Genomic DNA, 144,179 nt, shown 5'->3' with positions numbered 1-144,179 from the left:
TCTTTAGTTTGCATCTATAATGTCTCCAAGTAAGATGCAACTCACACAGGCAAATTAGAGCTTAATATAGACTATTAATACAAAAAAATGTTATGACTCATTTCTAAATACACATGGGGCAATAGTCACTTTAGCTGTAAAGATGTGCAGTTTGCCTTTTCTCTCAGTTTGGCATGTCACATGGCTGGCACACCTCACTCGCACCATTATTTCCTCGCCCCCACCAGCAGCAGCACTGAGCTGGCACTGCTCTTGTGGGTATGACAAGTGTATATGCTGTAATGTTTATATGGTTTGCTTGTATCCTTCTATATTCTGTATTGTCATTGTAAATCTTTATTTCCTGTTATATTTGCACACTATTTATATATGCATATTGTAATGTGCCGTGGACCCATATAAATATAGGACAATAGTGGAGCATCCTGATCCAAATCAGTGAGGGCACGTCATAAATCTTGCATACACTTTTTTTTTACAAAACTTTTCACCTTTGCAGCAATAGTGTGTTTTGTAACGGCATAGTAAATTCCACCAATAGCTAAAATGGTGACGCAGAAACAATATTAATCATAAGTCTCCTGTTTGTATTATCTTTTGCAAAATTTCCCGTTTTGGCTATTTGCGAATCTGTGTATTATAGAAATGCAGCAGACTCAGACTCCCTCTTTATTTATATCTTGCTGGCTTGCGGCTATATCTTAAGGAACACAGCTGCTGTCATGGAAAATGTGAGCTGTTTAGAACACAAAAGAACAGACAAGAGGCAGCTAGAACAATACACACGTCTTCTTATCCTGCTTATTTTAATGTGCCATCAGACTGATATTAGAAGTATATACAGTATATACCTGGCACTGATCAATCACAAATATGTCATTTCCTATCAAGAGATCTTTACTGTTAATATTACAATGATGGAGAGAATCTAGCACCTGTCTGACATTCTTCCGACTTAGGGCAGTATTCAATTAGTTTCGCATCGGCGAAAAAGTTCCGCTTACCCGACTTTTCGCCTACATTGCTTGTTTTGGACGCGAAAACTTATCCTGCGCATCCCCGTTTTGTGCCGTATGCAATTACTAAACAGGCGAAAACGGCAAGTGGCGAATGCAGAACAGGCGGAAAGTACTGTCAGAATAGGGGAAATCAGTCTGTACCCCAAAAAAAGATGCACTATCATTGGGGATCAATGTAGAAGTGTTCTAATAGCCCTAATAAAACGATTTGAGGTAAGTTGTTTAAAATCCTTGTTATTAGCGTCCTTGTAATAGTGGTGAAGAATGGCATTAAGCAGTATTTTTTTGTGAAAATAAGTAGTCTTCAAATTTGGGGTACTTGAAAATGGGTGTCTCTAAAGTGAAGTTTTAGAAAAGTGAAATTCCTCCGTCATACAAGGACCTGCAATCCCCAAAACACTTGGGCCCTGATTCAGAGCCGCTCGCAAGCGACCCGATGTTTATGATCTGCGCATTCGCCGCGTCCGGATGAGCGCGAGCCCCGCTGAGCGACTGAAGTTCAGTCTCTACGGGGCTTGCAACAAGACGGGGCGGCTGTCAATGGTGAGTGACAGCTCGCCCCATTTGTGGGCGGGTAGGAGGGGTAGCTGGACAAACACAGGCGTTCCCTTAGGAACGCCTGCCATTTGAAGGGAGGTATTACTGACATCACTACTGATGTCAGTAGTGGACTTCCTGCTCTATTAGAGCAGAAAGTCCACTTGGCCTTGCAGCAGCCTAGACCCTACTGTAGGGTCTCGTCGCAAGGCCGATGGTCGCGATTATCGCGATAGTCTCCTGGCCGCTTGCACAAGCTGTGGATGGTCTCCCACAGATTTGCGAGCGGCCGGAGATCCAAAAAAAAACCCGCCCACAAACCCAGCAAGCGGCTTCGAGCCGGTCTGAATCAGGGCCTTGGGCCCTTCTTATAGCACCCCCCGAAGCTTATGTCGCTAGTTTTTGAAGTTGTCCCCCCACTTTAGTCATTTTCGCTCCAAATTTCAAAGGCGTTTTTTGGGGGGTTCTGGGAATTTTTTATTTATTTTTTGGGGGCTGAATTGTCCTTTGGGGGGTGTACCAAGGATTCTCAGAGGTTTCTGCACCCCAAAATATAGATTTTACACTTTTTTTCTCCTATTTCAGTGCATTGACTTTTCGCATAGGTGAAAACGGAATGGAATTGAGTACGAAGATAAATTTTCAGGCAAAATTTTTGCAAAAAAATGGGCGAAAACAGCTTTTCGCACTTAATTGAATATGGCCCTAAGTTTGCAAGAACCGGATTGTGACCACCCTTAATTGCCACTTTTGTGCAGTATATATTGTGGGTGAGGGGGTATAGATAGTATCTAAGGTAGTGTATACAGTACAAAGTGTATGCTAGTGACAGAAATGCAAAACAAAGCATCCTAGTGACCTCAGGGCCTGATTCAGACCCGCTCGCTAAGATGCATTCTCTGGCTGCTATCGATGGTATGCAGTGTGCGTATGTGCATACCTTAGCGAAAGTTCACAATGCATTCGGTCACTACACATAGACAGCCCAGCAGAGTGAGTGACAGGGGAAGCCGTTTGTAGGTGGTAACAGGGATTGGCCATTAAAAACGGGGGAGTGGAGGTGCAAACGCAGGTGTGCCTAAGCATCTCAACAGCGTTTTAGAGGTGTACATAATTCTAAGATGGCATCATAGTACACGTCACCTGGCTTGTTTTTACACTGAAGTGCTCGCAGTGCTTGCGGCAGGGTATGGTCAACCTCAAGCGCTGCGATAGCATCCGATGTACCGATGGTAGCATACACTTCCTGGACATGACGTGCACAAGTGGGCTTCTTAAAACAGGCTGGTGGGTGTCTGCATACACTATGTGATTGCTCTCTAAGAAATACTGGGCGTGTTAGTGCATTGCTGTGCGATAGCACTGCCTATGCAATTTACATACACATCGTGCGAGCGATCGCATCTAGCGAGCCGCTCTGAATCAGGCCCTCAGTACGATACAGAGTGCATCGCAGAAACCAGTATTAAGAGAACTTCCCAGTGACTGCCATACAATAAAGAGAGCACACTAATATGGTTCAGGATCCACATATGGTACAGGCTTGTGGAAGGAAACCAGAGCACCTGAAAGAAACAGGCAAACATGGCGAGAAAATACAAACTTCACATGTAGTGCACTGGTTGGAATTGAGCCCTTGAACACAGTGAAGTGAATGCTAACCACTGTGCTGCCGATGCTGTGCGCCTTTTAGGAACAAGCGAGGTGAATACTGAAATCATTTTAGCCTTTTCTTGTTGGTGCTTGACTCTCTCCCCCTTAAATAGTAATTATATAGAGGCCAATGAAAACATACTGTATGTATTTCTTTAATGTGTCAAGTGTATGAGTTTTACTTACACTGCTTTTTAGTGCAAATCACTTGCAGTCACCTTCCACAGGTTCCCACTGAAATTTCACCTAAGCATCACCTCCCAAACAAGAGCAAAAAGTTTAGCCCATTTATGTGTCATGATAGTTGCTGAGCAGCGTCATACACATCAGATCACTGCTAGTGATAGTTACAACAGAGAGAGAAGTCGTAACTAGAGAAAAAAAAAAAAAAAAAAAAAGACCTGGCCCCCAGCCAGCCCACCGTGTAAATTTTCATTATGGAGTGAGGAGCCTGGTAATGTGGTCACTTTACTCTAAGCACATCGTATGGAAGGGCTTCTTTCTGAGCCCCTGTTAATATTGCACCCAGATTGCATTCAGAAAGTGATTATTGATTGAAGTGCACTATGGGGGCCCATCTATGTGCTTTGTAGGATAAATGTACACCATTGTGCTCCATTATAATCTATACTACTATTATAAGAAGAACATTGTGTCTGTTTGTTCCAAGTTAGCGCAAAAACTACCCAACCCATGAAAACTGCATCCTAGTGTAGTGGAAACTCCGAGGAATTTCCTGCATTTTGTTTCATCTGTATTCGTCAAGTTAGAGCTGAGCAATAACAAAATGTATTGACCTAATCAATACAAGAGATGTGTGGCACCAAGCGCGCGGCCGGTAAGGGGTGGGGTGAGAGGTGCTTTGGGCCCGCGTTCACTTGAATAGGATAGGCTACATAGCAGTCTGTGCACAGGGCACACAGTGACATTGGTGTGAGCGGTGGGTGAATAGGATAGGCTACATAGCAGTTTGTGCACAGGGCACACAGTGACATTGGTATGATAGATGGGTGAATAGCATAGGCTACATAGCAGTCTGTGCACAGGGCACACAGTGACATAGGTGTGAGTAGTGGGGGAATAGGATAGGCTACATAGCAGTCTGTGCACAGGGCACAATGACATTGGTGTGATTGATGGGTGATGGCGCTGCTGCCACCAGTCTGTATAGCGCTGCTTGTCACATGAGCCACTCCCTCAACAGGGCCCTGATGCAAAGCAATACAACACACATAAAAAATGTTGGCAGAAGCGATTTCATTGTGAGCAAAGCCACGGGCAACAGCTAGTGTACTATAAAATTGATCACATTATATGTTATCGGGCATGCAAGGGAGCTGTATGGAAACAGAGCTACACAGACCCATCAAATTCCTTCCACACAGGCTTGGTACACGGAGCGGAGCAGTGTCTGCACACCAGTCAGTCAGCACTGAAACGTGAATCATGTCATTTAGTAGGAAATATGACCTTTATAAGCTGTTTAATATAACATACTGAGGCATTGCATAAGTGAATGGTGCTTGAATTGGGAGCGAAATGCTCTTCAAATTCTACAATAAAAACATACAGTTTTTATCAATAGTCTTACAGAGTTCTTCCGTTTTTGGATTTATATCATTGTATATTGCATACTTGCCTGCCCTCCTGAATCGGCCGAGAGCCTCTCAAAAATGGAGTGCCGCTCTCTGCCCCCGGAAAGGCAGACAAACCTCCCGTCCACGTCCCCCACGCTGTTACAATAAAACCCCCGCAGTGGGGGAAGGGGGGGGTGACGCGATTCGCACTGAATTGCGTCATCATGGCCCCGCCCCCTGCTTCACAATGCCGAAAATCTCAGCATTGTGTAGCTGGGGCGGTGCCAAAATGATGAAATGCTGTATCCACGCCCCCCGCTCCGCCCCCACTGCAGTGTAGTATCCCCTGCTGTTCCCTTCATTAGGCTCCGCCCCCTCACGCCGTAATCATGCGATTCGCGGGTCATATTGGGGCCAATACATTACCGTATTGCCTCCGCCCCCCACTTCGGCTACGATAGCTGCAGGGGAAGTTGCTCCGTCAGCTTGCGCTAGTGGTGGGGGTTCCTCTGTGTGTGGGGGCCCCGGGACGACCACCCCCGTCTTAATCCGGCCCTGGGCTTACTCAGCTGGCCGGCCGCCTATTGCCATCCACCATCACGACAATCGACCCCCGATGGTGATCCCAGCACTGTGACCTCCGTCTCAGTACTGGGATTGCAAATGCAGCGGGGGTGTTGTACACCCTGCGTGCAGCTTTGCAATTGCAATCCTTGCTGAAACAGGCCCTCGGTCACTTGTTAAAGAATAGCAGTACTACACATGTACAGGAAAAAACTGTTAGACATAGTATATTAAGTATTAAAAAGTGGTAGTAAACCAAAAAAGAAAAAATAACAGAGGGGGGTAACAAGGACGGTCAAGGTTTTAAGGATATCCATGGTTGAGCACATTTGGTTACATCAAATTGACTGATGTACTAATTAGGTCAACTGTGCCCAAGCATGGTTATCCTTAAAGCCTGGACCAACAGGGTGCCTCGAGGACGGAGTTTGGCAACCTCTGGAAGGGATCCTCCTCACATAACCGCTATATTTCACAATGTACGAGGGTTGTCCAAAAAGTAATGCCTAAATGCTCATAAATCTGAAATAATATGCAATATTTATTTGAAACTTTGTCAGTTTGTAGTTTAATATGTCTGCTATCTATACTGTATATGCATTTTTGTTTAGGTAGTCCAAGAAATACCATGAAATCCAAGATGAAACAAAGAGCAGTCATTGAATTTCTGGAAAAAGAAGGCTGCAGTGCTACAGAAATCCACAGAAGACTGAAAAAAAGTGTATGGTGAGCGCACTATTCACTATAGCAATGTCAGAAGGGGGATGAAGCATTTTCAATCGGGAGAATCGTCCATGTGCGACAAACCTCGTGGTGGCAGACCATCAACTGCAGTGACAGCAGAGAACCGACACAAAGTCGATGCCATGATTCAGAAAGACCATCGTGTGACCATCAGAGATATCTGTGATTAACTGGAATGTAGCCATGGCACTGTAAAAACACTAATCAATGACAGCCGTGGGGGGGGAGGGTTAGGTTTAGGGTTTCGGGGGGGACTTAGGGTAAGGCACCCCCCAGAGGTTAGGTTTAGGCTAGGGGGAGAGAGGGTTAGGGTTAGGCACCCCCGGGGGGAACTTAGGGTTAGACACCCCCCCGGGGGACTTCGGTTTAGATGGCGGGGAAAGGGGGGGCTAGGTTTAGGCACTTAGAGGGGGGATTAGTGTTAGGCACAGGGGGGAGGTTAGGGCTAGGCACCCCTAAGGGAGGGTTAGGATTAGGGGGTAGATTACATTAGTTGATACTTACCTTGTAGACGATCGAGATTTCCATCCACGTCGGGCTGGCGCGGCCACGATTTGAATCGCCGGACATGCAGTGACCTTTTGACCCAACTTTGAAGCCAACCCTGAGACATTTTTGGAAAATGTCATTACAGGAGATGAGATCTGGGTATGCCTTTATGACCCAGAAACAAAGGCCCAATCAAAGCAATAGCCACATTCTTCTGGGATTGCCGAGGTGTTATTCTCATCGATTACATGGAACCAAACCAATAAATCAACAGTGATCGATACATTATTACACTTAAGAAGCTGAAAGAAGCCATCTGCACAAAAAAAAAAAAAGGTCAACAATTCCACTGTCAAATGTCATCTTACACCACAACAATGCCAGACCTCACACTTCGATGGCAACATCTGCGCCCATTGCCAAAATTGCCACATCCACCATAGTGTCCTGATTTGGCCCCCTCTGATTTTCATCTGTTTGGCCCTCTCAAATACTGTCTCCAGGGTCAACATTTTGAAGACCTAGAGGTTGTTAAAAACGCCATACGTTCCTGGGTCAAACACCAACCACTGGAATTTTTCCAGAGTGGATTCACAGCTTGGGTTGAGAGGTGGAGAAAATGTTTAAGGGTAGATGGTGCATTTTTTGAGTAGAGTCATTCTGTTACTAAGACTTCAAAGTATTTTACTGCAAATTTACAAATCTGTATCTATAATAAAATTTGAGTTGTGAGCATTTAGGCATTACTTTTTGAACAACCCTCGTACCTCCAGTCTTCTGCAATGAATATATTTTTGCGGACTGAAAAAAAAAAAAAACATTTACAACTACAAGGTTTTCAGCTTTGGAGAAAATTAAATGTACAGTTTGTGATCTACAACTAAGCACTAGAGATAAAATAGATCCGGGTAATAACTTTATGTTATGAGTGTTAGAGCCCCATTTTTGCTGTCATTTTCTCATTTCACTAATGTTATTATGTATACATTTGGTTCCCAAATATGTGTAAATAGGTATATTTAGGGACCCCGGCAGAGACCGGCTCACAGCTGGACTGTACTCTGGTCTCTGACTCGCAGTGTTAGATCGGGGAACAGAGGGTGAATATAAAATCAGTTTCTTGGAAGGCACTCGTTATTTTCCTTATTCTAGTTACCATGGCTAAAACACAGATATTAGGGTTGCTGCTATATTTAAAAAAGCACTGATAACATGTTTTTGGATAGAATATTTCAGCCATAGCTTTAAGGAAATTTAAAGTGAAAAAAAATGTAGACACAAACATTTCCCAGCTAGTGTGCAGGTATTTCGTCACAATACCTTGTTGGTCTCAAGATATATTTCAGGATGGATCAAGTTGTCTAAAACGCAAGTTAGTCTATTATGAAAAGTGATCTTGTGACTTGAAGAACTAAAGTCACTGCACACTGTAGTCCCATAATGGTCATTTCGGGCACGGGTTAGGCATATTGCAATACTCTTCTATTCACTAACAGGAACTTTGTCGTGCATAGGACAAGTGCTTCCCATATTGAGAACCATAGCTCGGATATGTCGCACATATATCGGTCTATGATTTCTGAGAAATACAAGATTACGGGGGTGTTTGTAAATAACGGCTACACTGGATGTCATTCTCTTCTGTTGCCTTCTGTTCTGTCTCTCAGTGATCACCATCAGGCTCTCATGCTGAAGATTTGTTACTGGAATAATGAACTGCAGTGAGTGACACAGTGCTACAGACCTCTTGCTTGTGCCAAACTAACAGGGTTAGAGGGCGGCTGTTGCCATCACCGCACGTGCTGTGGAGCTAAATGAACTGTTGTAACTTACATGTGTCACACAACACTATCTTCCTTATGGTCAGGACTTTTGTCTAAACATCCCTAATGATTACTAAGCATTTTTGGTTGTACAAGAAAAAGATGAAGCTACAGAAAGTATTGGTTACATTGCTAAGTCTTCCTAAACAATACTCACGTTTAAAATGGTAGATGTATGAAGCAGTGAAAAGAAAGAAGTATGTCAGTAGAAAAGTTACCTATGGCAACCAATCAGCTCCTACTTATTTTATAGAATGTACTTGATAAATGCAACCTCAAAGCTGATTGGTTGCCATGGGCAACTTCACTAGCACACTGTGTTATGCCATGTGTAATTAAATACGTTTTAAACTATTTGGTGTTTTGTTGTCCATGGAAAAAAAACATCAAAGTAAAGACCAAACACAACAGAGGCAGATAAATGGGCAGTATCGCCCCGTACACACTGGACGATTAATTTGAACGATATCGATGTCTTTGAACGATATATCGTTCAAATCGTCCAGTGTGTATGCACTTACCGATGAATGATGCGTGCTCCCGCGGGTCGTTAACAATATCCCCAGTCTGTGCATGCAGTCCAATCTGGGGATATCGTTAGCGATGCCATGCTGCCGAATGCAGCATGGCCCTGCTCCCCCCGTCGTCGTTAGTTATTCCCGGCATCGGCAAGTGTGCATGCACTTGCCGATGCCGGCCTCCCCGCCGCATCAGACCTCGCTCTGTACACACATCGTCCAGGGGCTTAAGTTATTTTCTACCAAAAGATTTTAGTCCCACACTAAGGGACCTATTTATCAACACTAAAATAATGGTTTAAGGACATTTTCCTTAATTACCGTTTTTATTAGTATTCATGAGGACACTTAACCAGGAGAGATCAGTGATATCTCCTGTGCTAAGTTCGTCTGCATTAATTTCCGCACTCCCCATACATTAGTATGGGGATATAGAGATTATGGTATTCATCAAATTCCGAAAATTCTGAGGTGGTGTACAGCGGGTTACACTTACCTGCTGTCAGCGTGAGCAGGTCCTCCTCGGCTCCCTCCCGCGCTGCCTCCTCCGGCTCCGGTGGCTGCTCTGACACTCGGTTCTCCCGGAAGAAAACAGTAAAGTTTAGAAGAAAAAAAAAAAGTTTTCATTTTTTTCTAAAAAAAAAAAAAAAGTGTCAGAGCAGCCGCCGGAGGCGTCAGCAGCCAGGTAGGTGGGGGGCAGGGAGGGGGACACACATAATTGCCGCAGCTGTAGGCAGTGCTGTGCATGCGCCGCTTTGGTGAACGCAGCGGCGCATGCGCAGCACTGATTACAGCTGCGGTGAGTTAGAGTAGAGAGGGAGAAGTATCTATTTCCCGAAAAGCGGTCATTGCGAAAATGACAACTTTTCGGAATAAATAGTTATGGAGAGGAGGAATGATGAATTCCTCTGGTAATTAGGTAGAATTCGGTCCGAGTTCTAAACCTAAATACCTCCAGAGAATTTTTAATAATGATGAATAGGCCCCTGAAATAACGGTTACAAACTTTAAGGTTTAACATGGCACAACCCAGGGGAACACAAGAACAATGTGATCTCTTAAATATAGATTTCAGACTGTACATTCACTCAAAACAGTATATTAAAACCGCTGTAATTCTTCTTTTATTAGTAATTCTATCTATAATAATATAATAAGAACATTGTGTCTGTCTGGTTGTTCCAAGTTGGCGCAAAAACTACTGAACTGATTTTCATAAAACTGCCTCATTGTATAGTGGAAACTCCTAGAAATAACCTGCACTTTGCTTCATCTCAATCCGTCAAGTTAAAGCTGAGCAATAACAAAAAATAAAACTGATTGACCTCATCAATGTAAGAGAGGCACCATGCGCGCATCCGGTCAGGGGTGGGGGGGAGGGAGGCGCTTAGGGACAGTGTTCACTTGAATAGCAGTCTGTGCACAGGGCACACAGTGACATTGGCATGAGTGATGGGTGAAGGCGCTGCTGCCACCAGTCTGTATAGTGCTGCTGGTCACATAGGCTACATAGCAGTCTGTGCACAGGGCACACAGTGACATAGGTGTGAGAGGTGGGTGAATAGGATAAGGCTACATAGCAGTCAGTGCACAGGGCACACAGTGACATAGGTGTGAGAGGTGGGTGAATAGGATAGGCTACATAGCAGTCAGTGCACAGGGCAAACAGTGACATAGGTGTGAGTGGTGGGTGAATAGGATAGGTTACATAGCAGTCTGTGCACAGGGCACACAGTGACATTGGTGTGAGTGGTGGATGAATAGGATAGGCTACATAGCAGTCTGTGCACAGGGCACACAGTGACATAGGTGTGAGAGGTGGGTGAATAGGATAAGGCTACATAGTCAGTGCACAGGGCACACAGTGACATAGGTGTGAGAGGTGGGTGAATAGGATAGGCTACATAGCAGTCAGTGCACAGGGCACACAGTGACATAGGTGTGAGTGGTGGGTGAATAGGATAGGTTACATAGCAGTCTGTGCACAGGGCACACAGTGACATTGGTGTGAGTGGTGGGTGAATAGGATAGGCTACATAGCAGTCAGTGCACAGGGCACACAGTGACATTGGTGTGAGTGGTGGGTGAATAGGATAGGCTACATAGCAGTCTGTGCACAGGGCACACAGTGACATTGGTGTGAGTGGTGGGTGAATAGGATAGGCTACATAGCAGTCAGTGCACAGGGCACACAGTGACATTGGTGTGAGAGGTGGGTGAATAGGATAGGTTACATAGCAATCAATGCACAGGGCACACAGTGACATTGGTGTGAGAGGTGGGTGAATAGGATAGGCTACATAGCAGTCTGTGCACAGGGCACACAGTGACATTGGTGAGAGGTGGGTGAATAGGATAGGCTACATAGCAGTCAGTGCACAGGGCACACAGTGACATTGGTGTGAGAGGTGGGTGAATAGGATAGGTTATATAGCAGTCTGTGCACAGGGCACACAGTGACATTGGTGTGAGTGGTGGGTGAATAGGATAGGCTACATAGCAGTCAGTGCACAGGGCACACAGTGACATTGGTGTGAGAGGTGGGTGAATAGGATAGGTTACATAGCAATCAATGCACAGGGCACACAGTGACATTGGTGTGAGTAGTGGGTGAATAGGATAGGCTACATAGCAGTCTGTGCACAGGGCACACAGTGACATTGGTGTGAGTGGTGGGTGAATAGGATAGGTTACATAGCAGTCAGTGCACACGGTGACATTGGCATGAGTGATAGGTGAAGGCGCTGCTGCCACCAGTCTGTATAGTGCTGCTGGTCACATAGGCTACATAGCAGTCAGTGCACAGGGCACACAGTGACATTGGTATGAGTGGTGGGCAAAGGCACTGCTGCCACCAGTCTGTATAGCGCTGCTGGTCCTGTGGGCCACTCCCGCGATAGGGCCCCTATGTAAAGCAATACAGCTAGAACACCTCTAATAATGGCAGAAGTGATTTCATTGTGGGTGAAGCCACGGGCAACAGCTGGTCTAAAATATTTCTAAACATGTATCAGCGAGGTTGACGTTTAAAAACTTGCAGTATATTAGCAACACTACCAGCAGATCATAAGCATATTACTAGACTGAAGTCCATTAGATGTTTTATATGGTGACAGAATTCCTTGGCGGCTTATAATGCAAAAACTTAAAATCCACTATGTACTATACCACCTGAGTTTTTTCCTCATGTAGAATAGTAATTTATTCACTTTGTTTATTATTCTATTGTTTCATGATTAAAGCTGTAGCTCAACTGCAGTCACTCTGCTCTACATGGAGTTACATTTATATTGAATTCCAAATCCTCCCTCTCAGGGACAATACACCAGGGAGATTGTATGAGACCATAATGCTGCACAGTTATCGGTGATGTCATTTGGAGAGCTGGAGACTGAAGGCTCCCAGCCAATTAAATGGTAATTACAGATTACACAACCCTGCAAAACATTGTGTTAGGATGCAGGGGACAAACAATTAGATTTTCCTATCATGTCAATATTTGTATAGTAAATACATTACACACTGACATAACAGTTACCCTTATGCATTTCTTAAGGTGGGTACACACCTAGCAGATATATCTGTAGATGATGGTAGTTCATATTCATATACACTGAACGACCATCATCTTCCAGGCTGCTGTAGCATGTGTGTGGGCGATGTCTGCAGATACATCTGTCCATCGGCTGTGCAGCATAGCCGACACAATACGTCTGTGAACATCGTTCACAGACATATCGCTGGTACACACTGGCCGACCGGCACCAGATATATTGGCTGATCAATTGATCACCCAATATATCTGTCAGTGTGTACCCAGCCTTACAGTTATAGATTGGGCCTTTTATTTACTGTATAATATAAATTAATTGTAAGGATTCTATACTTTGTGTGGGAGAAGCTAAAATTAATAATAAGATAAGATGACACAGGCAAATTACATTCCAATTCCTTTGCAAACAGTTCGATATTTGACTTTCCCCTAAAGTATTTTCATTTGAAACTTTTGGCTGTAAATAGGTTGAACATTAATAAACCTGGATTACTGACAAATCTCACACAAAATGCAGTAAAAAAAAAAAATCGATCAAAAGACTGATGTACTAATTGAGTTGCCTGTGCCAAACCATGGTTATCCTTAATACCTGGACCGTTAGGGTGCCTTGAGGAAAGAGTTGTGGGGAACCTTTGCATTGAGTAGACAAAATGCAATCATCTACACACCATACTGCACTAGAGTGACTCAGGACATCTAGCCACGGAGTAGTTGCCTAGTAGTTTTGTAAATCCAATCCAAATGCAGAATAGTGCACAGATGTGTCCTCATACATCTAGCGTCCTTACGCGCTAACAGCCCTTCTAGTCATGCCGTGGCGTGACTCGGTAGCGCTGAGAGACTTTCCATGCGACTTTTTACCTTCAAATGTGTCTTGTTAGCACAATCAACTTCTGCTGATTAAAATGATATGCAGCATGCCTATATTCTGTGATGGAGTAAATGTTATTAAGGACTTCATCACCTGTAATTTGAAATATGTGGTGTATGCTCATCAATGCCAATGTGGATTCATTTATGTAGGGAAAACTACGATACATTTAAAAACCCGCTAGGCAGAGCACACATATAACATTAAAAAAGGGCCTTGAAACCCAGACTATCTATGCACTTTAAAAATTCACATCAGTCCAATCCCTGTTTTGTTTTTTTGTTTTTTAAACAATCATTTTTATTGGATAACATAATATATAAGGATACAGAAAGGAAAGGGGAAGGCTGACAGACAGGGGATTACAAAACAAAAATGGGGGCAATAGCCTGAAGTTACAATACCTAATGGCACATTAATCAAAAACATAAAAATAAACAAAAAATACACTGGACAAAGATCATGTGGACTCAGAAGAAGGAGAGTGTAGAACACTAAGAACTATAACATTACTGGGAATTCAGGAGCCCCCTTGTTCCTTCAGGTATTCACTCCACCGGAGCCAGATCATGTGGGGTGCAGAGGCCAAAGAGGAATATTTGCAGTCTGCGGTCTCAAAAATAAAATGCTTTTAAATATTATTTTCAAAGGCCGCTAGACATGGTATAGAGATGGGCAATAGCCGCTTTAGTGGCAACTAAGATATGGCCCATGAGATACCTATCCCCCTTTGGATTATTGACCCAGGTAGAAATTAAACAGGACAGTTAATGGATCTACTGGGACAGTCTCCCCTATCACTTTACTAGTCACACTAAACACTTCAGTCCAAAGCGGCTGAATACCAGGACAGGAACAAAATATGTGGAAGATATCCCCGACATCTCCACAGTTCCTCCAGCAGTACTTAGAGATGGTTGGCCAAATTTTGTGCTGTTTATCTGGGGTGAAATACACTCAACGAATCAGCTTAAAAAACATCTCTGAATAGTTGATGCGCCAGGAAGCTTTGAAACATGAGCAAAACACTACTACTATCTCCCACTCATCCTCTGGAAGCGACCTAGAAAGATCCCTTTCCCAATTAACATGACACGCCAATTTCCCTTTTTTTGCTAATAGATGAAAAACCATTTCCACCCTGATATGCCCCCCTATGATTAGGGGACTGTAAACGAGATGTAATAAATGCTAGGAAAATCCAGATACTGAGTGGAACAGGCAAACAACTTTGGAGCCAGTTGCTGAGTTGCAAATATTCATAAAAACCTTGCGATGGAACTGTATAGCTTGCTTGGAGGTGGGAGAATGGGCTAGTCCTTCAGAGAGGTGAGACCACCCGTAGACCATGAGTCTAAATTCAGATCAGGAATTTAATTTGCTATCTCTTTAATGACAGAGCTGGGGAAGGTTTAAGTGAATCAACTGAAAACCAATCCCTAGCTTGATCAATTAAACAGGCAACTTGATATTTTTCAAGGTCAGGGAATGCTACCCCCCACCCTCATCTTTAGGGATAGAGAGTGTACCTCTAGCAATCTTCGGATTGTTCCCCTTCCAAATAAAGTCCCCTATTATTTTCTAGAATTTATTACATAACGATTTGAGAAGTAGACGAGGAATCGTACGGAAAAGATATAAGATCTTTGGGAGCAGGACCATTTTGGCAGCAGCTACTCGACCCAACCCGGACAATTTGTAAAACATCCTATCTTTAGTTAGCTTTGTAAATGTTGTAAGTAAATGACCATAATTACACTCAATTATATCTTTATCCCCACAAGATGTATTCCCAAATATCTAAGAGACAGAGTCTGCCAGGTGCATTTATTAGAAGCTTGCAATCTACATAATGAGGCCTCTGAAATCTGAAAAGGAAGAGCTTCAGGGGTGTTCAGCTTATAGAAGGAAACCTTTGCGTTACTATCTAAAACTGAGAGCAGCATGGGGAGGGAACTTTCTGGGTTCAGTAAACAAAGTAAGATGTCATCTGCAAATAGACTGATCTTATGAGAGACCTTGCCAACTATAAGGCCCTGCATATCAGCGTTACTCCTAATTTTCTCAGCTAATGGTTCAATCGCTAGCGCAAAGATCAGAGGGAAAAGCGGGCAACCCTGGCAAGTACCATTAGTAATATTGAAACTGCATGACAGACTACTGTTCACACAAATCCTGGCACAGGGAAAGGAATATAGAGTCTAACATTTTACCCTTAAAACGGACTTTAGGTAACCCCAATGTAGCCTGTTGAATGCCTTTTCGGTATCTAAAAACTGGACCCAGTGTGTTCTATTATGTTAATAACTCGCCTTGTGTTATCCAGGGCATGCCTGTCCAAAACAAACCCCACCTGGTCCTGATTAATCAACTTGGGTAACAGAGGACAAAGTCGGTTCGCGACCAGTTTTGCGTATAGTTTAACATCCGAATTCAGCAAGGCAATAAATACGGTAATTTTGGACCAAAGTAGGTGCATTGCCTGGTTTTGGGAGAGCAACTATCTGTGTCTCCAACATTTCTTTGAGGAACCAGCCTTTCTCAGATGCTTCACTGAACACGGAAGCCAATACTGGTACGAGATCACTTTTAAAAGTTTTATAAAAATTAGATGGATACCCATCTGGCCCAAGTGCCTTATCCAGCGGTAAACAGTCTATATCTGTCTCTACCTCTTCCCGTGACCAGGGGAAACCCAGGGAAAGGCATGCCCCCAGGAGGGCAAATCCAAATTTCTCAAAAAGGCATCAAGGGCTTCCGCAGTAGGTTGGGGGGTGTCAAGATCACCCTTCAAATGATATAATTTTGCATAGTACTCCGCAAGCACATTTGCAATCTCCCCTGGGTCAAAAACTTTGGCACCTTTAGAGTTATATACGTGTTGTACTCGCTCCTTTGCCCGCCACCCTCAGCTTACGCGCCAACAAGCAGCCTGCTCGATTACCAAGGACATAAAAGTTCTGATTAAGACGCGCAATGTTCAGCTGAACCTCCTGCAATGAAAATGTATTCGCTTTTTCCCTTGCGCTGAGTAATGCCTTAAAAAGCTTCTTGTTAGCAGGATCTACCTTATGGGCAGCTTCAAATCTCAACATTTCTGTCTTAACCATGTAGCGGCTTTGTTTATATATTCGCTTAAGCCAATCCCTGTTATTTTAAAGCGTTCTGGAGGATTCAAAGTATTAATCCTTCATGGAAAAATAGGGATCTTGACATTAAACTTGCAAAGGCAGAAATTAAATGGGTGCATAAATTAAAAACCCTAACCCCACACAGTCTTAATGGGGAATTTGAGTTAAAATGGTTTTTATCAATAGTTGGTTCTTTCTATATATTTAATTTATTTGATTATTGGTATTTTAAATTCATCTATTTTCATATGTTGGATAAAACTGCACTTTATTTAAAATCATTGTTTTATTTGCTTACTAATTATAATATATATATATAGTTTTTTTTTTTCACATGCATCTCCTGTGAGGAAAATGGACTGGTTTAATATACTGGACAAAACTGCACTTTATTGGAAACCCCTGGTCTATGCTTATCCATATATATGTGTAATGAAAGCAGAACTTGTTTGTTTATTTATCCATCTCCCTGGTTTGTTTAATGGATGAACGATCATTTGGAACGCATATACTATTTCAGGTTCCAGTCAGGGATGTCTTCTGGCTCCTGTATTAATGGAACGCTTTTGGAACGCACAGCGGGCTTCCGGATTTCCGCTATGATTTCACTTCTGTCATGATGTAATTTCGCTGATGCCTGGCGGTGTAGGGCGGAAAAACCCGCGACACACCAGAGACTTATTGCTTAATTACTAGACATAACACGTTATGTTAATACCATGCTTCTGAGGAAGGACTTAGGCCCGAAAAGCTTTAAGCAGGTGATCATCTAACGGGGATCCGCTTCTGGAAAACCGCAGTTCCTGGGTGGGGATACAGAGTTCCAGACCTCTGGACATCCGCTTCCATAGCCATCTGGGAGGGTAACGGACTTGGAAAACAGAGCGGTTGTGAACCCCTGCCCACAGAGTGTGGAGATAGTATACTGTATATTGATCAACAAATAAAAGCCTAAGCATAATTTTGGGGAGAATTATTGTGGACATGCTGACCTTCTGAAAGTCTTTTTACTGAATATATGAGAAAGGATTAAGCCCTCAACAAGAGACTGTGAAATTGTCTCTCTCATCATGAATTGCTCTATGTAAGAACGTCCCTATTTTTATGTATCTGCGCCATTAGAGGAAATATATTGTGTTTATATTCTATGAGCGACTGCAGGTGTATCTGCATGCGAAACGCTACGTTAGTGTCAGCGGCTGTAAAACTAACGTAGTGTTTCCTATGCAGATACACCCGCAGCTGCACAGAACATAGGCATGCTGCATATCATTTTAATCAGCAGAAGCTGTATGTGCTAACTATTCGCTGTGCCAATAAGATGCATTTGAAGGTAGAAAGTCGTACGAAAAGATGCTCGGCGCTACCGGGTCACACAGAGCTCCCATGTTTGGTCATCTTGTTTCATAAATTAACAAAGTCACACTAGTGCAGTACCCAATTTTAACTGCACAAACCACTTGTGACTCCATTTATATTATTATGATATTTATACTCTATTTTGATCTAAAGCACAGGTTCTCAAACTCAGTCCTCAGAACCCCAAACAGTGCATGCATACCTCCCATCACGACCCATTCCAGGAGACACAAAATGCTCTGCTCCTGGACTTCCCTCTTTTAGTTTATTATTGCCATCACCTTGGTTGAATAACTTTTCTTATCAATTAACTAGTTCAACAAGGGTGATGGCATTCATATATTAAGATAATTTAAGAGTGAAGTCCAGGATCAGAGCATTTTGGCCCTCCTGGAATGGGGCCTGTTGGGAGGAATGGTGTATGGTTTCCAGGTCTCCTCACAGAATATGGTTTCCAGGTCTCCTCACAGAATATGGTTTCCAGGTCTCCTCACAGAATCACAAGTGAAATAATTAGCTCCACCTGTGGATCTTTTAAAATGTGTCAGTGAGTAATTAATACACTTGTGCACATGCTAGGTGACCTGGAAAAAATGAACTGTGTGGGGTCCTGAGGATGGAGTTTGAGAACCACTAATCCACAGGTTCTCAAACTCAGTCCTCAGGACCCCAAACAGTGCATGTTTTCCAGGTCTCCTCACAGAATCACAAGTGAAATAATTAACTCCACCTGTGGATCTTTTCAAATGTGTCAGTGAGTAATGAATACACCTGTGAAACTGCTGGCTGACCTGGAAAACATGAACTGTGTGAGGTCCTGAAGACAGAGTTTGAGAACCACTGCACTAATCTAAAGGACCAAATGACCAAAAAGGCAGCAACTAACAGTGGTTTCATGATTGCAGTCACCTGTGTTGAACTACTTAATTGATAAGGGAGTTTCAACACAGGTGACTGCAATCATACATTAAGAGGGAAGTTCAGGAGCAGAGCATTTTGCACCTGGTTGAAGGGGTCATGTTGGAAGGTATGATACAATATGCAATTCATAACTGCCTAATACACCTCTATACAGTATAAACAGTCAGTGTAACACTAAACACATAAAAAAATGAGATTTAACAGCTAAACATTTTGCACAGTATTAAGCTGTTATATAATGAAGGAATACATTAAGCAACATTAACTCAACCCTAATCCCAAACATCACCCTAACATCCTTATCACTAAACCAACCCTAATATCCTATCCAATACCAAAACCTCTAAACTAACCATAATATCCTAACCCACAGGTTCTCAAACTCGGTCCTCAGGACCCCAAACAGTACATATTTTCCAGGTCTTCTCACAGAATTACAAGTGAAATAATTAGCTCCACCTGTGGGTCTTTTAAACTGTGTCAGTGAGTAATGAATACACCTGTGCAACTGCTAGCTGACCTGTAAAACATGAACTGTGTGGGGTCCCGAAGACAGAGTTTGAGAACCACTGCTCTAACCCAAACCCCCCTAAACCAACCTTAAAACCCTATTTTTAACTACCCAATCCCTAACCCAAACTAACACTAATGGTGCATACACACGTAGCCATTTGCCAGCGATACAATATCGCTGGCAGATAGTTATGCACCCTCCCTGGTACGCTGGATGATCAATGTCCATCATCCAGCACACCACCAACTTACCGATGACTTTAGCGATCCACGATCGTCAATTGCGGGTCTCTATAGTAACTTGCTCGAAATCGAGCAAGTTGACCGGCATGCATGGCCGATGGACGATATCGCTATCGTCCATACGTGGCCGCGCATCGCTGGTCAATGTTAAGTTGGTAGGGACCATTTAAAAATATGAGATATGGTAAGAACTTACCCTTGTTATCTCTATTTCTACGAAGTCCATAGGGTTCCACAGGATACCTTGGGGTATAGGTGTGACGTCAGTCGCAGGGCACCAAAGAGTTAAGCTTTCAGCCTCCCAGGATGCACTAGGTCCCCCTCCTATACCCCGCCCCCGGGCCAAGGCACCTCAGTTAGTTACCAAGCCATAGGCCGGAGGAGGAGAAGGAAGAGAGAGAACAAAGATCTGGACACATACAAGAATCACATTCTCACCAGAGGGAGACGGAAAACCGGTGACCAGAGCAAAGCCCATCTGCAGCACAGGTGCGACAGGGCGGGAGTCCTGTGGAACCCTATGGACTTCGTAGAAATAGAGATAACAAGGGTAAGTTCTTACCATATCTCATATTTTCTACTTCAGGGTCCATAGGGTATCCACAGGATACCTTGGGGATGTCCCAAAGCAGTATCCTTTAAGGGTGGGGACGCTCCTGTGCAGAAAGGAGAATCCGCCGCCCGAAGGAAGCATCCTGAGAGGCGAAGGTGTCAAACCTGTAATACCTCACGAAGGTATGGACAGAAGACCACGTAGCAGCCTTGCAGATCTGAACTGCCGAGGCACCACGTCGAGCTGCCCACGAAGGACCCACAGACCTAGTGGAATGAGCCTTCAGAGAAGGAGGGACCGGTAGGCCTTCATGAAGATAAGCTTCAGAAATAGCCATACGGATCCAGGCTGCCAAAGTTTGCTTTGAAGCAGGCCAACCCTTTTTACGGAAGCCAAAGAGGACAAACAAAGCGTCCGACTTCCTAAACGAAGAAGTGCGGTCAACATAAGTCCTTAAGGCCCGCACAACATCCAAAGAGGCCTCACCCACGGAAAGACCCGGTGAGTTAAAGGCCGGAACAACTATTTCCTCGTTAATATGAAACTGGGAAACAACTTTGGGAAGAAACTCGGGCCGAGTGCGGAGCACTGCCCTGTTCCCATAAAAAACCAAGAAAGGGGGTCTACAAGAAAGAGCCCCTAACTCAGAAACACGTCTGGCCGAAGCAATGGCCAGAAGGAAAACAGTCTTAGCTGTTAGCCATTTAAGATCCACTGAGCCCAGTGGTTCAAACGGCGGTCCTTGGAGAGCCCTCAGGACCACAGCCAAATCCCAAGGCGCCACAGGTGGAACAAAGGGCGGCTGAATGCGGAGAACGCCCTGCATAAAGGTGCGCACATCCGGGATTGTAGCAATCCTACGGTGAAACCAGACAGATAGGGCCGAAACCTGTACCTTCAAAGAAGCAAGGCGAAGCCCATGATCTAGTCCCGCTTGCAGGAAGGCGAGAATCCGAGACAGACGAAACTCCCGCGGTGCATAACCTCTCGGTCGACACCACTGGAAGAACGTATGCCACACGCGATGGTATATCCTCGCGGAAGACGGTTTCCGAGCTCGCAACATGGTACGCACCACAGAGCTGGAAAACCCCCGGGACCTCAGCATGGCCGTCTCAACAGCCACGCCGTCAAAGACAGCCGAGTCAGGTCCGGGTGAAGGCAAGGACCCTGAGACAGAAGGTCCGGTCGTAGCGGCAACCGCAGAGGAATGTCCACGGACAGACCCTGAAGGTCTGAGAACCAGTGCCGTCTGGGCCACGCGGGAGCTATCAACAGGAGCGTCCCTCCTTCCTGTTTGAATTTCCGGATTACCCGTGGAAGAAGGGAGACCGGAGGGAACAGGTATGCGAACCGGAACGTCCACCGGACGGACAGAGCATCCACCAGAGACGCCCCTTCGTCTCTTGTGCGAGACCCGTACACCGGCAACTTGTTGTTGTGCCGGGACGCCATGAGGTCGATTTCTGGAAGACCCCACCTGTCCACCAGTAGTTGAAAAACGTCCGGGTGCAGGGACCATTCCCCCGGATGAACGTCCTGGCGACTTAGAAAGTCCGCCTCCCAATTGAGCACTCCCGGGATGAAGACCGCTGATATGGCCGGAAGATTGCGCTCCGCCCAAACCAGGATCCGAGAGACCTCTACGAGAGCCGCCCGACTGCGAGTTCCTCCTTGCCTGTTTATGTAGGCCACGGTGGTAGCGTTGTCCGACTGGACCTGCACCGGGCGACCCTGGAGAAACCGCTGTGCCTGCTGGAGAGCATTGAAGACCGCACAGAGTTCCAAGATATTTATTGGAAGCTCCGCTTCTGTCGGCGTCCACCTGCCCTGGAACAAGTGTGGACCCGAAACTGCTCCCCAGCCCCGAAGACTGGCGTCCGTTGTCAACAGGACCCAATTTGGAACCCAGAACGGACGTCCCTTGTTGAGGTGGGTCGTCTGTAACCACCACGTAAGGGACAGGCGAACCTCCTGGGTGAGCACAATCGTCTGGGACTTCAGAGACTGAGTCAGCCCGTTCCACTTGGACAGGATCAGGTGCTGCAGAGGTCTGGAGTGAAACTGGGCGTATTCCACCATGTCGAACACCGACACCATGGAGCCCAGTAACCTCATCGCCGAGTGTAAGGACACCCGGCGGCTGTGCAGACAACTGCGCACCCTTGACTGTAAAGCAGAGATCTTGTCCTCCGTCACGAAGATCCTTTGCTGTCCCGAGTCCAATAAGGCTCCAAGATGCAGAATCCTCCGAGACGGGATTAGAGTGGACTTCTGCCAGTTGATTAGCCAGCCGTGCCGTTGCAGCAGTGCAATGGTCAGGTCCAAGTGGCGTAACAGGAGCTCTGGAGATCCTGCCACCAATAACAGGTCGTCCAAATACGGCAACATGCGGACTCCCTGCAGCCGCAGAGAAGCCGCCATGACCGCCATCACCTTGGTGAAAACACGTGGTGCTGTTGCCAGGCCAAAAGGTAACGCCCGAAACTGGAAGTGGTCGCTGCTGATTGCGAACCTGAGGAACTGTTGATGGCGCCAAAGAATAGGGACATGCAGGTAAGCGTCCTGTATGTCCAATGACACCAAGTAGTCCCCAGGTTCCAGCGCCAGAATGATGGACCGTAGGGTCTCCATCCGAAACTTCTGGACCCGCAAAGACTTGTTGAGTGCTTTGAGGTTGAGAATCGGACGATATGACCCATTGGGTTTCTGTACCAAAAATAGATTTGAATAGAAACCCTGGCCCCTCTGGGAGAATGGAACCGCCACTATAACTCCAGCCTGGAGCATAGTGTGCAATACCTTCCGCAGCTCCGTAGCCTTGTTCCGGTCCGATGGGAGACCCGTGGTGAAGAAGCGAGCCGGGGGTCTGTGCCGGAAGGAGAGGGCGTATCCGTGAGAAACCACCTCCAGAACCCAAGTGTCTGTCGTAGTGGTCGACCAACACTGGGCGAACTGTAGCAGGCGGCCTCCCACCCTGGGATCCCCCCAAAGGGAGGCCCGGACCATCAGGCCGCAGGCTTGTCATCTGGCTTGGGGGCCGGACGTCTGGTACTCCATGCCTGCTTCCGGGGCTTGACCGATTTCTTAGGGCCAGCCTGTCGAGGAAACGACTGTGGTTTGGGCCTGCCCTGGGCCCTAGATGACCGAAAGGACGATGGTCCCGAACCAGAAGGAGCAGCGGCCGACGGGAGACAGGCAGATTTGGCTGCCGCCAGCGTGGCCACAATCTTATCCAGATCCGGACCGAAGAGAACTTCTCCGGTAAACGGTAACGCTTCCAGACCTTTCTTGGAATCTGCGTCCGCCTTCCAGGATCGCAGCCACAAGGTGCGACGAGCAGCTACCGCTGCTGAAGAAATTCTAGACACCAGAGTACTAATGTCTAGAGCCGCCTCGTTGATGTAGGTGGCCGAATCACGGAGATTGCCAATCAACTCCGCCTGATCGGCCGGACAGTCGGATTCAAAAGAAGCCTCTAATGAATCCGCCCAGCGCTCCATCGCTCTGGCAACCCAGCAAATGGCCATAGCCGGCCGTGCTGCCCCCCCTGCAAGGGAATAAGCGGACTTCAGGCAGATTTCTACCTTGCGGTCCGTAGCATCCTTAAGGGAGGACATGGATGGCATCGGCAATGTGGCACTACGGACAAGACGGGTCACGTGAGAATCCACCTGTGGAGGGGATTCCCACTTAGCAAAATAATTATCCGCGAACGGATAAGCCACCGCCAGGCGTCTCTGCGGCTGGTATCTTTTGCCAGGTTGTTTCCACGCCTCCTCTAAATGGTCCACCAACTGACCCGAAAGAGGAAAGACTGTGGCATCGCCCTTCACATCTTTGAAAAAGGCATACTTAGATTTAGCCGCTGGGGGAACTTCGTCCTCAATCACCAAGGCTGTGCGGACCGCCCGAATAAGTCCAGGAATATATACTTTGGACTTAGCATCAGCGTCCTTAGTATGGAGAGGTTCCTGATCGTAAGGATCTAGAATCTCCCCATCATCAGACGTCCCTTCGTCAGCCTCATAAGGAGCGGACAGAGACGCCACCGGCCTTTTATGAGACCGCATCACAGACTCCCCTTGCAACACATCCGACAAGTGCTGTACAGAACTCGTCAGGGAGTTAACCCACGCTGGCTCCTGAGAACCCGGGAGCGGGGAAATAGGGAGACTGTGGGGTACCACCAATTGTCGTGGGAACCCCTGCATGGGTGACGACACCACAGACTGCTGGGACAAACCCATCGGAGTAAACGCGGGCTGCGGAGCTAACTGGCCCACTAAAGCTGTTAACGCCTGAGCGAAACAAGCCCAGGGCGGCTCCTGTACCGGTGCTGTAACCGTAATAGGCCGCGCCATGGACAAACACTGCCGGCAAAGGCCCTCCGCGCTACCCTCCCCCTCCGCTAACGGTACTTTGCACGTGGTACACTGTAGCCGGAGGGGAAAATCACTTTCAGACATGATGGCACCACGTATGTGACCTCTCTCACCAATTAAGTATTAAATAGGCGAGAGACCACCCTGCAGCACCGCACCGCAAGGGCTTTAGCAGAAAGAACAGGGACAGTAATAAAGCTGACAGTTTAGATGAAGAAAAGATTACAGGCAGCAGCGCTAGCACAGTCACATACAATGCAGAGAAATAACAATTCCTGCACTAACAGCGCTGATCACTCAACTACACAGACACAGGGCCTGGTAGGACACAGCGCTGCATACACAGACCTGAGCCACAGCGGAGGAGAGGTATGCGGGGGGACCCAGACCACGATGCTTCCTTCCAGCGCTTCCAGCAGCGTTCACCATGCGTTCTGGAGAAGATGGCCGCCGAGGAGCAGAGAGGAGGCTGGCCTGGGGGAGGAGCGCTGCCACAGGACCAGTCGGCAGCATGCAGAGAGGGCTGTGTGCAGCGGGGGAGGCGCCGGCTGTGAGACAGGGAAGGCGCGCTCCCCTGGCATGCATTTAACCCCTGGGACGCCGCAGCGCTACCGCTCTGCTGCGGTCCGCTGTCCCCGGGGGTAGTGGAAGCGCAGGTTGGTCGCCTGGCTCCACGCTGCAGCCAGTCCCCAGGGAGCCCCCTGCCTGGGGACTTAGGACCATGTGATCAGCGGGGACCCACCGCGGGACCCCGCTGCTTACCTCTGTCCCCCTTGAATCCGGCCATGGTCCGGAGCATCTGGGGTCACCGCTAGCTGTGACCCCAGACGCCCACCAGCATCCCCGGATCAGTACCGGCGTTCTGGTACCGGCGGGGTGTAGGGAAGACAGCATGGACGTCAGGACTGACTGTCCATGCTGTACATCCAGTTGTGCAGCCACAGCTGCATGAAGAATAAGCTTCAGGGGCTCTTCTAGCCCCCACTCCAACAGGTGCACCCGACTCCGGCCGGGCACCAAACTAAACTGAGGTGCCTTGGCCCGGGGGCGGGGTATAGGAGGGGGACCTAGTGCATCCTGGGAGGCTGAAAGCTTAACTCTTTGGTGCCCTGCGACTGACGTCACACCTATACCCCAAGGTATCCTGTGGATACCCTATGGACCCTGAAGTAGAAAGAACGATTTGAAAGCGAACGGTAACGATATAGTTCAAATCGTCCTTTTAAATCGCTACGTGTACATGCACCATAATACCCTAACCCTAAAGGGCAGACTGGATGGGTCATGTGGTTCTTATCAGTCATCAAATTCTATGTTTCTATATAATGAAGAATAGATTAAGCTATGTAATATAAAGAAGGAGTAATATACTTGGTTTATGCAGGTCTATAAGCTCAAACAATGAAATACACGAACACCAACACAAACTCTATGACTGTCAATTCACATAGTTTATTTCAAAACCTCAAACCATTTAGAGTAACAAATAAATAGACATCATAACCCAAAATGGACAATCGTTTTAAACCCAAGCAGAGCCAACACCAGCGTGTCTGTATATTATACCACATGTCAGGTGCAACCGTGCCTGGGTTCAACTAAAACACAGAATAACGTTTACAATTCAAAGAACAAAGGGTTCAAACATATCACATTTATGTAGTACACAGATATAGGAAGAAGTTGTTCTATATAAAAGGTTTATTGGTTTCTTAGAAATATAGACAGCAAAATTACCCTTTTTTATGAAAATGCCACTCTGAATGCCATTTACTAGCCAGGAAACGGAGTTGCTTCATAGAAGCATTAAAGAATTAGAATAGAAGAAAATATAGACTCAAGAATATATTTTGGGTGCACTGTTAAAATAGTTTGTTTTAAAGAGGAGGGTAGAAACTCTTCACATCCGAGGCACTGGATGAGGGAGGGATATTGATACAAGGAGAGGTAGGATAATCATCTAAAACAAAGATCAAGCAATCAATATAAGGGCTGCTCTTCTCACATACTATATACGGCAAGATTTATCAAATCTACTAAAGCAGACAAGAGCAAATCAGATTTATAGCCATCATTCACTTCTCACATTCTATAAAATGATTGCTAAAATCTGCTTGGCTGCCATGGGGAACACCTAGACTTGTCCTCTTTAGCAAATGTGATAAATCTCCCTCATAGAGTTTCAAATTAGAAAATCTTGTGATACGGTTACAAGACTGCAGCCCACCAAAGACATTGTGATTGCTTTCTATGGTTTACATTGCTTTAGTGAGACAAACATTTTAATTGCAACGATCCACATCCTCACCGCAACTAAACCCTGTGTACATCCGCTTAGCTTCCAATATAAAGTGACAAGTGAAAGGACTGTTGCAGATCGCACAGTCGGACATTTGTTCTTAAAACATCATAACAGCTTTGCAGATGCGTTAGTTTAACTAGTTATGTCAGCTAGTTACATCTTGAAAACATACCTGGTCAGCAGTGGCTGAACATTCACTTGCATCCATATAAAAAAAGTTTTCATTAAAGAATAAGGGCACCCAGCTGTGGCTGAAATATCACAAGTTATGTTCCATGCAGAAAGTTTGATTCTCGGGAGACACTGACATGAACGTCAGGACCCCAGGGAACTAAAGCTTTGGGATGGGATATAACTTGTGATGTCCTTCAGCTCTGGGAGAAATAATCCTTTAATGGTTATATTCTCTTTGTTATGGATGTCTCTTGGATTGTTTGAGAGACCCAAAAGTACAATAGCAACACACACATTATACGAATACATAAATATAAGGTATAGAAAACTGCCTACCATTCACATCATACCAGACACTCGCACCCAGTAATCAGGTTTTTGCAATGACTATCTAGGAGCTTCTCTACAGGTATAAAAGTCACTTAAAGATATTAAAAAACACAATGTGACAAGTTACATTCTACTACAAAACATTTACTATGGGTAATGGCTATATCACTAAAGATTAGCTTTGTGGGGAGCCCATGCGTATTACCATGGGTTTTATGGTCAGCTTTGTAGCCAGTTTTGTCCTTGTTCACATCTTCCTATTTTTAATAAATGTATCAGATATTTGCTAACGCTTCTTAGTTTCATTGGGGATGGAAACAGGTACATTTTATGGTGTAGTTCCTAACCAATGTGTTCCAGAACCGTAACTTACAGAACATGGCATATAGTAAACTCTGAAATGTGTGTAAATTGCAAACATATTGTATCGGTCACATACTACATAGGAAATAGTGTAAGAAATCAAATTCTGGGATTCTCACGTGTTGAAGCGCACAGCGAGTGTTTGTACATGAAAAAAACATTGAAAATACCTGTAAAAAGTGTCTAAAACCCATATTCTGACTAGCAGTTATTTATATCTTGAAGGACAGAATCAGCTGATAGAAAAGTGAAGTAATGCACAGAAAATTATTTATTATATATTTAAAAATGTATAGTGTGTCAGCTGCACATTGCTTTAGTGCAGCCTAGCCTTTCTATAAACACTGAATGTACGGTAGTAAAATAAGTTATTTATTAATAAAACTTCAGAATCTCACTGTACACAGATATTTGCAGGAAAAGGAATGGTAAAGCTGTAGACAACAAAGAGCTGAATTGTGGCAAGTGCTCATTGTCAACTCCTTTCCTTAATTATCAAAGACAACCTTTCAATCTCTAAACTAGCCCAACTGTATCAGTCACCTACACATTGTTCTACCCATCAGTCCACAAGGGACAGATGACTTCACAGAGTGATAAAGTTCTTAATGAATATTAATGTGGCTCCACAGTGGCCACATTAATATACATTTTTATATTTCACTACCATGGCCGTTGACTTATTTATTCTAGCACCCTGCAACGGTCACAAGCTATGCAGTTCCTCTTTCCTGCCTGGGGTGTCGCCCTCTGCTCTGGTGCTTCTAGCACACTCTGCAACAAACTGCTGAAATACAGACCAGAGTGTGCTAGAAGCACCAGGGCAGAGAGCAACATCCCAGACAGGAAAGAGGAACTGCATGGCTTGTGACAGGTGTAGGGTGCTAGAATGAACACTGACTTGTGCTTCATCCTACATCATGAAAGCATAAGCTAATTCACTATGCATATGCTTTGTTTCCATAGGCATGAGACATATAAAGGATATTTTCGGATAATGAAAGCATAGATAAAGACATAAAACCCCTCACTCACAAAGAAACATTCATCCAGATGTAGAAAATTCTACAGCAAGTTAAATTCAGACTACACTGAGAAAACAGCATTGGATAAAAGGGAGGACATCACAGAACAATCAGACAGTGACCACCTTAAACCATAATCTGCTTACCTAAAGCACAAACGATAATAAAATGATTTACATACTGTACAACAATCAATTCTTGTTCAAACAGGTCCAGAGAAACATTACAACATTACTTAGAACCCTTGGTGGGTTTAATAAATTAAACAGCTTTAGGATGATTCATCTTCAATGATTCTTGTACAAAGTTCATGTTATGGCGCTCACTTAAGTTTTCCTATAAAGTAGATTTTGAGTTATTTACTATACTTAAAGCAGCAGTCCATGAGTTGCAAAAGAACAAACAAAAGTATAAGCCAGGCCTAACCTGTGGTCTCCAGCATACTGTGAGCCTCATTTACAGAAGGACTAAATGTGTCCTTCTGTAAATGCATCAGTGCAAAATGCTTTGGCTTTGCACTGATGGTGGCTAAAATCTCCAGTCACTCACTGTGCAAGTGTTCAATGTCCAGTCTGCAAACACTTTCTATATGCTAGCATAGTGCTCTGTTTATCCGCTTGTATGAGTAAATTAAACAAGTGTGAGGGGACAGCTTAGCACGTGGTGAATTTGTAAGTGTGAAGTGTATTACAATGCTCATAGTGCACTTACAAATGTACTTCACCAGCAAAGTGCGACATAGTTCCCAATAAAAGTACTGAAATGGTGGAATAAAAATGGGTGCACTCTCCTCCTTACAGTAACCAATGCCCCTACAATACACAATCTCTGCCCTTTAATCTCATCTTAAGAAACCATTAAAAGCATTGGATGATACCTGAAGACCGTTCTAAGCTGGTGTGAAATCCAAGTCATGGCCTAGTGGAACTGCGGAAGGTCTATAAATCTTGCAGTCTTTGCCCCTTTATCTCATCATAATAATTCATTAAAAGTATATGACTGCTGTGCAAAACCAGGTGCACTCGTGTGCCTACTCCCTACTCGTACTTTGCAAAGATTGCCCTTACTTTGTATGACCTTTGCTTTGGCCCGCGCAGGTTTTTACTATGCTAAAAGTGTTGCCATCTTTCTTTGCAAACCTATCAGCTGTGGCAGAAAGCTGGGCACACTTGTGACAGTATGCGTCACAACTAATCTTGTGCATGTGTAGGTTGATGATGTCCGCAATATAGAAAAAGTAACTTGTGTAACCCTGGAAACGTGCCCAGTGCTTTCACAATTGCAGGCTGTTAGCAAACTACATACACCTAGCGTCCCTTCCTTCTGGAGCCAGTGATGACAGCTGCCCTATAAAGAATGTTACAGGAAACCTAATGCTTCCTTGTTCAGAAACAAGTTTTTTTTTGTAATTTCTCTTCTATTTTCTCTGAATTACTGCAATAACAGAAAAGATCCCAGTGACCGTGTATAATAGCGGAAGCCCAGTGACATTATAATAAGAGCACAGCATTCAGGTGTGAAGTAAACAGACAAAGTGATTTTTTGTTTTAGGAAATATTCTAAATATACTGGACTGCTGCTTCAAGTGACCTTGTATGTGTGTGTGTGTGTATATACACATACATACATACATATACACACACACACACACACACATTATAACATATATACACACACACGTATGCTATGACAGTGTGTTTATGTGACAGGATGGGCTCCTTGTAGATGTTGATATAGATCCAGCATAGAGTATTAGGGTCTTGTAGGGCTCATTCACACTGCTCCATGGTAAATGTGCTTTTGCACGTAAATTAGTGCATTAAATATGGTTTAAAATTTCACACCAATGCTCTAGAAGATCATAATGCTGAGCATTGAAATTGCATGTAATCCACATGTAATGCATATATCCTATAGCAATGGTTTGCATTTCCTGTGTGTGCAGGCACACTATTCTTTGATGTGACTTCACACAGGAACCTATGCCCCCCCCCCCCCCCCCCCAAAAAAAAGGTATTTAACACAGAGTACAGACTCATTAACAATACAGTCAATGCCAATATGATAAAGGGAAACAGAAGCCGTCTTAGTCAAAAATGACACATATGCTGATCATTATGAAAAGCAATGTGGCCAATCAGGAGCTACGGATGTCATAAAAAACACATGTAAAATTATTTCACCTAAATGAAGTTTGCTAAAAAAAAAATAAAAAAATGCAGACCATAAATCTATATGCATTTGTATTAAACAAGCCTATACATTGTGTGAACAAGCCAGTAAGATTCCCATCCATACGTCACAGGCAGATGCTGCATTAGCTCATGAGTTACAAAAACCATTCATTCCAATTGCACGGCCTGGCTGACTGGAGGAGAATCAGATCTTTTTCGTTTTAAATATTGGGTTATACCAGCAGACGAAGATTTTAATTATAGTTTTTTCTTTTTCCTTTGACATTTGTTTCTCTGTGGTATAGTAACAATATTCGTGTAGGGCATATTCAAGCTTTTCCATTGATCCCAGATCCCAGCTGCAGGCTAGCTCTGTACTATCAGCTGCAGCCAGGTTCACAAGTAACCGTTGTTGTAACAGGCAAAGGGGGCAGCACGGCTCCTGGGCTTCATTTCCCCCCATACATCCTCTCAATATCTTCCTGGTAATGACTTTTCAGCTCCTTGCGTTTCAGTTTAAAGGCATCGGTCACCAATCCTGTCTCAGGAGTCCAAGGCTCAGCAACAAGGCGGATCTTTGCAGGGACCTCAAACTTCTCAAGGGTGGCTGGAAACAAAAAAGCAATTCATGAAACATACTAGGAAAAAGAATTCCAGTTCCCTTCCGCCTCACACATTATCCGCTTGTTATGGAAGCTACTGGAATCAGGGCCGGCACAATGCAGTCAGTGTGGTAGGCATTGTAGGGGGGGCGCCGGGCTGGAGAGGCACTCACCCCACTGCTTGCTTACTGAGCACCTTTACAGCTGCACTCGCTGCGCCTGTGACAGGCAGGCTGAGGCAGCCGGTGCAGCAATGTCATGGGCGGGCCTGGCAGGGCAAAACTAAGGGGTGGAGTGGACGGCCATGGACATAATCGTCGGCTAATGGGTGATCCGCACTCCAAACTAATCCAGTTCGCTGATCCACCTGAATTCATATGTAAATTTTTGCCAGCGGCCAACCGTTAAGGAACGGATTTCTTTGTCCGGCATTGCCCGTCCCTGAGCGGGAGAAGCTCGTTCGTTCCCCTGACTTGTTAAGTTTTAGAAGCAGCGCCACTCCCAGCAATAGCAAGTAGACCTGCAATTACGTCACGCAGCGCACATACACGCCTGCTCTCTCTGTGTGTGAGTGCTGTGCCCAAGTAGAGGTGCAATGGAGGAGCTGTCTCAGCGGCACACCGTAATGGCAGGAGGAGGACCCGCTGAACAGTGACTGAGAGAGAGAGCTGGCAGCTGCCTGTCCCTGACAGGTGGTGAGGGTGCAAATTTATAGTATGCAGGGGGACACCGAACAACCTGGCACCGGCCCTGATTGCAATGAATCTCTAGTGTGCGCTATGTAAAGACTAGATGCCTGTTCCTAGGGTTGCTGACAGATCCAGTGGGCCCTGATGCTGGGTGGGCAAGTGGGGGTAACACCCAGTCTGGTTTCTTTCGCATGAACAATGTGCCAAAGCTTCACGGCAGCATATGGCGATAGGGGCGTAGCTATGGCATCTTAGGGGATGTGGTTATGCCTCCTCATCAAACCTGGGCACCCACGGAGGCCTAGTCCTGAGTACTTTGTATCTAACCCACCCTCTCTGTCCCTAATAGGATCCTAAAATCAATTCTCTAGGTGTTTTTAGAAGTGACCCAATGTCAGCATAGTTACAAATCAATAAAGTACAGCATAAATACAGAAGACTATTGATCAGTTGGGAATATCGTCAGATAACTTATCCATGGCCTTCAAAATCGGACAAGTGCGCAAGTCGCCAACCTACAGAACTGTACACCTGGAGCCTTGTGGTTCTGTAATGTGGTGGTGCAAATGTTCCTGGTCTGGCTACAGTCATTTGCTTAGGAGGAGTGGCCAACGCCAATCACTACTTACTGAATCTGCTCAATCATCTTCACCACACATTACACCTCCCCCCCCCATCCCTTCCAGGTGACAATGGCGGCAGCACAGTGGCATAGTGGTTAACATTGCTGTCTCACAGCACTGAAGTTACAAAGTTCAATTCCAGACCTATCAGTGTGTAGTTTGTATGTACTCCCGTGTTTGCACCAATTTCCCCCGCCTGCTCTGGTTTCCTCCCACACTCCAAATACATACAGGTTAATTGGCGTCTGACAAAAAGCTGAGTGCGTGTATGTAAGTCCCTGATTATAGAGAATATAGATTGTAAGATCCACTTTAGAAGGGACTGACTGGCATGACTAAATATTCTCTGTAAAGCAATGTGAAATGTGTGTGCTATATAAATGACTATTAATAAAAATAATCCACACTGCAATGGTTTCATGAATGAGACACTGATGTCAGCCATAGGAAAGCAGAGGTGAATCCATATGGGATATAGAACATCTGAGACAGCGTTTCCCCCCAGCATCAGCCAGGTGGCCATGGAGTGACTCTCCTGTGGAAGTGTGGCACTACATCCTGCCTGTACAGTTACACAAATTGGTAGAGTTTAATTTTTGTCTGCTGCCTGTAATTACTATTTGGTAACACTACTCACTACTTACCTGCAGCTGGAGATTCTACCAACATTCTAAGCACTTCCTTCTCCATTACAGAACTGTTACACAGAGACTCAAAGCTTCCCAGCATGCCTTTCTTCTCTGCCAGCTTTAATATCTCCTTTTGGTTTGGCACAATAAAGCCAATCACATATGACTGGTCGCTGTAATGGAAGAAATAATATAGGTATGTACATTAATATCATAAATATATCTACATATTAATTCATACATTTATAAATAGGTATGTCTGTTATATTATACTATGATATGCCTAGATGGTCCTCAGTAGCCTCTTTCCCTGCTTGCTCGTCTTGCAGTTCTTACCCTGCATATTAGCCAAACTTCTATCTCCATTGTGCCCCTCTGCTGGCCAGTAAAGTGTCCTATTAGTAGCAGTGGAAGTATATTGTGTTCAATAGAAAATCCAAATGTATAAGATCTAAACCGCCTGTCCTCTTACTTTAATAATACATACTGTTTATTCCCGAATCTTCACCAGGTGATCCTGGGAAAGTACAACTGGATGTCGTACGAGGAGACCTACATGTCCGCCTCTCGGTTTGGGAGTGGACTGGCTGCGCTTGGCCAGAAACTGAGGTTTAAAGCTGGGCATCCACTATACAATTATCTGTCAGATATCTGTCCAATATGGCTGCTTGGAATGAAAACCTGGTTATGTATGGGAGCAAATGACAGTCCATCATATTGTTTTAAACACTGAAAAAAGGACAAAAAAAATTGTTCAAATTGGTAAAATGTGTGTTTTAACCAATTTGTCTGAACAACCATTTTTGTCTGTTTTCCAGTGTTTGTGAGCAAATGGACGAATATCATTGGCTCCCATACATTACCAGATTTTCATTCCAACCAGTCAGATTGGACAGATATCTAGAAAATTGTATAGTGGATGCCCAGCTTAAGTTTCACAATTTAAGGGCCAGAGTCCATTAGATGTGAGCTGCTGCTGTAATTATTATAGACTGATCTCTGCTGGCACCTCTGCGCACAGAATCCAACTCAGACGCATCCGAAGATGCTGCCGGGACCTGTTTTGGCAGCAGCTTGTTGCCTAAAAAGTGGGAGTGAATGTTTCTCCGGACTCATGCACAGAAATAATAGAAAGAAAACAGGTGCACACTTTAATACCATACTTTTTCTGTATGAAGAAACTAAGGGGTCTATTTACTAAGCTTTGTTAGGAGATAAAGTGAACGGTGATAAGGTACCAGCCAATCAGCTCCTAACTGCCATTTTTCAAACACAGCCTGTGACATGGCAGTTAGGAGCCGATTGGCTGGCACCTCATCACCGTTCACATTATCTCCTAACACAACTTAGTAAATCGATCCCTAAAACACAAAGTTGTGCTGATCATAGATTAGGACTACGCAGGAGGCATAGTTCTCGCTGCCTCACCTGTTTGCATATGCACAGATGTTGTCCACCATGGACAGATTCTTCAGTGCAGCCTCTACTTTCCCAAGTGATACATATTCTCCTGCTTGGAGCTTCACCAGGTCCTTCTTCCTGTCTAGAGGACAAATTAATATGTATGTATGAAAAATACTTCCACCAGCACTGTCTCCGTAAGCCACTCTATGTCGTTACACGTGTCTACAGCCACGGAACAAGTTAAGTGCCACTTTAATCACTAAGACCCCGATAAGTTGCTCTTGTACAGGTTTTCTGCAATGCTTGATGGTAATGGATGCTACATGACCTTCACAGCTTCACAGGACTTAAATATGGCAGAATGAAACTGCCACATCTAAACTACATAGGAGACATAATCTAGTCGAACCAGACTAGCAGTGCCTTGGATGAATTGATAGGCCACAGTATGGTAGCCTCCATTGTGTGTATTCCCATACATGCACTCAGATGATTTGTACTCCCTCTACTTGCTCTGCAGCTGCAGAGGAGAGAAGTTCAAGAGCTTAAACACTCCGGGTCAAGGTGTTAAATGGGCGGCTCTGTTAGTAGTGACTGGGACAGCCTATGAATTACACAGAGCGGCTACAATAAACAGAGCACTAAGAAAATACTAAATTACAGGACAATTTGATTGGCATCTATAGTAGTACACAGACTACTGGAAAACTTAAGGGCTGTTAATAGGCATTGAAAAGGAACTGGAAATTGGTACCTTAATGGTTCACTGTATATAGCGAACATTTATTTATTGGATTTAAACTTTTCATGCTAAAAACAAGAGAAAAATCACTTTTTTGAGTAAAAGCCAGTGAAGCAGGTTACAATACTCAGTATATACTAGCAATGAAGAGTAGAAAATGGGTGAAAACACAAAACAATTGTTTCATCTAATAAAGCAGTTTTATGTTCTAATGTTATTTATTACATAAATGATTAGTAGAGAAAAAGAAAAAAAAGAAAAAAAATCACCACTAAGTGAACGTCTATACATCCTATTTATTAGTTTTCTTTATTTAAATAAGCAAAGAGAAAGTCAGGAACTCCATAATTTTTGAGGCAATTCCCAAACTAATTACAGCCGCCTGTCACCTGTGTTCTTTATGGTATCCGGATGGAAGATCTATGGTGAGTAGATAGAAGACAGTCAATAAGTCGACACCAGATGGTCAGCAAGGTTAAAAGGTCAAAATGTCGACATAGAAATGGTCAACACAGAGTAGGCTGACCATTTTTTTTCATGATTTTTAGGGTTAGGATTAGGTTTAGGGATAGAGTTAGGCACCTGGTGGAGGGCTAGGAACCAGGGGGAAAATTAAAAAAACAAAAAAAGGTGTCGAACTATTCTGTCTCAACCATTTGTATGTAGACATTTTGGCCATGTCGGCCATTTGACCATGTCAGCCTAAGCACATGTCAACCATTTAACAGTCTAACCATTTGACCTTGTCGACCATCTGGTGTCGATCTAATGACTGTCTACTTAGACATTAGAACTTTCAATTCACACCCGTTCTTTATCCAGCTGTGTAGATTACGTTTTTAATCAATTCTTAAAATACAGACTTCTCTCTGTTTTTCTGCCTCCAGTCAAACAGTACTGAATTGCTAATTGGAAATCAAGCACACATCGCTAGAGTGATGCAGATGAAGTCTTCATATTGCACACAAAGGGACTGATTCTGAGATGGACGCAAAATGGATATTTTTGCGAAATGCTGCGGAAGTCTCATTTACTACCTTAAGGTAATGCGAGGGGCATCTGCAGGCCTAATGCGAGAGGGGCATCTGCAGGCCTAATGCGAGAGGGGCATCTGCAGGCCTAATGCGAGAGGGGCATCTGCAGGCCTAATGCGAGAGGGGCATCTGCAGGCCTAATGCGAGAGGGGGACCTGCAGGCCTAATGCGAGAGGGGGACCTGCAGGCCTAATGCGAGAGGGGGACTGCAGGCCTAATGCGAGAGGGGGACCTGCAGGCCTAATGCGAGAGGGGGACCTGCAGGCCTAATGCGAGAGGGGGACCTGCAGGCCTAATGCGAGAGGGGGACCTGCAGGCCTAATGCGAGAGGGGGACCTGCAGGCCTAATGCGAGAGGGGGACCTGCAGGCCTAATGCGAGAGGGGGACCTGCAGGCCTAATGCGAGAGGGGGACCTGCAGGCCTAATGCGAGAGGGGGACCTGCAGGCCTAATGCGAGAGGGGGACCTGCAGGCCTAATGCGAGAGGGGGACCTGCAGGCCTAATGCTAGGGGGGGGGGGATCTGTGTGCCGCACCGTTTTTCCATCCACAGTCGCAAAAGGTCATCATCGGCACTTGCATCAGCCCCAAGCTAAGTGCAAGAGATCCGCGTGAAACAGGCTTCCCTTCCCCGTACATGACTCAGAATAGCATGGAGCTGTAGCTACACTACCATACACTCCCACAAGAACGAACAACTCTGTCACCGCCCAGTTACTGCTCCAAAAGGCCCATTTCACGGAAAGACAGATACAGACAAGTTCCGTCCAACCCAGAATAGAATGGAGATACTCAAAAACACGTAAATTTGCATCAGTATATGCGTTGTATGCTAAATCTCGCTATGTGTGTCTGTACAGAGAAACCCATCTGACTCAAAATCAGCCCCCATAATACAGAGCAGCAAAAATAAGCAACTTTTTCATACAGTTCCATAAAGAAAATTGTCTAGTTCTGCATTTGGCCACAAACTTTTTCCTGTTCGTTGCTGGAATTTGGCTCTCATTGCTACTGGGGCTATGCACTGCTATTTTATCATTACTGAGCAGTATACATGCTTTTTTATGTAATATCTATATAGATCGATAACACAGTTTTTACATTTTCATGGAAACTATTACTTATTCAATCCTCTCCTCGGTACCCAAGTGTCCCTAAAGAGGTCTTATGTCCACCTGAACTACAACCGAACCTAGTCTATTAAGAGGCGTCTGAGAAGATGGTGGAAATCCTAGCTAGCCACAATAGGATACCATGGCCAGAGCACTTTATGGTAATACTCTACATTAGTAGTGTGGAACTTAATGTGATTACATTGTAATATAGTATTACCAATTATTTTTAAGCAGCCGTCAGAGTGGAATTCACCAATATCCCCAGTACAGAACCAGCGTTGACCATTTTTATCCACAAAAAAGTCCTCCTTGGTCTTCAGTTCATTTTTGTAATACCCCATGGACACACTGGGCCCACCAATCAGAATCTCTCCTCTGGGCCTTGGCTGGTCAAAGTTAAAGTAGCCACCTGGGTGAGAAACATGTCAAGGAACAGAAAATAAATCATCAGCTTCACCCATAACCTTAAATCTTGGCAGAGTATAATACTAGACATATACACACGATAATTAATCTCTGTGGGGATTATTACATCTTTATACTTTGGAGATCTCATCAACTCTATTTAGGAACAGCATCATATTAGGACAGAGTATGTCTCATGATAAGGAAAAAAAATGTGTTTTCTGCCAAGATATCACTTGGCGAGATCAGAGACGCTTATAAGGCTATAGGATATTCAATGACAGAGGAATTGATAAGTGTCTATTTTTGGAAGCTTACTGCTCTTCATCAAAATGGCATTTACTGCAGAACTGAATCTAACAACGACTCCCCTGTTGACGAAAGTACTGATAACATTCCAAATGCGGCACTAGCCGTATGATTTGGCATAGTAAGTTTAATTATGCATAAAATGCATTTGTCAGTGTGAGAAACATACATTTGGACTGATGCAGAGTTGAAGAATTGCAAGTCAGCCATAATTACACTTGCATTGTGTGCACAAAAGTAAATATATACATTCGGCCATATGCAGAGTTATGCTCATCTATGCGTGCACAGAGCCCCTGTCCGTACACTTGGTTAAATAGTTGTCCCTTATTAATAATGTGCACTTGTACCAGCTCTATACCTGGTGCAAGAGATCAGTCTAAAAACAAGAGTCTCTCTCTGTACACAGAACCCTCCATATCCCACAATTCCAATGCTAAACTCTGCCTGAAAACCTCCGTTACCAAATAGTGATGCTCCTTCAACCGCAAGTAAAGATGCAACCGAGTTACGTATGTCTCAGCATCATTCCCAAATGCGAGCACTTGGCTACAGAGAATGCAGAGTTGAACACAAGTGTTCTTTGCGGATGGAGTATATGGCCACACTGGTTGGTCTGTCACTCATCCCTAGCACCAAATGACAGGATCCAGCTTACTCACACACTGAGGAGGCCAAACCAGACAGATTGGTTGTGAGACAGGTAAGGCACACAGATGTCGGCACATGCAGGGAGATGATGGTCATCTCGTAACCAGATTTATGGACATGCCAAAAAATGATGCAACTGTATTACAATGGATTTTTTTGGGCATGGCAAGGATTAAGGTTAATATAGCAATAATCCCATATGTATGCCCAGTGTAATATGTAATTTCCCACATCTGAATATATAAAAAGTACGTTTTTCAGTCAACCAGCTAACCTTAATAGCCACTGTCTTCTGTACGCCGTCGGATATATGGAACAGGTGGATCTCTGTCTCATCCAATTTAAAACTATACAGCAGGATCTCCTGCGAAACACTATCTAATATCTTCAGCCTGGCAAATTTCTTAAATGCTTATATACACATTTTGAAATTTCTACAATATACTCAACTTTAGGTTTGTCTTTGACATACACTTTAGTGAAAACTCTATACATCAAAAAACTACAGCCAAGACAGTCTTTCTATTCCAGAAGCAGCATAATACCTTGAATTTCATTTTAGTGGATTCCTAGTGATGTGCACAGAGTGGCTCTGGAATGGTCAGGCAGAGGTACTCAGAGACCATTATCTTCACCCTTTTTCCTTACCGCCCAGTGAGATGTGCAGATAAATGTGTGAAGATGGCCTACACCATTATTTGGCAGTGTGCGCAGCTGAACATTGAGGTGATGTGCAGTGGCACATCCCCGAGACATGAATACATCCCTCAGAATTTGCAGAGATGCAGAATGTCAATATATGCAAGCTACTTACCTTCTTCCCAGTTCTTCAGCTTTATCTCACAACACACCAAAGGAGCTCCCACTCTGCCCGTACTGTAGTCATACACTGGAAGGCAGATCAACATTAGATCAACAAAGATCAGAGTTCTTATTACGGCTTTACAGAATTACGCTCCTAATGCTACCGTCATGTAAGGAAAAAAAACACATCACAGCCTGTATCATTGGAATTGGTTTCTATGATAAATGGCAGGATAACACAGGGGCATCTAAAACTGAAATGGAACAGTTGAGGCAATATACGTAATTAGGAATAACAAGTTGATAAAAAGGAAATCTACTACATTAACATTACAAAGAGAACATTAATTCTCAGGATTCACAGGTGCATATGTACCAATTTAATTGTATAAAAGGGCAAAACAGTACAAAATTCCTAGTATAAGTTCTCCTATAGATAAGGAATCTAATAAAATGCACGCTCTTCATAAAAGTCAGTCATGACGCCTCATCTTGGTAGGGTGCACACTCACTTTCAGTGATGGTGCCAGCGCCACAGGTTTCTGTAAGGCCATACCCCTGCCCAACGGGACAGCAGAAGCAGATGTTCATGAAGCGCTGGGTGGCAGCAGATAGAGGGGCACCACCGCACAGCAGGACCCGCATCTTCCCACCTAGCAACTTTCTTACTTTCCAAAACACAAACCTGGAAAGACCAGTAAATAGACAATTTTAGTTACATTTCCCACAAACAGAATACACAAAACAATCTTTATTCCACTGGCAAAATAACTATACCCCAAAGACACTGCCCTGGCACATACACATAGTCTGCAGTACTGCCAGTCAGTGTCGCTCCACAATACATCTGAGTACCAGACAATCATGCACATCTTCTATAGAACCAAATGCAATCTCTTTACCACAATGAACAGCAATTTCCAAAGTAACACTGGCAAATATAGCGGATTAGAAGAAAATCAGCATGCTTTCCTTCTTTACAAAAAAAAAAATAAAATGAAAAAAGAATTGTACTTGGTTTTGTTTTAAATATATATTTTATTTTACATATATTTTGTCTCAAGTGCCCTCATCATGTTACAGTGGAATGAAATTAAACTAGTTAAAGCATAAGAGAATTGAGAGATCACGCCAATGGGGTCTTCCGCAAGTTACCACTAGTTACATAACAGCAAGATCTTCTGTTCTGTAGATATGGAGTTTGTACATGTTCCCTAACAGTGTGATAAACCAGGTCTTACAGAGCAGCAGTAGACAGAAGCATCATGTTTGCATTAATCAATGATAAATAGGACAGGATTTAAACAAACCCAAGCACTGTGGAAGGTTTATTTACCCTTCGGGGTGAAAGTAACAATCTGCTGGAGCAGCTGGAGCAGGACATTACACAGTAGATTCTTAGAAGTTGGGAAACCCACAAGTAACTATAGAGAGCTAGACAGGAGGTTCATCTGGTGAACTCCAGACTTAACATGAAGCCATTAACCGACTCAGACCGAGACAATTCACTTCCCTAGAATGCAGATGATGACTTCTAGGATCAATGCTTTGTTCAGTTTATTTTGCATGTCACGCCATAATGCACCATCATGTGGCCTCATCTAGACCTCCACAATGGCCTCCCTAGCCCAGCAACATTTATTTGCCATTGTTTATAAAACATGCTTTTTTATAGCACGTTCCCTTAATAATGGAGCTATAATATGGGCTACTACTCAGTGACAGAGCAGTAAGAGTACCTCTGTATTACATGTTTCTGATGTAAATCTGCAGATACTGTATATGATCTTTTGTCCAGTAACAAATAGTGAGACGAGTATACAGAATCAGTTCTGTATATCAGTTCTGTATAAACTGGCCTGGCTAAATATTGGAGATGTAGCTAAGAGACTGGTGGCCACGAGGCCGCCGGTCTCTATCCCGATGCTGGAATCCAGACAAGGGCGTTAAGACAGGCATCGCTGGAATCCAGGAGGACGTGTGCCCAAATGAAGGTAAGCCGAGGGGGGGGCAGCTAGCAGAGTTAGCATTAGGTTTTGGGGGGGATGCTAGGGTTAGGCACCACTGAGGGGGCGGGGGGGGGGGGTTTGGGGAGAGTTCGGGTTAGGCACGAAGGGAGGAGACTTAGGTTTAGGAACCAACGGGGACGGTTAGGGTGCCGGTAGCGTTAGGGTTAGGCTACAAAAAAGGAGGGTTAGGGGGTGAAGGTGGGGGAGGTTAAGTATACTTACCCAACACCTGTCTGGATACCAACCATCGGGGTGCCGTTGTCGGTATTGTGACAGGAGGAATCCCGGACAGCCGGCATTACATACCCATTCGAAATATTGGGCTGTCTGATACTAGCGTATGACTGGGTCATGACTGGTATAAAGGTGGCTCTTCCATTTACAGTCTTTTAGAGCCAGAGAATAGGGATGAGCGGGTTCGGATTTACTCGGTTCTTATCGCCACTTTACCACAAGTTTGGATTTATTTTATTGGCTATCCAAAACACGTGATAGTCGATAGCCAATAAAATGCCGTTTTAAACAGTAAATTCGAACACGCTCATCCCTAGAGAAAATCCACTCTTCTTGCAGATAACGGCCTGTGATAAATCCGAAATCTGTTCTGTTGTAGATAAAAGGCCCTGTATAGTTCCTAGCTCTGGGTAGTTGCCGATATACAGCCCAGTGATAGTTCCTGAATATAGGCAATTGGCAAATACAGGCCCTGTGCTAGTTCTTGGCTCTGGGCATTTGGCAATAACAGCCCCAGTGCTAGTTCCTGACTATAAGAAGTTGGTGAGTACTGAAAAACAATGGAAGTAGTATAGGTGTACTACCACAAATGTTACTTAAAGCAGAGGCAATTAGTAAATTATTCAAAAACAGGTATTTAACGGTAAGTACAAAAATCCTCTCTGATTGCATTTGGGGGACAGTGGATACCATGGGTTGCTTGTGGGGACTGAAGGAGCTGGCATTTAGACTAGTATCTCTTTAAGACAGAAGCTCCTCCCCTCTGCAACCCCTGGTCTTCAGTATAACTTCAAAAGTAGCCCTAAAGCAAGGGTAAACACCACAGCATAACCTACAAACCATCAGTAACCAACCAATGAACAAAAACAGTGGGAAGGCAGTGTCCCCCAAATGGTATCAACGAAAGCAATTCAACACTAAGTACAAAAATCCTCTTTTCTCTTTCTTCTAATCTGGGGTACACTGGACACCATGGGATGTTCGGGAGGGCACGCTCAGACAACCTGAATGCAAAACCTCCTGTCTGAAAATAGCAACCCTGGAAGCAAAAAACTGGTGACCAGGTGGTCGCACGACACAACTACTCCAAAGGCCTCAGGAAGGAGCACAGGAAGCACTCACCGCCCTGGTAGAGTGCCCCAACACCCGCTCTGGAGTGAGCCTGGAGGAGAACAGTAGGTCTAACTCACAATAGTCTACTTTCCTGCCTGCCAACCACACTTATACATATCATAAAGCATCAGGAGAGAATCTGTTCACCTAAGAGCCAAATGCTCGAATGGAGGGCTGACACTACAAGATTCAGAGTCCATGGAGCCACTGGAGGGACAAAAGGAGGCTGAACATATAAAACTACCTGTAAAAAAAAAAAAAAAAAAAAAAAGTACAAAACTACAAAAGAAGAGCAAACCGGCTCAGGGAAAACAATGGAAAGCGCAGAAGCTTGCACTTTCAGGAAAAGTGGGTGTAGCCCCACCCCCAAACCATCCTGAAGGAATGCAAGTAATCAGTAATGAAGAAACAGAAGTATAGAACCCTTTTCTTTTTACACCACACAATGCAAAACTTCAACACTTTTTGGTAGTTCCTAGCCGAAACAGGGTTTCTAGCTCGCAACATGGTCTGTACATAGCAACAGGGGAAAGACATACCTCAGACTGATCATTCACGGAAGTGTCATCCACTGCAAAGGCGCGCGGGTCTCTAGACTGTGTACAAAACCAAGGAACCTTGCAATTGTGTTGTGAGGCCATGAGAAAGACCCCATTTCTGAACCAAATTGGTTGAAGGTTGCTGGATGTAGAGAGCACGCTACAGGCAGGGCTGCATTCCTTCTGAGAAAGCCTCCCAATTGTCTACCCTTGGTATAAACACTGCAGAGAGTGCTATCACAAATGCCTCTATCCAAGACAATATCTGCGCTGCCATTGTCTTGGTGCTCAGGGCGCCCCCTTGATGGTTGACATATGCCACCGCCATGGCATTGTACGGACCAGGCACCTTGCAAGAACTTACAGAGCCTCAGTCAACGCAAGGTAGATGGCCCAGAGATTCAAAACATTGATGGGAAGGGAAGACTTCTGTGCAGACCAAAAACCCTGCAGGCAAAGGAGCAGGGTCACTGCCCCCCCCCCCCCCCCCCAAACCTGAAAGGCTGAATCTGTGTTTACAATGACCCAGAAAAAGTATCCAGAGACCTGCCCTTGCTGCGATTCTCAGTAAACAATGAACAATTAAGTGACTGAGGCATGCACAAAAAGTGGCTGATCAGCTAAGACCCCAGTTGATAGTTGGACCCTGACCAACTCAAGAGTGGTACCTGGCATACTGGATGGCCTTGAAAGTAAAGACCAACTTCCCCAATAACTGTATGCATAACAGTACAGACGGACAGTCCGGGGCTAGAACCATCCTGACTAAAGCCTGAAGGGAACAGACCTTTGAAGACTGGTGTTGAAGATCAAGCCCAGAATCCGCAAACGTTGTTAGGGAACCAGATGGTACTTCTTGAAATTCAGAATCCAATCACACTGCCTGCCAGGTCCAAAGCTGCCTTTCTCACGTTGTCCTGTGGGAACGTTTTAGAGGAAAAATTCCCTGGATGGGGGACCCCTGAAGTCTATGACATAACTCACCTGAATGATCTCTAACACCAAGCAGTACTTAGAGGACCTCATCAACGTGTCTCTGAAGTGAAGCTGACCTCACACTTCAGACCTAAACAGGTGGGAAGTTACCCCAGCAGGCAGAAGTGCTTCTTAGGTACCTTAGGCCCTGAGCACCTACCCGACCAGTTTGAACTACCTCGCTGCGTCAAGTCCCTACCAAGAAATGGCCTACCTCTAGAAGTCTGCCCACTGGTCCCCGCCCTGCACCGCACCGAAAAAAAGGATGAAAAGAACAGAACAGAGGGCCCTTGGCTTTTAACGCAGATACCGTGATACTCGTGACTAACACAATTACTGTGCCCAACTCTGGCCCAAAAAGAACACTGCCCTCAAAGGAAAGCACCTCAAGGGGGCACTTGAACTTCGAGTCTGTGGCATAGGAGCGCAACCTTAAAGCCCATCTGGCACATATTGCCTTTGCAGTGACCCTGGGCCGCTTCACAGACATATTTCGCAGTACCCCGTAGTTATTCTGCTAAATCCAGCAGATCCTCCTTGGAAGAATTCGCTTGAAGTTCAGCAAGCAGCTGGTCCGATCAATGTTCCAGAGCTCTATCCACCCATGCCATGCCTTAGTTAGCAAGGGCCGAAAAGACATGCCCTTGCTTACAAAAAAGACCTTAGGCAACATTCTAGCTTTTTTTGTTTAATGGGTTCGAAAAAGACCAGAAGCGTGGTGGTATTGGTAAACTGTGGCCCTGAAGCGTCCTCCCTAGGAGACTGCTCTCATTTTTGTGTGTGATAGAGAAATGGAATGGTAAAACTCATATCCGGAGCATTCCAAACCTCCTTAATTAAATCAGAGAGATCCGAAGAGGATGGAAACGTAACCACCCTCTTTTTCTTACGCTTAAAAGGCCCCAAAGTCTCAGCAAGCGAATCCACGTCCAAGCATTCCAAATACTGAATAAACACACCAAAAGGCACCCGCTACAAACAAGCCAAGCTCCCAGTGTGCTTAAAAACACACTGATCACCAGGGGTTGCAGAGCGGAGAAGCTTCTGTCTTAAAGTGATACTAGTCTAAGTGCCAGCTCCTTCGGTCACCACAAGCAAGCCATGATGGGGTGTTCCCCCTGATTTAAAGAGACGGAAAGCTTTTTTTATATGCCTGACAATGGTTATCTAACATGTTCAGATTACGGCATGTAACATGACACTAGGATGGTATACCTGTCACACAGCGGAGTTCTGGCCCCTTTAGAGATCTGCTTCATTTTGTAGTTGTACGCAAGGGAGAAAAGACCTCTCTGAACCGGACTCATGGTGGCCACTTTGCTCATAACATTCTTATAAATGCGATCCATGATTTCCTAGAAATATAAAGGAAGTCACAAACTAATATCATAGTAAGTAGACAAATGCTGAAATGAACGTCCCCATACCATATAGCTATAAACAAATACTTTCAGTCAGGAGCTACACATGCAAAGTCTAAACACACAGTAAAGAATTGTTAGCAGCATAAACGCCAACATATAGAAGTTAATTACAAAAACTTTCTGCATACTTTTATCTAAGATATATTTAATTGTTGTAATAAATATTTAATTTCCATATGAAACAGGATGCCTCCAATATATTCTTTAGTATGTTCTTAGTAGTAATTGCTGCTTTATTGAGTACAGTGCAAGATCCTTGCTTTTCCTGTGTCTGTAAACCTTACTAATGAAGTCATTTTTATTTCAGAACTGTAATGAAGTTTGAGGAGTTAAAAGTCAGTCATCTATATTCTTTTCTGAAAAGAAAAAACAAAACAAAAACGCTAGTAACTTGTGACTGGGGAGGGGTAGACCCTACATAAGAGCCATCTGATGCCCGCTCCGTGGTACGGTCACTCATCACAAAAGCTTGTAGGAAATATCTGTAAATATTTGTACCTGCAGCTCTTCACACATTGTCCTACAGACTTGAGCACTGAGTCAGTCCCTCTAACGTCAGGACAGCTAGCTTACAGTAAGTAGGAGGGAACATTGGTTTTTTTTAAGCACTACTTACAGGGACAGCGGCCATCAGGGTTGGCTGAAGCTCTGAAGCATCACCTTTACTTCCTCTCTTTATTTTAGTGGACTGAAAGATACAAAAAATGTTTTAGCCGTTAAGGCATTACAAAGTCAGGTGTATACAAAAGGACGACAGCTGCTGAGCATAAAGAAAATATAGGCAGCAAGTTGTAAATGGTTTGCGTCATTTCAGTGTTCCCTCCTTATAAAGGTTATACACACAGAGCACGTGCATGTCAGAAAGGCACATTACTCATCACGTTTCTCTAGGTAAAGTGCATCATAGCATTCTTCTCTCTCATACTAGAACAGTGGAACCCAATGTTCCTGTATTCTATACATTGTTTCTGTAAACAATTGCCAAATATAGAGATTAGATTGAAGGGTCCCAGGTTACATAACACATTGCTGTCCAACATAACTAGGAGATGTAGGAACAAGCGGATATTTCCCAAACCAAAACACAACACAGGAAAGTGCACTAACACAAATTATGTTTTTTCTCTTCTAATAAGTACATACCAGTCTGGTCTCACTGGTAAATAGTGTACTTGCACATCGGTGAGAGCCACCAAGTTACACTAAAAATTGAATATAAAATCTACTCTGCTAAGCAGATTGTGCACAGGTACTGGCAGCCCAAACTGAAGATTCAGCCACACACGTACAAACACCTGGTTACATCTAACAGATCCAGCTGTTTGATGCGCTGTCTAAACGTTGAAATCCATTGGCGAGTATGATCACAGGTGGCAGATGACAGCACACATGGTCAGATGTGCGCACTGTCCATCTGTATTTATTGCCGATCACACCAGCAGTCTTTTTAAACACATAGGGCCTGATTCAGAGTTGTACGCTATTGCTGCCGCAGCTGCATTTATTTCAGCTGAGGATTTGCGATAATATGCTAACAGCCATCGGGACTTCTACGGAGACGTCCCCTGGAGCGGTCTGCAACGGCATACATCTATGCAGCATCGGACGCAGATCATGCAAATATCCACTCCTGAAGTGAATCTATGGTCACTCAGAATGGCCGCTGTAACAGACACCGGAACCCTGTTTCATGCGTATGGGATCGCAGATGGAGGATGTGACACCCCTCCCCAAAATGGTCGAGACACGCCTGCGTTTTTAGCGGTCACTTCCCGTTGCCTCTGCCAAACACCGTCAATCTCAGTGTGAATGAAGACTTGCAGCGTGTGACTATGGTAATGTACCTCGACACATGTGCAGTGCCATTCAAACAAACAAATAGCTCTATTTGCGAAAACATCGGCATTAGGTACAACTCTGAATCAGACCCCAAGTACACTGCTACAATTTGCCAATTAAGTATAAGAAGGGCTATTTGCAGCATGTTTGAACACCGGTAGATGTGCCTCATGTCTCAAACCTCTATTTTAGTTCATCACACCTTGCCCTTTGCCTGAAACAGGGAACAGTCCTATAAGCGAATATCCCGAATAAGCTAGGGTCTGCATGCAACTCTTCCAGCCCACAGCTGCTACTGCATGAACCAGCTGAACAAAGCAACTCCTATGGTTTGCAAACCACAAGAGAAATGGACTAGAGCCCTATTCATCTGGTCCTTCCGCATTTGTCATTTGGAAATGTGAAGAAGGACTAGCCTTATAATACATTAAATTGGAAACGGATACATAAATTGCGAAAATTTTACGGTTTTACAAGTAATAGGAATAATGACACAGATTTGGGAATTCGGTCTTGTATTTTAGAATAAGCAGAACTTGAACATGAATGTTGGTTTTGGCCAAGTATTAGTCTATTCCAGATGACTTACCTGATCTGAGAGCGTCTGTGGTGAAGAATAGCCCACGCCGCAGCCACGAGAGAGGCAAACCAATTCTGCACTCAGCTCCAACACATGGGCCAAAGGTAAGTAACCGATGTACAGATCGGTCTCTCTGCAACAAAAAAGTTTATTCAATAACAGACATATGTAGACTTCAAAAGGGATAATTAATAATAAAACCTGGTTTGCCCATTACATTGCTTAACATTTTATACTTGCAGAATTTATGGCTATTTATTATTATCCTTTACACATTTGTAATGATAAATATTTGCAAAATTCCTGTGTGCCCCAAGCACTTAATGTTCCTATTTCCTATACTGCCCATCAGTCTCCTCTTATTCTTGGGACCTTCTGGTTTAAAAAAAATAAATCTTCCTACATTCTGCAACTACACATGTACAGTTTAGAGCAGAGATTCAAACATGGAGAGCATATGTATTAACCAAATGTTTTATCACAAACCTATCCGTAAAAAGAAAAATTTTAAAATATAACATTACGTAATGTGCTAAAGTGAGTAGCAAACGTTTCCACCTGCTCCCTGGCCAGGGGCAAACGCAGGAATTTTAAAGGGGGGTTTCCAAACGGTTGAATTAAAAAAAAACTAAATATATATATATATATATATATATATATATATATATATATATATATATATATATATATATATATATATATATTCCATGCATAGACTATCATGACCAAAAAGCAGATTGTTCTTTTGGACAGGGAGAAGGAGATAATGTTATGTGGATAGGAACTTCCACTGTTGTCACTTCACACAGTGGAGGCTCCAAACTGCATGCTGGTACACAGGTCATATTTTAACCCCAGCTGCACATAAACAGAGATAGTGTGTATCTCAGACTCCGACCAGGACAACACAAACAATTAAGCAATTATATTCCCTATTCATTCCTTCCCTTGTCAGGGGGTGTTTCTAGGTACTCAGAAAACCCCCCCCCCCCTGCGTGCGCTAGCCTCTTTCATCCTCATGTACATATTGAGAGAGAGAGAGAGAGAGAGAGAGAGAGAGAGAGAGAGAGAGAGAGAGAGAGAGAGAGAGAGAGAGAGAGAGAGAGAGAGAGAGACTTCCCACCCCATTAATCCCACAAAACAGGAGCACACATACACCCGGTTTTCCTTTATCTAGGATCACACAAACCCCCCCTCCCCCCCTGGAATCTCCCAACTGAGGGCAACTCTGGCACAAGACAAACAATGCAATCTTGACATATAGACCAATACCGTCCTGTAATAATTAGCACTCAGTATCACAAAGTAGATTCTGTGCTGCAGGGGCACATTTGGAAACTAGCTGTTTTTTATTTTTACGTACCTGAAGCCACGTAGAAAAACGGGTTATATTTGGGAGGGCTGCATCCCTGTAGCACTTTATTTTAAGGCATACCTTCCAATTCCCTGAAATAGTAGCAATCTCCCTGATTGCACCTTACCCCATTATGTAGCGGTTATATAAAAAAACACAACAGATCTATACATTCTAATGGGATTAGTATAATTTACTTACATGGGTTATACAGCACAATGATCCCTATGGCTACATACATTTTATGAAAAGTATCAGTGTGTTTTCATCATCAAGTAGATCTTACTAACTGCTTTGGGGCTCATTTACATTTACACGCCTCTCAGATGTAGCCGTACACGCCCACTTTACCGCCGCGCTCATAGGTGTTGCAATCACAATCTCCCTGACATGCTTTTTCAAAAGTAGGAAAGTATGATTTAAGGAGGTCTGAGCTAAAGAGAAATGTTACCATCCCTCCACTCTTTTTTTGTCTCCGTACCAAATGATTGTTTGGCCATTCAGTGCTGAGCGAGCAGCTCCAAGTCCTAGATCTGGAACACTAGTAAGCTGCACACTCATCCAGTAGTTAATGGGTTTCAATGTCGTTTTCCGCTTTGGTCTACCGCCACCCTAATATTTAGTATTGTGCTACATTTCATAGAACACTAACAAGCTAGGTTACACTACATTCTGGTATCACATGTATTACTATGACAGGGAACCTACATGGAAACAAGAGTCTGCAGACACATCAACCTGTAAAGCTGGAGCATAGTGGTGTACAGTGTCTATACACTGCTAAATCAGCCCTGAATTGCCATATAGGCAAGCGTGGAGGGGATTGGTATGAAATACTGCATTCAAATTCCGACGACGGAAGCCCGGCAGCAGTGAAGATCCCGACAGCTCCAAAAGGTAAGTATTTACTAACCCTACTCCCACCCCCCCTAACCCTCCTTTAGGGGTGCCTAACTCTTACCTCCCTCCCTAGTGCCTAAACCTAACCCCCCCTTCCCCACAGCCTAAACCTAAGTCTCCCGGGGGAGTGCCTAACCATAAACGTCCCCCCCGGGGCTGCCTAACCCTAACTCCCCCTCCCCCTAGATTAAACCTAACCCCCCAAGGTGAGAGTGCCTAACCCCAAGTCCCTCCGGGAGCTCTAAAACCTAACCCTCCCCACCGCGGCTGTCCACGTCCGGCTTATTTTCGTTCGGTATGTCGGGTGTCGGGCTCCCGGTGTAGGTCTAATGACAGGCGTCGGGATTTCGACGCCTGTCATTAGTACCTTGCCGGGATTTGACAGTCGGCATTTTGACAGTCAGCTTCCTGACTGCATCCCAGCCTAGAGTACCACAAATTCGGTTGGGGAGTGTGAAGTTAAACTAGAGAACCCTTAAATCAAACAAAACTATTTTGCTGTAAAAGTAACACAAAATAGTTAAGTGTGTGTGAGACAAAGTGTGTGTGAGACAAGAGCTACGGTCATCAGAACTTACCCCAAGTTTGTGATCCTCTGTGCCATCCCGGTTATGCCAGCTATTATATTGCTGTGAGAGATCATCACTCCTTTGGGTATGCCAGTAGAGCCACTGGTGTACATGATGACAGCGATATCATGTGGCAGTGGCGGGCACCGTTTGTTTACTATGGAACAGCATTGGCAAATGTCATTCATGAAAGACTCAACAATGTTTATATTACGATTGTACAAATTCAGTAAAAGGTAAACGTTCTCCTGTGGGAAAGTATATGTAGCTATAAAATGTCTAACTGGGCTAGCCACACGCTACACACACAGTCCTGCATGGCAAACTGAATAATAAAGGGCTCAACAAGAAGCAGCTCCCATTTACAATATATGTACAGGCCACTTTAGAACCAATACACTTTTAAAGAAATAAAAAAAAACACCTAAGATTAAATCAGACGAGAAAGACTAATATACAGGGGTACACCAGGAAAAACACTGTTGCTTTGATGGGCAGAATAACTTGCACAACAATTTAGAATTGAGGCTTTGGGTAGATTTGGTGCAGACCTGGCAGAAGCATGCATCCCTGATGTGGCAGGTTACACAGGCAATCTAACAGTGCTGGGTGGATAATATTTGCTGCTTGCCAAAGAGGATGGTCGCTGCCATCAGAAAATCCTGGACGACTAAAGTTTGAAAATGACAGATGCAGAATAGCAAAAAAAAAAAAAAAAAAAGCAGCGGCTGTCGGTATTATCACTACACTGCAAATCCGTGTATAGAACAGCGGTTTCTATCTTACAATGAACTTTTAGGTTTAACAAAAATTGAACCTTCATGGAAGCAATTAATATGCTGCATGCCTAAAGAGCAGCGCAACATGCATGTGAATTATAGAGCAGCCAAAACATTGTGCTTGTGTAATTCATGTGTCTGTGACGTGGCTAATCTTGTAACCATAGCCATAACATTACATATAAAAAAAGTTAGACCTTGCCAAAAAGGTGCAGATACACTATCGGCTTACCTCTAATATCCAATAATCATTAATGGGGGAATACAGATCACTTCTAAAGGGAACTGTGTTTTTTGTGTAAGTATAAATATCATATACAGTCCGTCACCCCATTGGCTATCAGCATGATTGCAGTAGTCCTGTTCCTCTGTTATATATTGCTATTACTACAAGCTCCCTGCTTTTAGAGGAATCCAAAACCTTGGCGTCATTCAGTACGTTACCATGTGCTGTAAGCGTGTCAGGCACCAGTTGGTGCTGGGAACGAAAGCAGTAAATGAATTAATTATTTTTATATAATTTGTACCAGATGTGTGGGTCCCTGAGACTGCATCTGTTCACATGAAAAGAGAAGCCTACAATAAGATAATAGGGGGATGGGTGGGATGTACCAAGTTAATCACTTACTTCTGGATTTCCTGCTGTGTGTGAGGAAGCTTAGCACTGGGACATCCTGATGTTTAACCCTCAAGGCCAGAACGCACAGCGATTACTGCATTTAGTGAAGACCAGAAACTAAATTGCCCAAGCAATAAGATTTGTCCTGGTCATACACCTTAAAGTTGAGGGCGAGCTGGCTTTCTGTAGCAACATCCACCACCGAGGTCACGACCCCTGTACTGCATCCCCCACCGAGGTCTCGCCCCTGTACTGCATCCCCCACCGAGGTCTCGCCCCTGTACTGCATCCCCCACCGAGGTCTCGCCCCTGTACTGCATCCCCCACCGAGGTCTCGCCCCTGTACTGCATCCCCCACCGAGGTCTCGCCCCTGTACTGCATCCCCCACCGAGGTCTCGCCCCTGTACTGCATCCCCCACCGAGGTCTCGCCCCTGTACTGCATCCCCCACCGAGGTCTCGCCCCTGTACTGCATCCCCCACCGAGGTCTCGCCCCTGTACTGCATCCCCCACCGAGGTCTCGCCCCTGTACTGCATCCCCCACCGAGGCCTCGCCCCTGTACTGCATCCCCCACCGAGGCCTCGCCCCTGTACTGCATCCCCCACCGAGGCCTCGCCCCTGTACTGCATCCACCACCGAGGTCTCGCCACTGTACTGCATCCACCACCGAGGTCTCGCCACTGTACTGCATCCACCACCGAGGTCTCGCCACTGTACTGCATCCACCACTGAGGTCTCGCCACTGTACTGCATCCACCAAATCCCCACAATAGAGGGTGCGTGGCCATAGGTTGTTGACAGTCCAAAGTGAAACCCACACTCCCAACTGGAAGTAGAAATGACCAGCACACCACAATTTTCAAAAGGAGATAGACATTTATTTTAATGCAAGCAACACTCCCACAGGGCTACCAAAAGTATTTATCAGTGAGGCATGGAATAGCAAATAGTCAAACAGAGGTCTGGCCCAACGGGCATTTCGGTGTTCGGTGCTAGTGTGCACCATCCTCATGGGCTCCATGCCTTTTTGGTGCTAGTGTGCACCATCCTCATGGGCTCTATGCTTTTTTGGTGTTAATTGTAAAGCGCAACAGAATATGCTGCGCTATATAAGAAACTGTTAATAAATAAAAAATAATAAACTTTACATATCTGCTGTTCTGAGCTAATCTTTCCTTCCCTTTCATATCTTACACAATAAAAATTTGATAAGTAGCTGAAGCTTACATATACAGTACTTATGATTATTAGCAGCTGTTTTGTAAACCGAAAGGAGCATTTTCAATTTACCAGTACTTTATATTAGCAGCTAACTATGCGTGACTTACCTTGCTTTTCCCCCAGAGCCTGCACGGCCTCCATACTGTGCACAGTGATATTGCTGGGGAAGTCAGCCTGCTGTGTGCTGCCGCCACCGCCATCTACTAGTATGATGTGCCTTAGCAGAGGGACCTGAGGAAGGATGTCCTGTGGATTAAAGTAATACAGAATTCTTAGACATGGTATAGGACAAGTGTAATAATGCCAGTCTTCTGATAATTTCATAGTCATGTTAGGAATACAAGCATTGGTAGCGTTCCCGCTAGGCTGTTTCAGCGGGGTGCCGCGCCCTGCCCTATTTCTGAAGGGCAGAAAGCACCCTGCCCATCTGCACAGCGCACCGCTGAAACAGCCTGCGGGTTCTGTTCTCCACCCGCGGGCCGCAGTGTCCCGCGGGTGGGGAAAACGGTAGAGCAGCGGTCACCACCGGTGAAAGGATGCTAGGCGCATGCACAGTGACAGCGGCGCTTGGGGGCTGCCAGGCATGTCCGTAAGTGCCGGGAACGCCCCCAAGAGTGAGGAAAGAGGATGCGTCATAAAGACACGCCCCCTTTTCGAGCACGCGCACACCTTAAAAAGGGGCGCTCAGAAATGCCCTTGCTCTAGGTCCGGCACCCTGCCTGCCGCCGGACCTGGAGTGAACACTACATGGGCACTGTAGAACCAATGTTATATGCTTTAATAAAGTGAAAAGCTATCAAACATTTATTTATATAACAATAAAACAGTGGTAGAGTACCTCTGGCGCTAGTGAAATCGATAGTAAGAAGAAAGAGGGTAATACTGTTCTTTTGTTTGACCGGCAATGGTGACCTAGTAGCAGCAGCAGAAACATGCAGTATAAAGTTCACCTTTGAAATATAACATAGTTTGAAACACGTCAGCCTGTTGCATGCTGTGGAACCAGACCCCGATCCAGAGGCACCTCTAACAGTTAGTCATGCAGGGGTAATTCCAGAACCCCCTGCTTGCAAAAACCAAGCTGTTTATTTCATCAACCTCCGGTACGGGTCCATAACTACGGACATTTTAATATATTTGTGTTTATCATTTCAAATGTTGTGCTCCTAAAAGAGCTTATTTTTCAACACTGTTATTTGTGGTCATATTATGGCTTCTAAGCGAATTGTTTTATTATTACCTTTTTTTATCTTCATTGAATAAATAAGGAATCATCCTTTATATAGCAGTATTGCACTACTGTTTTCTTTTTTTCTCTATTTTATATTGCATGATTCTGCTGCTACTGGGTCACCATTGTCAGTCAAACAAAAGTACAGTATTACCCTCTCTGCTTACTATCGATTTTACTAGCGCCAGAGGTACGCTACCACTGTTTTTATTGTTAGATTTTAATTGTCTGGGTTGCGGGACACCCAGAGGCATAGTACCCCAAGGCTGCTTTTATATGTGCACATCGTAATATATTTAGCAAGTATTTTTTTATTGTTACAATTTATTTATATAAGACCTGTATATTGACAACTCAGAAAATAGAATAGTTAAAATGAAGGCGTGCATTCGCTGTTAAAATCTTGTATTCCTGGTCTACAGATGGGTCCTCATAGACCTAGCCTCAATATGCCATGCAGCTCAACTTGCGCAGAGTGTCTTTTTCATGTGTTTGTGTGTCCTAAAAGGTGTCTTGGTTGCAAACGGATGTGACAGAGTCTGTACAGGAGCACAACAGAACTTGGCGTGGAAAAAAGCCACGACCGCTGTATCATCATACAAGTGTTGCCTATAAAATTAATCAGTGCAGTCTCATGAAGCGGTTTTATCACATCCGTCTGCGAGCAAGAGGCATGTTTTGGTGAAAAAGATGCTTGGCGCAATCCGAGTCACGTGGGACCTTGCGTGCTAAGAAGGGCTGTTTGGCACGACTGCAGCAATAGTGTATGAGGACACATCTGTACATGAGTAAAAATACACAACTACCTGACACCTTTATTTATAAGCATTACCTGCTCTTATTATTATAATATAGTGATCTTGAATGTAATTCGTATGGAGCATTTCATTACTTTTTTGTGTTTAAAATTTCCTAGCTGTTGTTTACACTATATTATATACTTAAGCCTGGTGATATGCCAAAATATACGACAAGCAGAGCTATGAAGATACCATGCTGGCCAGAATAAGAACCATTAGTTCAAAGTAGGATTTGTGTATGTATGGGCTGCTAGAACTGGCAAACATTCAACTCAGAACATCGATGCCCAAAACAAAACAGCACCACCAAGTCTGAACACTCAGCACACATAGCGCCTTTGTTTGCTTTAAGTCAAAAGTGTCTGTATGGAGCAAGTTCTAAGAATAGATAAGTAGAATGTTAGCTTCATAAAATGTACAATCAAGCGAATTAAAACCTCAAATTTCAAATAATATTTGCGTTTTTTTTTTTTAACATAACGGATTTCTAATGTTCTGCGTTTTTACGATTTAATAAACACTTCATTACATATTTCCAAACTGTATTACTGAAATTCCCTGCAATAAACTACCCTAAAGGATCGTATCAGGCAGGTCAGCTAAACCGTATGCAGTGCACGTTTGCTGTGCTTTGCCAATCAAAATACTATGGGGTCAAGTCAGAAGAACGCGCTAGTTGGCTGCAATTAACCTCACACTACACGTACAGAACTAAATGCGGATATTCACCCATATGTAGTGGTGCAAGCATCTACATGCTTGTAGAAATAGCCATCATTATCAGTGTGCCCTTGCAATAGCTCTATACCTGATGCAAGACACCCATTTGAAATCCAGATCTCTACTTAACTACTATCCAGGAACATCCGGGAGACTCACTAACTCTTTGGACTCATGAAGGACTAGGCAATACTCCCACATCCAGGCCACTTCCTTTGAGAACGGCAGGACAGGTGTAGGCATCATCTTTATGATCTATAATGAGGAGCACCAGGCCCCGCCCACTTCAGGGACCTACAGCTGTGTCCTCATACATTATTGCCGCAGCCGCGCCAAAAAGCCATTCTCGGTGCGCCAGGTCTCGTGCGACTTGGCTTGGGCTGAGCCTCTTTTTCGTTCAAATGTGCGTCTTTGTTGCAATGCTATGCAACACTGTGTGCGTTGGATATTTGTTATTTATGTTGTATTGTGATATTTTATTAAATGTTTGATACGGACAGCACTCCTATGTTTCCTATTTTATTCAGGTAAAATACGGTTTTCTTTCTTAGAACATTAAACATTTAATTATTTCCTGTGTTATAGTAATTATTATTTATTTATTTTTAATGAAGTGGTTGCCACCTAGTATCACTCAGCTGCCCCAGATAAGTGGGGCTTAAGTGGGGGATAAGTGGCGCTTCTTGATAAGTTGTGGAGAAAGTAGATTTTGCATTGATGTGATTAGCAGTGACAGAAAATCTCGATAGTCGCTGGGCTTAGAAAATACGCCCACTAAAGATTTATAGGTTGATTGGCCCATTAACAGTGAACTCCAGAGATCTCCAAGTCCCTGATTTCTCATAAATGGCACAAGTGAAGATATGAAATACTGAATTAGTAAATCACCAACAATGTATTTACTGGTGTCAGACACCAATTCTAAAATTCAGAAATCGTTTATGGTTGTACAAGCATTGACACTGACTAGAGAAATCATTTTAATTGCGTTTCCACAGACTCGCTATTAACCAATGGTCCAGGTAAAATGAACAGTGGTCCACGTGAACTCTGCAAATTATACCAAAAAAGTTACATAAATAAAAATAAGCACACACTTGTGTTTGGCTAGCATTGAAAGGGAATTCAGAGTTTGTTAATTGAACATAATATTACTGTTAGAATTCTGAATGTAACCCAAAACACAACTTCATTATTTAAGTCACCCGAGAGCGCACTTGCCAACCAACACCTCTCCTCCTGCTCCTTCATTATACACTGCAAAGGATAATACATTTCAAACACATTTATAACTTAATAAATGGGAGCATTAATAAACACCATTAAGGGAGATCAATACCTTCAACTTTGACTGTAGGAGCTCCTTGCTGGTAATTATATGGGTGACTTCACTTTCTACCAGTCCATGAGCAATAGCCGGACCACCCAATGTTGAATATAATGTGACAACTGAAGACAGAAAAACAAGAGTCAGAACATCAACACTGTTGTACATACAGTCATTGAGACCTCAATATGCCAGAAGTCACCACTAAATGACATGGTGGAAGGAAAAAGCTATTTTATACAGCCATGTAATATCTAACACTTATTATACAACCTACATGCATTATGCTTCCTACTCATATATAATGTTATACATCCCTGTAAGATCTTACAGTTATTATACATCCTAAATGCATTATGCTTCCTGTACATATATAATATTATACAACACATCTACAGTGCCTTGCAAAAGTATTCACCCCCATTGGCTTTTTACCTTTTTTGTTACATTACAGCCTGTCATTTTTATTTTAAATCTGAATTTTATGTGATGGATCTGCACAAAATAGTCTAATTTGGTGAAGTGAAATGAGAAAAATATATATAAAAAAGAATCTTTATAAATAAAATTCTGAAAATTGCCATGTGCATATGTAATCACCCCCTTTGCTATGAAGCCCCTCAAAAGTTCTGGAGCAACCAATTACCTTCAGAAGTCACATAATTAGTGAAATGAAGTCCACCTGTGTGAAATCTAAGTGTCACATGATCTGTCAGTATAAACACACCTTTTCTGAAAGGTCCCAGAGGCTGCAACACCACTAAGCAAGAGGCATCATACCATGAAGACCAAGGAGCTCTACAAACAAGTCAGGGACAAAGTTGTTGAGAAGTACAATTCTGGGTTGGGTTATAAAAAAAATATCCAAATCTTTGATGATCTCCCGGAGCACCATCAACTCCATCATCATCAAATGGAAAAGAACATGGTACCACAACAAACCTGCCAAGCAGGGACAGAACTATGGGAGACAATGGAGGCGCCTGCCGACAGGTACCAGCATTGAAGGGGCACCTCCCTCACTGCCCACAATATATTCACCCCACTTAGGGCTGGAACTATGTACCCGGAGTGTACAGTCATGGCTGCCCAATACATGGTACCTTTTCCCGACACCAGAGAAGCCACTATACACACAGTTGAGAACTCAGTGTCAGACCATCAGCTGCCGTCTCTGTCTATCTATAGCCTGTCCTTACTCATTGGTGTCAGTGTGACACATCTGGCTCCCCCTATGGCATGCCTATATTCTGTGTGCAACTCACAGACCGGGCAAGGATGGCATTAATTAGAGAGGCAGCACAGAGACCAAAAGGTAACCCTGAAGGAGCTGCAGAGTTCCACAGCAGAGACTGGTGTATCTGTGCATGTGACCACAATTAGCCGTACACTCCATAGAGCTGGGCTTTATGGAAGAGTGGCCAGAAAAAAGCCATTACTTAGTAATAAAAATAAGAAGACACGATTTGAGTTTGCCAAAAAGGCATGTGGGCGACTCCCCAAATGTATGGAGGAAGGTGCTCTGGTCAGATGAGACTAAAATGTAACTTTTCGGCCACCAAGGAAAACGCTATGTCTGGCCTAAACCCAACCTATCCCATCACCCCAAGAACTCCATCCCCACAGTGAAACATGGTGGTGGCAGCATCATGCTGTGGGGATGTTTTTCAGCAGCAGGGACTGGGAAACTGATTTGAGTCGAGGGATAGATGGATGGTGCTAAATACAGGGATATTCTTGAGCAAAACCTGTTTCAGTCTGCCTGTGATTTGAGACTGGGACGGAGGTTCACCTTCCAGCAGGATAATGACCTGAAGCATACTGCTAAAGCAACACTCGAGTGGTTTAAGGGGAAACATTTAAATGTGTTGGAATGGCCTAGTCAAAGCCCAGATCTCAATCCAATTTTGACTTGAAATTGCTGTTCACAAGCGGAGGAATGGGCAAAAATCCCAGGGGCAAGATGTGGCAAGCTCATAGAGACTTCGCAACTTGCAGCTGTAATTGCCGCAAAAGGTGGCTCGACAAAAGTACTGACTTTAGGGGGGTGAATAGTTATGCACGCTGAAGTTTTCTGTTATGTTGTCCTAAATGTTATTTGAGTCACAATATAAAAAAAACAAAAAAAACACAACTTCACAGTTGCAGACATATTCTGTGAATGAAATGATGCACAACTTCAAACAACCCATTTTAATTAAAGGTTGTGAGGCAACAAAACATGAAAAATGCAAAAAGGGGTGTGAATACTTTTGCAAGGCACTGTATGTAATATATCTTACTTATTACACATCCTACATTCATTATGCTATTTATACATATAATATTATACATATACATATTTTATATTATACTTCCCTGTGATATTTAAGACATACTTGCCTACTTTTGAAAAAGCATTTCAGGGAGATTGTGAAAGCAAAACCTATGACCGCGCGGTAAAGTGGGCGTGTATTGTTACATCTGAGAGGCGTGTCATAATACTGACTTACATCCACATGTAAATGAGCCTCAAAGCAGTTAGCAATATCTACTTGTTGATGAAAACACACTGATACTTTTCCGAAAATGCATGTAGCTATAGGGATCATTGTGCCTTATAACCAATGCAGGAAATTTATACTAATGATCCCATTTGAATGTGTATCTCTCTGTTTTTCTTTTATATAAAAAGCTTCATACTAGGAGTAAAGTGCAATCAGGGAGATTGCTAGACTCTTCATGGAGTTTGCTACCATTTCAGGGAGTCTCCACGACAATCAGTGAGAGTTGGTAAGTTTGATCTAACGCCATTAATAAGACAATGTATTTGTCACTGGGAGAGATATCAGCCTGATTAAGGTACTGGTTGATCAAATCTAGGAACCAGCAAGAACTTAAGGAACCTGGGAAGTGTGGTTTCTCAAGGCCCCCATACATCAGAGATTGATTGCAGCAATCATGCAATTTGCAATCGATTGTGTATAAAAATCTTTCCCTTTTTTAATCGATTGTGGCAATTCTGCAATCTGCAATCGATTGAAAAAGGGAAAGATTTTTATACACAATCGATTGCAAATTGCACGATTGCTGCAATCAATCTCTGATGTATGGGGGCCTTAAGTCGCATTTGGAAAAAAAAAAAAAAACTTTTACGAATATTGGGAGTTCCCTCTGCTGTTCCACAATTTGTTTACCCATAATAAACATGTGGATAAATCAAGATATATCCTGAAAACTGAAAGCAACCAAATACAATTTCATGTCCTACAAAGAAAAATACGTGTATTATGAGCTTAACTTGCAATAAAACCATATTATTGACAACACACAGAAATGTTCAGTGTGGTTCCTCAGATTGGTTGGTTTGTACAGGATATAATGGCCTAAAAGAAAGAAAATCAAAGCACACAACAACAATTGTCTAAAACAACAAGTTTTTCTTTTTTTTTCTAGTTAACAGATTTCCAGAGCCTCAGTTTATGTTGGAAAGTGTACTATTTTAACCTTCTTTAATAAAACCTTGGGAATGGGGCGTCCAGCCATGGTCTTAGCGCTGTGCTGGAACATATTTCAGCTAATGCAGACCAGCTGCTTGAATTTCCATGCATAGAGGAAATTATTTCTATGAGCCCTTTTTTACCAAATGAATGTAGAGTTGTGTCGATTTTGTCCCCGCTTCCCCACAGAGAGGAAGATACTAGGACACAGCAGCTGCACTTCTGCTTGGGAGCTAAGGATAGGTGTGGGAGAGGAGGGAAGGCAGAAGTGGACTCAGCGCACTTCCTGATGTTACAGTCCCTGAAGTGGCAGAAGCTACAGAACACAGCAGTCTTGTGTCCTGCCTCGCATTGGGGCATCATGGTTGCCTGAGCTCTACAGCAAAAACTAAACAGAGACTGTATTGGCGATTGCTGATTCCGATGGGAGAACAGCTCCGCCGTACAGCCAAGTGTTTGATAACCAATGAAGCAAAGCGGTCAGGCATTTCTTCTCCATTTAGGTCAATGCTCAGTGCACCTTAGGAAACTTTAGGTTTAACTCCAACATTGAGGAGCACTGCCCATGCGTGGACCTTGCATAAGGATGGGCACTATTTTTTTATTTCCACGGATCACAGCTAGCATGTGCGTCAGGCACCAGGAAAAAGTATTTGATGCAACAGCCCAAAAACCACCGTCTGAAGTTTAACACAGTTTTTTGTTTGGTTTTTGTTTTCTTAAATGCAACCTTTAGATGTGATCTAGCAGCCAGCTCAAACCAGTAGTGATCTACCATGAGAAAGTGGATAATGGATGACCTGAGGCTTTTTGTTTTATTCATACATCCATGTTCATACAGCGACTAATTTAAATCAGTTTAAAAAACAAAAACAAAAAAATAAATAAATAAAAATATATGGCTTTTAACTTTGGGAGATAGGACACTCTTGAATCAGCGAAGAAAAAAAAAAAAAAAGCATGAAGGGTGGGGGGGAAATGTGGAGGGAATCACGTAATTAGTTTTAAGAGGGCAATTCAATAGTTTTTTTATGTTGCGGTAATTAATGGGCGCCCAATGTTGCAATTCAATTGTTTTGGGCACCCATTAATTATTGCGCTCTTCGCCAGTAGACTGTTTAGCCCAGTAAAATGTCTAAACCTATCTAAAGTCCACGTTAGGGCGCCCAAAACCAGGATTTATCACACATTTCTGTTTGCCTCCTCAGGAAGGGTTAAGCAGAAATGGAGTCGCTGGCAGCTGTTCACACCCTAACAATTGAATTGCTCCAATGAGTGCCAAGCACTACCAGCCGCCGGCGAAGACTATAGAATTGCCCCCTAAATGTTTAGGATTTTTGGTTCCAGTGAGATTTTCTATCTATTGAAATATAAAAATGGGCAAACTCACACCCATGAAACAAGGAAGGAGCGAGTCATTTTCTACTGGAGACTCTCTGTAATAATTTTATTTATTTTTCCCTTGTAATATTTATTGTTTTGTTTGTTCCACAATTGAACCACTGCCTAGGTATCCTAGCTCACACTATGACCGCATCTCCTACCTATCCTATCTGGCACTAGGTCAACTTCTACCTATCCTAGCTGGCATTAGGACCGCTTCTCCTACTTATCCTATCCGGCACTAGGGCAACTTCTACCTAATCCAGCTGGCACTAGGACAGCTTCTCCTACCTATCCTAACCATCACTAGGACCGCTTCTACCTATCCTAACCAGCACAAGGACTGCTTCTCCTAGCTGGCACTAGGACCGCTTCTCCAAGCTGGCACTAGGACCGCTTCTCCAAGCTGGCACTAGGACCGCTTCTCCAAGCTGGCACTAGGACCGCTTCTCCAAGCTGGCACTAGGACCGCTTCTCCAAGCTGGCACTAGGACCGCTTCTCCAAGCTGGCACTAGGACCGCTTCTCCAAGCTGGCACTAGGACCGCTTCTCCAAGCTGGCACTAGGACCGCTTCTCCAAGCTGGCACTAGGACCGCTTCTCCAAGCTGGCACTAGGACCGCTTCTCCAAGCTGGCACTAGGACCGCTTCTCCAAGCTGGCACTAGGACCGCTTCTCCAAGCTGGCACTAGGACCGCTTCTCCAAGCTGGCACTAGGACCGCTTCTCCAAGCTGGCACTAGGACCGCTTCTCCAAGCTGGCACTAGGACCGCTTCTCCAAGCTGGCACTAGGACCGCTTCTCCAAGCTGGCACTAGGACCGCTTCTCCAAGCTGGCACTAGGACCGCTTCTCCAAGCTGGCACTAGGACCGCTTCTCCTACCTATCCTAGCTGGCACTATTACTGCTTTTCCTACCAATCCAAGCTGGCACTATGTTGATCACCTACGACCATGAAAGGTGGTGTAGGTGTAGATTTTTCCCTTGGGACTTTCACAGGGTTTAGACACCTCATCATATTGAAGATATGGGGAGGATAAAAAGAAGGTCACTAACATCTTGTGGAAAGCACATTTAATAAAAAATAAATCAATCACCGGCCATAAATGAGAAGCATTTAAATCTACTAATTGAAGGTTTCTAACAGGAGGCATCTCACACGCAGGTACCCTAAACATACACAGCAGAGGCTTCTTTCCGATTTCCCCTACACGCAGTGGCAGTAGGCGGCCATGTCCATTATTGCCTATTTTTGTCACAGCTGCTGTGAATTAAGGATGGGTGTGGCTCACAATCCAGCTCCTGTCTACATGTTGCCCTCAGTAAGTGTATTTTGGCTGCAATTTAATGTGTGAAGCATTCATGCTAGCATAGGGACCTGCAGAGATGGGGGATCCCTTGACTGAAAGATTAAGTGTTTTGATCAAAATATGAACAACTCCCCATACTTTTATTTGTGATACACACAGAATTGCAGCTTTTGGTTTGTCTATTTTTTTTAATTCATGTCTACTTTAGCTCATTAATTCCTAATGAAATGTTCAGACAGATCTACGAACACTGGAACAAAAAGGAAGATTGAAATACCCATGAATAAGTGTATTATGATAGAGAAGGTTGTTTTTAGGGGTGTGCACTGGCCACATTTTGTGTTTTGGATCTGGATCTTTCTTCATGTTTTGGATCTGGATTGGTTTTGCCAAAACCACCCTTCCAGGGTTTGTGTTTTCGGTTTTGTGTTTCGGAAAAAAAAGCATAGAAACAGCTAATAATCACAGAATTTTGTATTTTTTTTTTTTGTTCCTACACATTTATTAACATTAATTTCCACTCATTTCCAGTCTATTCTTAACACCTCACACTATTGTTTTTAGGCCAAAAGGTTGCACCGAGGTAGCTGGATGACTATGCTAAGCGACACAAGTGGGCGGCACAAACACGTGGCCCATCTAGGGGTGGCACTGCAGTGGCAGACAGGATGGCAGTATGAAAAACTAGGCCCCAAAAGGCGCTGCGCGGTGACTTATCGTGTCACCCATCGACTGCTGCTGCTGGGCACACAGGACGGGACTCAGAAGAGAGATGGGCACCGCCGAGGCTGATAGGACGCTGTACGTGGGGAACCTAGATCCCAGGGCCACCGAGGAGATCCTGTTCGAGCGGTTTCTGCAGGCTAGTCCTGCAATTAACGTTAAAATTCCAAAGGACAAGGATGGAAAGTCGAAACAATTTGCTTTTGTCAATTTCAAACATGAGGAGTCTGTTCCCTATGGAATGAGTTTGTTAAATGGAATCAAACTCTTTGGGAGGCCGCTGAAAATTCAATTCAGATCAGGAAGCAGCCGTGGCTCCGCAGAAGCAAATAGCGCAGCCTACTCACCACAAGGAAATGGCAGTTTTACTGGAAACAGTCCAACACATGACCACAGGCATGATGGCAATGGCGAGTTCACAAAATACTCTGAACTTTCACCTCCTGTTCCAAACTACCAGAGATCTTACTCTTCTCCGGACAATCTTCAAAGACAAGCAATGATGAATAACTTCTATAGGTCGGAAACCCCTCATGCATGGATCTAGCACAGGAATGATGGCCCAACCCAGTTACTCGCCATCACATTATCCGCCTCACCAAAGTCGGTACAGTCACGGATCCGATAACTCTCCCTCACACAGATATGATTTCTCTTCCAGCCACCGATCCAGTAGAAGCCATAGCTCTCATCCTTATCAATAGGAGAGTTACCACAGTAGCAGAGACTAGGGATGTGCAGGCTCGCATTAGTTCGGATTATCCCAGCAAAAATCGGGTCACAGAAGGAGGCAAAACGTCATCTTTCATGGACAAACAGCTTTCATGGACTTTTGTCCAGGACAGCCCCGGTAAGAACCCGCTCATCCCTAGTTGTTTTGTTTCAAGGTTGAGGCAAATCAAAAGGACAAACGGGCAAATCAAAAGGACAATCAATATATGGGGAATCGATCCTGATAAAGGTTACGCAGCAGTTTTATATCATGCATTAGATAGTTAAATAATGATGTTCAAATTGGCACATACAGCAGTCTCTGGCTTTATTCTGGTATGCATTTAAGAAGTGATTTTCTGAGCATGGCTGAAAGGGCCTATAATGCATTTTCCAAGTTACATAGGAATTATATCTGTTATCACACAATGTTAAGCTGTGTAAAATTTATGGTGTATCATGTACTCTTTTCCTAACTAACTACTTGATCACATTCCTTCTTCCAAGCTGCAGTGAGTAAGTGCACGAGTGTGGGCAGGGGGGGTAACTGAAAGCTGGCTTATACCCCTTTTAGACTGGGCAAAATACCCGGGTAGAGTCTCGGTGGAAAAGGCTCCCAAGAAAAAAATCCCGGGTCGATTGACCAAGCATTTTTTCCTGGGTCTCGGACAGGGTTTTACGCAGGTAAAACCCTGGTCAAGCTAAGTGGAAACGGGTAACCCAGGTCTTCCGACCCAGGACCCGTTTACAGCATGCCGATTGGGTGGTATTCGGAAGCTGTCTGCGGCAGTGGTCACCGAGGAGGGAGAGATTACAGCCTCCTCGTGTAGTTCAGACCGTTACGGTTTTTACCCCATCCCCGCTTCATATAGGGAGTCTGTAATCTCTCCCAAGCGCCGGCACTGCACCCATGTGCAGTGTGAAAGGCGCCGCAGTTTGAATGGGGTGAATCCAGGGTCTGACCTGGCTTGGAACAGTGGGCCCGATTCAGACCCGCTCGCTAGGCTACGTTCGCACGTAGCCTGCCGATGTTTGCAATGTGTGCATGCGTATAAGGACGCAGTGCGCATGCACGAACTAGTCCATGTGATCGGGAAGTGTTCGCACCCTGCACATAGACTCCTCGCTAGAATGATTGACAGGACGAGCCGTTTGTGGGTGGTGACAGGGGTTGGCTGATGGAAACAGAGGGGTGGTGGTGCGAACGCAGGCATGTCTGTGCATCTTAACACCGTTTCATAGGCGTGCATAATTAAGACGCAGCATCATAATACACGTCACATGGCTGAATTACACACTGAAGCACTCGCAGTGCTTGCGGTAGGGTCAGCCACAGTGTATTAGTGTATTACTAAGGGAAAGTGTGGATCTTAGGATTGGCTGATGGGCATCTAAATACACACCGAGATCGCACGCCAAGACATAGTGGGCGTGCTAATGCCTTGCCGTGCAATCGCGGGATTTGCATACTTTGGCAGCTGACGGCCGATTCAGACCCATCTAGCGAGTGGGTCGGAATCGGGCCCAGTGTTCCAAATCCCGGGACAGACTCTAGATTTTGGTGGAAGAGGGGTATTATGAGGCCATGGGCAGCTATTTGGCGTTCACGGAACGTTGAATGTTTTTTTTCCATGTTCACAGACTGGGGCTATATGAGAGGCATCTGGTTTATATGAGCGCTACATGTCATGACTGTGTAAACAATTTATATTAGGGTGACTTGGCTAAGGAGAACGAGTGATTTGGCAGAGATTTAAAACATGATCTGGAGGTGGTTCAGCTGTAACAAGTGGGCATGGGTGTAAATTTGTATTTTTATTAAATGTTTGGACTGAAATGAACTGGGTTAATGTGTTAAATGGTCTTGTTTGTGGCAGATATGAGCCAGGAGAAGAGCAGGCAGGTTAGGGCAAAGTTATTTAACCTTTTAAAGGCTACTGTACCAGATAATGCGTAATTAGCTTCTCAATGGCTAGCCAAAATTATATGGCTTCATTGCTGCACGGCATGAATCCTATGTTGGGCAGCAAAAGGGATAAGTATTTCTCTAGTTGTTTGATTTGCATTTCCCTCATCTCGAGTTGGGTTACTTAGAGTTATATATGTTTATTATATTTATGTGATTTTTTAATACAAATTGTGGCCATTGTATTGCCAAGAGGCAATATAAGGTGACATTACTTACAACATGTCCTATGGTGTTATGGTTAGGAGTACAGACTATCCCCTTTTCCTGTTGAAAATAACCAGTCCATAAAACTGGTCTTAAAAACATAATGTAATCATATGTATTATTATGTTATGCAAACACATTTCAAATTATTCATTTTCATGTTCAAATTAACAGGCATAATAAAATGAGTACCCAAGGCAAATACACAGCTACAGAGCTTTTCCTGCCTCCTCTTTTAAGACTTGTGGAATAGAGGACAAAGCCAGCAAGTGCCTGGGATAGTTCCCACAAGCTGTCTTAGCTCACTCCTCTGACCCCAGTTACATAAACAATTAAGAACAGGGAAAGCCTAGTCCTATGGTTTGAGTTAATCTCCTCTGTGTATGCCTTACACCCTTTATGCTCCAGAATCTCTCATCGCTCCTTTGTAAAACCTTTCCCCCAAATGACTAAATCAATGCTTTATACAATGCAGACCAGAGATAGGCAGCACATGACAAGTCCCAGTGTACTCACACACCACATTGAGGGGGGGATACAGTGGAGAGAGAGAACGTACCAATCAGCTCTTAAATGACACTTTATAGACTGTGGGGCAAACGTATTAACCGCCAAAGCGGCATCAGGGCACACGCTGATACTGCTTCTCCCCCATGTATGATTGGGGGGTTGGGCGGTAAATGACAGGGGCTCTATGCGCCTCTGTCATTATCGGCACTGATATCTACAAAATAGCAGCGCCGATGTGCTGGGCTATGTATGAACAATCAGTTCGCCTGACCATTCCACCAGCTGCAGCTATCGATAGACGGCAGCAGGGACAGCGCGACGCAGGAAGCTTTATAGCGGCACGATAAGTGCCCCTGTGTATGAAACATGACAGAAAATAAAAGTACCAACCAATCAGCTTCCATCTCCAAGGTTTGATATACAGTATCTCCCCCTGACCCTATTTGTTCTAGTTGGCCTCTTCTACAATCTAACAGATGTGCAACCTGAGACAGGTCCCATCAGGTTTATCTCCACTGTAGAAAAAGAATGATCATTCAAGCAGTATCTATACATGCTGCTGGGAGCGTTCTCATGGTCCTTACACGGAAAGAGGTTTCAAAACAAATTCAACACAAGCTTGGATTAAAAAAATATTGCTGGGTACACAGCTCCTGATATCTATTTATGTCTATGTAATATACAGTCTAAGGTGGATCAGTAAGTAACATAGGCTGCTCCATTAAGGAAATAACGTTATATATACACTTAAGGTTTTAAGAATAAAGGGTCATATTCAATCTGACAAATTAGACTTTTCACACCTGTCAAAAAGCGTTCGCCGGTGCGTACTTTTTCCGAACACGTGCGTATCGCGCTATCCAATTGCCGGAGTGTTCTCATGTGCGAAAACTCCATTAGGCAGAAACCGGCAAAACATTTTCGCCATCTCAGAGCAGGTAATAAAATGTGCAAAATCTAAATTTTTTGCTAAAAATGTGGGGACTTCGTTCAGAACCCTTTGGACACCCCCCCCCCCCTCCTAATGACTAATTAGGCAAAAAAAGAGTAATTCCCCCTAATAATTACATCAATTTTTGGGTGAAAATGTAAAGAGTTGGAAAATTGGTATAAAGTACTGGGTCAGGTAATTTGGGGGGCTGTATGGATGGGACAGGTGTTAGGATTGCAGGGGGCTGCAGCAGGTGTACTTTTAACATGTTTTAAAACTGCACTTTATACCCCCAATTGCTTTAGGTCATGTTTCCACACTTATGCAAATATGCATAAACAGCCATTTGACTCAATTTAGGAACCCAAAATACATTTATTAGGGCTAGTAATACACTTCTATATTGATTTCCAGTGTCAGTTAGGCTTTTTATGGGGTACAGACTGATTTCCCCAAAATGTGCTAGTTTAGCAAAGCGCAAATATTTAACATATGCGTTTTCACGTGTTTTGCAATTGGATAGGGCAAAAAGCTAGAGCACGCATTGAAAAAGTACGTAAAAAGATCGCGTCAAAACTGGCGAATGTGACGTTAACTTCGCCATGCGAACGCTTTTCGCCAAACGCGACTTTTCGCTCCTAATTGAATATGGCCCAAAATGGGAAAAAAATAACACTTGACACAACCCTGCAGATTAGCTAAAACCATACTTGCCGACTCTTCCTCAATGGCGGGGAGGCTCCCGAAAAATGGGCTGGCGCTCCCGGCCACCCACAAGAGAGGGCGCCATAGCTGCCCCTGCACCCTCCCACTTCCCTGGCGAAAGTGGGCAGTCCGGAAGGGGCCGATGACGCGATTCTGTGTGAATAGAATCATAGCCCCGCCCACTGCTATACAATGACGGAGACCACAACATTGTACAGCGTGGATCGGGCCTCGATCGTCCAGCCACACCCTCGCAACGCCCACTATTGCCGCTGCCACATCCCCTGCACCGCTGACCTGGCTGGGGGGTATGGCTAAAACTTAACTTGTAAATCTTTAGTAATATTTTGGAAAAACAGCCAATAATGACTACGATACAGCAAAAAGTAAATAGACAGATATAACAAATAATAGAAACAAAACCATATCAACATAACAAAAACATCAACAATATGAAGGCAATGAAAGGGGGGGGGGGGGGCAGTAATCCAGAGACAATGGAACTAGTGATATACACAATGGTTAACAAATAAAAACATTCAAGTAAAACAAAGGATGGATGGAGAAGAAAGAAATATTCAGACTATACACACCACAAATCACTGTAGACACATTCCTTATAGCTGAAGCCTGTAGTGGCTTGAGTAAAGAGAAATAGTCAAACCACAGCCTCCATTTAATCAATCAAGAGACTGTGGAAGCAGATTATTTAAACCCGAGGGTCTCCATATCATAACTCTTTTAAACATATATGTTACAATCACGGCCGGATTATAGGCGGGGCGGTCGTCCAGGGGCCCCCACAGTGCCGCTAACATTGGCCGGAACCTGGCCACTCTAAAAATCCACTGGCTGGCTCCCACGTCCCGCCTCCCGGCAGCATCACGCAGCCAGTGTCAGTGCAGCAGCACCCTTGATGACCGTGGCTGACTGTAAAAGCCCCACCCCCTTTGATTAACTAATGCCGCGATTCGCGGGTGGGGCCTAATTCTGCAAAGTGCCCGCCCCTTTTAGAAAAGCTGGTAGTGTGGACTGCTGGTACTACAACAGGTAAGAGTTACTGAGAGCGCTCTCTCTCTCTCCCCCCCCCTCCTCTCTCTCTCTCTCTCTCCCCCCCTCTCTCTCCCCCCCCCCCCTCTCTCCCCCCCCCCCTCTCTCCCCCCCCCCTCTCTTAGGGGTCTATTCACAATGCTAATTATCAGGGTCCGAATGGACCCCGATAATTAGCATTCTAACTCTACACGAGCACAGGAGCAATTCATCATTGCTCCAATGCGGAGACAGCCGATCCGAATATCAGCTGTCTCCCCAAAGTGTTTTCACTGCTTTCGGAGCAGTGAGACAAGTGCGCATGCATGACCTACAGGTCACGCATGCACACTAGAGCCCCAAAGTCCGGTGGAAGGAGACGGACAGGGGGCCTGATTCAGACCCGCTCGCAAGTGCACAGCGCTCGCAAGCGGGTCGATGGTCCCCCGGCGTGCGCATGCGCGAGATCCACCGAGCGACTGAACTTCAGTTGCTGCGGGTCTCGCTACAAGACGGGACGGCTGTCCATGGTGAGTGACCGCTCGCCCCGTTTTGTAGGCGGGAGGGGGGGTATCGGCACAAACGCAGGCGTTCCCTTAGAAATGCCTGGCGTTTGTGGGTGGCCCTACTGACTTCACTCGTGATGTCAGTAGTGGACTTCCTGCTCTATTAGAGCAGGAAGTCCACTCAGGCTTGCGAAAGCCGAGACCCTACCACGGTCTCCTCGCAAGCCCGATTGCCGCGATAATCGACACGGGCTCCAGGCCGCTCGCAAAAGCTGTAGGTGGTCTCCCACAGTTTAGTCAGCAGCCTGAAGAAGAAAAAAAAAAAACCCGCCCTGATTTAGGGCGAGCAGCTCTGAATCCGGCCCAGAGTCCTCTTCACAACCCAGGACTCCTCTCATAGGGAAGGAGCATGTTGTGAGCCCCAAGCGGGAAGATGGCAAATGCTCCCGCACTCAAGCTCTGAAAATATTGTATTTTCGGAGCTTGATGAATTCTGCCCCATACTAGTGTATGGGGACAGCGGGCCATTCCGAGAGAGGAAGGTAAGCAGGAGATATCTGTGATATCTCCTGTTTTACCTTCTTGATGAATGGCCCAATAACTTAATTTCTACAATTCCAGGTGAAAATGTTATTTTTCCTCTGCTTTTGTAAAAAGTAAGTGACGTTGAATAGACCCCTATATATCTCACTCCGTCCCTCTCTCTCTCCCTCCCTGTCTGTCTCTCTCTCTCTCTCTTCCTCTAATCCCCCTGGCAATTTTATTGATGGGGCCCCCACAAGTCTTAATCCGGCCCTGGTTACAATCTTAGAGAGGACTGGGGAATCAGGGTGTTACCAGTATTGGACAATAGCCGTTCTGTTGGCCCTAACTGTATATTCTCCCTGTGCTTGCGTGGGTTTCCTCCAGGCACTCCAGTTTCCTCCCACATTCCAAAAATATACTGGTAGGTTAATTGACTCCCAACAAGAATTAGCCCTAGTGTGTATGAGTGAGAGCATGTGGTAGTGAACATTGATAGTAAGCTGCACTGGGGCAGGGAATGATGTGAATGGCCAAATATTTTCTGTAAAAGCTCTGTGGAATATAATATAATATAATAATATATATATATATATATATATATATATATATATACACATACACACACACATATACATACACACACAGTCAGGTGCATAAAAATTGGGACATTGACAGAATTTTCATATTTTGGCCTCTATTCACCACCACAATGGCTTTGAAATGAAACAAACAAGATGTGCTTTAACTGCAGACTTTCAGATTTAATTTGAGGGTAATTACTTCCAAATCAGGTGAACGGTGTAGGAATTACAACGGTTTCTATATGTGCCTCCATCTTTTTAATGGGGCCAAAAGTAATGGGACAAACTAAACAATCCTAAATCTAATTTTCACTTTTTAATACTTTGTTGCAAATCCTTTGCAGGCAATTACAGCCTGAAGTCTGGAACGCGTAGACATCACCAGACGCTGGATTTCATCCCTGGTGATGATCTGCCAGGCCTCTACTGCAAATGTCTTCAGTTCCTGCTTGTTCTTGGGGCATTTTATCTTCAGTTTTGTCTTCATCAAGTGAAATGCATGCTCGATCAGATTCAGGTCAGGGGATTGACTTGGCCATTGCATAACATTCCACTTTTTAGCCTTAAAAAACTCTTTGGTTGCTTTTGCAGTATGCTTCGGGTCATTGTCCATCTGCACTGTGAAGCGCCGTCCAATGAGTTCTGAAGCATTTGACTGAATATGAGCATATAATATTGTCTGAAACACTTCAGAATTCATTCTGCTGCTTTTGTCAACAGTCACATCATCAATAAATACAAGGGAACCAGTTCCATTGGCAGCCATACATGCCCACGCCATGACACTACCACCACCATGCTTCACTGATGAGGTGGTATGTTTTGGATCATGAGCAGTTCCTTTCCTTCTCCATACTCTTCTCTTCCCATCACTCTGGTACAAGTTGATCTTTGTCTCATCTGTCCATAGGATGTTGTTCCAGAACTGTAATGGCTTTTTTAGATGTTGTTTGGCAAACTCTAATCTGGTCTTCCTGTTTTTGAGGCTCACCAATGGTTTACATCTTGTGGTGAACCCTCTATATTCACTCTTGTGAAGTCTTCTCTTGATTGTTGACTTTGACACATATACACCTACCTCCTGGAGAGTGTTCTTGATTTGGCCAACTGTTGTGAAGGGGTTTTTCTTCAGGGAAATAAATTCTTTTGTCATGGTGTTGGTGAGCTCTACGATGCATTCTTTCTTTTTAAGAATGTTCCTGGGCAAAAATCTCTGCACTTAACCGCTTGTCTCCCTTTCTCCAGCCAGCACGGTTCTTGATGTAGGAGTTGGACCTCCCTACACTACAGATGAACTGTGTTCTATGGACATATAGGATTATTTTTGTTTTTAATTTGATCCTTTTTATTAAGCTATTTCAGATACAAATATATGGATTGCCTCCAGGAAACCTAAAAGTAGAGGACATTCAGTAAACTTAAGATGCATCAGAGAAATTCAGTTGCATCCTCAATCTATACCAATACAGGAGTACATAAAAAAAACAAGATACAATTGAGAGATACACTAACACATGAAAGGATTCATTGGGAATATTGTCACCTAGGAAGTTAGCACAATGAACAATTCCATCTTTGGAACACAACAATCACATTTCACTGTACATAGATTACTGACCGATAGTCTCCCAACATACTTGTAACGTCAGACAGTGGGGATGCCGGCGCTTAGGAGGAAGGGTAGGATTAGACACTAGGGGGAAGAGTTAGGTTTAGGCAGCGGGGAGGGAGGGTTAGGATCCTGACCGACAGGAGACTGTATCTTAACATTGTCGGTATCCCGAGCGCCAGCATCCCATACCCAACCCTTCACCTATCGTCCCCAGAAGAGGTTTGACTTTTTTTTTTTTTTTTTTTTAAACAGAGGTTCTCATGTTTTCGAAGAGCTGAAATAAGAGTTGTCTTATAATCACTATGGAATGTGCTACAGAAATCACAAACTGAGGACCCCTATTATTATTGCCATGTTTAAAATCTTCCTCTTAATATACATTAGATACATTTGCACTGCTTCCAATGCTGCTTGCACAGTTCCACTCCCCTTCTACTACCTCCCATTTTCCCAGTCTCCTTCCTTCTTGCATCACAGTGCATAATTTGTCTCCGAGTCACCGACTTATCTGTGGTCTAAATCTCACCCTCCCTAAATTGTATATTCCTTGTATACTCACAGCATCTCATTTCCTTCCCCTCTTATTATCGCAGCTCAAAACCTCTAACCCCATCTTCCCAACTGGTTGCCAAGCTGCCCCACTCTTATCCTCCATATAAAAGTCAATGTATTTGTGGCAACCACTTTACTAAGCTTCTTATTGTGATATATTGCCTTTATGTCACAGTCATACAAAAAACACAGAATGTGGCTATGTAAATTATTAATCTTAACCACTTAACTGTTTTTTTTGACAAAACCACACAGAGTGTTGTAGTTTTTTATTTATTTGATTAAGTTTAAAAAGTATTTGTACATTTTTTAGACATATATATATATATATATATATATATATATATTATACACACACATACATATACACACACACACACACACACACATATACACACTTCTTAGGGGGTTGTTTTACACCCCCCCAACTCCCATGTCCATTGGCCACCGTTGTAATTTTACTTCCGACCCCCCATAAAAAATAGCCCACCCCAGTGTCAAAAGATCCCCAACAATATCAACCCCCACCCCCCTAGTGGCCCAAAATCAACCCCCACCCTCCTAGTGGCCCCAGTACCAAAAGATGTACACGCAGAGAACAGCATATTTGTGTTTGGAGGGGAACACCGTACACTTTCACTGCAGATGCATGTGCCCTAGGACGCCATTCACACGATATTGTTGAACGCAATTCTGGCAGCGATGTCGGCGGTCCCAGACTACTGCATCACTTCTGAGGTGTCCAGGGAGTCAAAAGAGACCAGTTCTTGTGCAGAATCGCTCTCTTCTGCTAAATGCCGGGGGACAGAGCGGGTTGGCATGGTCGCATGTGATGCGACCTTGCCAGATGAAGCACTACAGGCTCCGGCCGTATCATATACAGGACAGGCACGCCAGTTATGTGGTTAAAGGACTGGCCACCCCACTGACTGTCTTAACTGAAACCAAATGCATTTTATTTAGTGTCCTATCTATTGCAGGTCTATCTGTACTACTGCTGGGATTGTCAGTGTTTAATTATATTGTGACTTATTACATGACTTAATGCAGGTTCACCTTGTAAATGAGCTTGCTCAATCATGTCCTCCTGGATAAAGTAATAGAATGAGTGACTGATATAACTGGAGAACATACCAGCAGATAAACACTTTGAAAACAAAAAGGCGAATTTCCAAAAAACGAACAGCTGCTAAAAGCCCTACTTCTGATCTCACAAAGCGGTAAGGTTAATTCATGAGGATCTTGTGAACTTGCCAAAAAGCTAAATGGACGTCATGATGGAAGGAGAGGAAACATCTGTAGAAGCCAGAACTGCCTCTTCTGAGCCCTCAGTTCTCAGCCAGATTTGCTGTCATATGCTCGGATATGACACTTATGTTAGAGATCATGGACATAGCCTTCCTGCAATGGAAGCCGTGTAATAGAGGTACTTTGCTCAATAAGAAGCTTACAATATGGAACATTGGTACTTACTCACAAGAACATACCTGCCTAGTTCCAGAAGAGGCAGAAAGCGCGCCAAACCAAAAGTGCTACAACTGCACATTTCTCCAATCACGCTGCTACATTTTCTCTCATAAATAACCTAATTGTTCCCACCACCCGCAGTAAACATCTGACAGACCGCACAAGTAAACAAGCAGTTTTCAATAGGGCTGAACAAAGAACAAAAAACCCCAGGAGTCTGCCCTTAATGGCCCTGGTTGCATCACGCAGTGCACAACATGGACAGCTCTGATGTACAAGCAGGGGCGGATTAAGGATTGTGAAATACTAACACACACCAGTGGCGTAAGTAGGGTATTTGGAGCCCCCCCCAAACAACACGAGATGTGCGACCATTTTATGTTTGATTGGATACCGTAAATATCGGAAGCGCGCATACCCACAGTAATCCAAAACTCGTTGCGAGGACTGCGTTATTTTTCCAATAGGATATGCCCCTTAGTGCACCATTTACCTTTCTTCATTTTAGAGACTTGATTATTGCAGCAAACTGTGTTACTCTGCCACAAAAGTATGGATTCCCAATCCCTAATAGAGCTTATCCCACTGGTATTTTCAAACCATTTGATGGGTATTATAACAGTATGTACTCATAATGTCAACAGTTACAATGTGAACATTCATAATGCCAATACCACAACATTGTTGAAATGTCGGATTCTGCATAATGTTGACATGTTCACACTGTCGACATGTGAAGTGTCGACACTCTGCACAGGCTGACAGCAGAGGGTTATAAAAGTCAGGCTACAGGAGGGGAGGTTATGTTTAGGCACTAGGGGGAGGGTTAGAGTACAGGAGGGGAGGTTAGGGTTAGGCACTAGGGGGAGGGTTAGGCTACAGGAGGGGAGGTTAGGGTTAGGCACTAAAGAGAGTATTACGGTTAGGCTACAGGAGGGGAGGTTAGGGTTAGGCACTAAAGGGAGTATTAGGGTTAGGCACTATGGGGGGGGTTAGGGTTAGGCTACAGGAGGGGAGGTTAGGCACTAGGAGGGAGGGTTAGGCTATAGGAGGGGAGGTTAGGGTAAGGCTACAGGAGGGGAGGTTAGGGTAAGGCTGCAGGAGGGGAGGTTAGGGTAAGGCACTGGGGGGGGTTAGGCTACAGGAGGGAATGTTAGGGTTAGGCACTGGGGGGGTTAGGATTAAGCTACAGGAGGGGAGGTTAGGGTTAGGCTACAGGAGGGAAGGTTAGGGTTAGGCTACAGGAGGGAAGGTTAGGGTTAGGCTACAGGAGGGAAGGTTAGGGTTAGGCTACAGGAGGGAAGGTTAGGGTTAGGCTACAGGAGGGAAGGTTAGGGTTAGGCTACAGGAGGGAAGGTTAGGGTTAGGCTACAGGAGGGAAGGTTAGGGTTAGGCTACAGGAGGGAAGGTTAGGGTTAGGCACTATGGGGGGGTTAGTGTTAGGCTACAGGAGGGGAGGTTAGGGTTAGGCACTATGGGGGGGTTAGGCTACAGGAGGAGAGGTTACGGTTAGGCTACAGGAGGGGAGGTTAGGGTTAGGCTACAGGAGGGGAGGTTAGGGTTAGGCACCAGGGGCAGGGTTCGGCTTCAGGAGGGGAGGGTTAGGGTACAGGAGGGGAGGGTTAGGCACTAAGGGGAATATTAGGGTTAGGCACTAGGAGGGGTTAGGGTTAGGCTACAGAATGGGAAGGTTAGGGTTAGGCTACAGAAGGGGAGATTAGGCACTAGGGGTAGGATTAGGGTTAGACTACAGTAGGGAGACCATTAGGGTACAGGAGGGGAGGTTAAGGGAAGGCACTAAGGGAAGTATAAGGGTTTGGCTACAGGAGGGGCGGTTAGGCACCAACAAAGGTCCGAAACATTGATATTATGCTTTGATACTATGGAATAAAAAGCCTTTTTCTTTTACTGCAACTTAAAGTCTGGCGAGTGCACCCCTAATTTGAGGAGATATAGATATATATATAGATATATATATATAGATATATATATATATATATATATATATAACCTCACATACAGATTAACTATTGATAGGGTCAGGTGAAATGTATCTGCTATTAGAGCTGGAGACATAGGAGACCTGCCTGGGATCTCTTCTGCTCCTCCATGGCCATCACAAAAACTGAAGATGAGGACAGTTCGCCCTCTGTCCATCATTCTAGGGGGCGTGCCCAGCACTTACGGAGATGCTGGGCAGCTCCCAAGCTCTCCCCGCACTCTTTACAGATGAGATGCTGCGTGCATGCGCATGGATTCAACTTTAAACCCACCAGACACTGTTGAAGGCCTGCAGAACAGGCAGCACAGTGAAAAGCGGGGGGCTGTGATCAGCGGCGAGGTGTCTCCATAAAGGCAGGGCACATTTTAGGGTTTTCCAGCAGGAATGCTAGCTGTACATATTAAATTTTGGGGAAGATTTATCAACTGTTGGAGAGAAAGTAACCTAACTATTTTTACAGGCTGTGCTAGAAAAAGAACAGTTAGAAGTTGATTGGTTGCTATGAGCAACTTCTCCAATTTATCGCTATACAAGATTTGATAAATTTTCCCCTAAATTATCTCGCCAATGCCCTGACCAGAACATGAAGTACTAATACAGATTCTGAAAATCACTAGTAGAACGTGGATTTATTTTGCAGGTATGGCCAGATGGCTGTTGCGAATATATTATTGTTAGCATCAATGTTTACTAATATAGGTAAGGGGTGGGGAGAATCTATACAAGTGGAGGAAGTTGAGAGGGGCAGTAACTAATGACTATAAAAATACCACACAACATTTATCACCATCTTATAACCTAAGTGTAGGCGTGAACAGGCAACAAAAAACATGGCATTTAGATTTGCAGTTTCCTACAATCTTACAGTATTCCCCTGGCTGACCAATTACATATTCGTTTTTCCCTAAATAACTTCAGATCTAACAGGCTAAACCTGCACACACCCCTACGTCACTAGGGCCTGATAGAAGCTGAGCAGCAGCAAAAGGACAGGAGTGAGACACAGCACGTTTCAAGAACCCAGAGCCTCCTGCCCTGAACACTCAGCTCTCCCCCTCACATCCTGCTGCAGGGCCCTGGTCATACTGTCCACCATGGTGGGAAAGCTGGAGCTGGGGTGAGAAGGAGACTACAGTATGTTTATGTTACATGGAGAATCAGGCCCCTGTGTGTCACAGACTTGGGGGATGGGGTGTGCTGGGTTTCCTGAAGCTGACTGGAGTAACAGTGTAGTAATAGTGCAGAGTCGTGCGCAGCACGCAATAGGTAGGGGGAATAGATTGCTGAAGTAATGATATGTAGAGGGGGAAGGAAAGTGAAAACATGCACTGCGTGTGACCGTACAACCTCATTAAAAGGCCTGTGAAGTGTCTCTGATCTGAGGTCTGGATTGCATGGATTCTGGAAGAGAGGCTCAGATTGGCAATATGATTGATATAAATAAATTGTAATTACAGTCAAACATCTTGACCAAAAGCAAAAAAAATGTCCAGAAATGTTTGTATTTGGACTGTTGATAAATCAGAACCCAGATCTGGAGCCGCAGCAGCCAAGCAAGGGTGTAACGTCTGCACAATTTACAGTACATGACGGCGGCACACGGCACGTCCTGCATCAGTAAGCGGGTGATGCGGCATGGAAACAGATCATTTCTTATCTTGCTACAGTTTCAACATTACCAATGAGAACTGTAAAGTAAACGTCTCTGGAATAATAATAAAATATTGCCTTGTGTAAACAATGACAGAAAGCACCTGACTGTGAGCAAGCAGCTTCCTCCCCCCCACGTCTGGAGCCTGTCCCAGGCACTCTGCCACAAGTCTCTTCACACAGAGTGAGCAGCGGCATTCTCCAGTACCTCATAAATCAGCTTCCAGGGAGCTGGACTGCCCACATAACCCGGCTAGGAACGGTGCGCCCATTCTGTATTCCTACCCTTATGGATCAATCAGCAGGTCTTACAGAGTAAATGGGTCTGGAACGAGAGCTTAGTGAATTCCCACATTTAGGGCCCAATGCAGAGTTGAATATACACCTGTTTGCGGAGCGTATCTTTTGTACTCTGCACTGCACAGGCTTCAGAGCCAAGCGGACATAAGCACGGGCGATGCAGAGTGAAACGTATTTCAATTGCATCTCCACCAATGACTGAAGAGGCTATAACAGGGCACTGTCACGTAGGCAACGTTCAGTGAGGTAACGTATGGTGGAGAGCAGCGCTCAATGTGTGAATAGTGACTACTTTCTCCAGCGCTTTCTATTGGACTTTTAGAAGAAAAAAAAAAAGCTGGTCTCCTTTTTAACGTATTTCAGTTTTTACACTGTTACTAAGCTTATTTATCTAGCTGGTTTGAATGCAGTTGTTTTAGAAATCAATTAGGGGGACCTCCATTGGAAAAGCTAGCATTTAACCCATTACATGCAAATTTCAGTGTGATCATCTCACTACACTTAACTTTAGGGGGATTATTTACTTAAGGTCAAGTTTATAATCGCAAAAAAATTATCAAAATCGATCAACATCGATGTTGTATTTCTGGGGCTTAATCACACATTTGCTAATACTTAAAACAAATTAAAAAAAACTGACGGTTAGTAAAAGTGTGACTTAGCCCCAGAAACACAATGTTGATTGATTTTAAAATTGATAAAATTGACTTTTAGCAAAGATACCCCTAGGTCTCCAATCTTAAGCTGTATACACACACGGGATGATCTGTTCAGCAATAGATATCGCTGAACGATCTCACCTTGAATTTCCTGGTGTGTTGGATGAACGATATAGTTCATCCACACATAAAAGATATCACCAACGATCGCAAACCTCTATCGAAAATTAACAATATTGTCCAGGTTGGCCTGCATGCATAGCAGACCAACGACATTGTTATCGACCATGTGGGAACGCACATCGTTGGTCGTTCATTGGTCATTGGCTGCATAAAAATGAAGGATATGAACGATTTAAGGATAAACGAGATCATTAAAATCGTTCATTGAAATCGTACTGTCTGTACGCAGCATCAGGCTATTGATCTAATAAATAGTACTCTTTAGCCTATTCCCATACTTTCAATACTACTCTACCCCTATACCACAACAGCTACCTATTGGCTGCACACCATTTACAGCCCCTTAGCAGCACTTAATAAGCACCGCTAAGGAACTATGCATGTGGCCAGAAAACCAACGTTTTTTTTTTTAGAAACAAAGACGCAGCGGCTGTGTGATTAGCGTACATCTCACAGTCGGACCAATAATTTGATGTTTTTATTGGTTTTCCGCAGATAGAATGGTAACATGTGTACCAGCATTCAAATGCATTATTTTCTTTTCTATAAATGACCTGTTTATGTAATACAATTCAATGGACATGTGAATACGCCCCTGAGAAAAAAAAAACAATGACATCTATATTTGGTGACAAGTCAGAAGGAAAAAATCTGTAGTGCTGGAAAATGTATTTTCCATTTCTACAGTAGACGGCCACCAGGGGTATATAATATATCCATTTAGTTTGTGATCACAAAGCACAGTACTGAAGAGGTGGCAAGTTTAGTGAATTGCACAGAATGAATATATAAAACAGATGTGTAAACCCTACAGCACAATGTCTACTAGAGCTTCTGGCACCCAGCAGTATTCGTATAAAACAGTGCAGTTTGTTCAATTTTCTGACATTCCTAGACAAGTAATGTATTCCCATAAGAGTGCTGCGTATTACTCACGTGGGAAATTGTACATGAAGCATGCCTGTGCTGAGATTATCCACTCCGCTCGTGTCTCGCAGAATATGGCAATATTAGACCTGGGTTTCTGGCCAAGCGCAGCCAGTCCACTCCCAAACCGAGAGGCGGACATGTAGGTCTCCTCGTACGACATCCAGTTGTACTTTCCCAGGATCACCTGGTGAAGATTCGGGAATAAACAGCATGTGTTATTAAAGTAAGAGGACAGGCGGTTTAGATGTTATACATTTGGATTTTCTATTGAACACAATATACTTCCACTGCTACCAATAGGACACTTTACTGGCCAGCAGAGGGGCACAAAGGAGATACTAAAAAATGTGTTAATAAACACTGATCACAGCATAAGGGTTTCATTGTTCACCTGCCAAAGACTTGAAACCATCGCAAGCTTGAACTCTATTAGCTCATATGGTGGCATTTATCTAGTGCGCTTGTCTATAAAACGCACATTTTGGTATGTTATTAGCTCTGACCAATATTCTGTACACACCTTTAATAAGGCAGATATTTTACTTAAATGAACAGGTGACGTGTCGGGGCCTAAGCTGCACAATCCACGTGTACAGGTTAGTGCTATAGTGTCTCCAAGCAGAATTTGTGAGAGGTCAGCAGACACCATGGAGTGTGAGCACCTGCTATTCTCTTTTCTGTGCTACGCAAATCACCCTATGAGCAATGAAAGCGGGCTTGCACGAAGACGGGTAAATAAGATGAAAATAAAAGTGGGGCTTCAGCACAATCCAGGGTGAATAATAGCACAAAAACAGAAAAGTCAGACACCATTCTCCTTTTTACTTTTTAATAGATCAAGTCACCACTCCTGTATTTAAGTGACTGGATCCTCAGAGAACTAAGCCACTATACATTTACATTGGAAAGACCACAGTGCATTTTACCTTCATGTGTGTGCTATTTCCTTTAAAGGAGAAATACAACAAATCAAATATGGTCTCCTAGGTTTTACATGTACACAGTCTCTATGTTAGCCCCCAAAGGAAAACCCTATGCTGTTAACTAAACCTAAGCTGAATCAGACGACGTATGGTGACCCCATCAAGTGTAGACATCTAAACGTCAGCTTCAGAATAGACACAGGAGTGAGATTTTCCATTTTGTCAGCAGCATGACAGCATTAGCGAGCAGCAATGCAGAAATCAATGCAGGCAAACACACCCATTTCATTTACACCATCATTTCCCCTTTAGGAACCTAGTCAGGAGGCTTTTCCATGTGCACAATAACATACGAGCTTGAGCAGTGGATGAGCTCAGTGACTCTCTGGGGAGCTGTCCTAGAGCACGTCAATGGCTGTCACATGCAAAAGCCCTGCACTCTATCAGATGGAAGGCTTGCATACCCCAGTATACACAAGTGAGCAACCTGTATAAGGAGATGTATAGAAATTGCACATAAATGTCTACACTAAAGAAAAGGGAAAAGATCGGTACAGGACCTACTGGGGAGCTTCCAGAGTTGTTGTTCCAAACCATAACTGCTGTAACTGTATGGAGGTAGTCATTCTCCCAAAAATATTGAATGGAAGAAATGTATAAAGAAAAGCGCTTGAGAACAAGCTACAAAACTGCAGATTGTACAGAATAAAATGTATTATTACATGGAAATAAAAGCATAAAACACTATAATGCACATATAAACCATAAACAGCACATTAGTAAATCTGAGTTGTGAAAATAAGCTCTAGTAGGACTTTTAGCATAAATATAACTCTGGGAGCAAGTACCACTAGCCCAACACTATTTTTGCAGTACACGGTGCAACCGCACAGTCAGCTTGTAATAAATTCCATCAAGTGACAGGAGTGAGAAATACCCAGCATATAGGAGGTCTACCAGTCACGTGAGATGAGTACGGAGTCCATAGCAAGGGCCTGCCTCGTCCACATGAATGTCCTCCTCCACGGTCACCTAGGGAGCTGGAACACTCAATTGTCCAGTACATGGAGAGGTGGTCAGTCGGTCATAATATGTCCTTACTGTTGGTCCAATAATAGTCCTCTAAAGAGTGCACTAATGCGTTTCACCACAGGTACTTTTAGTTTCATCAGAGGTATGTAACATACCTGTGATGCGTAATCATCTTATATGTTGGGCATCTCTCACTCCTCACAGAATTTATTACAAACTGACTGCGTGCTGCACCATGTACTAAAAAAAGCAGTGTTGGAAAAGTGATACCTGCTCCATCAGCTATAGTTATACTAAATGTCCTACTACTGTAGATCTTCTTGACACTCAATTTTACTACTATGTTATTTATGGGTTTTATGACCGTTTATTATTACATAGAAATAAAAGTGTACTATAATGTATTATTTCTTACAGTTTTTCAAGTGCTGTTCCCTACAGATTTATTCCATAAATATCTACACTTACTATATAAGATGAATGAAGATTATTGACTTACATCTACTCTGTACAGCTGCCTGTCCCCTGAGTGCGCAGGCTGCAATGCCCAGGTATGGGGATATAAAATACTGCAGAATAACTAACGTATAATGCAATTATTGCTCTGTCTCCTCCCTGTTCAATTACAGCTATTCAGGTATAAAATAACTGCACATATATTACAATATAAGTAACTAGACTAGAGGCTAGAATAGGCAAACAAAGTCCCTCTTAGTCCTAAACTACAACCCCCAGCATGCTAGGCCAGCAGAGGAGGTGCCATTTCCTGATATAAGGAATATTATAAAAGGAGTCTGAGTGTCCCTTGTAGCTTATTATAAAATAAAACAAGGTAATCTGTACATGACATTTATGTACAAGGGTGCATGTGTCAATAAGATACAATAACATGAAGCATTACTAATACAAACAATGAAATGCAGCAAACGTAGGAGGAAGGAATGTACTATGTGGGCATACATTCTTTTAATCTTACCAAACACCATTACTATATACACCATAGAGAGTGTAAAGTCACTTATAGCAGAGAAAAAGTGGTTACAATGTGCAACCATATCTCAACCAGCACAGTTTAGTGATTATGACCTATTGGAATAGAAATACTGTCTCCTAGTGGTGATATGTAAAACTGCAACACTTTGGAGTACACTTGTGCGCAGACATACAGGGGTGTGCGATCATTGCCACTGCACAGAGCGCAAGGGCTCTGTGGGTGGTACAGTCGTCGCCCCGCGGACCTTGCTTCTGGCTATTAGGGTGCCTGGAACAGCACCCTGCAGCCGGGATCGCTGGTGCAGTGCTGTCCACAGACGGGCACACTGCAATCTGTGCAGCCAAGCAGGCATCCTCAGGACGTCCGGTCAGCACTGTATTTACCGGTGCTGCAGGCCAAACCCCAACAGCGCAACATCACGACTTCATGCACGAGAGGTCATGATGTTGCACGCTCAGGGTGTGGGTCCGGCACATGGCGTATTTGTGCTATGTTACAGCCTTGTACAGATGTGTCCTCATACATCTAGCCGCAATACGCCATGTGGCGCAAGACGCCTGGTGTAAGTGAACCACCAGGTCTCGTGCAACACTGTTTGCGGTGAGTGTCTTTTTCACTCAAATAGGAGTCTTAGTCGCAATGCAATGTGACTAGGGCGCACTAAAAGAGTGCACTAATTTGATATGCAACACTTGTATATTTGTGCGTGACGGAGTCCGTAAATTAAGCACAATGGAATTTGACATGGAAAAAAAACGCCATTGGAGCATCGTAGGACTTCGTATACAGATTCAGGCTCAGTCACACCCAGATATACAAGTGTCACACATCAAATTAATCAGAGCAGTCTCCTGGTGCATCACATTGCGACTAAGGGCCATATACAATTAGCCCCGAACACTGTTCAGGCGCTAATTGATCACCGCGATCAGCAAAAAAAAAAAAAGGGGATTTTTCACCGATAATACCCGATTTTCGCCAATATTTTTTTTTATCCCTATCCTATTAATTCGGGCTAATTAATAGGATAGTTCGCCCGTTAATACATAGGGCCGCAAGCTTATCACGGCTCCTATGTGTTCTCACCTTTTTTTGGGCGAAAAAACGACACTGATCGTCGATTATTTTTCGGGACACATCAGGTTCCCGGAAAAAAAAAAACGATAAGTTCCGTTGTCATGCCGACTACGGGCTAATTGGATAGCTCCGGGTGAGCTAATTAGCCGCGGTAATTTACCACGGCTAATTGGATACGGCCCCAAGACACATTTATGGAAGAAAAAGGAGCAAAAAAAAATAAAAAATACACAGCACTAGCAGAGTCAGACGAAACCTGGCACACGGAGATGGGCTGTTTGGCAGGACTACAGCAACAATGTATGAGGACACATCTGTAGAACTGATCAAATGGTAGCCACTGGTGCAGTCTGGAGTATTAAGAGCCCACTAGAAATTCTAGCTATGGGGCGCCAATTATTTATATATACAGAATATGTGACAACTATTTTGTACAGCAAATACAGAGGAAAGCCATTTAATTATTACAGAGTATAATGGTAGGGGGCATTTATGGTGCAATAAAACCCACTTATTCTCAGGTTTCTTTTTTCAGAGGGGATGCTAAAGGGGACCCACTTACACCTGAGATCGAACAGTAAAGTTTTTTTTCTCTTTTTTTATTAAACCAATACATGCACCCTGCCTTTAATTAAGCGCCAATTCATCTCCGGACAAAAGCCGACATTGGAGGAGGTTTATCTTGTACCGCTTTCATTGCTCTCTGGGAAGAAAGAGGGAACGGAGTTTGCCTGTTTCCCAGTTTATCTGCCAAGCTGGCCGCACAACCCCAACTATGTCCTAGCAGCATGTGCGCTGACACCTATGGTCCGGGGGCCATTGCTGTGCTGTTGGCACGGAGTGTTGGGATCAGTTTTTTCCAGCGTGTGGGCAGTGCAGGGATCCAGGTCAGCAGGTCCTGTCTCTGCCACATTGGTACTGGTGTTATACAGTGCTCAGTAGTGATGATGATGATAAACATGTGACACCATGTTACACAGGTGTTTGTTGGGAGACAGCCGTCGGTCTGGCTCGGAAAGTACGTGTAGAACGGCCATGTCAGATGTTGCACGCCAGCCAGGGAAGTCTCTCTGCAGCACGCATTACTGGCTGTTGCAGGCAGAAGGTCTGATCGCACCTCTCATGATTGCAACTTACCACTTGCCCTCCCACACAATCCTGTGCTGGTTCATAGGGATGCCTTCCTTTATGTGTCCTGCGGCAGCACTTAGGATAAGCGTGTCATCAGTACCAGATTGTATGGAAAAAGTCAAGGAGAGTTGTTGCTGTAACTGGTGTATATGCTAATGTGATGATGTACAGTACTTTGTTTTTATGTTCTCTATTTTTTAAGTGCATGCCTGCACAAGGATATGTATAGATCGCTTTGGTGTCTGCCGATAATATATGATTTGGGGGCATTATATTACATTTAGGAGTCAAATGCAGGGAAAGCATCAGACGCAAGCGCTCAATGTTTTCTCACTGCGCATGCGTCCAGATAGTTGGCGCTGGAGGGCGCAGACCGAAATTGCATGAGATCCATGTCATTTCGATGGGCGTTTTTTGGGGGTATCTGTGGAGGTGGCCAACAGACAGGGGTGTGTAGTGGCTACAGCAACAATGTATGAGCATGTTGGTGTCAGTGACTGTGTCTAAAGACTACCCTCTTTCAAGACAGGCTGCCCCCATGTGTGTGCAGGCTGGTATGAGGGAGAATGGGCAAAATTTGCTCTTCGCCGATCTATGAAAAACAATTTTTTCCTGTAGCGCTGGGCGATGTGGTCCGATGATCACAGGTAATCACAAAACAATCATTTGAAAGAGAAAACTCCCCTCTATCATACGGTATGTGGGTGACCCCCACATTTACAGATGTACGTACGAGCATGATAGGGCACGCAGTGCCCTCCCCACATACTGTATATGGAAAACATCTGCTTTCAGTAGTGCAGGGTAATATGGTCTAGAGGTCACAGGTGATCACCAGACAATAGCTGCTAGGGGGCCACATCATTTGAAAGTTTTAAATATGGGTGCCCACTTGGTTGCAGCTGTCATTATGGGGGCGAGTGGACACATACGTTTTCCGTAACATTGCCTGGTGGTCACAAGGCAATATATACAAAGGTGACTCCCCCCCCCCCTTCTAAAATGGCTGCCCCCTAATAATTTGTAGCCAGCTTGGGGCAGATCTTCCACAATAACTGGAATAAATAATTTTTCAGCAGTGCATTAACTTTTATATGTGCATGCCACTTGGAAGAGGGAACTCCCCTCTTTCTAAAAACTGTAGCCACATTTTCAAGGTGGTGCGATTGGGGAGTTAAAGGGACGTGAAGTCTCTGCCCTATCACTTTCATTCATTTGTTTTTACTTTTTTTTTTCTTCAAAAGGGGATTTTGGCGCGTCTACGGCGACGTAATTTTTCCGACGCGACCCAACAGCTGCTGGGGGTCCCCACTGGTTGTTAGGTTTTGGAGTTTTTTTGCACCACGCTGCGGACAACGAGTGGAGTTAGTCATCCGCAATGTTGTTGTATACCCGGAGGACGAGCCCCACTCATCACTATAATAACCGTAATTAAGCAAATATCTGACCAAAAGGAGTAAAAAAAATAAACACGTGTCCATTTTGGCTTAATTACCAATAACAGAAATACTTTTTTGAAATAACGTCTGAGAACATTTGTAACAAATTCTGGTCCTGTATATAAATATTACTTCGTAGCCAAGCTAAAGCTCAAGCTAACGTGTCTGTTTTGGCCAAACAGATTTTATAGAAACTTGTTTTTATCAAGCAAAATCCTTTAAAAAAAACAAAAACCCCACAAATGTTTAAACAAAGCAAACATGAGTAACAATGGGAATTTTGAAAGAGAACTGTTGAGTAGTGTAATTTAAAGACCCCTGTGACCTTCAACCATGAATTCACAAAGAATGTATGGCTTCACTGAGACACTGGTGTGTAGTCCTCTCATAAATTGGTGCAGTCTATAAATTATGTAGCCGTCTACACTGGGCATTACAGACAAGAGCACACTTTAAATCTCCAGGGATTCATTTCACAGCTTTTCCAACTACAAATGTAAAAAACACACATACCTTTTTAAAGACCTTTCCGTTAGGCTGGATCTCGTCTTCCTCACTCAGAACCTCTCTGGTTCCCAGGCATCCCTTGCTTTTAAAAAGTTCTGTTGCATGCTTGAAGACCTTGTCAAGGGTATCATAGCCCGGATAGAGGGAGGAGGCGAGGCTGAGCGGGCTGTCCACTGACCGGAAGGGGTTGGTTGGATCATCACTCAGAGGCTTGGCTTTTACCCGATTTGCCCGGCGTTGCCTCTCCCTTGCTCCAGAGAGTAAGTACCAGGGAACAAAAATGATAACGTCATAAAGCCTCATAAAGCCATGGAAGATGCAAAGTAGCACTGGATGCATGTCCTCCTTTATCTTCATTTTGGAAATCAAGGGGGGGTTGAGGGAGAAGCTGGAGTGATGGCAACAAATAAATAGGTCTGAAAATAAACAGAAGAGAAGATTATCAGAGGAGAGTGTGGACAACATGCATGAAACATATCATACAGCCACTCCACAATAAGCCATAATAAATAAATAAATAAATATATATATATATATATATATATATATATATATATATATATATATATACACACACATACACACATACATACACATATATACACACACACACACACAGCATAATCATTACAATCTATAAAATTTTTAGGATGTCCGTTTAGTCTGGTCACCATTTAGTGACCTGGATGTAGCCCAAAACCAATCACCTAGAGCTAAAAAGGCACAAATTCAGCTCTCCTATGTATAGTGTGCCTTATGCCGCGTATCCACGTATAGATATACAAACGAGAGCACGATTACGACATTGCAATCGTGCTGTTTGTAGGTCTAGTGATGTGCCTACACTGAACGTTCACTTGTTCAGTCCAGGCACATCCATCATCCCCGCACATGCTGAACCTGACGGGATTGTCATGATGACAAGCATGTACGGGCGATGAGATGTCGGAAATGACCAGCTGGCACACGCAACGCTGGTCATTTCCGACCAAAACCTGCCCGATGCATGCGTGATTACGTTGTTATCGTGCAATCACTTGGTTAAATCGCTAAGTGGATACCCTCCTATAGAACCGTCGCAGCTACAGACCACGCTGACATTGACTATGCAAGAGCACCTAGTATACTTTGTTGATGAGGTGGCGACCAAAGAACAATTCGTTACATTCATTGAAAAGTTAGGAAAAACAGGTAAGAGTTTTTACAAATCTGGGCAACAATGCTAATTCATAATAACTGTGGTACATTCACCGAAATCTACTTGTTTTGTAAACCAAATATATTATCTTCTAATAAAACAGTGGTCTGCCCAAGTCCATGAAGGCTTCCTCAAAATAGTGCAATCCATTTAAGTGTTGTTTTCTCAATGATAATTTGGCCACAAGGTGGCACTGTTCCCCATAGAAGTAAAATAACTGCCCCTGCTAAAACTAAATATGGAACCTCAGATTCTCTGCGGCATGCCATGCTTCACATTCCAAACACAAAGTAATAGCAAAGCTTGTTTGGAAACAATCTGGTTATCACTTTAAAGCTAGAATGTCTGTTACAGTGCAGAAGAGGTGGTGATACTGTTGGTATTTCCAATGAGGAATCAGTCTATTGAGATAGACGGACTGTACTATGTTAGAAGTGTAAAAATAGCACGCATTAGAGATATGGGTTAGAACTCTTGATCTATGCTACAGAGACAAATAAAAAAAAGTTCCATAAAATGAGAAGCTCCGAATTACATTACGCTACTTGTGTGAGATCCAATCTATAGGTTTTGTTTATGCTGAAGTACAGCCCTTCACCGTCTCATGTTACCATGTACTAAAAGTACTTAAACTAAATGCGGTTGTCTCCTTCTTGATTACATCTGAGAGTTGCACCCAGTAACCATACACAAGGGTTACATGATAGACAATTCATTAAATGGAGGTGTATTACTATTAAAGTCTGCTGTGACTGCTCCAGCTGGGTCACCCTACTGCTTACTCCTATTTTATCATTCCTACACACACACTTCTGCCCAGAAAGTTTTTCCAGCCGGGTGACATCAAGAAGTAGCCGGGTGGGGGCCTTCACAATAATAGAATGTGTTTTAAACCCTGACCTTATAATGTTTAAACTTGAAATAACATTTTATATATTAATTCTCCTCTTCTTCTTAGAGGACCAGTTGTCTGCAGCTTTTTCATAATCAGTCTGTAGGATCTGGTCCCTCTATTGAAATCAGCATCAAGTTATTTAGTGCTGGCAGCACAGAATGTAGTTTTTATACAGCTCCCAGATACAGTGTCCCAAATACAGTCCCCAGATTTTATTTTCCAGCTCCTACACAGACAGAGTGGACGCAGGTCTCCTCTCCAATGTGTTCAGGCGTCTGTTCCCGTCCGAACAGCACAGCCCTTTTATTTTATACAGGGGGAGGGAAACTCTGCCCTCCAGCCTGACACCACTCTGTACTGTGATGTGCCCGAGCTGCACCACCCGGGACTATCCCCTGCCCCAAAGCGCCGCATCCCCGCAGGGCCGCAACTTGCTGCTACATGCTCCCTCGTCCCTGTCTTGCCCATCTGTATCATGCCCGTCTGTCTGCCCCTCCCCTTGAGAATGTAAGCTCTTGCGAGCAGGGCCCTCTGCCCTCTTGTGCTTCTCCCTACTTTGGTTTCATCTACATCTTACCCACCACTAGGGCACCTCACACTTGGTGCTTATGCTCTGTTGCTTATTTAGGTGTTATGGCCATCAATATATCAATGTTTATTATTCATGTCCTTGTCCTGCATTGCATTGCATTGTATTGTATGTCACTTTTTTGGTTATGTACTTTGTAAGGCGCTGCGGAACACTTGTGGCGTCATATAAATAAATGACGACAACAACAACGGTAGTGCGGCCTGTGCCATGGCACAGGGAACTGCAGGGCAGGGAGCGCTGTTTGGGCCTGTCAATTATCTGTTTATTGTCATTCACACTTGTAGGTTCCTCTTCTTATTCATCCCCAGCATCTCCTGGCCTCCCCTATCTCTTCCCCATGAGGCCATTCCCCTTTTTGGGTCATTATGTCCCTATTTGAAAAATGAGGGGGGCGCCAATGCTCAGGGCACCAGAAAGTCTAGTTACGGCTCTGCATCCCCGTACAACCTACTGCCCGGCGGGGATAAAGCAAGAAAAAAGATCTGGGGCAGAGAGGACAAGAATCACAAAAAGAGTAGGGGTGAGCAGGAGGCAGTAAGTAAAAGTAGGGATGAGCAGGAGGCAGTAAGTAAAAGTAGGGATGAGAAGGAGGCAGTAAGTAAAAGTAGGGATGAGCAGGAGGCAGTAAGTAAAAGTAGGGATGAGCAGGAGGCAGTAAGTAAAAGTAGGGATGAGCAGGAGGCAGTAAGTAAAAGTAGGGATGAGCAGGAGGCAGTAAGTAAAAGTAGGGATGAGCAGGAGGCAGTAAGTAAAAGTAGGGATGAGCAGGAGGCAGTAAGTAAAAGTAGGGATGAGCAGAAGTATAGTAATGACTTAAAAAATTGCAAGATTTACATAAAGGGTGTCCAGCTAGTCAGAGACAAACAGACAAATATCTATAGATTGCCGCAACGATTTCCCTTACACCACATTATCTCTTCTCTAATGTGGGATGTGTGCGACTTATTACCTATTATTGTCCAATTATTTAATTCTGCTATTTTACCTTTGCCTATTACCTCTGACAATCCACATATTACAAGCGCTTCACTTTGTTATTACAATATATTAGATCAGATCAGTTGTGAGTAGCACAGTGTCCCTTGTGATTCTTCACTCTATATTATTATGGTGCATACACACGATCAGATTTTTCCTTCAGATATGAACGATAACGATTTAAAAATCGTTCAGTCGTTCATATCTGAAGGAAAATCGTTCATATCTGACATGCCTGAACGATGGACGATCAACGATGCGCGTTCCCGTTTGTCAGATAACGATATCTGACATCTGATGGGTTTGCAGTCAGACTTGGACGATTCCATTCATTTTAATGCAGTCAAAAATCGTTCAATCGTTCAAATCGTTCAAATCGTTTAATCGTTCATCTGACAAGTCTGACAAATCTGACCGTGTGTACGCTCCATAAGGCAGAGGTTCTCACACTCGGTCCTCGGGACCCCACACAGTTCACATTTTCCAGAACTCCTAACAGGTGCACAGGTGTATTCATTACTAACTGACACATTTTAAAAGATCCACAGGTGGAGTAATTATTTCACTTATGATTCTGTGAGGAGACCTGGAAAACATGCACTGTTTGGGGTCCTGAGGACAGAGTTTCCTGTGTTATAAGCTATTGCAGGCTCTGTCTCTTTTGCATGCATTACCAATGTTACTTACTACAGTTAAGCACTACAGCAGAGATAGTCTATCTAAAAATAAAATAATAGAAGTTCCACTAAAAGTCATCTTGTTTTAGTCATGGACTTACCTTTAATCTGCCATTGGCTGTGTATACAAATGAGGAACAAGGCACATATCAGGCATGATAATGGAGAAACATGGTCCAGCTAGGCCAACAAAGCTTGAGATATAAGCTGCATACAAACGATTTAGTAAATGAACGATTTTAGTAAACTATTTTCATTAATTTTTTCAAAGAGAATAATGAACGAAAATAGTTTACTAAAATCGTTCATTTACTAAATGTAATGAAATATTTTTTTGAACTACAAACGATTTTTGCATATTCCCTTACTGAAAATCGTTGGAGTTGGTCAGTCTGACTGAACTACAAACGTGAACGCGCATGAATGATAATCGTTCATTGTTTTAACTCAGAAAGTGAACGATTTTTTCAACGATTGAGCGATAAACGATATTTTTATCAATAATCGTTCAAAAAATCGTTGTGTATGCGCACCTATAGAAATAAAAAAGGATGCTAGTTTCATTTTTACCTTCTAATTAAAAAATAGATAAATGTTAGTTCTCCATGGAAACAAATGGTCAAAAGTTTTCCATCTGGATTTGCAAGAGTGATAACATTGTTAAAGTAGTTTCTTTCCTTATGGGTCAAACAGAAATTAGGAACACTGCAGTATTTTACATGCATTTTACCAGGCAGACCAAGCAGTGCTGCATACGTGGCAAAGATTAACAACATAAAAACCACAGACAATTAATGCCATATAGAACAATGAGTGAGTAAAAACCTCTTAAACTAGACAGAAGTCTCAAGAAAAGCATGAACTTAATGACCCCACGCCTTGGATGTGCTTTACTCCTGTTGATTGATAGATATGCAAGCTATATTATGTACGTACACACACACACACACACACACACACACACACACACACACACACGGCAGCTACCAAGACCCAAAAGCCACCAACTTGCTTACATTCTCCATTACAGGTGTTTATTTCTCAAGCTGGGTACACACTATATATTGGATTATTTGTGGTTTTGGGACGAATCAGAGCGACAAATCGTCCAGTGTGTACGCACAATTGCATGCTCCCGCACATCAGTCACATCTTCAGATCTGAAGAACGACACCATGGTTCTGGATGTGGCGGGGGAACGATATATCGGACAGTCGTACACCAGAGATTGTGCAGTGTGTATGGACTGCCCGATATATCTGCCATTGCTAGGTATACACATCGTCTAGTGTGTACCCAGCTTTAGTGTCTCCCTAAATCCCATAGAAGACATAATTGCGCTAGACTAAAAGCCGGGCACACACTATACAATGTATTGGCCAATCTTGCGATCAGCAATAGATCACAATGACCACTGTACACAGTGTGTACCCCCAAATCCACCCAATTCATCGTTTAATGAATTGTGTGGTCGCATCTTCCCATCTGACGTGCTGCACATCAGATGGCACCATGCAACGGATGATGCGGTACTGTTACATTAAGCACGTAACGATATACTGCATCGTCATACAGTGGATCATGCAGGGTGTACGGTATCGCGATATATCATTACATAGCATAGCAGCATCGGCATATCGCAGAGGTGTGTACTCAGCTTTAGCCAAGAGTAAAAGAAGAATGTCTGCCCAATGTTGTAAATTGCCTGTGATACAGGTACCCCCAGACACACACAAGGCAAGGGTGGTAACTCACCTCAATTTCATATAACGAAATCCAGGAGGAGGGCAAAAAGCGCCCTGCCCTAACAGCCCGCGGGAGCCGTTCTCACCCGCGGGACGCAGTGTCCCGCGGGTGGAGAAACATGTGGTGACCCGGTCACCGCCGGAGAATAGACACCGGGCGCATGCGCCCGGCATCTATTCTCCCTTTCTGCAGCGCTTGGGGGCTGCCCGGCATGTCCGTAAGCGCCGGGCACGCCCCCAAGTATGACGAAAAGGGGACGCGTCTTATAGACACGCCCCCTTTTCATAACCACGCCCCCTTTTCTTGCGCGGCGCACAAGATTGCCCTCTCTAGCTCCGGCGCCCTGCCTGCCGCCAGAGCTAGAGGGAACACTAGAAATCTGTATTTATTTATTGTCAAAGAAAAATCAGAGGTGTTGACATTTTCTAAACACTAAGACCTTATCCAGATGACTGTACTTTTAATATGTTCCAAAAAAACAAAACAAAAAAAAAACATGAAGTCGTCGCAGGGAGAAGTATTAGAACAAGAGGACATGTTCTGAAACTTGAGGGTGGTAGGTTCAGGGGAAATTTGAGGATAAAATTACTTCACAAAGGGTAGTGGACAAGTGGAATAGCCTCCCATCAGAGGTGATAGAAGACATTAGAGCAATTTAAACATGCATGGGATAGACCCAAGGATATCCTTCAGAAGAAACAATGGGTCAATAAGGGTTGAAGTAACAATATGTTTAAAAATGGAGCAGACTAAATGGACCAAGTGGTTCTTATCTGCCATCAAATTCTATGTTCCTATTCTATGGGGCCAGGTCTGGACTGTATGGTGGACGACCAAGCTCCTGGATACATTCGTGGGCCAGGAAACCCACCACTTTTCTGGACTTGTGGGCAGGTGCATTGTCATGAGAGAGAAGAGCACCACGAGCGCCAGTTTTTGGCTTCCAGCACTCGCGGCAGGCATTGGTTGACGTACCAGTCCCCAGTGACGGGGCACTGCTGTACAAGTGGTACGTATCTACATGACCAGTCTTGGCCACAAAAATAGCCTCCATCTGCTTGGCCACTCTGTGCTCACGTCGGAACTTCTGTGGTGGCACACCTCCAACTGGGGTCCACTGGCCAACTGCTTGGTCTTGGGGGTCAAAACAGTAGATCCAGGATTCAACGCCATTGATAATCTCCCAGACACAGTTTGAGTGACATCCATCAAATCTGGGCAGCATGTTGCGGCTCCAAGCCACCAGAGCCTCCTTCTGCTCTCGAGTCAGCTGATCGGGCACCCAGCATAAGGAAATCTTGCTCAGGCCATGCTTTTTGTGGAGTATCGAGTGGATGGATCCAGATGGAATTACTATCTCCTTCTCTAACTGAGCCACAGTCACCCTGGCGTCCAGCTCAATTATGGCCCACATGGCAGCAACGTTGTCCTCGGTGATGGTGGACACTTGTCAGCTGTAGCACTCATCTTCCATAGACAGAGTCTCGGGCCGAAATTCTACAAACCATTCAACACAGTGGTTCGGGGTGGTACTTCTTCCGCAATAGCAGCTCACAAGCGGTAAAATATCTTCTGCTGTCACAGACCACTCTTTTAGTCATAGAGGATCATGGCTCTCCAGTGGCCTCTGTTGAGCTTCCTAACAAGTTTCTTGAAGGAAGTGAACACGCTGAATTCTTCGTGGTGCAGTGCGGCTTCATTACACAAGAACTTTAGGCCCGTATTCAATTTGAGCCAAGCCGCGTTAACTTAACACGGCCCGGACTTAACGCTGGCTTCGCCTGTTTTCCAGGCGTTAAAGTATCGTGCGCGTGCCTGCGTATCCCCGTATTCAATTTGAAAGTAAGCGAAAACGGCACCCGGCGATACTTGGATTGGCAAAAACAAACGGGAATTTTTTTGGGGAAATAATTGTAGGACCCCCCTAAAGATGTCCAGACCTTGGGGATCACTATGGGTACCCCCGTTTTTGCCTGCAGAAGAAAGTCGGGGTTTTTAAATAGCCGCGGCTGGTGTTTTTTTCCCGACATTGAAGAAGTGATGCAGAAGAGCATTTAGGTTTTTTTTTTCGTTTTTAAAAGTGGTCCCATCAAATTTGGGGTACATGAAAATGGGTACTAGCATATTTTTAAGTCCCTAAAGGTAATTTTATAAATTCTGCAAAAATACACCTGCCGCTACTCTGCGCAATAAAAAAAAAAACACCTGCCACATACTTGGGAACTCCACCAGTATTAATTTCGTTAGTTTGGCCTTTTGTTTGAAAAAAAAAAAATTGTCACCCCAAAATGTATTTTTTTATTTTTTTTGGGGGTGTCCCGATTTTTTTTTTCTTAATTTTTTTTGCAACATTTCGCTTTAAGGGGGCATTCCCAAAAGTACAGGCTAATTTTTACAAGCCTGCACCCCTAAACCCCAAATCTAAACTTTATTTCACTTGCTACAGTTAAAAAAACTGGGATAATTTTTTAATTAAGAATGACCCTTGACCCCATTTCCGAAAAAAAACGTGAATTTTTGGGAAATATGCCTCGGACCCCCCTAAAGATGTCCAGACATGGGGGATCACTATGGGTACCCCTGTTTTTGCCTGCAAAAGAAAGTTGGGTTTTTAAATAGCTTTGCCAGGTCTTTTTCCCTGCCGCAGCTATTAGAAACCCCGACTTCCTTCAGGAGATAAAAATGGGGGTACCCAAAGTGATCCCCCATGTCTACACATCTTTAGGGGGGTTCCTAGAATATTTTCCGAAAATTCCCGTTTTTTTTTAACCTGTAAAAAAAAAGTAGTAAAAATTTACAAAAAAAAACCACCCCCCCCAAAACTTTAAGGTACGTAGATTACTGCGGAGACCAGCGCCAGGATATAGGGGAGTATGATTTTTTTTATTTGCAGGGCCATGTTTTTGGGATATCCTACAAGAGAAGGAGACAGATTCATCTGGTATAGGTATGTGTGAATGGGTAGGTGTGTGTAATAAAGTTATACTGTCACGGTGTGTGTGTTGTGTCTTTTTTTAACTATTTATTTTACAGTGAAATTGCAGGTGACGCATGTCTGCTGGCACTTGTAGTTCCACAAGTGCAAAATGGCAGGCATGCTGGCACTTGTAGTTCCACTGTAAAGTACAATAGTGTTACATTATTTGGCCCCCCTATTACCTCCATACCCACCGCTCCAGGGGTATGGGGATGAGCCCCAGGCTTCAGCGTATGTCTGTGGTGCTCAGGAGAGGGGGCGACCCTTTTTTGGGGGGTCCCCGACTCCCCCGAGACCACCGGCTTGCGCTGATCAACTTGGGGTGTAATACTTTGGTTCATGGTGATCAGTCCTGTAGGGCGAAACGCGCGTCCGGTCCCGGCTCCCTTACCCGGTCGAAGCTTTGTCTGGCTGTTACTGGCAGTATTATACTGCAAATGGAACAGGTATTTCTTCTTCCTATGGGATGTGACTTCTCCCGGTGGCGAATTTGATCCTTGTGCTGCTATTAGCAACAAGGGCCACTTAACACCACTAACGGGTCAGTGTCCTCCCAGTAATGTTTTTTTTCTATTTAACACTGCCCGGGGTCGCCCTCTCATCTGCGGTCCGCTCAATGAAGACCACAGACAGTAGAAGGTGACCGGGACATCTTGGTGTTATACTTTACTCATGCTGTCCTCAATACGCAAATGACTAATGGTATATTACGACTCAATGCATAAATATCACCTAAGGATTTCAGAGGCATAGGAATATATTGCTGTGCACTTAGAACTATCTTTTCAGGATTATCCTGTTGATTTTTTCTATTGATTTTTAAATATGCAAATGACTAATGGTACACTATGATTCAATGCATATGCAAAAGAATATATTATTGTGCATTTTAGATCCATCTTTTCAGGATTACCCTGTTGATTGCTCTTCACAAGGACAGTATCCAGGTTGTCACAGGACAAATACATGCACCTAATTATTTTTGAGAAATGCATGCTTTTTGTGGTTTATGTGTTTTGTTTAAACACCATATGTAATATATTATATAATGTGTATTCAAATGCATTGAAAACATTATTTGACTAATTTAAAGCAAACTGTCCATAAGCATAAAATTGTGTGTACTTAGTGCCATTTTCTCAGGTTCACCCTGTTTAATCCCGTATGCTGTCTATGTAGGGAAGGGGTCCTGAATGCCACAGGACAGACATATGCAGCTCTGGTGATGCACATCTGTTTTGTTTGGGCACAGTATGCAGTATGAATCAAGCAGGATATATTGAGTAGTGAAGTGCAATATATTGTTTATTGTGTGTGTATATATATATATATATATATATATATATATATATATATATATATATATATATATATATATATATATATATATATATATATTAGGGGTGAGCGGGTTCGGATTTCTGAAATCCGAGCCCCCCCGATCCGAGTCCGATCCGAGTCAGGCTCGACTTTTCCCGCCTGACTCGGATCTGAAATCGAGGCAAAACGTCATCATCCCGCCTTCCGAGTCTCGCGGGTTTTGGATCCTATATAAGGTACCCGCGTCGGCGCCATTTTCTCACTCTGCTGTGGACAGTGAAGAGGGAGGGTGGGAGTTAGGGCTGTGTAGTGTAGTGTAGTGTAGTGCTGCTGTTGTCCACTACTTCAAAGTCCATAGGGGCTGGCTGTGTTGTGCTGCTGTTGTTAATAGGGGCTGTGTCCACTACTTCAAAGTCCATAGGGGCTGGCTGGACTGTGTTGTGCAGTCAGTTCTCCATAGGGGCTGTGTCCACTCCAAAGTCCTGTGCAGTGTCCCAGTCCTAAAGGTGTGCTGTAGTGTTGTCCAGGGGGTGCTCTGTCCATCAGGGGTGCTCCCCCCAAGTGCTAAAAAAATAATATTTTTTCTGTGTTTGTGAATTGTGTGCTCAGTAGCCGCACGTGCATCAACAAAGTAGTGCCAAGCGTGCGCCTGTGTCATAAGTAAAGGGCCGGCTGGCTTGACCGTTAAAGGGTGCTGTAACCCCCAAAGTACACTCCAGTCCAAACCAAAAAAAAAAATATTTTCTGTGTTTGTGAATTGTGTGCGCAGTAGCCGCACGTGCATCAACAAAGTAGTGCCAAGCGTGCGCCTGTGTCATAAGTAAAGGGCCGGCTGGCTTGACCGTTAAAGGGTTCTGTAACCCCCAAAGTACACTCCAAACCAAAAAAATATATATTTTCTGTGTTTGTGACTTGTGTGCACTGTGGCTGCACGTGCATCAACAAAGGAGCAGCGCCAAGCGTGCGCCTGTGTCCCATAAGTAAAGAGCCGGCTGGCTCATTTCTTAAAGGGTGGTGTAACCCACAAAGTGCACTACTCTCCAGCAAAAATAAAAAAATATTTTCTGTGTTTGTGTGCGCTTTAGCCGCACGTATATATATCAATATAACATAAATGGAGGACCAAACTTTCTCCGATAAAAATAAAATAGGGAAAGATCAAGAACCACTTCCTCCTAGTGCTGTTGCTGCTGCTGGGAGTTGTTCATCATCCCAGAGAGGAAGTAGGAACATCACTACTTTTACTAAACAATTGACCCTCCAACAGTCCCTAGCGATGAGGATGAAGTACGACAGCAGTCATCCTGAAGCAAAACGTATAACTGAGGCCTTGACTGCTATGTTGGTGTTAGACGTGCGTCCGGTATCCGACATTAGTGCAGTGGGATTTAGACAATTGATGGAGGTAGTGTGTCCTCGGTTCCAAATCCCGTCTAGATTCCACCTGCATCCTCAAAGCAGCAGCGACAAGCGTGCGTCTGTCTGTTAAAGGGTGGTGTAACTCTCAAAGTGCTCCAAAAAATACAAAACTATTTTTTTAATGTGTTTGTGACTTGTGTGCGATGTAGCCGCACTTGCATCCTCAAAGCAGCAGCGACAAGCGTGCGTCTGTCTAAGGGTGGTGACACCCTCAAAGTGTGCTACACAAACAATAAAAATATTCTTCTTCTTTTTTCTGTCTTTGTGAATTGTGTGGGCTGTAGCCGCACCTGCATCCTTAAAGCAGCAGCGACAAGCGTGCGTCTGTCTGTTAAAGGGTGGTGTAACTCTCAAAGTGCTCCAAAAATACAAAACTATTTTTTTAATGTGTTTGTGACTTGTGTGCGATGTAACCGCACTTGCATCCTCAAAGCAGCAGCGACAAGCGTGCGTCTGTCTAAGGGTGGTGACACCCTCAAAGTGTGCTACACAAACAATTAAAATATTCTTCTTCTTTTTTCTGTCTTTGTGAATTGTGTGGGCTGTAGCCGCACCTGCATCCTTAAAGCAGCAGCGACAAGCGTGCGTCTGTCTGTTAAAGGGTGGTGACACCCTCAAAGTGTGCTACACAAACAATTAAAATATTCTTCTTTTTTTTTCGGTCTTTGTGAAATGTGTGGGCTGTAGCCGCACTTGCATCCTCAAAGCAGCAGCGACAAGCGTGTGCGTCTGTCTGTTAAAGGATTACATCGGTGACAGCATCCAAGTAGGCATGTCAGACAGTCCGTACCTGTACTGGCAGGAAAAAGAAGCAATTTGGAGGTCCCTGTACAAACTGGCTCTATTTTACCTGAGTTGCCCCCCCTCCAGTGTGTACTCCGAAAGAGTGTTTAGTGCAGCCGGGAACCTGGTCAGCGAAAGGCGTAGGAGGTTGCTTCCACAAAATGTGGAGAAGATGATGTTCATAAAATGAATTATCAACTCTTCCAGGGAGACCAGCCTCCAGAACGTACAGAGGGACCTGTGGTTCCAGCAGGGACGAATTAATACTCTGTGAGGATGAGGATGTACACACTGAAGAGGGTGAGGAATCGGTGGATGAGGAGGATGAGGATGACATCTTGCCTCCGTAGAGCCAGTTTGTGCAGGGACAGATAAATTGCCAGCTTGTTTTGTGGGGGCCCAAACGAACCAATCATTTCAGCCACAGTTGTGTGGCAGACCCTGGCGCTGAAATGATTGGTTTGTTAAAGTGTGCATGTCCTGTTTATACAACATAAGGGTGGGTGGGAGGGCCCAAGGACAATTCCATCTTGCACCTCTTTTTTTTTCTTTGCATTATGTACAGTTTGGGGCCTAGTTTTTCAATGCCATCCTGTCTGCCACTGCAGTGTCACGCCTAGATGGGTCACGTGTTTGTGCCGCCCACTCGTGTCGCTTAGCATAGTCATCCAGCTACCTCGGTGCAACCTTTTGGACATAAAAACACTATTGTGAGGTGTGAGGTATTCAGAATAGACTGGAAATGAGTGGAAATTAAGGTTATTGAGGTTAATAATAGCATAGGAGCAGAAAAACCTACAAATTCTGTGATTTTAGCTGTTTCTATGCTTTTTTTCAAAAAAATACAGATCCAAAACACAAAACCCAGAACCCAAAACACGGAAGGGTGGTTTTGGCAAAACCAATCCAGATCCAAAACACGAAAAGTGGCCGGTGCACACCCCTAATATATATATATATATATATATATATATATATATATATATATATATATATATATATATATATAGTGACCTTCAGTCGGGTTCTGGGTCCCTCTCCTGGGTAGAAGGACTCCTTTCTTACACACACAGCAGCCGGGAAGCAGCACACCAGTCTGGTTGCGAGTACAAGCTGGTCGGCGCCAGCCTTTATTGTACAATGTCAGAAATTACATAAATGAAAACAAACATAAATCCTAGCCCTGTCTGGACTCTAACTTCACAAGTGATTGCCCTCATTACATGAACCCTCACCAGCAACAAAAGCACAGCACAGTCCTTACAGCTAGGTTTTCCAAGTGTCTCTGAGCAAACTGTCTGTCTGCTCCCCAGGTGAGACACTCAGCTCTAAACAAACTAAGCATATGTTAGGCTCATTAGGGCTTCCAGCTGAGAATGGCAGTTACCAAGCTGAAAGGCCCAAAACCTGGAGTGGCCGTGGGTGGAGCCTTTCCTCTCACCCACAACTCCCAGGAACCAAACCAGCTTTTCAAAAAGCCGAGACTCAAGCCTGCTACACTGCAGACTTTCCCCTGGGGATTTAACACACATAGGACAGGAATCTGGGACCAATGTCCCTGCCACAGACCACTTTACCAGTGATCCTATCAATATATATCTCTATCTATCTATACACACACACACACACACACAGATTGAGATAAGTGACTTAATTGAGTCTGTTGGAATTATACATAGACCCTCTATAGGGCATTTTTTCCGGTTTATTTTTCCATTTCCTTTTTTCGGTATCTATGCCACAGCACTTACTAGGCTAGGTAGCCTGTTATTATGACTATTGAAGCATTTATTTTCAAAGTGCTGACACACTGTTATTAATTTTCGCCAGTGCATTGTCACCTATGCATATGTTAGTGTGTATGCATACAAGGATATGTTTTAAAAAATTTTGTGTTACTGTATCTAGGATTGTATTTTATATTTACATGTAAAGATAAAGGTTAATTTTTAATAATTACCATTATTCATTCAATATTATTTTGAATCTATATAAGTGTGCCCCCACAAAGGAGTTTCTGGTCTAGATCTAGTCTAGATATTTTTTCGATAGGTGTAATGCTTTGGACCTGGAACCCCGGTGATTGGGTCTCCGGGCTGTAGCATTACACCCCAGTCGGTTGGGTCTGGTGCTAGTCTTAAATACAGGAGGTACCCCACGTCTTTTTTGCCCCCTATATTTAAAACCAGCACTATTCCCTGCAGCCTGGTGTTGGTTTCTAAAATACGGTGGAACCCTACACATTTTGGTCCCCGTATTTTTAGAAACCACCACTGGCTGGCAAGCCTGGGGCTGGTTTGGACTTTGGGGGTGGGGGGGGGGTGGACCCTATGTCATTTTTTTTGTACATTTTTACAGTTTAAAAATAAAAACGGGAATTTTCGGGAAATATTCTAGGGACCCCCCTAAAGATGTGTAGACATGGGGGATCAATATGGGTACCCCGATTTTTAACTACTGAAGGAAGTCGGGGTTCTAATAGCCGCGGCAGGTGCATAAATGGGACTTTGCATACGGTGATGCAGAAGAGCATTTAGAAGTTTTTTGGGGGCAAAACAACTATGGGCATCAAATTTGGGGTACTTGAAAATGGGGTTCAGCATATTTTAAAGTTGCTAAAGTGACTTTAAAAAAATCGTGAAAAACCTTCCTGCCGCAAACACCTGCAATCAAAACACACTTGGGGCATACTTGGGGACCCCCCCGAGTAAGGTTCGCTATTTTTTAAGTTTGTACCCCAACTTTTTTTTTCCCCCTTTTTCAAAGTCAATTTTTGGGATGCCCTTAATTTTTTTTTGACACAGCCCTTTGGGGGACTGTCTGAAGGCTGCACGGGGGTTCCCGAAATGTTGCATCCCAAAACCCCAATTCTGCACTTCTTAACGCCTGCCATTCATAGGCGATACTTTACCGCCTATTACATTGCATTAACTTAACGCCTAGGCGGAAAGTCTTTCAAATTGAATACGGCCCTTAGTCAAGAGAATACAGTTCACAAGCAGCCAGTCAAACTGTGTCTTCTCTACATATGCACTGCGCATCCAGAAACTTACTGCACACCCCTTGTATGAAACATTATTATTTACATGATCCTGTACACATCTATTACATATAGGTTCAATGCTCAGTCTCCATAATAACAACATTTCCAGTTATCTGGGGCTCCAACCATTTTCCTACGCACATACAGCTTCCTAAGAACAGTCCCCCGACTGTGTGATAATGGATGATATAAACAAAAGCAGGAAGACGCTGTAAAGTTACTGTGGTTCATCAAATGTATTGCTCTAAACAATATTATATGGTCATAATAATAATCACAAACGTTTCATTTTCAATTTCTCATCTACAACCAATGTGGGACTGGTGAGACACTGTTAAAAATGCATCTTTTATATTCAGATGGATGAAATCTAAGAATCCATTGTTGATAACGAGCCTTATGCTTCAATTGTTTTTCAGAAATAAATAAATTTTGAGAATATGAATGGTTTCTGGATTTTTTTGCAAGGACTTGTACACACACCGATAAGTACACAGCTGCTTTCTACAGCAGGGCTCGACAAATTTTTGTAAAATCTAGGAGCCATCTTAAAAGTTTAGGAGCCAGACCATCGTCCATTACCAAAATATATGAAAGCTTGCATAGACCACCACACATCTCCTTTCAGTGCCCCTCAACCTAGTAGTAAGCCCCGTATAATAGTGCCCCCAGTAGTAAACCCCCTGTAATAGTGCCGCGTGCACACACACAAAAAAACAAACAAACCCCAGAATACTTACCTAAGCCCCGATCCTGCGTCCGCCGCTCTTTGGAACAATGGGAGAGACGTCATGAAGGGGGGGGGGGGGGGGTATTGGAAAACTCGGTCGCCAGGGTGACCGGGATTTGTCGAGCCCTGTTCTAGAGTGCACCTCACCAACCTCAAAACCACCAAACTGAATGAAGTGCAGTGGCTCGGTTTTGTGTTTTTACTGGGCGACATAAAAGTGTTGGAGGAAATCAGGAAGGTGTACCTACAGCAGTGTTGGCTAACCTTGACACTCCAGCTGTTATGGAACTACATAACCCAGCATGCACTGCTACAGTTTTGCTATTAGGGCATGCTAAAACTGTGGCAGGGCATGCTGGGATATATAGTTCCACAACAGCTGGAGTGTCAAGGTTAGCCAACACTGACCTACAGGATGTTTTAGGTTTTGGAGAGTGGAACAGGGAATCAAATATGCTTCTAAAAAGATAACTCAAGAATTGCTTTAGCGGCATGTATTTTTTGGTAGGTTTTAAGTATGTGTATATGAAATACAAATAAAAGTTGTGTTAGGTGTGCATTTTATTAATTGTGTTCGTTGTATAATCCTTTGACTATTGGAATTCACTGCGTATATTTTATAAAATGTGTTAGCGGTGTACTGTAAAAACGGGATGTGGTCATAATACAGTCTGCGGGGATTCAGATGTGGTTATATACTGACTGCGGGGATTCCGGCACTCAGAATGCCGGTGCCAGAATCCTCGCGCCGTCATCTGGATTGTAGGTAGCGAGGTTAGGGGGAGGGTTAGGCAATAGGGGGTAGGGTTAGGCACTAAGGATGGAAGGTTAGGTTTAGGGTGCGGAGGGCGTCCTGTCGGGATGACGGCATCGGGATTCTGACCGCCGGGATCCCGAGCACAGACAACAATATGTATTTTCTATGTATTTACACATGTATTTTATTGAACATGTGTGGTTTAGTGCACCTCATTTTGACCAGCAGTGCATAACCAATAAAATGTTTTTTGTGGAGCATGACTACTGTAATGAGGTGAAGCGTTGGAAATATTACATTGTCATAGGATGGGGCACAAGGTCATTTACACAAAAAGGACTTTATAACTAACCAGCTCACAGAAATGAAAAGAAAACCTAACCAGCGCTAGATATTCAGGCTTGCACAATAACACAGACCACAAGCATAGGGTCCCTTTGCACTCAATTATCCAGATATCATGGGCTCTCATAATAAAGTACTAACAGTATTGTGTGTACAAAATGGTAACTTTTTTTTTATATTTATACAAGTCGGAATGTTTATTATTAAAGCTACTTTAACACCTTACTGGCACGGTGTGTATGCCATTACGGTGTCTATGCTATTACAGTTAATGTGGGCCTCTCACATTGCACCAAAATTAAAGGATGGTAGATCGGTGTATAGGGAGGCAGTCAGTAGCAATTGCGTTGTCTCTAAGGTCCAGCCACGCCTGGGATAAGATGTTCACTCCTTCTAAAATGAGTGGAACAGATTATACACAAACCTCATTAGTGCCCTTTGCCAGATACAGATCATTGGGAGGTTTATAATCCGGAAAAGACATCCATTCCCAGGTTACAAAAGCAATGACCTACAGTGAACCCTTGCAGTAAAAGAGTGCGGCCTAACTTCTCCTACCACAGCTGACAGTCTCTAGTCTACACATTATAAGCAGCCTCACAGTGCATACAACTAATATGCCATCTGCTAAATTGCCATTTATTAGCAAACATCAAAAAAATCTGAATACAAATGTTCTGTAAATAGTGCAGCATGCGGTTCAGTCTCACCACAAAAGGTGCTCAACGCAGTCCATACAGCAGAGGATGAGGCCAGGTTAAGGTCCCCATACATCAGAGATTGATTGCAGCAATTGTGCAATTTGCAATCGATTGAAAATGGGAAAGATTTTCATACACAATCGATTGTGGCAATTCTGCAATCTGCAATTGATTGAAAAAAAGGAAAGATTTTTATACACAATCGATTGCAAATTGCACAATTGCTGCAATCAATCTCTGATGTATGGGGGCCTTTAGACATGTAGTGCCCACTCAGCTGTGACCCAACACCTGGTATCTGCTCTGTCATATGCAGGTTCCCTTCCTTTATAGGAAGGTCAGTATGACATCATTTAATGTTACTGAACAAGAAGTGAATGGTTTACTATGCTATGAATGACCGAATAGAGAAAGAGAAAAGTGATTAAATAAGGGGCATAATTTATTAAGCACTAGATTTACAAAACCCTCAATTTTTACAGATTTTCCTGCCAGATTTAAAACAATACTTAATACTAAACAAGTGATTTTGCATTTACTATTTATTGCCCTTTTAAATATGGCAGACAAAATCTGTATAAATTTGAGGGTTTGGAAAATCCATTGCTTAATAAATATGTCCCAAATGGCCAACAATACAGGAAACCCTGCAAGCTTTCACACTGGGAGTAGCAGATTACCAGAAGACTGACCACAGGAATCACTTTTACTCTTCATAACTGCAAAACACTTTCACACTTCATCTCAGACCGGACATATTATTTTATACAGATTGGTCATAAAACAAGTGACATTCAAATTTTAATTTCCATCGGATCAGAGAGGAAGATTTTTTATTTTTATACACTTTTGTATGTCCTTTTTTTTTTTTTTTTTCGATGGGCACACACTCCATGGAGTTTTCTGGGAAATTGTGGACAACAAAAAATGCTCTGGACCGTCACTATGGAGGGGAATTCAATTAACCACAGTGATCGCGCTGAGCAAAAAAAAAAAAAATTGTTGGTCCCAGGGACGACTCACTTAAGAAAATTGGGGTCCTACTCCACTGTTTCTGGGTCCCATCGCACATTATGGGGGGTAAGGGCAGGCAGCAGTTGGCACAGTGCTGGGGGAAGGTAGCAGTTGGGGAAGTGGGGGCAAGCAGCAGTTGGGGTACAGCTGGGGGTAAAGGTAGGGAGAAGTTGGGGGAGAGCTAGGGCTAAAAGGGAGTAAGGTCAGGCGGAGCTGGGGGTAGGGAGGGGTAAGTACAGACAGCAGTTGCGACAGTACTGGGGGACAAGGAAGGGGATAGAAGCAGGTAGAATTAGGGGTAGGGAGGCGGCAGCTCCCTCCTGTCCCATTCAGTGTCCACCTCAGGGCCGGCTACAGGTATACTAGCACCAGATGCGATAAATTATGTAGCGCCCCCCCCCCCCCAAGCTATATCCATGATGAATATTTTTATTTATTGTTGGTATTATTTTACCAAAAACAAACACACACACACACACACACACACACACACACACACACACACAGAACTGGATACGCCACCCAGTGTTAAACCCATGGAGCCAGCAAGGGAAATTAATGCAGCCCCCAGCAGTCAGCGATCCTGATGAGGTGCTGCCGGAACTGGGTCCCCAACCTCCTGTAGTGCGTAAAAACGCATTATAGCGCGTATTTTGCGATCACTGAACCGTGATAATGCGATAACTTCACGCACATTAAGTTATCACACCCTTTGCAGGTTTTTACAGTTTATCACGGCTACACACCCGCATTTTTCGCGCACTCTTATTGCAAAAGTCGTGATGCGGTATCTACGCGATCATTTTCTTGTGTATTTTGACACATTAAGTATAGGAGAAAAATGGAAAAACCTACCTGTACCCCCCAAAAAAAGTCAAACTGATATAGGGGGTTGGGTACGGGGGTGTCGGCACTTGGGATCCTGGCAGTCAGAATCCCGACATGGTTAGGATACAGACACCTTTCGGTCAGTATCCTAACCCTACCCCCGCACCTAACCATCCCTCCCCGCTGCCTAAAACTAAAGCCCTCCATACATCAGCAATCTGAAAACCACAATTGAATAATTTGAAGATTTATTGCCGATTTTAGGATTTCCCAATCTAGCAATCTGCGCCCATACATTACAGATATTTTTCAGTGATTTGCAGATCGATTGCAGCAAACACAGATCTGCCAATCTTGAAAGGCCCATCCTTTTACTAGTAACGGTCTGCAAATCTGCTGATCATCTCCATACACTAGCAATTTACAGCCCCAATCCATCTGTGATATAACAATTTCAATCACTTTCTGGTTGCAATCTGCGAAGCCCATACATTGCAGATTTTTAAACACAAATCGATTACAAATTGCAGAATTGCCACAATCGATTGCTGATGTATGGGGGCCTTAACCCTCCCCCCCTAGTACCTAGGGATAGTGACTACATTCCTAGATAGGATAACAAAATAAAAATGTATTAGTGGCCATTATAAAAGTATTTGGTGTTCTTAAATTGTGTCAAATGGCTGTTATATGCAGGTTTCTAAAACTGTGAAATTATAGAAAGCAAGTGATTTTTTTTTTTTGCAAACTAAATGTTCTTTTTAAACTGGGGGTGCATAAAAATTTCTGCAAGTATAAATTTGTGTCATTTAAAGATACTTGTAAAAAACCTTCAAAATACATCTCTAAAACAAACCTGCAATGTTGTGAAAGGTGATACTAAAATAAGGTTATTTTAGTGAGTTATGAGCCAATGGGTTGAAATACTTAATACTGACCTTAGAATATGCTCTACAGTAGTTCATGTAGGGGGGATTTCTGAGTACCCAGAAAGCCCACCTGATCAGTACTAGCCAGCAGACACTCAATCTACAACTCCGACCAGAGGATGGCTATTATGAGCCGGCTGGGCACAGAATAGAGAGCTGCTATCAGTGTCACTGCTGAGTGTAGTTCTGCCAGATGCCACTAGATGCTCCCATCTCCATTTGTGCTGTCCCATCTGCCAGAAGTCGGCCCTGCCATGCTGACCACAAACTGAAAACTGAACTGACTGAGGGATGGCTTGCAGCTCAGGGGCGGGAGCATGCAGCGTGGGGAGAGACCCGACTCAGGGGGATTCCAGATATTCCACTCAGGAGGATCAATAGCTGGGATCCTACAGACGAAGAGAGTAAGTTTTGGTTTTGTATGTGATCCATCTACAATCTCTCTCTGGGGGATTTCTACATGTATCTAACTATATATCTATAGTGTCTCACTCTCTGGTGGGTTTCTACAGCCATCTACAGTCTCTCACTCTCTATGGGGTTTCTAGATCTCCGCCATTTGGGCTTCAAGGTCCTTGCAAGGGCCCTATTGCTGCTGGTTGTAAAGGGGCCCCCATAACAGTTCATGCTTCAGGGCCCCCAAAATTTAGATCTGCCACTGCCTATGGGAGATATTTTAGTTTCAATTGGGGGAGGGGGGTGTAATTAATTGGCGGGCATAGTGCGACCAGGTCCCATCAAATTTTCCCTCGCACACCATAAACTTGCAATGCAGAGCGAATTCCCTGCAGAATAATCATTCGAATGATTACAACCTCCTGCCAATGACGGCTGTGCTATATATATATATATATATATATATATATATATATATATATATATATATATATATATATATATATATAGTCATATTAGGCAGCTCTGTACAAAGTATATCAGTCCCTTACAAATTGGAGCTTTTCTAAATTTCCTATCGAACATGCATATACATACATACTAGGATAAACGCACAAACATACACCAGGCGAACACACAAACTCCACACACTATATATATATATATCTCTCACTAATCCATGGCACTAACCATTCCTAGATTCGGGGTGCAACATGGTATGTGACCACATTGTTTAAATAGAAATCACAGGGGCTCTGCACTCACCATAATAACTAACAATAATAATAAACATAATACACAGTGGGGTTTTGGTTCATGAACTGATCAATGCATTTAAGCTTGCAGGCAGCAATTCATGAACCAAAACCCCACTGTTTATTATTATTAGTTATTATGGTGAGTGCAGAGCCCCTGTGAGATATAGATCTATAGATAATATAGATGAGAGAGAGAGAGAATGAATATCTAACACATACAGGAATCGGTATGTAATACTGGGACAGGATCCAGGCAGTCGGAATCCAGACAGGGTTAGTCCAGACAAAGTTTTACTTTTTAATACTTTGTTGCAAATCCTTTGCAGGCAATTACAGCCTGAAGTCTGGAATGCATAGACATCATCAGACGCTGGGTTTCATCCCTGGTGATGCCCTGCCAGGCCTCTACTGCAAATGTCTTAAGTTCCTGCTTATTCTTGGGGCATTTTCCCTTCAGTTTTGTCTTCATCAAGTGAAATGCATGCTCAATCGGATTCAGGTCAGGGGATTGACTTGGCCATTGCATAACATTCCACTTTTTAGCCTTAAAAAACTCTTTGATTGCTTTTGCAGTATGCTTCTGGTCATTGTCCATCTGCACTGTGAAGCGCCGTCCAATGAGTTCTGAAGCATTTGACTGAATATGAGCATATAATATTGCCCGAAACACTTCAGAATTCATTCTGCTGCTTTTGTCGGCAGTCACATCATCAATAAATTCAAGGGAACCAGTTCCATTGGCAAACATACTTGCCCACGCCATGACACTACCACCACGCTTCACTGATGAGGTGGTATGTTTTGGATCATGAGCAGTTCCTTTCCTTCTCCATACTCTTCTCTTCCCATCACTCTGGTACAAGTTGATCTTTGTCTCATCTGTCCATAGGATGTTGTTCCAGAAATGTAATGGCTTTTTTAGATGTTGTTTGGCAAACTCTAATCTGGTCTTCCTGTTTTTGAGGCTCACCAATGGTTTACATCTTGTGGTGAACCCTCTATATTCATTCTTGTGAAGTCTTGTGAAGGGAAATAATTCTTCTGTCATCCACAACAGTTGTTTTCCGTTGTCTTCCGGGTCTTTTGGTGTTGCTGAGCTCTCCGGGGGGTTCTTTCTTTTTAAGAATGTTCCAAACAGTTGATTTGGCCACACCTAATGTTTTTGCTATCTCTCTGATGGGTTTGTTTTGATTTTTCAGCCTAATGATGGCTTGCTTTACTGATAGTGACAGCTCTTTGGATCTCATATTGAGAATCGACAGCAACTGATTCCAAATGCAAATGTCACACCTAGAATCAACTCCAGACCTTTTACCTGCTTTATTGATAATGAAATAATGAGGGAATAGCCCACACCTGTCCATGAAATAGGTTTTGAGTTGATCGTCCCATTACTTTTGACCCCTTAAAAAGTGGGAGGCACATATAGAAAACGTTGTAATTCCTACACTGTTCACCGGATTTGGATGTAATTACCCTCAAATTAAATCTGAAAGTCTGCAGTTAAAGCACATCTTGTTTGTTTCATTTCAAAGCCATTGTGGTGGTGAATAGAGGCCAAAATATGAAAATTCTGTCAATGTCACAATATTTATGCACCTGACTGTATGTATGTGTATATGTATATATATATATATATATATATATATATATATATATATATATATATATATATATATATATACATATATATATATATATATATATACACACACACACATATACACACACTTAATACATATTAAATTCATTTTTGTCCTCAAAATTCTACACACAATACCCCATAATGGCAACATGTAAAAAGTTTTTTGCGATTTTTGCAATTTTAATTTAAATTAAAAAAAACTAAGAAATCACATGTACATAAGTATTCATAACCTTTGCTTAGTACTTTGTTGATTCACCTTTGCCAGCAATTACAGCCTCAAGTGTTTTTGAATATGATGCCACAAGCTTGGCACACCTATCTTTGGGCAGTTTCGTCCATTCCTCTTTGTTGCACCTCTCAAGCTCCATCAGTTTGGATGGGAAGCGTCTGTGCACAGCCATTTTCAGATCTCTCAGGAGAAGTTCAAATCGGATTCAAATCTGGGCTCTGGCTGGGCCACTCAAGGACATTCACAGAGTTGTCCTGAAGCCACTCCTTTGGATATCTCTGAGGTCAAGAGAGCTCTGGAGCAGGTTTTCATTCAGGATGTCTCTGTACATTGCTGCATTCATCTTTCCCTTTATCCTGACTAGTCTCCCAGTTCCTGCCGTTGAAAAACATCCCCACAGCATGATGCTGCCACCACCATGCTTCACTGTAGGGATGGTATTGACCTGGTGATGAGCGGTGCCTGGTTTCTTACAAACATAAGCCTGGCATTCACGCCAAAAAGTTCAATCTTTGTCTCATCATGGTCTGAGAATCCTTCAGGTGCATTTTGGCAAACTCCACGCGGGCTGCCATGTGCTTTTTACTAAGGAGTGGCTTCCGTCTGGCCACTCTACCATACTGGCATAATTGGTGGATTGCTGTAGAGATGGTTGTCCTTCTGGACGGTTCTCCTCTCTCCACAGAGGAATGCTGTAGCGCTGACAGAGTGACCATCGGGTTCTTGGTCACCTCCCTGACTAGGGCCCTTCTCCCCCGATCGCTCAGTTTAGATGGCCGGCCAACGCTAGGAAGAGTCCTGGTGGTTCCGAACTTCTTCAATTTATGGAGGCCACTGTGCTCATTGGTACCTTCAAAGCAGCAGATATATTTCTGTACCCTTCCCCGGATTTGTGCCTTGAGACAATCCTGTCTCAGAGGTCTACAGACAACTCCTTGGACTTCATGCTTGGTTTGTGCTCTGACATGCACTGTCAAGTTTGGGACCTTATATAGACAGGTGTATGCCATTCAAAATCATGTCCAAATCAACTCAATTTACCACAGGTGGACTCCAATTAAGCGGTAGGAACATCTCAAGGATGATCAGTGGAAACAGGATGCACCTGTGCTCAATTTTGAGCTTCATGGCAAAGGCCGTGAATACTTATGTACATGTGATTTCTTAAGGTGCATACACACATAACGATTTTTTGATCGATTTAACTATAGCTACGTCGTTATCGTTCAATCGTTGAAAAAATAGTTCAGTTTCTGAGTTATAACGATGAACGATTATCGTTCATGTGCGTTCCCATTTGTAGCTCATTCTGATTGACCAACTGAGCGATTTTCATTAAGGGAAGTTACAAAAATCGTTTGCAGTTCAAAAAATCATTCATTACACTTTAAAAACAGATAATCTGACAGAAAATCGTTAATAAAATCGTTGTGTGTGTATGCACCTTTAGTGTTTTTTTTTGTTTCTTTTTAGAATTTTGAGGACAAAAATTAATTTATTCCATTTTGGAATAAGGCTGTAGCATAACAAAATGTGGAAAAAGTGAAGCGTTGTGAATACTTTCCGGATGCACTGTACATACATACAAACATACAGATATCTATATATACACCGGACTATTCTTCCAAAAAAGAAGCAGGTGGCACTCCACCGGACATTGGTTTAACAAAGAAAGTGCATCTTTATTTAAGCACTTTCTTTGTTAAACAAAGTCCGGTGGAGTGCCACCTGCTTCTTTTTTGTAAGATTAGACCGGTGTATCTCTCTCCATAGGAAAATTTGTTTTTTGGCAAATATCTTCCTCAGCTCTCAAGGTAGAGCTGCCAGATCTTACATAGTTCTTTAGCATTGAAGAAATAAAGAAATAAGTGACAACACAATACTGCGACAAATTTATATATATATATATATATATATATATATAATATGCTGGCACTCGCAGTCTCCGTATAGTAATTGGCGCCGATGCCTTCCCTTGTCCTGACCGGAGCCGGGAGATGTATAACGATAGCAGTGATGGCGGCACTCTTAGCGGCTTGTAGACAGACAGTCTCCTTTATGTTATCAACGTTTCATGAATTTAATTCATTTCATCAGGATATTAGGGTATTTTGTGATGACACCAGCTTATTCAACAGACAAAAAGTTGTATTGAACACACTGGAAGTGGCTGCATCATGGGTAGAAACAAATTGAATGCTCTGTCTATTGATGCCTACGCACCATGTATAGGTAATGGGCAGGGCCGCTGCTAGATTTCTCAGAACCCTAGGCAAAACTTCAGTCTACTGCTCCCCACCGCCAGAACCACCACAAATAACCACTTCCCAAGAGACTACTTGCTGCTGCCTGTGGGGAAGGGGGAGCTATCACACTGATGGCACCACCCCACGGATTTGCCCCGGGCTGGGAGGCTCACAGCACCCCAGTGCTGCAACTAGGGTTTGTTCAAGTTTTTTCTGAGGGGGCGTGGCCTCTCCTCCCACGATTAGGCCTCGCTCCCTTCACCCGGGCCCCGTACGCCGCTCTCAACGATACTGCCCGTCTGCATCAAGTAAAACTGCGACTCAGTGGCACCCCCCAGATCCTGCCACCCTAGGCAGCTGCCTACCGGCCCTGGTAATGGGCCCACTTTACGGACTACAATTTCTGTGGCAGTGCATCACATAACACCTCAGCACAAAGAAAAAAAAGCCTTAGGTCAGCTTCATTAGATATGCCCAGCACAAGATTATACGGATTGCTTAATCAAGAATTACATTTTGTAAGGCTAGAGGAAGCACACCCATCTGCATGTACCAACTCCTAACTACTTCATAAAAGGCTGGAAAAGCTTGTTCACATGTGGCAAGAGCTGTAAAACCTGTACCCATTTGTGCAATCCAATGATTTTAGGAAAGACCAGTACATCAAAAAATACATGTATTATGTCTGAGTCAATGGCTCGCAGGGGTTTATGGGAGTTGCATAATGCTAAAGTTTCTAAAATACTCATTGATGTTCCCTTCTTGTTATTTTAAGGTTGTGTGGGGAGAGTGGCTTCTCTTTATAGTTAAAATTAGTGTTTGACTGAGGCAAAGGCAGAGAAACATGAAAGTATCAACAGAGACGGTCAAAATACAAACTATATTTTCACCCTAAGCCCTGCAACCAATAGCAGAGGAGCCTTAAGGCGGGTATCCACTACCTGACAGTGAAAAGACTGAACGATAACGATATCTACACTGCAGGGTGCCCACACTGAACGATATGTCGTTCAGTGCAGGCACAATCAATCATCTGCAAACATGCTGAACCTGACGATATCATCAGGTTCACCAGCATGTTTGAACGATGGTCGATGTCTAAAAGACCAAATCTTCAAACGATGTTCAAACGATTATCGAATGATTTTATCGTTATCGTTCAACTTTATCGTCTAGTGGATACCCCCCTTTAAGGTGGATCACATTAGACAATATGTTTGGTCGTCCATCGCATTGTCAGGTTGGCCCTACATGCTGCAATGAGACGATGCAGCAGACAACCCCATACAGTGGGATGCACTGGGGGCTTAACAATCGGGAACTGAGCTGTCTAATCTGTACCTACAGCCCGATATGCCGGCCCATCGCATCGCTGGTTCCAGGAAGACTTGCCTACACTTCCAGAGCGCCACTCAATTTTCCATTCCAGGAGCGTAGGAAAGTATGTTCTAGAGCAGGGGTTCCCAACCACAGTCCTCAAGGAACACTAACAATCCAGGTTTTGAGGATAGCCATACTGGAGAACAGGTGACTTAATTAGTACCTCAGTTGTTTTGATTTAACCATCTGTGCTCAAACCTGGATATCACCAACACCAGGATTGTTAGTGTACCTTGAGGACCAAGGTTGGGAATCACTGATCTAGAGTGATCAAGGAGACAAATTCCTCAGCACAAATGGTTTGTCTGCTATCAATTCACTACAGTTTTCCACTGTAAAAATCCAAATACAGATGTGTCCTCTTACACTATTGCTGCAGTCACGCCAGGTCCCATGCAACTAAGCTTGCCCCGGACGTTTTTTTTAAAGCATCTATTTGAATGCGCGCCTTAGTCGCGACAAAACCTCTAAATGAGAATTTGATATGTGACACTTGTATATCTATGTGTGACAGAGTCTGAATCTATATAGGAAGTGCGATGAGGAGATGGCTGAGGGTTTTTTCACAAGTTCCATCCATTGCACAGATTCAGACTCTGTCACACTCAGATATACAAGTGTCGCATATCAAATGATTCTGAGCAGTCTCATGATGAGGCTTTGTTGAATCGCTTGGCAACGAAGATCCACATTCAAGTGAAAAAGACACTACACTACATGGCACAGCTCACCCACGCCAGGTGTCTTGCACAGCATGGCATACTGAGGTGACATCTGTATACTAAAAATCTATGGAATTTCAAATACAATTATGTAGCAAGAACATTTGTATGTTAGTGGATTCTACTTTGTTGAAAAAAAAAATGATTTAGGGGATTGGACATTTATAACGTGTTATTTAATGTTATCTGGTGTATAGCATTAGAAGATGCTTTTTCAAATGCTCCCAAAATTAATCATTCCCAGCCTTCATCAGATCTAAGTGTGTAGTTACACATATAGGCTACAGTAGCAGACCATGCACAGCTATAGGTCCCGATGGGCATGACCAGAATAGAATTTCATTACTCTCTGTAACAGTAATGGGCAACCTGATACAGGCTGAGTCACCGATATCCAAAATGCTTGGGACCAGGGGTATTTTGGATAACGGAATATTCCGTATTTTGGAATATTTGCATATCATAATTAAATATCCTGTGAATGGGACCCCAATATACACACAGAACGCATTTATGTGTTATATACACCTTATACACACAGCCTGCAGGTAATTTTATACAATATTTTTAATAATTTGTGCCGTAGACAAAGTTTGTGTACATTGAGCCATCAAAAATCAAAGGTTTCATTATGTCAGTCATGCCAAAATTATTCCGTATTTCGGAATATTTGGATATGGGAGACTCAACCTGATAGACATCATGGGTCACATCACATGTGCATCTGCCTGGATGGCAGCAGAGAAGCAGCAGTCTAAGAGCTTCCTCAGTGACTGATATCTATAGGGGAGTTACATATCATGGGTGACTGATTCATGTTAAAATAAAAACAAAAACCATGAAAAAAAAAATATATATTTCCTGATTTTCTATGAGGATATTATATACCGCACAATATTTCCAATATAAAAACCGAGACATATTAGTCTAAGCTCCACATCAGACTGATCAGAATATCTAGCACAGTCTATAAGATGACACAGCAAATTGGTTACTATGGACAACTTCTCCACTTATCTTTAATTTCGGATTCATACATCTCCCCATGAATCTTAGAAAATTTGCTTTTACCACACGTTTTCAGTGGGGTCAAGCCTCTTGTCCGGCCTTGGCCTCCAAAAGTCTCAACTGCCCCTCAAACGCAAAGGCTGGTGAAAGGGATGGTATGGTTTAGAACAAGTGGTTACACGAGTCCCATGGCAGTCAGACCCTGCAAGGATATTCCCGGTGTGTCATGACCGCAGTAGATTTATCAATAGGGCTACAATGAGCTGATAAGTAGCTAGTGGTTCTAACTGCGGTTAGTGAAGGGAATCATGCAATATTAAAGAGGTAGGGGTATATATTAAAGTGGAGGTGTTGCCCTTAGCATCCAACCAGATTATGCTTATCATTTATCTAGTACCTTCTAGAAGATAATCGCTAGAATCTGATTGGCTGCTATAGGCTACACCTCCACGTCTATAAACCGGCACTTTAGTAAATATCACGTAGTGAGCAGATAAGAATACTGAAAGTGCAGGGTGTGAGTGGTGCAAGCCCGGACACAGATAGCAGTGGAAAGCATTCTCACATCCCCCTCCTTCCAGTAGCAGTAGACAGCATGGAATGAATGCCAGCCTGCCTGCTCAGAACAAAGTAGGTAATAAGGAAGAGAAGGATTTTCATTATCATTATGTTACACTGCATGGTATACATATATACACATACACAAAAGTTGATTATGATGGCAAATTGCATGTATTCCAGAATGTCATGAAGAGTGATTAGTTGAATTGCAATTAATTACAAAGTCCCTCTTTGCCATGACAATTAACTTATGGGGCCCATCCATCAGCGATGAATTGCCGCGATCCCGCGATGCGGCAACCCGGCATCGCAGAAATCCAACATGTTGGATTTTCCCGATTTGACGATCGCCGACATTTAAAATGGAAAATGTCAGCGATCCGGCGACGGACCGCAGAACATCGATGGTGGGAGGTCGGCGTTTCCAACCAGAAACACCGGCACTTCCCATCGCATCGCCGGATCGCAAAATCCGGGGTCTGATGTATGGCCACCTTTAATCCCAAAAACAACATTTGCACTGCATTTCAGCCCTGCCACAAAAGGACCAGCTGACATCATGTCAGTGATTCTCTCATTAACACAGGTGAGTGTTGACTTGGACAAGTCTGGAGATTAAGGCCCCCATACATCAGCAATTGATTGCAGCAATCGTGCAATTTGCAATCGATTGTGTATAAAAATCTTTCCTTTTTTCAATCGATTGCAGATTGCAGAATTGCCACAATCGATTGAAAAAGGGAAAGATTTTAATAAACAATCGATTGCAAATTGCACGATTGCTGCAATCAATCTCTGATGTATGGGGGCCTTTACTCTGTCATGCTGATTGAGTTAGATCAGTGGTTCTCAAACTCGGTCCTCAGGACCCCACACAGTTCACTTTTTCCAGGTCACCCAGCAGGTGCGCAGGTGTATTCATTACTCACTGACATGTTTTAAAAGATCCACAGGTGCAGCTCATTATTTCACTGTCAATTATGCGAGGAGACCTGCAAAACATGCACTGTTTGGGGTCCTGAGGACCGAGTTTGAGAACCTGTGAGTTAGATTATAACAGACTGAAAGCTTCAAAAGGTGGGTGGAGCTTGAAATCATTGTTCTTCCTCTGTTAACCATAGTTAGCTGCAAGGAAACACGTGCAGTCATCATTGCTTTGCACAAAAAGGGCTTCACAGTCAAGGATGTTGCGGCTAGTAAGATAGCACCTAAATCAATGGAATCCGTATGAATTACCGCCGGACACAAAGGTTCAAATCCCGACAGCGGCTGGACGACATGGCTGAAAATCCAGATCGTCCCAAGGTAAGTATTAACTAACCTAACCCCCCCTCCCCCCTAACCCTCCTTAGGGGTGCCTAACCCTAACCCCCCCTTCCCCGCCGCCTAAACCCAAGTCCCCCAAGGGGTGCCTAACCCTAAGTCCCCCCCGGGGGTGCGTAACCCTAACCCTCCCTTCCACCAGCCTAACCCTAACCTCCCGGGGGGGGGGGGGGGGGCGCTAACCCTAAGTCCCCCCCGGGAGCCCTAAACCTAGATTTAGACGCCTGTCATTTAACCCTCGCCGCCATAAAGCAGTCGGGAAGCCGGCTGTCGGGATTACATCCGCCAGCTTCCCGACTGCATACCAAATCAATCAAGAACTTCAAAGAGAGAGGTTCAATAGTTGTGGAGGAGGCTTCAGGGCGCCCAAGAATGTCCAGCAAACGCCAGGACAGTCTCCTAAAGTTGATTCAGTTGCAGGATCGGGGCCCCACCAGTGCAGAGCTTGCTCAGGAATGGCAGCAGGCAGGTGTGAGTGCATCTTCATGCACAATGAAGCGAAGACTTTTGGAGGCTGGCCTGGTGTCAAGAAGGGCAGCAGAGAAGCCACTTCTCTCCAGGAAAAACACCAGGGACAGACTGATATCCTTCAAAAAAGGTACAGGGATTGGACTGCTGAGGACTAGGGTAAAAAAAAAAATTTCTGATGAATCCCCTTTCAGACTGTTTGGGAAATATGGAAAAACGCTTGTCCGGAGCAGGAAAGGTGAGCGCTACCATCAGTCCTGTGTCATGCCAACAATAAAGCATCCTGAGATCATTCATGTGTGGGGTTGCTTCTCAGCCAAGGGAATGGGATCACTCACAATTTTCAGAAAACAATGAAAGCGCCAAAACGCCTGTAATGGACCCGTGAGACACAGAAATGTTGAAAAAATAGCAATGTATTTATTATAATATCACAAGAATTGCTCCATTACCACCATCAATATGTTAATCATAAAAATACTATATAAGACATATTCTGCATGCAGAGCAAAATATTTATCACATCTATAAATTATAAACAAAAAAAAGGGAAAACCATCAGCTGTCCCTACTAATCTAAAAATAGTAATGGCTTTGGATCAGCTTAATAATGCAATCCCACCTCTAAAGTCCCAGAGTGGCATATGCATGAGACATTGTATCATTGAGATAAGTAAACACAGTAACCAATCACAACGTTTTTTAGGGGTTTTTTAAAAGCAGCCCATCCACTAGGTCAGTGGTTCCCAAACTTTTTTGAATCATGGCGCCCTAGAGTGTCAGCATTTTTTTCGCGGCGCCCCTGCACCTAAAGTTTCTTATTGAGAAATTCAGATAAAAATTAAATGAAGTAAATTGTGCTTCTATGTCACCATTAGGTTCAAGTTATGTGGTGGTGAACAGGGCTGTGCTTTTTGTGCACAAATTTTTTGATTTACAGCCATTAGCCCTGATTTTGCCTATCACACTGACTGGCACTTTGTTGCACGTTAAGAGACGTAAAATGCAATACTTTAAATAAAAAGCTGTGGCCATGTTCCTCATTGGTGTCACATTTATTACATACTGAGTGATTGTGAGGCATAGAGTCAAATAGTGCCCATCTAAGGTCATGTGATAGAATATAACAGCATGCTCAGACACATGACAACGAGGACCATAGTAAGATGTATTTAGTAATGAACAAAAGTATCGTAGAAGACTGGTCCAAAAGGTAAGATAACGCTTTATTTGTAGCCCTTAGACAGTATTCTCCTTTAAAAAAAAAAAAAAAAAAGATATACAAAAAAATAAAAGTTTGTTTTTTAAAAATGCAACTTCATAAACATGCACAGAACACTGGACAGCGTCAATGGAAATGAAGAGAAAAAGAGAAAAAAAATGATAACTATTTGCAGTGGAACCTAAATAAAAATGTAAATTAAAATTAAAATACACTCTGCCAATCAATACATTTCATTCAAAACTTAGGTCATCTAATCCTACCTAAACCTAAATTTGCAGTATTGTGTGAAATTTGCTTTTAAAGATCTTGATTTACAACAGGGATCGACAAATCCCGGTCGCCATGGCGAGTAAGATTTTATTAGTCCTTGCGACTGGGATTTCCAAACCCCCCTCCGCCGCAGGGAAACTCCATTTGCCGGGCGCCCGCTGAAATTTTACCAGCGGGGGCCCCGACACCCCGCAGCGGCAGCCGGAGCTCACTCCTGAGCTCCGGCGTCCGGCTCCCCCCACGGGCACTATGGAAGACACATCATGATCTAAGGTAAGCATTCTGGGGATTTTTTTGTGCATGTGCGCGCGGCACACTTAGAAGGGGCTTACTACTGGGGGCACTATTAGAGGGGGCTTACTACAGGGACCCCAGCATGCGGCAAGTGCAGACACACCTGCCAATGCCGGGTCTGACAGGGGGGAGGGACGCAACATCCACCCTCTGCCCTGCAGTAGGGCCAACGGGTGGTGCCGCTAACGACCTGTGAGAGCGCGCATATCATGGGTCCACACTCCAATCGGTGGGATCGAATCACATATCGTCTAGTGTGTACCCAGCAAAAAAAGAACCTTGTAATAAGTAATCATGACTAGTCTATAATGTAATAGTCGAATATATTACTGAATGATGTCCTGTCTCATTCATGCTTATATTATAATCACTGGAAACCGATTGCTCCCACTGCTGCAACAGATAGAAAGACAACATACAGAAGATTATGCCGAAAGCCAAGATTGTCGTGGACAGAAAAGAAAAAAAGAAAAAGAAAATGTAAGCAGTTGTCAGCTGGGGGTCTGAGAGGGTTGGGTACGGGATGCCGGCGGTCGGTATCCCGTTGGTCAGAATCCTGACACCGGCATCCCGACTGCGTTACCATTCCGAAGGCTGTAGGTAAGTATCCTAACCTAAACCCTAACCCTCCCCGATGCCTAAACCTAACCTCCCCGCACCCTAACCCTCCCCCCTTAGTGCCTAACCCTAACCCTCCTCCTAGTGCCTAACCCTTATCCAACCCCCAACCCCACCATTTACCTTCGGGATTCCGGCGGTCAGGATATTCAGGGTATCCCGTTAGAGAGGATAAGACCCACCAAATGACAGATCAAAAATACCAAAATTCTATAGAACAGAATACACAGTTGTCACATCCTGTGAGGGCATGGGGGATGCCTAGGCAGGTCCTAATATGATACTCTTAAGCAGGGTACACAATAGACGATTTGTCGTCTTTATATGAATCATCCAGTGTGTATGCACTATTGCGTGCTACCATGCATTGTTCAAGCCAATATGAAGACCCGACGGCTGACACCATGCTTCTGGATGTGGAGAGGAACGATAAATCAGGCGGTCGTACACAAGATCATGCAGTGCGTACGGGGGAAACAGTCGGGAAGCCGGCAGTCGCAATGCCGACCGCCGGCTTCCCGGCTGCTTAATCCCGGCAAGGTACAAATGACAAGCGTCGACAGGCACGCCCGGGGGGAGGTTAGGGTTAGGCACCCCCCAGGAGACTTAGGGTTAGGCTGCGGGGAAAGGGGGTTAGGTTTAGGCACTTGGGGGTAGGTTAGGGTCCGGCACCCCTAAAGGAGTGTTAGGGTTAGGGAGGGGGGAAATTAGGTTAGTTATACTTACCCTAAGGACGATCGGGATTTCCTCCTCTATATTTACATATGCCGACGTTACCCCCTTGATTTGAAGGAAGGAAATCATATAGTAGTGCCCCCATAGTTATGCCCCTGTAGTAGTGCCCCTTGTACAAAAAAAATGACATCTCTCCCATAGTGCACATGGAGAGAGGCGGAAGCTGGAGTTCAGAGGAGAACTCTGGCTAACGCGGCGCTGCAGGGAAGGAACCGGGCACCCGCTGGTAATAACATCTCAGCGGGCATTTGGCTTAGAGCCTCCCTGCGGCACAGCCGGGCATGCATATGAATCATTCTGTATTATAGAATGATTCATATGCATGCCCGGCTGTCCGTCCATTACCCCCAGGAATTTCACTTTTACCCCATGTGGGGTAATTTACCCTTGTTCCCCGACCAGTGGTCTAGAGTGTACCCGGCTTTACTCCTGAAGCCCAAAGAGAGAAAAGGGATTCCCAACCAGCCCCATAGAATAGCAAGTGGTGCTGGAAGAGGGTATAGCAACAATCTTGGTTTACACCTTATCATGAGCTGCATCTTTAATTATTTCTATATTCAAACTTATCAGTATCTATGGATTAACAGTAGTAAAAGAAAACCAGCCTCCGCCCTGAGCAATTTGTGCAGTAATGCCAATGTGCTTACACAAATAAAATCAATATTTACATTATCCAATATATTTGTTACCATTTCAGTAATACTATAATACCGGAACATACATACTGTGGGGCTGGGCCGAGGGGGAATTACCTATAACCATGCACTGTATGTGACTAGAGTTAACACCACTTGTCCCCTACACTGGGTAGAGGGAGTACTTCATAAGACTGCAGCACACAACAATACTAAGAAACAGGGCACTTTGTGGCTCACTGTTGGATTAGTCATGCATTATTTAGATGTGGTGTATGAAGTGCATGATATATTTCTATAAATGGATGCCCTTTACCCTAGCAGCTTTTTGATGCTCTGGTGAAGCAGAGCATTACCATGTCTGCATAGCGTGGCATGGCAAATCTGGCACTACAAAAAAAGCGGCCCATGGCAGATAAAGGTTAGGCACTCACAATTCAGAATGACCACCTATTACAAAAAAAAAAAAGGAAAAAAAGAAGAAGGAGGTTGTAATCTAAAAGGTTATAATTTGCTGACACAAAGTATATAGCACAATTCTACCCATATATAATATACCAAATGTTGGCCCTGGGAGCAGCTAGGGAGGCTGACCGCACAGGACAAGACTATGGTACACACAGGTGAGCACACAATTTATGGTCCAATGTAATGAGACACTGTGTTTTTATGGTATTATTTGGGCATTTATACAAGAATATGAGTAAAAGGAAAGCAGGGTGACCATGTAAGGTGTTACCACTTCTAAAGCTGGCCGCACATCTAAAGATTATCTGTCTAACCAGCCAACTAGTTGATTGTATACCTTACCAGATTTTCATTCCAACCAATCAGCAATTTGCTCCCAAACGCTGTAAAATGGACCAAAACTGTTGTTTGAACAAATAGTTTAGATCAAACATTTAACAAACTTGTCTGAACGACCATTTTCATCTGTTTTCTGGCATTTACGAGCAAATTGCTGATCATTTACTCCCATACGTTACCAGATTTTCATTCCAACCAAACAACAAGTTGGCTGGTTGGATGTAAGTTGGTCTAGTGTGTGGCCAGCTTTAGTCCAATTCGAGGCCAATTGGGGTCATTTTCTACCCAGAATTACTAATGCTGGCCATACACGCTACAATTATCGGGGCGATCCGCCTGATATCCGCGGATCGCCCCTATAATTGTAGCGTGTGGGGGGCGACCGAGGGTTAAATATTGCTCGGTCGGGCATGCCGGATTGTCCAGCATACCTGTCCGATGCGATTTTTCCCATTAAACTGTCGGCCGCATCGGGCAGTGTATGCCCAGCCGCGGCCGACAGACAGACATTTCCTGTGTTCCTTCCTACGGAAGGAACAGGGAAATGTCTACCCCCCGGGGACGAAGCGCAGATGTCTGCCGAATACACTGTGAGAGAAATCTCACAGTGTATGCCGGCGACATCTGCGGCTGGCAGCCGGCCAGATAGAATGTCTGTCGGTCTGACAGACATTTTATCTGGCCGTGTATGCCCAGCATATCAAGCAACTTAATCAAATTATTATTTGCGTCACCTGGGGGCACAGATGTACAGATATTGCAGTGTGTGCTCAGCATAATAGGCTAGATGAAGAGATAATTCATCAACCACAGATAATATGGAGGATTGAGAATACCAGACAATTGTAGGAATATGATCCATTTGTACAATAGAGAATGTAAATCTGAAACAGTGAGCATGTCCAGAAAAGAGATAACAAATAATTGAATGATCTGTGATGTCATTTTTAACCATTTGAGTAAGATCTTGTGTGCTGAACATAAAGTGACAATGATAAGGGTCTCATCAAATATGGTCACATAACACCAAGCTCCCAGTTCTTTAATTGTTACAAATTGCCGGCACGACTTGCTACCCTCCAGCACTTCGATGGTTACTCCTTCTACTTCCGCCTGCCATACGGGAACTGCACCATCTGTTGCTAGGCGATCTGGACGCCAGACGACATCACGTGTTACTGGGAACACAGAATGATTATCCGTTGCTTCGATTCGTTCTTAATCTTTTAAATAACCAACGGCGTATTCACGGCCTTGCCGACTATAGCATCTCTGAACATGCCCTTCCGGTTCCTGTAACTAGACTGTCATAACGTTGTTCCAAGCCGAACCTCGGTCTCCAGACCGCATCAATTCTTCCAGCTACTATTGAAGCTCCACGGCTACCAAGCCGAACCTCAGTCTCCAGACCGCAACCATTCCTCCAGCTGTAATAGCTGCTCCACAGTTAAACCTTGCCGTACCTCGGCCTCCTGGCCGCATCAATTCCTCCAGCTGCAAAAGCCGCACCACAGTGCACCAAGCCGCACCTCAGCCTCCAGGCCGCATCAATTGTTCCAGCTGTATTGGCCGCACCACGGCAAATCCAGCCACACCACGGTTCTTCACAAGCCGCATCAACTCCTTCAGCTATACCAGCTGCATCAATACACTGGCTGCACAAGCCACATCAACTCCTTCAGCTATACCAGCTGCATCAATACACCGGCGCCATAAGACACATCTATACCAACTGCATCAATACTCTTGCTGTTTAAGCCGCATTTCATCTCTTCTACTCCTATTGTGTCACGTTTACGCTTCTCTTCCTAGATTGTCTGTGTAAACCCCTACTACTCCGAGCTGAAGTCCAGGCGGCCATCTAAGTACCGGTAAACGTAATTAGTTCTAAGGGAACAGCAGGTGGACGTTATTGACAGTAGATCTCGGCATGTTTGAGTTCTAGGGGGTTTACGCAATAAGGTCTAGGAAACCTTAACAATAATGGTGCGAGCCACCGGGTGCATTCACAGCAACATGTAACCATTATTGCTTTACCGCTTAATCATTATGATAATAAATAGGAGGCTGAGCCCTACAGTCCTGTAGGACAACACTATAATCTACAAACGGCATGCCCTGTGGTCTAGGCATAGACGAATTGTTCTGTGAATGTTTATTTAAAAGTACTAAATTAAATATTTACCTTAAAAATAAAGAACTGGGAATAAGATGACAGTATAATTAAGCAGCAACTCGGCAAGAATACTTTTTCCATTTTAAACTACCAGACAATACACCGAAGCCATCTTTTCCTAATGACAAGGCAACACTCATTACCATATATCATCTAGTGAAAGACTAAAACACCCTCAATACAAACTGCCTCCAACACAATTACCACAGTAGGCAGCTCGGAGAGGGGGAGGGAGAGAGCGAGCCAAGAGACAGCCAGGGCTTGGAACATAAATTTAAACTGCATTCTATTGAATTGTGGCTCATTACAGGGGAAAAAAAAAAAAAATGTATACCTCTCAATCAATAAGCTGAACTTTCCACTATCTCATCAGTTCAGCAGCTCTGTGACTGTATTCAAGGTTTATAAAATGACATACAGTGAGTACTGACAGAGCTCAGATCTTCAGCACTCTCATTCGGCTGTTGAAATACTGTTTTTGTTAATTTCTATGTAGTTCTGTTTTATGTACCAGAAACTGAGCTATTACTTCCTTCCTTATATATAATGTTCTGTGGTGCAGCGTTTTCTGCATCATTCCAAGCTTTATTAACAATACAATATTCCTAGCTGGAGGCACTAGATTTAGTTCACTAAAATTTATATACTAATTAGGAGTTTGACTTTCTCCAACTAGGAATATTATGTTTCCTTTTGCTTCAATATGAGTGCATCCAATGTTTGAGAGTGCACCCCTACATCGTACAGGATAACACACTTAAAGTATGGACACAGGGCCTGATGCATAGCGCTTGCAAGCGGGTCGATGGTGGGGTACTGCGCACGCGCAAGCCCTGGAGCAAGAGATAAATTCTCTCGCTCCGGGACTCACTACATAAGGGGCGGCTGTCGATGTTGATCAACAGCTCGCCCCGTTTTGTAGGCGGGGCCACACAAACAGAGGCATTCCCGAAGGAACGCTCACAGCTTGTGGGAGGCACCACTGACATCACCAGTGAGGTCAGTGGAGAGCTTCCTGCTCTGTTAGAGCAGGAAGCTCTCTGGGGCTTGCGACGGACGAGACCCTAACACAAGGGTCTCGTCGCAAGCAGCGACCATCACCTGGCCACCCGCAAAAGCTGTGGGTGATCGCAACAACAAAAAAAGCCCCGATTCAGGGAGAGCGCTCTTAAAGAGCGTCCGGCTCTGAATCAGGCCCACTATTTTTTTCTTTTTCCTACCATTATCTAATTAGGTATATTCGTGGGATTAGTGCACACCTACTATAAAAAAATAGGGTATTAAAGCCAGCTCAGAAGTTCCACAGAAAGGATACAGAATTGTTAAGGGACTTATATTATCCTCTCTTATATCCTTTTATCTCACAGTAAGGGGTTAGATTACTCTTTATGCTATACAATTTTCACCATTGAAACTAAGAAAGTTGAACGTATGAGCTAATCCTCGAATCCAGATGCTTTCACCTTCACAAAACAGTCGTGTGTTTTATAACAGAACACTTTAAAAATAACGACACAAGGAATATGAGGATGTAATTATACACACAGGTCCCTTTGTTTCAGAAAGAAATCTTTGTTCATTAATGTAACCAATCAATGCCATCTATCCAATTGGGGGCGAGCTCTAGCGAGATAGAAAACCTTGCGCCCAATTTTGGATTACTGCGGTATGCGCGCTCCCGATACCCTTGGTATCCAATTACAAAAAAAAAAAAATGGTTGCTGGGTTTCAGAGCTGAAAACCTGCAGCGCGCAAAAGAAAAAACAGTTCACCTGTCCAGTGTACTCCGCAGCCATCCCTCCATTTTGGAGGAGGCTGCGGGGAGATGTAGTTCTACACACACTAGCAAAACCCTGCGGCACGGGAAAAACCTCACGCCGCGAGTGAAAAGCCATCCCGCAAATGGATATGCCCGAATGTGTGCGACTTCTTACAGTCAATGTAAGCAATGTGTATAAGCCATGTCTTTGTCTTGCATTGTATTGTACTGCAAGTCACTGGTTTCTTGTTCACTTATTTGTTTATGTACTTTGTACGGCGCTGCGGAACACTTGTGGTGCCATAAAAATAAAGGATAATAATGTATATCCACACGGCACATTTTAAATGATATAAACATAGAGGGTTATGTTAAACCAAAACAGTCTTCTAGGAGAAATACTCCTCCTGTTAATCATTAACACATATGGAAGTCTATCAATCAGGAAGTGTAAGAGCGGTATCCAATTAGCCCTGAACATTGTTCGAGCGCTAATTGATCCCAGCAATCGACGGAAAAAGGGGATTTTTCGACAATTATCGCTGAGGTTTTTTTTCCCCCTATCCTATTATTTAAGCTGGCACAGATCTGCAATCACTGAAGGAGGCATAGCCTCACACAGAGGGCGTGGTCTCATGGCACATCTTTTTCCATCACTCTAGGGGGCATTCACAGTACTCACAGAGATGACTAGAAGGGCTGTTTAACGCGCCAGGAGGCTAGATGTATGTGGAACCATTTGTATATATAAAACTCACCCTTTTTAAAAATTTAAATCCTTTCAGCTGTCCCATCCTAAGGTGTGGCAATCACTCCTACCAGATCATGGATGTTGGCATATATTTATTTTCTTGAATCCTAGGATACTCCTACAGTATAGTTGCCAAAACACTTAAGTTGGGTACACACTACTAGACAATATATTAGAATGGTTGTTTTGACCCGAATTGCAACAAAATATTGTCCACATCTTCTAGTGTATACGCATTTATAGCATGCTATATCGTTCTGCGTGTACGGGCGACAAATATTATATTGGTCATCCCATTGGCCAGAATCGTCTAATGTGTACCCAGCTTTACATATACAGGGAGGAAATGAATGTCACACCACTCGAGTGTACTCTAATGCATCTCAAATTAACTTTGTGTTTACCCACACAAGTCAGGATACTCATGTAGTTTTATCCCCCAAATATTACAATCAATTTCGAAATAATCACTTCAGTAAAAATACATATTCTACACATATTAATGAGAAGCCATATGATCTTGTCAAATGTGTCTGGTCTCAATTAGTTTTATTCTTTTGATTTCAATTATTATTTATATCCTGCTTGGGAATTGGACAATTCTATTCCATTTTGAAATCTATACACAAATTACAGACTGCATCCAGTTAATAATATAAAAAGGTATCTGGGAAGCATCAACAGGCCAGAATTTTCGGTGCACTAAAAATAAAACAGTGCTCTGGAACATCTGATTGCAGAGCAATGAACTAGCTTTCCATCTGAAACTGAGGAATCTAATTTGTGCTATGTTCAGGCCAAATATTCACCACTTACCACAGATGGTTTTCTGCACAGAATACAGCTGTAAGAGCATTAACCAGACAGGAAACAAAAGTATCACATGCAGCATTAAACTGGAGCTGTCAGTAGGATGAACTTAAAGACACATACACAGGAAACAATCAAAAAGCTATTGGCCCGTACACACGGGACGATCAGACAACGATCAGATATCGTTGTCTGATCGTCCTGCATGTTTGATATCTAACATCCAGCACATGCACCATCCACCAAACTACTATAACGACCCGCGATCAACGATCACAGGTCCCTATAGTAAACAGGCTAACATGGTCGATATCGACCATCCATGCCCGTGCATCAATGGTCGCTGGAGGGGGCTAAAAAAAAAAGGCCGATAAAGGATCAAATGATATCCCTAAAGATAAAAAAAAAAAAAAATTATATTAAAATATATATATATATATATATTACATGTACATACATACACACACACACACACACACACGTGCATAAATATTGGGACATTGACAGAGTTTTCATATTTTGGCCTCTATTCACCACCACAATGGCTTTGAAATGAAACAAACAAGATGTGCTTTAACTGCAGACTTCCAGATTTAATTTGAGGGTAATTACATCCAAATCAGGTAAACGGTGTAGGAATTACAACGGTTTCTATATGTGCCTCCCACTTTTTAAGGGGCCAAAAGTAATGGGACTATCAACTCAAAAGTTATTTCATGGACAGGTGTAGGCTATTCCCTCGTTATTTCATTATCAATTAAGCAGGTAAAAGGTCTGGAGTTGATTCTAGGTGTGACATTTGCATTTGGAATCAGTTGCTGTCGACTCTCAATAGGAGATCCAAAGAGCTGTCACTATCAGTGAAGCAAGCCATCATTAGGCTGAAAAATCAAAAAACAAACCCATCAGAGAGATAGCAAAAACATTAGGTGTGGCCAAATCAACTGTTTGGAACATTCTTAAAAAGAAAGAATGCATCGGAGAGCTCAGCAACACCAAAAGACCCGGAAGACCACGGAAAACAACTGTGGTGGATGACAGAAGAATTATTTCCCTGGTGAAGAAAAACCCCTTCACAACAGTTGGCCAAATCAAGAACACTCTCCAGGAGGTAGGTGTATATGTGTCAGTCAACAATCAAGAGAAGACTTCACAAGAGTGAATATAGAGGGTTCACCACAAGATGTAAACCATTGGTGAGCCTCAAAAACAGGAAGACCAGATTAGAGTTTGCCAAACAACATCTAAAAAAGCCATTACAGTTCTGGAACAACATCCTATGGACAGATGAGACAAAGATCAACTTGTACCAGAGTGATGGGAAGAGAAGAGTATGGAGAAGGAAAGGAACTGCTCGTGAGCCAAAACATACCACCTCATCAGTGAAGCATGGTGGTGGTAGTGTCATGGTGTGGGCATGTATGGCTGCCAATGGAACTGGTTCCCTTGTATTAATTGATGATGTGACTGCTGACAAAAGCAGCAGAATGAATTCTGAAGTGTTTCGGGCAATATTATATGCTCATATTCAGTAAAATGCTTCAGATCTCACTGTACGGCGCTTCACAGTACAGATGGACAATGACCCGAAGCATACTGCAAAAGCAACCAAAGAGTTTTTTAAGGCTAAAAAGTGGAATGTTATGCAATGGCCAAGTCAATCCGATTGAGCATGCATTTCACTTGATGAAGACAAAACTGAAGGGAAAATGCCCCAAGAACAAGCAGGAACTGAAGACATTTGCAGTAGAGGCCTGGAAGAGCATCACCAGGGATGAAACCCAGCGTCTGGTGATGTCTATACGTTCCAGACTTCAGGCTGTAATTGCCTGCAAAGGATTTGCAACAAAGTATTAAAAAGTGAAAGTTAGATTTAGGATTGTTTAGTTTGTCCCATTACTTTTGGACCCTTAAAAAGTGGGAGGCACATATAGAAACCGTTGTAATTCCTACACCGTTCACCTGATTTGGATGTAATTACCCTCAAATTAAATCTGAAAGTCTGCAGTTAAAGCACATCTTGTTTGCTTCATTTCAAAGCCATTGTGGTGGTGAATAGAGGCCACAATATGAAAATTCTGTCAATGTCCCAATATTTATGCACCTGACTGTGTCTGTGTGTGTCTGTGTCTGTGTGTCTGTGTGTGTCTGTGTGATATATATATATCATACAAACTAAACTCGGCACTCACATGCTTTTCAAACTGCAACTCCTTTGAACATAGGGAATGTTGGTTCCAAAATATTGCAATAATTTGTTAAGCTAGCCACCGCTTCACAGTCATTCCCATCTAGCCAGTCCCTACACTGATTCTCAGATAAATGAACTTGATCTGCCATCTTGGGCTCAAGCTTGCATACATTTTAAACATGAAACTGGGTCCTGCCTTAAAGAGACAGGACCACACCCAGGGCTATCAGTTAATAAGCACCTGGAAAAAGAAAGAAAGTTTGTCTTACATTTGAATTTATGTAGATGGTGTGGTCACATACCAAGGGCACCCCAGATGGTTGAGTGCCGTGGATTGAGCCTGGTGTGTGTGTGTGTGTGTATATATATATATACATACACACACACACACACATATATATATATATACACACACACACACATATACATACACACACACACTAAACTTATTTTTTTAGTTGAGCAATGTTGAATCCTTATGTACAGTCATGCTATTTTTTTTTTATTTAGATATTTAATGAAACTGGCATGTCAATAAAGTGTAATGCCTGATGCTGACAAATCTGTTTAATTACTGTTGTAAGTCAGCAACAACTTCACAGAAATGTCTTTTCAAGTGACTTCTATGGGGAAAAAAAAACACATTATATAATAGTTTACTTGTAAAGTTGGTCATTGATTTAATAATTTTGGGTTTTGCTGAACATGAATAACTTAGTAATAGATATATAATTTCACCTCACTCCATGGACTGTGATCACAGCATGTTTTACCCAGGATATTCTTTACTGAAACCATAAGTAACATTTCTGATTTGTTTACATCCAACAAAACAGTAAAGGGCATGGTGTAACCTTATTGTAGCGCTCTCAATTCCTCACCAATTCTTCACATCATTAGTCAATGATAATTTTATTCCACTTCAACGTCTGCTTACCTTGTTTTGCGCATGCACATCAGTGATGGGCAACAGGCAGTCCTCCACCTGTGGTCCCCAGCTCCTAATGTACCTGTTCTATTGTCAGATGTGTTGGTTATAGCTGTAATAATTGCTGATATGTTATTACAGATAGATATTTCTTAGTTACATGTATTTTTTTTAACTTACTGATATTATGGGTAATGTGTGGCCCTTTGAAGGTAAAGTAGAGTACACACTATATAATCTATTGTCCAATATATCGTTCAGACGCTGATCGGAAACGATATATGGTACACATTATATAGTAAGTATGCCAAATCTATCATTCATGGCCATCATTCATCGCACCATCCCATCTGTGGTGCACATCATGTAGTGTTTGCCCTACCATACATAGGGGCAATTCAATTATATCCTGTTTTGTGCAAAGAGAAAAAAAAACAAACTGGATACGTCCGAAAAAACACATAGGTAAGTTAACATAGATTCTATGTGTTTTCTCAGCCATGAAAGCAAAAACAGGGTCTTATTGGTGATTTCACTTTACATCTGCCTCAGGCTTACCTGTCAGCAGCTCAGTACACACTGCTGTGTGCTGGGCTGTGGGGTGACTGCTGCTGCTGAACAGCAGCAGCAGTCTCCTCTCCTCTGCGGGGAGCGATCCCATTGATCGCACCCCACTTCCCTCCTGGGTGTTTTCTATGGGGGACGTGGTCATGCCTCCCACGATTAGGTCATGCCCCCGATAAGTGCCAGATTCGGGGATAATTAGCCCAGGGTATCAATTAGGCAATGGTAAAGTACCACGGCTAATTGAATCCCCCCATAGTGTACAGGAGAAACGATTAATTGGATACAATCCCCCAGCACGTTCTATCGTACCATTGTTCAGAAGATTGCACAGTGTATACACTCAAAATCGTGTGTTCTGGTATTTAGTGGAATTAAAATGACTGTCGCATTGTTTGTTACATCATAGTGTACCCAGCTTAAGAAGGACATGCATCCCTTGCAGTACGTATATCAGGTTACCTAGCACTCCTAGTTTCATTTACTAATAACTATTACCGACCACAATATGCATTAGACTTGTATAATATATATTTAAATGAGTTTGAGTACTAAGGTCACTTTCCTTGCTCTAAGCTTTTTTTTTTTTCCCTACAAGATGGGTTCCAGTTGTACTTGCCCAAAAAGCCTGGTTAGCCAACTGTAATCTATATGGACGTTTTGAATGAAGATTGCAGCCTGTAACATGAGGCATAAGGTACGTGGTCAACCTCCTAATGATAAATGGAAGTATTCAGCCAAATGAAAAATATTCCCACTTTACAATATACTTCAAATCTAGAGACAGAAAAAGGTAACTAACAAGCAGTTGGGGCTGCAGTTAAAGCTAGTGGGATTCAGATGGCAGGATCATGAACGATAGGATGTAAATACTGGGTATAAGTCTTGAAAGACTGGGATGTATATATTATTATAGTGCTGATATGAAGTCTCTTTCCTGTTGTCCTGATCAGAACAATTTTGTTCCATACACCCGAAATCTAGGAAATGTCCTGTATACTGCTGTTCTGCACAGCTACAACCACTGCTCCCGTGCACCCCTGCCCAACTGTCCCGATTTCCCAACGTAAAAATTGTGATGTAGGATTAAAATAACTGAAAACAAAAAAGCATTCAAAATAAAGTAAAAAATAACATGAGAGAAAAAAAAAAAAGTTAAATTCACAGTATTTCAAACTGTACAAAATTATGAAAATTATGTTACAGATATTCTATAAAAAATAAAAAAGCAATAGCCTCCTGCTGTGCAATTTTTGTTTTTGGGATAAGACTATACAAATAGTAACAGCAGCAGGTGCGTAAATACAAGAAACAATGGAAGGGGCCGCCTCCGGGCACCAGCCCTAAGGGAACACACCGACTTTCTCCATTGTTCCAGATTCTGCTTTATGTGCCCCAGAGCAGGAATAAGCAGGGAGCCAAGGGGACATGTGCCGTGGTCCTCCCTCTCCTAGGGCCCCCACCCTGGACTCTGGTCTTTAGGGACGGATTTCCAGCAAGGTAACCGCACCAATGTACATAAATGTGTCGGGCAGATGCTAGAGTGCATGGCCCCTCCCTCCTTTGTTGGTTGTCTGCCCTCACACATGCAGGACCTGCTGCCTCTGTTGGTAGCAAGAACCTGATCAGCAACAGGTAGTTAGTGTGTGTGTGTGTGTGTGTGTGTGTGTGTGTGTGTGTGTGTGTGTGTGTGTGTGTGTGTGTGTGTGTGTGCTGGGGTGTTGGAAGTTAATAGGGGGAGGATGGTATGTCTGTGCTGCTGCTGGGGAGTTAGCACGGCAGTGAATGCAGGGAGGGAGTGTGTGTAGGTGCTGCTGGAATGTTAGCAGTGAATGCAGGGGGAGAAGAGTGGTCGGCTGTGAAATATCGGTGCATCTGGCTGTGTGTACTGCCGTCGACTGTCCGAACTTTTGCTGCAGGGTCTTGCGGGTGATTGATTTTGCTGACCTAGTTGACATGTCAAATGCCCGCCCAGTTGTGATGTCGTCGCTGAGAGTGCAGACACATCAGCAGAACGATTGGCAAGTGTGTATGCACTTAGCAACCGTCAGATAGGTCGGCAGGTCGGACATTCGGCCAACCCATCGGCCAAGTGTGTACCCAGCTTATGTCAGATTCCGTACAAAAATACAATTGTTCCTTTTAAAAGATAAACAGAGCTAGACTGGAGATCACTGAAAAGCATTTTTGCAGCCTGGCAACAATGACAGACACAATCAAAGAGAAAAGCAAGCTAGCTGCAAGACAACAAAACAGCATCACACAACTAAACTAAAAAGGACCACGTTGAATAACATTATCCTGAAGTCTTGATTTGAATGATTAATGGCTTAGTGGAGAGACTGATCATTTTCAGAAAGTGAGAAGGCCTAAGCAAAAACCATGGATTAAATAGCTTCCATTAAATACCAAACACTTTCTTTTCTTTTGCAGTTACTGCAGAATAATTTGAGGTAAAATCAATGCAAAAGAATCACATTACAAACAAATGTAGGTTATTCGCAGGTATCAGGCTTACCAAACTGCTAGACAATGGCTTTGACTGGCAAAGAACCAAACCAAATAGAGATCCTGGCTGACCTTGTGCACTGGCCTGAGTTTGCCAGAATGATCACTATAGAATGCTATGTCCTGTATTGTACTGTAAGCCACTGGACACCTACTTGTTTATGTACTTTGTAAGGCGCTGCGGAACACTTGTGGCGCCATATAAATGGTAATAAGAAATAATAATAATATAATGTATGACATAACGAACTTGCGGCACATATAAACCCCAAGGCCCATCTAGTCTGCCCTTTGTCGAAGCCGGATGATTGGTTGAGACCAGATCTTAAGTTAAAATTGGGCGACGCCATCTTGTGTTGCCCCTGACGACGCCATCTTGCGTCGTCAGCACGAAACCATTGAGTGCGATGCTTTATTATTAGCGTCGTGCGTCTGCATAGCTACCGCATGTTGTTGAAAGTCCTACCATAACCTATACACACGTTAAATCATACATGTAAAATATATAAGACGCACAGTTGCGCTGTTTATCAAAGCACTCTACACATAAACGCACCACGCATATTTTTATTTTTACGTGTGTGTCAATTGTAGAGAGAAAAAAAAAAAACATTTCGTTACAGGTGAACTACAGGTACCAGTGGCCCCTTAATGCCCCGCACGCTGGTACTTGTGGTTCTCCAAGTACCAGCGTGCGGGGGAGGCTTGCTGGGACCTGCAGGTCTACTGTAAAGACAATGTTGTTAATTATATTTTTAACACTACACCTACACTATCAACCCGCCACCCACCGCCCAGGGGTGGCGGGGATAGTCCCAGGCTACCGGCTTAGGCCATGGGTGCCCTGGAGAGGGGGACCCCTTTGTTGGAGGGGTCCCCAACTTCCCAGGGATCCCTGGCCTGGGCTGACTAGCGGTCAGGGCTGATGCAGCTGGGGGGCCCGGTGAATGGGCTCCCCTGGCTGTGGCATCAGCCCCCCACTAGAAAGGGTCCAGTGCTGGTTTTAATTATAGGGGTAACCCTATGCAAATTTTTTACCTCTATAATTAAAGCCAGGACTGGCCCTACAGCCTGGTGCTGATACCTAATTTACGGTGGAACCCTACTCATTTTGTTCCCCGTAATTTTAGGTACCAGGACAGGCTGGCAAGTCCGGGTTTGGTTAAGCTTTAGGGGAGGGACCCTATGTCATTTTTAAAAAGAAATTATTGAACCCGTTTTTTTTACAGGTATTAAAACACACAAGCAGCTTACACATATCTCATTGATATGTGCAGGCTGCTTGCTCGGGTGAGTTTTGCTGAGAGAAAACACTGCAATCTCGAGTTTGTAATAGCCTCCAACTCGCAATTTGGAAGAAAAAAAACTCACTTTCATCTAAACTCACTTCTTAGTAAATTTGCGAGTTTGATAAGGGAAAACTCAACCGAGTTTTGGTGAAGCAAAGAGTTTAAAAACGAAAACTCGAATCTTAGTAAAATTGACCCCAAGTTCTATTTAGAAGAGCGCACGATAAATAACCCGTTTATAGATGAATAAAGTTAAAAAAAAAGTAGATTGTTGCTACAATGTATTTTACAACCAGTATACTCTGCAATGTTTATTTTAGAAGAGGAAGCTCCTGTATATGCCTTTCATTGCATATCTCGTCCCTTCTCTTTCCTAGGTATGAAAACACAGGAATTAGCCGTGATCCTTCAGCAGGTTAATAAAGAGTAAACGCGTTGACATTGAGCTATAGTAGATTGTGCTTTCAAGGTGATCATGTTGGGCTGTCAAGCTGGACCTAGCGTACAATACTGCTCACAAGACTATTCAAAGTCAGACTAATAATGTGTCATGTATGTGCTTTCCCCTACATCACTGATGAGTGCATTGTGACTATTTATAATGGAAACAAGAATTGAAAGTTCTCCCTCACATCATAAAATGTTTACATAAAACAACATGCGCTTTCATGGCAAACCCTTATTTGAGGAACAGCCAAAAACAATTTTATACCTGCATGTGTGATATTGGATCACTATGATCATTATAAAGCTATACATAATTTACCCCTGGTAACACAAAATAAAATAAAAACAAATATGCGGACATCAAGGCTTTTGTTTCAGCATATGCGCACCCGATTATCTTCCATTCATGCTATGCAGATAACAATTTGAAAAGTAAGTTAAGGTGCGTACACACTAGACGATTTTTTAAATGATATTGCCGATAACACATCGTTACGACAATTTAGTTTAATCGTCTAGTTGTACGCACTAGATCGTTGACGATGGGCGCTCCCGCGGGTCGTTAACGATATCCCCAGTCGTCTGTATTTGTAGTACAATCTGGGGATATCGTTATTGATGCCATGCTGCATGCCCCCCCCCCCACCCACCCCCCCACAGCAGTCGTTAGTCATTGCCGACATCGGCAAGTGTGTATGCACTTACAGATGATGGCACCCCTGCCGGGTCCCGCTGCTAACGATATTGGTGGGTACACACATCGTTGTGTGCACCCACCTTTACAGCTGATAAATAGGACATGTGAAATGTTAAATTGTACACTCTCAAAACAAACCAACCCAATACACATACTAAGGGGGTCAATCCAATTAGGCACTACTTTGCAATATCTAGTTTGTTTCACGAAACTTAACACATCACACCAACGTATGCACCTGGCAAATGTCAGATCCAATTAAAAATGCCAATTTGTTGTAGTCACTGCAAGAGTGTGCGACTTTCCTACAAAAGTGGGGAAACCACCCTGGACCCCAAAAAAGTGAGAACAGGGGTAGTAGGACCATATAGGAGGCTGTTGGGGCCATAAGGAAAGTACTGAGGAATTTAAAAAGGTAAAAAAAAAAAAAGGGCTGATTATTGCACTTTGTCGAGGGCAAAAAATTAATTCAAGCATTTTTCAGCAAATTAAAGTCTTCCAAGCATTTTAGGGTACAGATGAATGTCTATATAGTATTTTTTCGGTGTTTTATACAAGTTTGTAAAAGTTCAAAAAAAAAACCCTTTCCCATTAATAGAACACCTTCCACATACCTGTCCCCCATAATTTACACCTCCACATACCTGTCCCCCATCAGTTGCACCGTCCACATACCTGTCCCCCATCGGTTGCACCGTCCACATACCTGTCCCCCATCATTTGCACCTTCCACATACCTGTCCCCCATCATTTACACCTCCACATACCTGTCCCCCATCGGTTGCACCGTCCACATACCTGTCCCCCATCGGTTGCACCGTCCACATACCTGTCCCCCATCCGTTGCACCGTCCACATACCTGTCCCCCATCGGTTGCACCGTCCACATACCTGTCCCCCATCGGTTGCACCGTCCACATACCTGTCCCCCATCATTTGCACCGTCCACATGCCTGTCCCCCATCATTTGCACCGTCTACATGCCTGTCCCACATCATTTGCACCGTCTACATGCCTGTCCCACATCATTTACACCGTCTACATACCTGTCCCACATCATTTACACCGTCTACATACCTGTCCCCCATCATTTGCACCATCCACATACCTGTCCCCCATCATTTGCACCATCCACATACCTGTCCCACATCATTTGCACCATCCACATACCTGTCCCACATCATTTGCACCATCCACATACCTGTCCCACATCATTTGCACCATCCACATACCTGTCCCACATCATTTGCACCATCCACATACCTGTCCCACATCATTTGCACCATCCACATACCTGTCCCACATCATTTGCACCATCCACATACCTGTCCCACATCATTTAACTCATTATTGAGCAGTTTAGGGAAATTCAGATGAAAACTGACGTCTCCAAGTGCGTGATTATTCATTGGGAGGGATGCATGGGAAGTTCTGCACAGTGTCCCGACATTTTTACCTTAAAATAAATATTTCTCAACCTTTTCATCTGCTCAGAGGGGTTGTGCACAAAAAATTTTTAAATTTCCTCTGAAAAATTAAAGAGTTTGGAATTGAATTGCAAATGTAATCCACAGTGCAAGTTTGCCATGAGAATGGCTCACAGTACCCAACTCACACCTAACTGGTTTGACCCCCTAAATATTGATTAGATACCATATACTCATATACATTATATAAATTTTTTTTTTATATATATATATATATATATATATATATATATATATATATATATATATATATACACATACACACACATATACGAGAAATTATATATATCTCCACACACACATGATATCTCTCTCTTCTCTATACACAGATATTTCTCTCTAAATCTTCACCAGTTTATTTAAAGACAGTATTACCAGGAGACATCCGCTGTAGAAATAATTAAATAGAGCAGCTATACTATATTACAATAGATGTACAGTACTGTAAAATGTACACAACACACATATATTATTACTAGGATAACAGCAAGAGCTGGTCGGCAGAAGATACACAATGGGGATGCTGCAATTTGGAAACACACGTCAGTAGCATCACACAGCGCCCAGCACAGGGCTGGACCGGAGAACATGTGACTGGAGATCCCCGTGTTATGAGCGCTGCTGTGGCAGAGAGAAGACTCACCCGGAGTACAGGAGAAGCGGCGGTCCCGGCTGCTGCTGGCGGACGCTGCACGCACAGTATATACTGCTCCTCGCCGTAGCCGGTGTCACCGCCGTGAGAGCGTTAGGCATCCAGTGACGTCACCTCCACGCCTCCAGCAGCCAATCAGCGGCCAGCATAGCAGAGGTGTGACCCGAACCTACGACTCTACGCCGCGCCCCGCCTACCCCCATCCTTCCTCTAGTGTCATTGAGGACGATGAGAGCGACGCGCCTATTGGCTGCTGGGAAGTGGCGCGGTGGTGGGGGCTGGAAGCAATGTCATGGCGGGGCGGGCAGGGTTTATTAGAGGTCACTCTCCGGCACGTTTCTCTCTGTGTGTACAGATACAGCAGCCCTGGCTCATGTACAGTGTACACTGTAACATCTACATTAATTACATAGGTGCCATGGTGACACCAGGGAGCATAGCCTCCCGCATCTCTGTATGGGAATAGTGTGTAACCATCTATGTATGAATGGTTTATTATTAGTATAAGATTCCTCACAAAATATCTAGTTAAAGAGGAAACAGAAATGTCACCGGCTTTTAATATTATTTACATTTATTTATACATGACTATTTATACATATAATATTTGTTCCAAGTATGGGCCATATCCAATTAGCCGCGAAATGTCGCGTTTTGGTGGAAAGTGTTTGCGTGTGCGAACTTTTCGCACAAAAAGGCGTATTGTGTAATCCTATTCGTGAAGTGTTCGCACATGCGAATTCTCCATAGATAAAACCGGCAAACTGTTTTCACCATCTCAGAGCAGGTAAAAAAAATGTGCAAAATCCCTGTTTTTGCTTAAAAATGTGGGGACTTGTGTCAGAAAGCCTTGGACACACGCTGGCGTCACTAGGTGGGTGCAGGGTACAGACAGATGTCCCCAAATCTTACTGTATTTTTCACAGGTTACTCCAGTTACAGCTTTCGTGCTAATGCATTTTTGCGTCTTTTTGTCTGAAAAACAGGAGCGCGCATAGACAAAAGACGGGAAAAGATCGCACCAAAACACACGAATTGTGCGAAAAATATTTGCTTTTTTGCAGATAAATGGATATGCCCTATGCATGGGTTCCTCTGCTATTTTTCCCTCAGCTATATATTTGCCCAGGGCATGTACTGCTCCTTCAATATAATAATATTTCATAGAATTACTCCAGAAACTTCCAGTCGCCAGTCTATGGCCATGTTGAGCATTTATGGCGTCGTTCCCATGTGATTCCATGTGAAATGAGCTCATTGCACAAAGCACACTACTTTATGCTGATGCAATGTAATAGGGTAAGCGCCTTTAGGGCAATGGCACTTCACACACCTTGGGCCCGAGCCTTGTCTAGGTTAAGAACGGTGATCTGTTTATACTGTCATGGGTGGATCCAGGTTTTCGACAACTGAGCGGTCAGCAGCATCTGATACCATTTTCCCCATCAGGATTTCATCTGTTGTATCTTTGCATATATCTATTTGCCAGACTGATACAAATTACACTGTTGTTCCGGGTCCTTAGGCAATTAAATTTGGTCCTATCATTAATTAAAAATTGTCATATATTTTATTAAGGTCTTGCAATAGTTCTGAATCAGTTTATTGGTGAGCTGGATGTCCAGGCTGGATAGAAAGTATATGGAGATGATGATTGCTCACTCACATTAATAGTTGATATAAGCTCCCCTGTAGTACATACAACCAGGAATTGGCTGTCATGGTGACTGAGTATAGCAAGGAAAGCAATGCACGGGCAACCAATTTGAAACAAGTAGACTTCAGGCCTGTACACGCTGGACGATAAAAGTCAACAAATGCAGCATGCCCTCGCTTCCCCCCCCCCCCCCCGCCGTCATTCCTTGTCATTCCAAGTGTGTATACACTTACCAATGTCGGCACCCCCTCCATACCCGCCACGTCCAATATCGCTCATCACACACATCGTCTATGTGTGTATGAGCCTTTAAGATGGGTACACACTTGTCTATTCCTCAAGGAATCCAACTCCAGACCAGACTGTTGACACAATCCTACTGGAGACCTAGGTCGCAGATGCAACACACAATCTATGCGTACATGCCTGTCCAATTTTGCTGCAGCTCTCCAATCTGCATCTGCTGAAAGGATTATGTCACTATACACACTCTTCCAATCTTTTGGCAGACCGGCTGACACTCACAGGGATGAATTGGGAGAAGAATTGCAGAAACCAGTCTCAGAAGTACACACATTTCTAAATTGGTCTGGTGATTGGCGATCTGGTCTCCTGATTTTTCAGCAGGTTTAAAAGTCTTTAGACAAGACCAGACAACCAGGATTGTATAAAAACCAGAGGTTGTGTGAGCGTACACACTCTACCAATGTCTGACCAACTGTTAGGTCTGAGGTGGGTTTGCCTGAGATACAATAGGATAGAAAAGTTACTTTATTTGGAACTACGGGAAAAGCAGGTAACACAGCGTTGCTATCATCTCTCATCTACTGTACACAGTAATTACTTTCTGTAACAGCCGGATGGAGCGCGGGGGGATTCCTTTATATTCACACCAGACGCCCTTGCTTTGTTCTGAGCGTAG

General features: G+C 43.7%; 1 protein-coding gene and 1 pseudogene across 1 annotated transcript; one reads left to right on the top strand and one right to left on the bottom strand.

Annotated features, from left to right (window-relative positions):
• Nucleotides 1–30,656: 30,656 nt before the first annotated feature.
• On the bottom strand, nucleotides 30,657–141,702 carry ACSL3 (acyl-CoA synthetase long chain family member 3). The gene is made up of 15 exons (XM_088479181.1): nucleotides 141,592–141,702; nucleotides 89,093–89,502; nucleotides 81,990–82,167; nucleotides 58,077–58,186; nucleotides 54,094–54,232; nucleotides 51,376–51,523; nucleotides 48,553–48,676; nucleotides 46,741–46,812; nucleotides 45,916–46,055; nucleotides 40,343–40,515; nucleotides 39,841–39,915; nucleotides 37,879–38,070; nucleotides 34,796–34,910; nucleotides 33,383–33,540; nucleotides 30,657–31,431 (listed from the first exon to the last, which is right to left on the bottom strand). The coding sequence occupies exons 2-15, from the start codon at nucleotides 89,441–89,443 to the stop codon at nucleotides 31,274–31,276; spliced, it is 2,133 nt and encodes a 710-aa protein (XP_088335307.1). The 5' UTR covers nucleotides 89,444–89,502; nucleotides 141,592–141,702; the 3' UTR covers nucleotides 30,657–31,273.
• Nucleotides 65,007–65,688, top strand: LOC148517003 (RNA-binding protein 7 pseudogene; annotated as a pseudogene).
• Nucleotides 141,703–144,179: the final 2,477 nt, after the last annotated feature.

This window comes from Taudactylus pleione, unplaced genomic scaffold (genome assembly GCF_031769625.1).
Source record: "Taudactylus pleione unplaced genomic scaffold, aTauple2 ptg000229l, whole genome shotgun sequence".
Classification (NCBI taxonomy): domain Eukaryota; kingdom Metazoa; phylum Chordata; class Amphibia; order Anura; family Myobatrachidae; genus Taudactylus; species Taudactylus pleione.
Note: the sequence above shows the minus strand (reverse complement) of the source record. Positions and strands in the feature narration are given on the sequence as shown.

Coding starts and splice junctions, on each gene's coding strand:
- ACSL3 (XM_088479181.1), bottom strand. CDS start 89,443: ATGAAGATAAAGGAGGACATGCATCCAGTGCTACTTTGCATCTTCCAT. Junction 82,168..89,092: donor ACGGAAAGGTCTTTAAAAAG/GTATGTGTGTTT, acceptor AATCTTCACCAG/GTGATCCTGGGAAAGTACAA. Junction 51,524..54,093: donor GGCTCTGGGGGAAAAGCAAG/GTAAGTCACGCA, acceptor GCTGTTCCATAG/TAAACAAACGGTGCCCGCCA.